This window comes from Canis aureus, chromosome 31 (genome assembly GCF_053574225.1).
Source record: "Canis aureus isolate CA01 chromosome 31, VMU_Caureus_v.1.0, whole genome shotgun sequence".
Lineage (NCBI taxonomy): Eukaryota > Metazoa > Chordata > Mammalia > Carnivora > Canidae > Canis > Canis aureus.
Window position 1 is genome coordinate 20180931 of NC_135641.1, and position 144179 is coordinate 20325109.

General features: G+C 38.4%; 2 long non-coding RNA genes across 8 annotated transcripts; one reads left to right on the forward strand and one right to left on the reverse strand.

Annotated features, from left to right (window-relative positions):
- Nucleotides 1–20085: 20085 nt before the first annotated feature.
- Nucleotides 20086–81922, reverse strand: LOC144302460 (uncharacterized). Of its 4 annotated transcripts, XR_013369361.1 has the most exons (8): nucleotides 81842–81910; nucleotides 73179–73264; nucleotides 63848–64011; nucleotides 60587–60645; nucleotides 59219–59422; nucleotides 25012–25085; nucleotides 24163–24277; nucleotides 20086–20447 (listed from the first exon to the last, which is right to left on the reverse strand). It is a non-coding gene; the product is annotated as an uncharacterized LOC144302460 (long non-coding RNA). The 4 variants fall into 4 exon arrangements; XR_013369360.1 differs by lacking the exon at nucleotides 59219–59422 and having other exon boundaries at nucleotides 20088–20447; XR_013369362.1 differs by lacking the exons at nucleotides 59219–59422; nucleotides 73179–73264 and having other exon boundaries at nucleotides 20088–20447; nucleotides 81842–81922.
- LOC144302461 (uncharacterized) lies at nucleotides 40548–62062 on the forward strand. Of its 4 annotated transcripts, none has more exons than XR_013369365.1 (5): nucleotides 40582–40652; nucleotides 58292–58403; nucleotides 59151–59306; nucleotides 60579–60706; nucleotides 61272–62062. It is a non-coding gene; the product is annotated as an uncharacterized LOC144302461 (long non-coding RNA). The 4 variants fall into 4 exon arrangements; XR_013369366.1 differs by having other exon boundaries at nucleotides 61453–62060; XR_013369363.1 differs by having other exon boundaries at nucleotides 40583–40652; nucleotides 61562–62058.
- Nucleotides 81923–144179: the final 62257 nt, after the last annotated feature.

A 144179-nucleotide genomic window follows, 5' to 3' on the forward strand; every position in this document is an offset into this window, starting at 1 on the left:
GACACTTCACTTTCAGTGCCTAACAAAACGTCTCAGACATTAAAGTTGAATGAGAATGTTTAGTGAAATAAACATGTAATAATTAAGATTTACTTTCTAAACATCTCTTTGGTCACATTCTGTCATATGGTATAGTCTCAACAAATCACAATGGTGGTAGAGAGCCAAATTCAAAGTATAATTGCAGAGTAACAGCAAACTCTGCATCCTACTACATATCCTTGCCTGTCCTGTAAACATCCTTTAATTCTTTCTCCTATCTAAAACTAGCTGATGCACTAGCCACTGCTGAACATGTGTCATGTGAATATTAAGGAGACTGTGTGAGCATTCAAGAACACTTCTGTGAGCTTTTTCCCTAATTTCTTTCTTGAAAAATCTCTCTAAAACCTATATATGTGAGTTCACAGCTCCTATTCCTCCCACCAAACCAAAATATGTAATAAAATAATTTTTTTCATACATTCTAGGCCAGAGATAATCACCAGATGATATAAAAGTTCTTTTAACAAAGTTCTTAAGATGGTAGGTATTCTTTTCTTATAAATATCAGTTAAATTAGATAAAAAGTCTATGAACAATAAGGAGTACTTCTACTCTAGAGGTATTTAAATGTTTTGAGCTAGTACAGTGACCCGTTTTTCATAATTGGCCTGGTCCTTTCAAATTATCTCTCCTATTTTTGTTGACTTGTTTTGCAGAGGCTGAGTCCAACGACAGAGAAGGGGCTGGTCCATGTGACTTCCCAACTGACAAAAATAAAATATGTCACTACTTTCCTGTTAATAAGTTTATCACATGGAAAGAACATGGACTCTAGGGTCAGGTTTACCTGCTGTGAACCCCAGTTCTTCTGTTTTGTACGTTACTCAACCTGTCTGTGCCTCTAGTTCTTGAACTATGAAATAAGGTACTAATCTGTACTTTATAAGGCTATTGTCGAGGTTAATGGAAAAAAATACATAAAGCTTCTGGTACAAAGAAGATCCTCAAAAGGTTGTTTTTATTCCTATATTATTTCACTTATTTTTTTTATCTTTACTCTTTACAATTGCCCTGGAATAATCTGTTACATACACAGCAAAGCATTCCTAGAAAGCTTTTGTCATGTCACTTCATCATTGGAATGTGTGGCAACCCTCAAATCAGTCAGGGAAGGGAGGGCCAATTAAAACAGGTGTAGCTTCTCTTAGAATACAACTTAGGGAAGTGACATGTCTGTCACAAAGTGTGTGTTTCAGAAATGAGTTTTACATTTAAAAAAACAGAGTCTAAGTTATGAATAAATTACTGCTACTTTAAGATGCTTTTTTGAAGTCATGGGTTTCTTATCGCTTCTGATGAATAAGAAGGCTAGGCAAGTGGAAAGGTAACAGAGAAGAAATGGAGTGGTATTAATTTATGACGCTGTTTCATCTGTTGTTGAAGAACAAAATCAACCGAGAAGATTGTACAAAGTACAATTTTGTAAGAAATTGTAAGAAAGTTAAGAAATAGGAAACAATCAGGAGAGGAAATTGACAGTGTAGTATATCAAGATATCTGGATCTGTAGCTCATTTTAAAAAAAAACTCAATGAAAATATACAATTTTAGAAAATAAATATAGTCTTTCCCATGAAGGAGTTTCAAATAAATTAATATTTTGATTGACACAAACATAAAGATGTGTTCAGGAAAATAGGTTCGTTTCCCACCCCAGATACTGAACATGTGGTCTAAGAGCCTCCAGTGGACACACAGAGATTTCAAACCTGGATATATCGTCAGTTATAAATCTAGAAGTCTTTTGAACGTGCAATATAACCCAACATAATTTCTCCAAGATATATGTTCCTTTTAAATACTTTTAAATCTATATCAAGCAGCTGAGAGAAACAAACTGTTGGTTTATTCAAATCAGTGTAAGTTGGTTGATTGTCCTACCTTGTCTCTTTGAAGTAAAGAAAAAGTAATTAGACGATTTCTGAAAAATTAAAACATAGTTACTAAAATCTTCAAAATGAGTCTTGTTTAGTATGCTTGTTTTTGTTGTGGTTGTTTTATGCTACTCTTGTTTAAAAGGAAATCTATTTTTTAAAAGATGTCCAGGATGATCGGAAAATGACTGAGATAGATCCAATTAAGACCTCATTACGATGAAACATAGTATCTTCAAAGAAAAATTTCCAGGCACACCTAGCCAAACATTAGGGGTTCATTCTTCCAGAGGATGGAACTGTCTGTGATGGTAAAGAAAAAAGACCTATATCCGCAAGGTCAATGAACCAGAGGTGCAACGACAGTTAAGCATGTATTTTACAACAAGTCCCTAGTTTTCCTTTCATCCTTACTGAGACCGTGGTCATCTTGACATTTCCATATTTGATGCTAACCTAACAGCTAATGTGTGTTTTCAAATGTAGTGGCTAAGGAAGAATTTTAGAACAGAAGTTCTACCACAATACAGCTTTTAAATATACTTTCAACTATTGTTTGATCTTTTTGCAAGGAAAACTTATGAACTCTGAAGTGTTCTTTCATCTGTACCACTTTCAGTGACCTATTCATTTTATTTTTACCTTCATCACGCATATATCCATCACCAAAAAATATATGCTTTATTTGTTTTATCTGGTCACAAGGTATTATTTTCAATTTGAGTTTATAGGCCCCCTGAGTGTACACGATGTCTAAAAAGACACAGTTGCATATCTTACCTGACTTGCAATTAGGATTATTAGCAGCAATATACTTAGTAAAGATTTTGTGTAAGCTGGGTTCTGGCTCCTTGGCAACAGATAAAAAAAGAAATCCAGGACATTTCCTTCACAACAATCTCCTTCCATCTTATAATCTTTTGTTGAGTCTTTTCATTTTTTAGATTTTCTTCCCAAGAAAGTAGGTAGATATGGCTGCTGGCATCCCTAGAGCCTTTTGTTAATACTGTAATGACAAAAGTAGACCATTGAAAGGTGTGCTTGAAGTATGCAATTTCCAGGTCCTATTGAATGATTCAACGTACACCCTTTGCTTTTGATTCAGACTAAACATAATCAAAGGTACACTTCTGGAAATTATGGATTTTATGCTTGCCAATTCTACATTTCCCATTAATGAAAACCTGAAAATCAGGAGGTTATCAATATTATACCTAGGGAAATATGAGAAGGAGGGACTCGCCTTTCTTTTTAATAACCCCTAAGAACTCCATTACATTCATGGTGACTTTATTTTATTTTAACTTAATGTCAAACCATAATGATCCTACTTCATTATAATAAAATACCCAAAGTATTGGGTGAAGCACAGAAGAAACACTTTTGCCATGCTACTAGAGTAATTTTTACAATTCAAGTGGTAATGATATGAACACTTAAGGGGAAAGTAACGTTCAGCACATTGATGCCAAATGGATTTTGTTGCATATTCCCATGCACTTCAAGACCTAATACTTAATTCTGGAAACTAATGTGCAAGTCATTTTCTTGTTGATTATTGGGAAAAAAATACTTAATAAATGGAGATTTGGTTGGTATTTTATTTCATGGTTGCTATTTTTAATCTCTCATTTGATTACATTTCACTTCATTTCATTTCATTTCACTTCATTTTTGGTTAGCCAGCTTATTCTCACACTGAAGTGCAAGTTGTCACTGATTACTGGGACCCAGGGGAGGCCCTAGTCAAAAATACTCCCCTTAGGTTAATGTTCAGCATTCTGTTGTTTAAGCTTTCCCAGCTGCTCACTGGTAGCAGTTTATACTAATAGTCATTTAGTATTGAAGGGGTTTTAGAGGACATTAGAGAAAACGTTGGCAAAGAAATGGGGAAGAAAGTATACATAGACTAAGAAATTCAGGAGACCTGGGAAATTTCTGTTGCTGGCATCGGGGCTCCTACCTTTTCACCACCAATGATGTATTTTATTGTGTATGTGGACAATCACTCATGACACGAATCTCTATGGTATAATGGCTAATCAGATCTCCTATTTAAATGTTAAATATAGCTTCAGGCAGATTACAGAGTCCAGTGAATTTGGGAGTAAGTTCGTGTGGGAAAGTTGGGGATGGAGATTATTTATTACCAATTCAATGTCTTCAGAGTTATTGGATTAGTTAATTTTCCACTTATACTTAAGTCAATTCTTGTAATTTACACTTTTCTAAAAAATCATTCACTTCATTTAAGATTTCAAAGTCATCAATTTAAAGCTGTTCATATTAGGAGCACGTGAGTAGCACACTCAGTTGGGCATCTGACTCTTGGTTTTGGCTGGGGTCTGGACCTCAGGGTCATGGGATTGAGCCTCACATTGGGCTCCAAGCTCAGCGGGTAGTCTGCTTGGGTTTTTATCTCTCTCCCCAACCAACTTTGTCTCTCTCTTTAAAATGAATAAATCTTTTTAAAAAAATAAAACTGTTCATATTAGTCACAGGATCTTTTTAAATCTCTATAATTATATCTCTTCTTTGTCATTAGTATTGTTTTCATTTGTACCTCTATCTTTTCATTTCTTGATCAGTTTTTTATCTTAGTCTGTTTTTAAAGCATTCATAGGGATCCCTGGGTGGCGCAGCGGTTTGGCGCCTGCCTTTGGCCCAGGGCGCGATCCTGGAGACCCGGGATCGAGTCCCACATCAGGCTCCCTGCATGGAGCCTGCTTCTCCCTCTGCCTATGTCTCTGCCTCTCTCTCTCTCTCTCTGTGACTATCATGAATAAATAAATAAAAAATCTTAAAAAAAATAAAAAATAAAAATAAAGCATTCATAAAGCAGTAATAAAATTTACATCCATTAGGTTACATAGGATAAGATCAAAATAGAAAAAATAGATCACATACAGCTAAGTGCTGGGAAAACAATGTATTCTTATTAGATGCAGGGTCTATTTCTATATTAGATAAAATGTTAATTTTATTTTTCAAAAACATTTTTCAGCCAGCGTGATTCATCAGTTTCTAATAAATCTACTCTAAATGAGGTTTCATCTTGAATTTAGTACATACAGGTTCATGACTGTAATATTTTTCCTACAGAATTGTTTGCAATGTCCCTCTTTATTTTTTTTTTTTTTTTTTTTTATTTTTTTTTTGTCCCTCTTTATTTTAATTAATGTTTTTGCCTTAGTTATTTTTCTTCTGATATTGGTATTTCTACACTAGCTTTCTTTTGATTGGGTCTTGCATGATGTATTGTTTAACTTCAACACGTTTGTGAGACTTTGTTTTAGTGTCTCCCTTCAGAAGCATTAGCAGGTTTGGGTTTCTTTCAATATAATTTTTTTAAGATTTATGTATTTATTTTAGAGAGAGAGAGAATGCAGCAGGGAGAGGCAGAGGGAGAGGAGGAGAGAAATTCAAGAGATGCCACACTAAGCCTGGAGCCCAACTTCCAGCTTGATCTCACCACCCTGAGATCATGATCTGACCCAAAACCAAGAGTCCAACATTCAACCAACTGAACCACCCAGACAGCCCATAATTCCTATATTCTAATATACAAATTTAATCCACTAAACATTACTGTGATTACTGATCTATTTGGCCTTATTTCTACTATTTTATATTTTTTCTTTTCTTTTGTCTTTTTTCTGCTCCATTTCTGCTTTCTATTAAACTGAAATTTTTTCCTTCTGCTAATTTTAAAGGTATATGTTACGTTTCTATAGCTCTCGTAATTACCCCTAACTTTTAGCATGCACATTTAACTATAAAATTTTGTAATAACTGCAAGTGTACTCAACATATTTTTCACTTTTCCAAAACACTGTTCTTTAGTGTGCTGACTATTGAACATATTCCCCCTTTTGTACATAACCTGTATTTTCTCTCTGATAGCTTTTAAGGTAGTTCTTTTTAATCCTTGAGAATCTGAAGTTTTACTATGATTTGTCCATGTATAAATTTATTTTCATTATCTTTTTTGATACTCAGAAGGAGGTTTTAATCTAAGAACTTAATTTTTTTTAGAGTTTGGAGTTGAGAATATTGTATTAAATATATAATTCAAATTGGGGAGAAGTGACATCTTAACACAATTGCATCATCTGATTCTCAGTATGGTATATCTCCATTTATTTTGGTCTTATTTAATTTCTCTCTGCAACACTTTGTGATTTCAGTGTTCACACTTATTAAATGTATCCCTAAGTATTTCATGGTTTTTTTAAATCTATTTTAAGTGATACCATCTTTGTAATTTTTACTTTAATGATTTGGTTGCTGGTATATCTACAATTGATGTTTTTATTAACTTTGTATCCTTGACTTTGCTAAATTCATTCATTAGTTCCAGCAGATTTTTGTGGATTTTAAAAGAATTTTATACATACATGATCATGTGATATCTGAATAGAGTTTTAATTCTTCCTTTCCAATATATGTGCCTTTTCTTTTTTTATCTTATTGTATTAGATAAGAATTCCAACAGTGGAAAAACAAACACCCTTGTCTTATTCTTAAACTTGGGAGGAAAGCATGCATTCTCTAACATTATATTAACTATAGCTTTTTAGTAGATGCCCTATTTCAAGTTGAGAAAGTACCCTTCTATTCCTAATTTGCCAAGAGATTTTATCCTAAATGAATGTTAAGTTTTGCCAGATGCTTTTGAAATATCTATTGAAATTATCATATGCATTTTCTAATTTCTAAATTATTTTTAATATGATGAATTGCATTGGGTTTTTTTTTTTTTGGTATTTTTTTAAGGTTTTATTTATTTATTCATGAAAGACACACAGAGGGAGAGAGAGAGGCAGAGACACAGGCAGAAGGAGAAACAGGCTCCCTGCAGGGATCCCAACATGGGACTTGATTCCAGGTCTCCAGGATCAGACCCTGGGCTAAAGGTGGCACTACACTGCTGAGTTTTTAGTATGTTGAGCCAAATTTTTATTCCTTGGACTAAACTCCACTCAATCATGATGATTTATCAGCTTTATGTATTGTTGCATTTAGTTAGCTAACATTTGTAAAGAATTATTGCATTTATGTTGATGAGGAATGTTGGCTGTAATTTTCTTATAATGTCTTAGTTTGGTATCAAAATAATATTGGCCTCAAAAAAAATATATTGGATTGTCTTCCTTCCTCTTTCATAGTTCCAAAGAGTTTGTTTCAACTTAGCACCATTTCTTTCTCTTTTTTAAATGTATATATATATATATATATATATATTTTTTTTATTGGAGTTCGATTTGCCAATATATAGTATAATACCCAGGGTTCATCCCCTCAAGTGGCCCCCTCAGTGCCCGTCACCCAGAGTACCATTTCTTCCTTAAGTATTTGAGGGGAAAAAAAAAAAAGTATTTGAGGGAAATATCAGTTGAAAACATCTAAGTCTACTATTTTTATATATGGAAAAATGATTAATTATTAATGCAATTTTTTCAATGAGACTTCTCATATTTTCCATTTCTTTTGTGTCCTGTTGGCAAACTATCTTTCCAGGAGATTGTTCTTAACATCTAAGTTGTTGAATTTATTAATATTTTTATAGGAATTCCTTATTATAATTTTAATGTCTGTAGAGTCCATGGTAGTGTCTCCACTTTTTCCCCCACTATTTGTGAACATTATTGCATCTTCAAACTTTGTGTACTCTTTTCTGTTTGAAATGAATACAACTTCATTGTTTTCATTAAAAAGGGGATATATTCTGATGTAAAAAATTCAAGCAACACAGAAAAATACAGAGTAAAAAAGTCACCAGAAGTCAGCCACCCCAATCTCAGCACTGTTGAAATTTGTTTAACATCTGTGCATTTAGTTTTCTCGCCTTTTTTCAACTTAACAATAATTCATAAACAACTCACTATATCAATAAGCAATGTATATAGCATCTGTTTTATCATGATTGTATTATTATACTTTAATGAATTAGCATCAGTGGTTTTTTCAACACCACTTTGTTGAGGTATAATTAACATACAAAAAGCTGTACATTTTGTATGATATCAACTCTTTAAAATTTGTTGAAATTTGGATTTGGGCCCAGAATATGGTCTACATTGGTTAGTGTTTTATGTGAACTTAAAAGAAATATATATCCTGCTATTATTTAGTAGAGCGCTCTGAAATGCAAATTAGTTGGTTAGTAGTACTGTTAATGTCATCTTTATGCTTTCTAATTTTCTATTTGTTCCAACAATTAGTGAGAGCAGATTGTTAAAATTTCCCACTCTTAACTTGCAATGTCCTATTTCTTCTTTCATTTCTGATGGTTTTTTAATCAGGTAATATGAAGATCTGTTATTAGGAGTATACACATTTCAGGTTGTTATGGTTTCTTCATAAATTGATCCTTCAATCATTATGAAACCTCCCTATTTATTCTTTTAATCATAGTGTAGAGTCCACTTATTGATACAGCTGGTTCTAAGTCTCCCATGTTACTGTTTTATACTAGTCCTACATGTCTTTGTTACTATTTTGCCCTGCGATGATTTCTTTGGTATTGAAACCTTGATTTCATTTTATCCCTCACAGTTCGCTTATTAGTTGTAGCTCTGGGCTTTTTTCTCTTTTTTTATTTAAATTCAATTCATTAACATCTAGTGTATTGTTTGTTTCAAAGGTAGAGTTCAGTGATTCATCAGTATAATATAACAGCCAGTGCTCATTACATCACCTGCTCTCCTTAATGCCCATCATCAGGCTACCCCTTCGCCTTATCATCCTCCCCTCCAGCAACCTCCAGTTTGTTTCCTATGGTTAAGAGTCTCTTATGGTTTGTCTCCCTTTCTGATTATGTCTTGGTGGGGGTTTTTTTCCCCTCCCTTCCTCTATGCTCCTCTGTTTTGTTTCTTAAATTCCACATATGAGTGAAATCATTATTTGTCTTTCTCTGATTGACTTATTTCACTTGGCATAATACACTCTAGTTCTATCCACTTCCTTGCAAATGGCAAGATTTCATTTTTTGATGGCTGAGTGATATTCCATATATATATGGATATATATATATCACATATTCTTTATCCATTCATCTGTGGATGGATATCTGAGCTTTTTCCATAGTCCCTTTGGGTCACTATATTTGTATCTTTGGGAGAGCTATCCTCTGACCTAGCAATTGCACTATTAGCTGTAATTGTTTTAATTGTTATTGTTTTCTCTAGACTTCCAATATGCATGTTTAACTTTTTATAGTCTACATGCAAATGACATTACACCACTTCATGAATAAGATTCTTACAACAATTTTCTTCCACTTTATCACTACCTTGTCTTTTGTGATATTGTCATACATTATGCTTCCACAAATGTTATAATCTTCTTAATACATTATTTTGCTTTAAACATTAAGTTATCTTTTAAAGAGATTAAAATGATTAAAAATATTTTCATACTACTCAAATATTTTCTATTCCTGGTACTCTTCATTATTTGTGTACACATTAGTTTCTATGTGGTACTGTTTGTTTTCTCTCAGCTTTAAATTATTCTTTTAACACTTTCATAATACACATGTAATATTTTGTAATGCTGACAGTTAATTCTCATGGCTTTTTATTATCTGTGTCTTTACCACACTTTGTAGGATATTTTTTGTTGTATATAGGATTCTAGGTTGATGTTATGGATAAATGTTTGTCTCCAAAAATTTAGATGTTAGACCCCCTAATACAATGTTGCTATATTTGGAGATGGGGACTTTAAGGAAGTAATTAAAGTTAAATGAGATCATAGGGTGAGCTCCTGATCCCATAGACTTCGTGTCCTTACAACAAGAGACAGCAGGGGCACCTGCGTGGCTCAATAGGTTGAGCATCTGAGTTCTCATTTGGGCTCAGGTCATGATCTCACAGTTGTGAGATAGAGTCCCACTTGAGGCTCCACACTCAGCACGGAGTATACTTGTCCCTCTCCCTTCCCCTGCCCCTCAATCCCCCCACCCACCAACTTGTTTGTTCATTCTCTCTCTTTCATAAATAAATAAATAAAATATTTTTTTAAAAAGAGAGAGACCACAGAGAGCACCCTCTCTTTACACCTATGGAGGAAAAGTTATGTAAAAACATAGCAAAAAGGGTAGCTGAATACAAACAAGAAAGAGAGTCTCATCAGGAACTGAATCAGTCAGCACCTTGATCTTGGACTTCTAACCTTCAGAGCTGTGAGATAATAAATTTCTGTTAATTAAGAAGCCACCCAGTGTATAGTATCTTGTTATGGCAGCCTGAGCTGACTAACACAGTTTATAGTTCTCACATTTTAAAAGTATTTTCCCATTTCTTTTTGCTTGCATTGTTTCTGATAAAAAAGACAGTGGTCATTCTTATTTTTCCCCCTATATTAATGTGTATTTTTTTCTCTAGCTTCTTTGAAGATTTTCTCTTTATCACTGGTTTCCAAAATTTTATTATTATGTCCATTGGTGTGTTTTTATTTGTGTTCATCCTACTTGAAGTTTTTTGATTGCCTTCAAATATATGATAGTACTTTTCTTCAAATTTAGAAAGTTTTGGGCAAATTTTTTTCTCAGATATTCTTTCCACTCTCTCTCCTCCATATTTCTTTCTGTTTACAATATGTTAGGTGGCTTAATACAGTTCTGTAGATCATTGAGATTCTGTTTTTTTCTTATTTTTCACCTTTTCCTTCTCTGTGCTTCAATTCAGAGAGCTACAACTTCAAATTTACTGATATTTTTTTCTGTAGTATCTAATATGCTGCTAGGCACATCCAGTCAATTTTCCATTTCAAATTATTTTTATCTCTAGGAATTCTTTTTTTTAAATATATTCCTATTACTTTGTAGGGCTGCCATGACAAATATCACAGAGTGAGTGACTTAAAAAACAGAAATTTATTTCCTCCCATTCTGATGTCTAGAAGTCCAATATTGAAGTGTCATTAGGGTTGTTTTCATTCTGAGGCCTCTTGCCTTGGCTTGTGGATGAGCACCTCCCTGTGTCTTCACATGATCTTCCCTCTGTGCATGTTGTGTATGCTAATCTCTTCCTAGAAGGATGCTAGGCATATTGAATTAGAGTCTACACAAATGACTTCATTTAACTTTAATTGCTCTGTAAAGACCTGTCTCCAAACACAGTCACATTGTGAGGTACAGTGGCTTAGGACTTCAACATGCAGATTTTACAGAGGTTGGGGAGAGACACAATTCAGTCTATAGCTTTTGTATTTCTCTTTTCATTATTTTCATATGTTCATGTTTTGGTCTCTGTCTCCTCAGCTCAGTGAGACTGCTGTGGTCTTCTTGAGTTTCCCATTTCTCCTCTTAAGAATCACAATTCTGTGCTGCCTGTGGCCTAATATCTGAGAAAAATTATTCAATATCCTTTGTCCAGTTTTCTAGCTGCTTACAGTAAGAAGTTGAATCCAGTACTAGTTACTCAACTATAAATTAAGAGTGGAGTCAATGACTATGTTTTTATTTCCAATATTTCTAATTGATCTCTTTTCCCATCCAACTATTTCTCTTTGTTTTTATCTGCTTTTGTTTCAAAATGTCTTGCTTTCTTAAAAAATAAGTTACTCCCTCACTTACCTTGTTTAATCATACTAAATATATTTAATGTTAAGTCTTTGTCAAACTAATGTTACCTATATCAAATTCATAATTTGGTTAATTATTTTCCTGCCTTTCATAGAATTAGATGTACTGTGTTTGGAATATAATTTGTAGGTTCCTTTTGAGTAGAATTATTTTAAGTGAGTTTTGCATTCCAAACGAAATAGTGAAATGATTAGCATCTGTACTCTGGACTCAGACTTCCTGGGTTCAAATCCAAGTTCTGTCTCTCATTGGCTGGGTAATCTTGGCAATTTATTTAGCCTCTCTGTAGCTCAGTTTCCTCATTTGTATGATGAGACAATAGTAATAACAACAAAAATTAAAATAATAACTACCTCATAGTTCTTGAGATGATGCATGAGTTATATATTCTATATACATAAAGCATTCTATATATCTTCCACATAACAGAAGTTCAACAAATGTTAAGTCAATATTTTTATAGTTGTCTCTCTCTTTTTCCCTCACCTTTGTATTTATCCATCCACAGTTTGAGGTTTCCTCCACCTACCTCCCAGGTAACTAGTCCAGAATCAAGCAGTATAATGGCATTTCAGAGCTCCTCTTTAATAGTGACAAATGAGGCTATGGATTTTATCTGTGTCATCCTCCTTTCACTAAACCACCTCCCTCCTTGCCTGGCACCTGCTAAAGCCATAATTGCAGGTAGTGATCAGGACAGGGACTATCCTATTCCAGTCCCCGAATTAAAACTGTTAGCCTTGCTGTGACTGCTTCTTTCATGGAAAACTTTCCTTACAGGACTCCTGAAAACACTATCCATTTCTAGGACTGGATTCCCCAGGCTTGTGAAATCAGTCCCTACTGGTCTACAGTGACGTTTATTCTGAGTTTTCATCAGTGTAAATCTCTCCTCCATTTTTTGTTTTCACATTTTATCTATCATTCCTCTGTATTTGGAATGCAGTGAGTGTCCTGACTAGAAATCTTCCCACCTTCTCTATTTTTTCCTCTTTTTAAAAATTATCTTTTCCTTCTCCTCTTCTTACTCCTCATGAATTTTCTTAACAAAGACTAAAAAGGCATAATAGACATAACTTAAAAGTCAAAGAAATAAAAACTTCTGTCTTAATTTCACAGAATTTTTCCTGTTTCTGCTCTTCCTCTATCATCTTTTGTAATGCTTGTACTAATAATACAGAAAACATAGCTAATATTTAGTACAAAGCATGGCTTTTCTACATAAACTACGGTGGTGATGTTTGGTGATCTGTGAAAGAAAACTTAACAAATTTCTTGTGAAAGAAATTCCTAGGCCAATGTTCTAACTTTGGAGGAGATGCGGCAATGGAGAGGCTCTCTGTGACTACCACCATAATCTCCACCCAACTGCCTCCAGGGTAGAGACACTCTTCACAAAAGATAATGATGGGTCACTGTATTCATTCAACTTCTTCAGAAGGGGATATTCTCTGGTATTCAAGGACAGCTGTTCCCTCTGACTGTCTGATGTTTCCTATTCTTGTTTTTCTTCTTTTCCCCTACTTTTAGTAATGACTATCTCTCTTTGTATTGCCCCTCTCCCTTATTAAAGTCTCTTTAAGGGTCCTTGAAAATTAAAACATGGAAAGGTGAAAAGTCCATATTAACTATCTATGATTGCATAACAGAATATGTCAAATTTAGAGATTGAAAATAATGAACACTTATTATCTCAGTTTCTGTGGGTCAGGATTCCAGGAATGACTTAGCCAGATAACTCTGGCTCAGGGTTTATTATGAAACCGAAATAACGGTGTCAACTGATGTTACTGGCATTACAGGGCTCCCTTATAGGAGAACCTGCCTCCAATTTCACTGACATGGCTATTGGCAGGCCTTAGAAGACTTGCTTCTAAACTTCATCATGTGAGTCTCTACACAAGGTCAACTCATGACAAGGCAGCTGGCTTCCCCCAGAGCAAACGATCCAAAAGAGAGCCAAACCACAATCCTTATATAACCCAATCTCAGAAGTGACATCGCATCACTTCTGTCATATTCTATTCATTAGAAAGAAGTCAATAAATCCAGGTCATGCTCAAGGGGAAGCAATTACACAAGGGTATAAATGCCAGATGTCAGGGATCATTGAGGTCCTCTTAGAAGATGCCTAAAGATCTTCTAGACCAGGAGTTCCCAATTTTTCACCACCAAAGAACATTTAAACATTCCATGTATTTTGTGTTTTGAATTTTTCTTCCTGGAAGATTTTATTTATTAAGTAATGTTAAGTAATGAATTGTTTCCTAATTTTTATTCATATAAAACTGTAATATACAATATAGTAAAAGCAATAGGCAATCATCAATATTTAAAATTAATTAATTTATGCAATTAATTACATGGCTGATGCATTAATTCCCTTATAGGGCTGCAACTAATATAAACATGCCATTTCATTTAGAGTTTTTGAAATACTAAAAATGGGCCCCATTGTTTCTCATTGTTTCCTTTATGAATTCTTAGAGGTTCAGATAATTCAGATTCAGTAACCCTGATCTAGTCAAGCCCCACTATTATATAGATTAGGAAACTGAGTCCCAGAAAGCCAAATGTTGGGACTGGATCTACAGTATCTATCTATTGGCCTTATGTAAACTATAGCATACTTCTTGATCTTACCCTTCACTCCCAAAGGCTAACAAAAGGCACTTTATAAATCACAATGATGATTATAATAATGATATTAAAACTTAGATGCTATGATAATCATTTTACAACATATGCAAGTCAAATCATCATGCTATACAACTTAAACTTATACAGTGCTATATGTCAATTATATCTCATTAGAACTGGGTGAGAAAAACATTTATATGGTAAACTAATGTTATTAAGCTTTCCCAACTTAAAAGGATTAACTTGTTTTAGCCAAGTCAGCCAGAAGTTAGTGAAACATTTTATCCCACTTGATACAGATCAAATCCTGGTCTTAGAACTTGCTTTATTCTAATTGCCTTTTTTTAAAGACTTTTATGATCTTTAAGAGTGGTTTACACTGCTGAATAATTTGTTTATCAACTAGAAAATAAGTTGAAGTCATCGCTGTAAACTTGTAAATCACTCATAACTCCAATGTAGGTGAAAAATTAGTACCAATGGAGTAGAATGTCCTAATCAGTTAGTCTAGTTAAAGGTTCACTGGCCCAACCACCAACACTAGGATAGCGAGGAGACATGCATACTGACAGCTCTCAATGTTAAGCACTCAGTCATCATAGCTCAATGTGGAATAACATGAGCACCATCTGGATATTACAAAATGGTACAAGTTAAAATTATAATTTTTACCATTTCATCTCATAAAATAAAATAGTACAAGACAAGTGAAGTTCACTTTGTAGTCCTTACTTAGTGGAGCTCCTCAAGATGAAGTAATTAAGAGTTAGTCATAAAGGGTGTTTGAGAGGTGTGCACAAACACACACACACACAAAACCCTATTCTAACAGTTGTAAAGATGTTATTTGAGCTCTCTATTTTTGAGAAAGTCTGGACGGCCAAAACTAATTGGAGTTGCCTAAAAGGTGAATCATCATCCTGAAAAAGTTAATAAAACTGGGTGCAGAATATCTAGATTCAAAGATTGGCTCCACATTTAGCATTTAACCTCAGCTGAATCACTTCACTGGACTCCCTCCCGTTTCTTTATAAAATATAATGTCAGTGATTTTCAAACTGCTCTCTGGAGGCATAGGTGTTTTTTGGAAGCAATTTTTTAGAGTTTATTAGTGGGAGGTGGTAGGGTGGAAAAGTCCTTACCACCCTCAAATTCAACCAAAGGAGCTCCATTTTTGTCTTTTCATGCATTGGGCTTCTGAGCATAACTTTTGTGGCCAAAAGTGTTTTGAAACCATTGGTCTGGGATCCCTGGGTGGCGCAGCGGTTTGGCGCCTGCCTTTGGCCCAGGGCGCGATCCTGGAGACCCGGGATCGAACCCCACATCAGGCTCCCGGTGCATGGAGCCTGCTTCTCCCTCTGCCTGTGTCTCTGCCTCTCTCTCTCTCTCTGACTATCATAAATAAATAAAAATTAAAAAAAAAAAAGAAACCATTGGTCTAGTGAAAGTTTAAAAAATCAGCATGGTATTATTATCTAGGTTGGTAAAGAACCATCATAATGCAATGATAGAAAATCTAGATAATCCTGAAAGGTTGGTGCCAGAATCTTTCTCTACCTAAAGATACTGTTGGGTCAGAGCTGTGGAGCTGAGCTCCTGCTGAGACTCAGGCCAGACTCCAGTCATTAGACAGTGTGAGAGAGGCCACAATCCAGGATGCAAGGAATGAAGGTAGCCCAGGAGAAGTTAACTTTTCTTTTTAAACATTTTTTATTTTATAATGATACATAAAGAAATTCTTATCAAAGAGTCAAATAATACAGAAATCTAGACTAAGTATAAATTTCCTCTTTACCTGTCCATCCCCATAATATCACTCTTCCCACCATAGGCAACCACTATTTTCAGTTTGGTCTGTGCTGTCACAGACCTTTTATTCTATGCATCTGCATTTTATACACGTATATGCACATATGCAATTTTTTAAATAAATTAAACTTTAAGCTTCATGTGTAATTTGCTTCATTTACTTATCAGTATGTCAGGAAAATGTTCTGTATCAGTACGTGTACATCTGTCCTTTCTAAAATAGTTTCATCTTGTATTTCATAATATAGATATGCTATAATCATTTAACAATTCCCAACTTAGGGACCTTAAAGTTATTTGCAGTTTTTTATTGATATTAACAATCAACATCATTGTACATATATCTATCTTTATGTAGAAATGTGATTTTTTTCTATAGGATGGATTACTAGAAGTAGAAATACTATGTTAAAAAATTATAAAAGTTTTAAGCTGCCTCTATGTACCCAAATACGAACACTATGTCTCTACATTTATTTGCCAAGAATGAAAACTAATTCTCTTAATTTTTACCAAATTGAAGATAAAAATTTTGATATATTATTAATTTCTATTTCCCTAATTACTAATTACTAATGAGATTGATCAACATTTCATCTATTTATTGTATAATCTTTGTATTAGAGGAAGCACTATGGGAATCTAGAAACTAGATTTTAGTCCTAGGTTTGTAATTTATCCTTGCAAACTTTGATCAACCTAATTTCTACTTCTGAATCTCAGTTTCTCATATAATAATCCCAGACCTAGGCAGCCCAGGTGGCTCAGCAGTTTAGCGCCACCTTCGGCCCAGGGTGTGATCCTGGAGACCTGGAATCGAGTCCCACTCAGGCTCCCTGCATGGAGCCTGCTTCTCCCTCTGCCTGTGTCTCTGCCTCTCTGTGTGTGTGTGTTTCTCATGAATAAATAAATTAAAAAAAAATTTTTTTAATAATCCCAGTCCTGTTTTACTCTGCAAGTTACTGAGAGTAGTCACAAAATAACGGATGAAAACGCAAGTGGAAAACTTTAAAGTGCTAGGCAAATAAATGGGATTTCTTTTGGTTTTAAAAACTGGTGCAACATTATTGAGTAATTCTGTAACTGGGAATTTTTCTAAACAAAAGAAGGCTGGTGTGTGCAGCCACTCATTTACCTACTAACTATGGGTCTTCTCAAACAAACCACAAGGGGAGAGGACAAAATTACTCATTCAGCTCCAGCATTTCTCCCCACCCCAGCCTGACCTAGGTGAACACAGAAGAAAGCTTACTCCTTGTGAGATTTCTAATACAAGTTTGTTGTTTCAAGGAGTTGGTGTGGGGGGTGGATTCTCTCCCACATCTTCTCTGGTTCATCCATCAGCAACAACAATGCCATCTGGTTACCGGGGACCAGTGAGGCATAAAATGCCTAGAAAAGCAGCTGTCTTCCTCTTTACCTGTGTCAGACTTACTAATTAAGTGACAAATTTGCCTTTAGTTATAAATGAAATTAAGTGCTTCTGAAACTAGTATAGCTTTTACTCTTAATTGGCTATACTTATTTGTAACTATAACTCTTCCTTTAAAAGAAATATATACTTCCATGAAGCCAGGATAAAAATTCTCCTCTAGCCATCTGGGATTTTTTTAGGATGATGTACACAGTAATTTGTATAAACCTTTAAATGTCATCTCTCCTCTTGCTTTTACTGTGAGGTGAAACTAAGTTGACTCTTTATGCTTAGTTTCCTTTCCCCAGTATGGTTTCCTAATATTGTACATGACAGGATTCTCATTTCCATTTTTTCCACTACCAATTCAAATTACCAATGTATCACATAAACCTTGATGTGAGGGGCAACATGATTAAGTCCTAGTCATGTTACCCTTTGTAAAACTTCATATTAAAAAAAAACATATTCCCAAAATATCAGCACCTCATCTGTGTAATATATTGGGTAAATTGAATTAGATTTTCTACAATCAACATATTTTTAGTAATTAACATGCAAAAGAGCACGATACAGTCTTCAATGGTCCACACAAATAAAATTCTTTTTATCAGTCTTCTGATAAAAAGTCTTCCCCAATATCGGTCTTATCCACGTGTACTCCCTTTCATGCTCCCAGATTCTAATTCTGGTTCTTCACACCTCTGAAAAGAAGGGTTAATAGATTCATGAATACTATTAAAGTAATATCCCCTCCACTTTTAAGGGTTCTTCCTTCTTTAGGACCACTTTGGATGGACATTTAACCCTTGGACACCCAAATCAAAAGGATAACTCCAAACTACAGTGTCTTTCATAAATACCTTGAAGACTTGGTCTATTTAGTAATAGAAAGGATTAATTTGGACCAGACTGCACCATTTGCAATGTAACTCAAATGCCTAGAGTCACCAAGGCACACTATCCCCTCAGCGCTTTATGTTAGGTCATTATCAACTTCCTTCTCATTTTTCCTAGAAAAAGTGACGTCATAACTCTTTTAAACACATTGCGTCTGTTGGCAATGTTAACAATTCAATGCAACCATCATTTGTTAAGCTTCTATTATAATAAAAGCCCTGGGCTATGGGATGTGAAGGAGATAAATATGAGTGCTTTGCCTGCCTCAAGAAGTTTTTCATCTTACAAGAAAACTCTCATGTATAAAAATAAGTGCGATATAAGACTTTTCTCTTATAGAATTTTCTCTAAAATGTAGAATTTTGTAGAATTCTAAATGTAGAATTTTCTCTAAAATGAGTAACAATAAGGTGTACAAGGTAGAGAAAACTGTCTGATAGTCTACTAGATCATGTGGAATCACTGGCTTGTCCTGTCTGTAAATACCAGCTAACGTATGGGAACTCTCTACATCTTGTTCAAGTCTCCCTGTTGCTCCTATGGTTCCTCCTCAGTATCATTGAGAGTAGGAATTCTTCATGCCTTAGAAGAAAAGCCAACAGCACGATTCATTTTCAGCTAGAACTCCCAAAAGGAAGCAAATTATTGAACAAGAAAGATCTACAGTGTTCTTCAACCTTCAGTGTACATCTGAATTACTTGGGTAACCTGTTAAAATGCAAATTCTAATTCAGTAGTTCTTGAGGGAGGGAGTGGTGAGCCTGAGATTATATACTTATGGCAAGTCCCCAGATGATGTTGATACACTGGCCCATACTTTGAGTAGCAAGGATTTAGAATATTGCTTACACAGCTGCAGAAGACACTAATGTGACTGAGAAAAAGTTGTCAAAGAGCATTCAGCCTGAAGAAAGATGGATAAATAAAGCAGATAGCCAACACTTCACAGAACATACTGGAGGGAAGCAAGGCCTTTTAGACAAATCATCTGAGGACTCAGTACTTAAAAACTGCATTTTGTACAAGGACGGGGCAAATGTTTAGAACAATTCTGTCATTAACAATAATGGACACTGAGCAGAATTGACATCTCAGGCTGTCACAAAAGCGTGGGACACATAGAAGAGCATCTAAACTGGAGCACAATTTCCCCACCACATTACCAGTGATCAAGAGCTGATAGGAAAACACACTTCGTTTCCTTCATGCACATACTATACACATGTGGAGCAAACTTTTAGAATTCTTAAAGAAGAGCGAGGAGGACTCAGTCATGCTTAATGAATCTTTTTGCTTCCTGCCTACAGTACTAAGCTAAAGAAACTCCTCTGTTATTAATAGAGGTATGAGCACAGCAGGCCCTATCTGAGAATTAAAAATCAAGATCTGGATGCCTGGTCATTGACGTGATATAGTTGAGTCTCCATATATGCTACCATCAAAAAAGATAATTGAAAAGAGATGTGTTTGCATTCTATCTTTTGGTTCTAAACTACACGGCAAAGCAAAAGGATCTTGTTGTAAGATTCTTCCAAGGAAAAAGACCCACAGCATAGACCTTCAGATGGATATTATAACCAAGTTCCAGGGTAGCGTATTTTCTTAATGATAGGAGACATTATGCCATGCTGCTAACTCTGAGTATAAGTCAAAACCAGACAAAGCAGATTTCCTCTCCTTCTGAAGGGGGATTTTTACTATTATTTTCAGGGATGAGGCTAAGTAATCTTCTGTTGAATTCTGAACTTATTACTCAATAGACTTAAGGTTTCTTACACTACCCAAAAGTCCTCAGAATATTTTATCTAATAAAGGGACAGTTATATCAGTCTCAGATTGCTTTATTTAAAACAACTGCTTTAAAAGTTCAATTTAAGTAGTTTCAATAAAAACTGGCCCATCATCAAATTTTGTCGAATCTTCCGACCCCCTATTCACAACGGGCATTATGGTTTATTCTTTAATGTACATTAATTTGGTCCAAGCAGGATCCAGACTGCACATCTCAGCATTCTACTTGAATAAAGAAGAAAGCATTCAATTCCCTCCATGGCAAATTCAGCCTTCCACAAGTCACTTCTGCTAGTCGGTGATGGCTGCATTGCAAAAACTGCTTCGCGGATGTTTTGCTGGGTTTTGTTGCTAGGTGATGACCCGGGAAAACTTTGCAATTCCTGCTGAGAGATTTAAAAAAATGTGCCTGTAACCAGTTTCATATTAAAGAGGAAGGGGGAAAAAATAGGGCAGACTGCACCTTAATTCCTCAAGGTTTACTCCTTGCCCTATACTCCCCCTTAGCTGTCACATGGAGAAATTGTGACCACAAAGAAATGTATACACACAACTCTGAGGGAAAAAAGAAGAAGAAAACAATATTCAACTTATGATCAACCAAATCAGAGTATAGTTAAAAAAACAAAATTTGTCAAATGTCTTCCTTTTGGTCTGAACTAGAACTTAAATAACTTTGAGATGGAGTGGGGGCTAGGTAGAGGAAAGAGGTAAATGAAACACCAACCCATTCTCCCAACATTTTTTTTTCTGTTCCACATATTACCAAAGACCCTTTGCCTAAGAAATTGGCCTGAAGCTAGAGTCAGCTTGTACCTGAGCTGTGTTTCAGAAACCCTGGGCCTGGACCCGACTTTCCAGCCAAGCAGCAGGGATTCCTGGGAAAGCCCAGAGGCCTGTCTGAGGCCTGGTCCTATGGCAGTGATTGATGAGGACAAGTGCGAGAGGTGACACGCTGTGAAATCAGACTAAGGCACAAAGAGTTAATCCTTGGGCTTTTTCCAAACTGGGTCCTTTGAGGGAAAAATAATATTTATTCCTTCCTTTGTTAATTTTGCAGATAAAAAAGCACTCTTGATATCTTATTCACTAGGCAGGATGCCAGCCTTGCAACCTCCTAAAACTTTAGGAGGTAAATACCACACTAGTGGCAGCAGTTATTTGTCCCTGTTGCATTACCGTCATCAAATTATTTTAAACTACTGATTTAACAAGTACTCTATTATAACCAATAGAGAAAGAAGAATAGTCATTTAAGTACAGAAATTTCTTCTCACAAATTAAAGGACCCTACCCATAAATCACAGGGGAGTTAAAAAACTAAGAAACTACAGCCCTATCACTTTGGACTTCTCTATTCTCAAAAACGTGGCAACAGCTTGGTAGTAAGGGTCTCCTTCTCTCCTCCATGAAAGCATTCGTTTGCACTCACTCCCCACTGGGTCCTCTCCTGGGAGGACAGGGAAGGCCATGTGTGTCTTTGACTCAGAGATGCAGGCGAGTTTCTTGTACTTTCATACCCTCCATAGCAGATGCACAAACTTTAGCAGCGTCTTTTTAACACTTCATTAATTATTGAACTGTGCCAAGAGTAATTATTGAGCTATGCCAGGAGTCCTTTTCTCCCACATCAGTAAACAGTAATTTAGAAAAGGGGGGTTATAACCTTAGGGTGAGCAACGTTTTCCCCCCACAGCTGTGTGGTGAGCTCAACAATACTGCATATGCTTCAACAAATGAGGAGGTCCACAGCCCAGCCTCTGCTGCACACAGGAAATGTTATGACCAGCGAAAAGAAACCCACCAAGCTAATTGTGTGACACAAAATTTGGAACATCTCATTTGCTAACAAACCCAAGATATCTATTCCTGACTTTGTGCTTTTGCCCCAATTTAATAAATAATAATAATAAATCAAATAACAGAAAGGGAATAGACATCCAGGATTTTCTTCATATATTATAATGGAAACATGCAAACATTGATACAATGCTTTCTCAATTACTAATTTCTTTCTTTTGCTACTGTACAGTAAGATCTTAACTCTCTTCTTTTCCTTCAGCTAATAGATGCTGTTCCATGATCACTTGACAACTCAAATCTTGGGACTCAACAAAATAGAAATGTCTTTTTCCTACATTTCCAAAGTCAAGTCAGACATAGACAAGGATAGTTGGAGCTAGTGTTCTGACTATTTAGGGCAGGGGGGGTTGCTGCTTGCATTTCAGACGATGGAACCTCAGGGCTAGAAGTTTACTTCGTACAACACTCTTCCCATCCCTCCAAACAATTTCCTCCAAAAAAGTGATTATCCACTTTTCTTCAATTGATGAGAACTTTTTTCTGTCATAAATAACTCATTCTGCTCTAAGATCCCAGCATTAAAGTATTCCATCTCATATGTCACAGAAATCTGTCTCCTTTTAGCCTCTGTTCATCAGCCACTCAGTGGAAATGCAGAACAACTTTGTACATTTGTCAAGTCAGTTAGGAATTCCTAAATCAACAGTTTTCCATTTTTAGGGTAAAGAAAGAACCTTTACTGCTAAAAATGCAAATTCCAGGTTTGCATGTCCTAGAGATCTGATTTCAGGAAGTATTCAGATGGTCCACAATTACATTGCTCTAAGATTTTTCTTCCCGAGGCTAGAAGACTTCAGGCTCCTTCAGCTAATTCTCATAAGGAACAACAAAATCCTCAAAGAACCACATTGCCAAATCCAAGGATCAGCTCTCTGTTCTCATCTTACTCGTGTTGCTCGTATTGGATCACTTTGTCCTTCCTGAAATGCTTCATTCACCTGACCTCTGGGACAGCCTGAAGTCCTGCTTCTCCTCACTGTCTGTTAACATCACACAGTGGCTTCCTTGGGTTCCTTTCAAAAATTACAAAACAAACACCCACCTCAGAGTTTTGTACTTTCTTTTTCCCTCTGCATGGAATGTTCTTCTTCCATTTATGATGCCAGCCCTTCAGAGATACTTCCCTGAGAAACTATTCTGAAAAAGCCTCCACCTATTCTCTATCACCTTACACTGCTTTATTTTCTTCCAGCATGTATTACTGACATTATGATACACATTCATTTGTTAATTTGTTTATTTCTTGCCTCTCCAGTAAGAATGTAAGCTATGAGAGGGCTATTTTATAAACTGCCATTCCCTGAGTACCTAACACAATGCGTGACACATAGTAAGCACTCTAAAAAACTACTTCTAAAAAGAATGAGAGAAAAATGGTACTGAGTCTTTTTACAAGACTGGTTAAGTCTGTCTATGTCCCTTCAAAGGTATGCTGCCCAGAACTACTCACAAGCTCCATAATAAAACAGAATAATCTATCTCTTTGTTTGGAATCCTAGATTTGTACAAATGTGGCATCCGTTTTCACTCACTTTTAGGGCAGCTATGTCACACTGTTGAATCACATTAAGCTTATGCAGCTGCTAAGCCACATTGCCCTGTGCAGCTGGATATTTGGAACCCAGCTCAGGATCTCACATGCATCTCTGTTAAATGTTCTCTGATTAAATTTGCTCCAGCCTATTAAAATTCTTTTGGATACTAATTCTGTCATTAAGCACATCCCTACGTCAATATCTCTTTTGCATTCATTTTATATGCATATTGATTCATTCTCTTGTTCCAATCATTAATTTTTTTTAAAAGGCAGTGAAGAAAAATTGACAGACCAAGATTTACATTTGGACATGGCCACTCAGTAGCTGTGTGGTGAACCTTAGGCTAATCAAGTTCTTTAACTTTCCATTTTTTCATCTACAAAATAGAGATAAAATCTATTTGATCAGGTTATCGGGAGAATCAAATAAGATCATAAGGTGTTGAGTATGTGTTCATAAAATGTTAAGTATGCCAGTTCCTGGCATGTGTAAGTGAATGTTATTCTAACATATGGTACAGTCTATTACATAGTAGATACTAAATTAAACTGTCAGTTGTTGACCAGGACAAGGACCTACAATCTATGTGGTAGGGTTCTAGAACTATATATCAAGGTTAACAGCAATCCATTGATTAGTCCTCTTTGGGATTCAATTATTTCCTTGACAAGTTATGAATACATCTGCTGGTACTGACGTCCTGTTCCTCTTTCTTCATTTTGTTGAAGAAAAGTTCGAGATAGCCAAATGCAATCCTGAAATATGGATAGGCTGTATTTAATGCAGTCTCTTGAGCTACCAAACTATAATTCCTGCAAAAAGGAAAAACAATTTTAACTTATTTGTCATGACTTAGTGAACCTCCTGCTTTCTTTTCTATATGTTCATAAATCATACTTTCATCTAGAATTGATGCCCAGATTACTGGTTTCTCACAGGATTACCAGTAAGTCATAAGTCCCCCTTCTAGTGTTTCTTACATTCTCCACAGTTTCCTAAGGATTAAGCTCATCTACAATTTTTCTCAGTGCCCTGAGGAGGAAGCCCAAAACAGGAAACCAGTATTTATTTGTTGCAGCTAAGATCCTAAATTACAAGTTCTTCACACCTGTGAAGTTTCAAAAGTCTCTTACCAATACTTTTCTTAAATTTGATAGTTTATTCCTATCCATTTCTAGGAAAAGTAGATTTCTACATTGGTACTTTGAGAATACAAACCAGAGAAGCAGAGTTTGAATAATCTAAACTTCTCTTCCTCTTTCTATCAGAAATCAGAAGGCAAGACCTCGTTTCTGAACAAATATACAGGAGAATTCCTGTTTCCTTAACTGAGAGCTAAAGTTTACTGTCAGGCTGCAGTGTGGAACAACCTCTATAGAGAAGTTGGGACAAGGTCCCATCAGCTCTAAAGATGAACTTTCTAGAGCCAGGCTTTCCATGATTTGTCACATAGTCAGCATTCTATAAATGCTAGCTTTCCTCATTAAGATTAGTCTCCAAAAAACCTAGTATTGTTCTCTTTGAACTCTCATAATTTTATCCACACCTTATTTGGAAGAAAAGTCTGATATTCTTTCCATACTGCGAGAGCTTCAAGTAGACAGACTGTAGTTTATTCATCTCCACATTTAAAAAAAAAAAGTCAATTAATTAATGATTCCACAAAAAAGTGATTTATTGATATCTTTATCATTTATAGTGACTAATTGCTTCTCAATTATCTTAAAGTAATTTCTTTCTTTGCTTTAAACAGCTAATCTTCATTTACTTGGTGTACCCTTTCTTCATGGAGAATACAAAAATAGATTTTATTACAGAATTTTATAAATTATAGTAACTGCTGGAGGTTTGTGGACTGTCAATGGCTATATTTCATTTATTTATTTGGCTTTTTTGCACTCAATAAACCTCAGAGAATGCAAATTCTTTAGCAGTTTGAAAATTCATTAAATGGGAGGGTGGTCCAAGATAGCAGTATAGGAAGACCTTGAACTCACCTGCTCCCATGGACACACCAAGCTACATATAGAATGATCTCTCTCTGAAAAAGACCTGAAAACTAACTGAATAACTAGTTCCTATACAACAAAATATAAGATAGCCACTTCAAGAAAGGTAGAAGAAGCAGAGATGCAATCTTGCCAAAAACCCCACTCCTGGCATGGTGACCCATGAACAGGGGAGGTTTCACAAATACAAAATACATTCCTGAGGAGTGAGGGATTCAAGTCCATCAGTCCACTCAAACCTTTGAGACCTACAATAGAGATATGAGTCCTCAAAATGTCTGGCTTTGAAAATCAATGGGGCTTATGCCTAGGAGATCCAAAGGGCTATAAATAAGAGAGACTCTATTAAAACAGTTAGCACATGGAACCACTCATTCTGAGACCCACTGCAAAGCAGTAAGTTGAACTTCCAGGAAAGATGGTGGAGTAGAAGGACCCTTTGTTCACCTAGCTTCATGGATACAACTAGATAACAATCACCTCAGAAAACAACCCAAAGTCTGGCATAACAGATTCTCCATAGCTAAATGTAGAGAAGAGGCCACACTGAAGAGGGTAGAAAGTGCAAAGACATGATAGGGAGGTAAACAGACCCACAGAACTACCTGTAGGAGGGAAGGATACTTCAGTCTCAGAGAGGGAAGAGTAACAGACTCCCATACCAGATAGCCAGAACAGGGAAGATGAATCTCCACAACATTTGGCTTTGAAAACCAGAAGTGTTGAAATTCCTAAGTTCTTGCAATCAGCAGGGCTTAAAACCTGGACCTTTAAAAAAAATAGGGTAATGGGAGAGCCAGGAGAATGGGAGGAAACTGAGACCCTGCCTTTAAAGAGATAGCACAACAAACTGCATAGAAGCAGCAGTTTTAAAAATGCCTGTGTTATACAGGACTATCTGTTTACTGATCTCAGAGCATGCACTAGAGGGACAGAGATTTTGGGGGACTTTCCAGGAACAAAGAAAGTGACAGATGCCATTTCTTAACTTAAAGCCAGCATGGTGCCAAAACTTGTTATATAGTTTGCTAAAAGCACATCCTGCTCATGTGTTCTTCTGACGACATATCCCTTCCATCCAGGCCTAGGTCCAGGTGTCCTCCCACAGCAGACTAAAAACATTGCTAACACAACATGTCCTGCCCCCCTACACTTCTGTGGATATGCCTTCTTCAACCTGGTGTGACTCAGTCCCTAGCAACTTCAGGTCCCCTCTCATCAGCATGGACATTGTTAGCACCATGCACCAGACCCTCATGTTCTCCTGCAGTTTGGTCCTACTGCATCACTAGCAAATGCCTGGTATAACTAAACCTAAGCCCAAGGCAGCCACAGACTGGCCCACTAACTACATAGGGACCAAACCCCACCCACAACAGGCAAAGAGAGTCATTGCAGACAATTGGACTCAAGGCAAAAGCAGCTAAGCCACAAAAGTATGGTACATGCAACACATATTGGAGACACAGGTTCTGGTGAACAGGAGACATTGCACTGCAGGGCATTACAAGACCTCTTCTTCATAAGGCCACTACTTTCAAGAGCAGGAGATATAGCTGACTTTCCTAACACATAGAAAAGGGCACAGAGAGTTAGACAAATGAAGAGACAGAGAAATATGTCTCAAATGAAAGAACAGGACAAAGTCACAGTGAGAGACTTAAACAAAATGGAGATAAGTAACATGACTGATAGAGAACTTAAAGTAATGACCATAAAGAGTCTCAGTGGACTTGAGAAGAGTGGAGAACCTCAGTGAGACCCTTAACAAAGAAATAGAAAACATTAAAAAGAACCAGTCAGAGATGAAGACCCTAATAAAAGAAATTAAAAATATAGTAGATGGAATAAACAGTAGCCTAGAGGAAGCAGAAGAATAGATCAGTGGCCTGAAGGACAGAGTAATGGAAAACAATCAAGCCAAAGATGAGAGAGAAAAAAACACAATAAAAAAATGAAAATAGCTTTAGGAAACTCAGTGACCATCAAGTCAAATACCATTTACACTATAGGGATCTCAGAAGGAAAAGAGAGAAAAGGAGGAAGAAATTTTATTTAAAGAAATAATAGCTACAAAATTCCCAAATTTGGGGACAGAAAAAGAAATCCAGGTCCAAAAAGCACAGAGAGCCCCCAAAACATCAACCCAATGAATTCTATACCAAGACATATAGTAATTAAAATGGCAAAACGTAGTGCTAAAGAGAGAATTTTAAAGCAACACAAAAAAAACAGTTACATACAAAGGAAACTGCATAAGGTTATCAGCTGATTATTCAGCAGAAACTTTGTAGGCCAAGAGATAGTGCCATGATAAATTCAAAATGCTGAAGAAAGAATCTGCAGCAAAGAATACCCTATCCACCAAGGCTATCATTCAGAATAGAAGGAAAGATAAAGAGTTTCTCAGACAAACAAAAGTTAAAGGAATTCAGGACCACTAAGCTAGCTCTACCAGAAATGTTAAAAGAGATACTTTAGGTAGAAAAGAAAGACCATAGGTAGGAATCAGAAAAATAGGAAGCACAAAAGCAGTAAAATCAAGTATATCTACAAAAATCAGTCAAGAGGTTCAGAAAATGAAAGGATATAAAGTATGACACCATATACTTAAAATGTATGAGGAAAAGAAGTAAAGAATGGGTTCAAACTTAACTGACTATCAACTTAATATAGACTACTACATTATATTATAGATATTATATACAAATCTAATGGCAACTATGAATTTAAAACCAGCAATATATAAGCAAAAATAAAGAGAAAGAAATCCAAGTACCTCACTAAAGAAAACCACCAAACTGTGAGAGAAGTGAACAAGAAAGGAACAGAGAAGAACCACAAAAACAACCATAAAAAAGTGAAAAAAAATGGCAATAAGTACATACCTATCAATAATTACTTTGAATACAAATGGACTATATACTTTTATCAAAAACATAGGGTAATGGAATAGATAAAAAAAGAAAGACCTATCTACTCTACTCATAAGAGACTCATTTCAGACCTAAAGACACATGCAGATTCAAAGTAGAGGGATGGAAAAGCATTTTTCATGCAAGTGGAAGTGGAAAGAAAGCTGGAGTAGCAATACTTACATTAGACAAAATGGACTTTAAAACAAAGATTGTAACAAGAGACAAAGGACACTATACAATTATAAGGAAGACAATCCAACCAGAAGATATAATAATTGTAAATACTTATACACCCAACATGAGAGCCCCCAAATATGTAAAGCAGTTAATAACAAACATAAAAGAAGTCATTGATAGTAATACAATAATAGTAGGGGACTTTAACACCCCACTTACATCAATGGTTGGACGATCCAAACAGAAAATCAACATGGAAACAATGACTTCGATGACACATTAAACCAGATGGATCTAACAGATATATTCCAAATGTTCCAACCCAAAACAGCAGAATACATACTTTTTTCAAATGCATATGGAACATTCTCTAGAATAGATCATGTATTAGGCCACAAAATGAATCTCAACAAATTCAAAAAGATAGAAGTCATATCATACATCTTTTCTAACCACATGCTATGAAACTAGAAATGAACCACCAGGAAAAATCTAGGAAAACCATAAATACATGAAGGTCAAATAACATGTTACTAAACAATGAATAGGTCAACCAAGATATCAAAGAGGGAATCAAAAAATACATGGAGGCAAATGAAAATGAAAACATAATGGTCCAAAATTTGGGGGACACAACAGAAGTTGTTCTAATAGGGAAGTTTATACCAATACAGGCCTACCTCAGGAAGCAAGAAAAATCTCAAATAAAAAAACCTAACCTTATACATAAAGGAGCCAGTAAAAGAAAAACAAACAAAACCCAAAGCTAGTAGAAGGAAGAAAATAATAAAGATTAAAACGGGAATAAATGAAATAGAAACTAAAAAAATAAAACATTAAAAAATCAGGAGCTGGTTCTTTGAAACAATCAACAAAATTGATAAATCTTTAACCAAACTTATCGAAAGAGAGAGAGAGAGAGAGAGAGGATTCAAACAAAATCAGACATGAAAGAAGAAAAATAACCAACACCATGGAAGAACAAAGTTTTATAAGAGAATATTATGAAAAATTATATGCCAACAAATTGAACAACCTAGAAGAGATGGATAAATCCTTAGAAACATATAATCTTTCAAAGCTGAATCAGGAAGGAATAGATTTGAACAGACCAATTACCAGCAATGAAATTGAATCAATAATCAAAAAACTCCCAACAAAGAAAAGTTCAGGATCAAATGGCTTCACAGCTGAATTCTACCAAACACTTAAGAAAAAGTCAATACTTATTCTTCTCAAAATATTTCAAAAAATAGAAGAGGAAGGAAAGTTTCCAAATTCATTCTAGGAGACCAGCATTATCCTGATACCAAAACTGGATAAAGACACTACAAAAAAAAGAGAACTATAGATCAATATCTTTAATGAGCATAGATGTAAAAATCCTCAACAAAATATTAACAAACCAAATCCAATGATACATTAAACAAACTCATTCATCATGATCAAGTGGGATTTATTCCTTGGATGCAAGGGTAGTTCAATATTTGCAAATCAATGAACATGATACATCACATCAACAAGAGAAAAGGTAAAAGCCATATGATCATTTCAATAGATGCAAAAAAAAGCATTTGACAAAGTACAACATCCATGTAAGAAAGTAGTTTTAGAGAGAACATACCCAACAAAGTAAAGGCCACATATGAAATTCACAACTAAAATCATGTGGTGAAAAACAGAGCTTTTCTCCTAATATCAGGAATAAGACAAGGATGTTCACACTTAAACCACTTTTATTCAACATAGTACTGGGAGTGCTAACCATTAGCAATTAGACACAGAAGGAAATAAAAGGCATCCAAATAATTAAGGAAGAAGTAAAATTTTCACTATTTGCAGATGGCATACCATATATAGAAGACACTAATAGCCACCAAAAACTACTAGAACTGATAAATGAATTCAGTAATGTTGCAAGATACAAAATTGCTACACAGAAAATTGTTGCATTTCTATATACTAATAATGAAGTAACAGTGAAATTAGGAAAGCAATCTCATTTACAATTGGACCACAAATAATAAAATACATAGGAATAAACTTAACTAAGGAGGTGAATGACCTATACTCTAGAAACTATGAAACATTAATGAAAGAAATTGAAGATGACACAAAGAAATGGAAAGATATTCTATGCTTATTGATTGGAAGGACAAATATTGTTAAAATGTCCATACTACCCTAAGCAATCTACAGATCCAATGCAGTCTCTATCAAAATACCAACAGCATTTTTCGCAGAATTAGAACAAATAATCCTAAAATTTGTATGGAACTACAAAAGACCTCAAATAGAGCAATCTTGAAACAGAACAAAACTGGAAGTATCACAGTCCCATATTTCAAGATGCATTACAGAGTTGTAATAATCAAATTTTTGTACTGGCACAAAAATAGACACATAGATCAATGGAACAGGATAGCAACCCCAGAAATAAACCCACATATATATGGTCAATTAATCTTTGACAGAGGAGGCAAGAATATGCAATAAGAAAGACCGTTTCGTCAACAAATGGTGTTGGGAACCATGGACAGCTACTTGCAAAAGAATGAAACTGGACTACTTTCTTACATCAAAAACAAAAATAAACTCAAAATGGATCAAGGATCTAAATGTGAGACCTCCAACAACAAAAATCCTGGAAAAGAGGACAGGCAGTAATTTCTTTGACATTGACTGTAGCAACATTTTTCTAGGTATGTCTCCTGAGCAAGGGAATCAAAAGCAAAAGTAAACTACTGGGACTACATTAAAACAAAAGGCTTTTGCACAGCAATAGAAACAATCAACAAAACTAAAAGAAAACCTACAGAATGGGAGAAGATATTTGCAAATGACATATCTGATAAAGAGTTAGTATCCGAAGGAGGAGCAAGATGGCGGAAGAGCAGGGTCCCCAAATCACCTGTCTCCACCAAACTACCTAGAAAACCTTCAAATTATCCTGAAAATCTATGAATTCGGCCTGAGATTTAAAGAGACACCAGCTGGAATGCTACAGTGAGAAGAGTTCGCGCTTCTATCAAGGTAGGAAGACGGGAAAAAAGAAATAAAGAAACAAAAGGCGTCCAAGGGGGAGGGGCCCCGCGAGGAGCCGGGCTGAGGCCGGGGGAGTGTCCCCAGGACAGGAGAGCCCCGTCCCGGAGGAGCAGGAGCTGCACCGACCTTCCCGGGCGGAAAGGGGCTCGCAGGGAGTTGGAGCAGGACCCAGGAGGGCGGGGATGCCCTCGGGTTCCCGGGGACAGTAACAGCAACTGCGCACCCAGGAGAGTGCGCCGAGCTCCCCAAGGGCTGCAGCGCGCACGGCGGGACCCGGAGCAGCTCGGAGGGGCTCGGGGGCGGCTCCGCGGAGGGGGCTGCGCGGCCCCGGGAGCAGCTCGGCCGGGCTCGGGCAGAGGAAGAGGCTCCGTGCGGAGGGGGCTGCGCGGTTCCAGGAGTAGCTCGGAGGGGCTCGGGCGGCGGCTCCGCGGAGGGGGCTGCGGGGCGGGAGCGCGAATCCAACAGCGCAGACCCCGGAGCACAGGGCGCCGGGACACAGCCCAGGATCCGGCCTCCCCCGGGACAGGCAGAGGCCGGGAGGGCCCAGGACAGCAAGGACGCTCCTGCCCCAGCTGAGCACATCAGCGGCCCCGCCCCGGAGCCTCCAGGCCCTGCAGACGGAGTTCCGGCCGGAGCTGAATCCAGGTTTCCAGAGCTGGCCCCGCCACTGGGGCTGTTCCTCCTGCGGCCTCACGGGGTAAACAACCCCCACCGAGCCCTGCACCAGGCAGGGGCACAGCAGCTCCCCCAACTGCTAACACCTGAAAATCAGCACAACAGGCCCCTCCCCCAGAAGATCAGCTAGACGGACAACTTCCAGGAGAAGCCAAGGGACTTAAAGTACACAGAATCAGAAGATACTCCCCGGTGGTTCTTTTTTTGTTTGTTTGTTTTTGTTTTTGTTTTTGTTTTGTTTTGCTTTTTGATTTGTTTCCTTCCCCCACCCCCTTTTTTTCTCCTTTCTTTTTCTTTCTCTTTTTCTTCTTCTTTTTTTTTTTTTTTTCGTTTTTTTTTTCTTTTCTTTTTCTTCCCTTTTTTTTTCTCTTTCTCTTTTCTTTCCTTCTTTCTCTCCTCTCTTTTTCTCTTTTTCCCAATACAACTTGCTTTTGGCCACTCTGCACTGAGCAAAATGACTAGAAGGAAAACCTCACCTCAAAAGAAAGAATCAGAAACAGTCCTCTCTCCCACAGAGTTACAAAATCTGGATTACAATTCAATGTCAGAAAGCCAATTCAGAAGCACTATTATACAGCTACTGGTGGCTCTAGAAAAAAGTATAAAGGACTCAAGAGACTTCATGACTGCAGAATTTAGAGCTAATCAGGCAGAAATTAAAAATCAATTGAATGAGATGCAATCCAAACTAGAAGTCCTAACGACGAGGGTTAACGAGGTGGAAGAACGAGTGAGTGACCTAGAAGACAAGTTGATAGCAAAGAGGGAAACTGAGGAAAAAAGAGACAAACAATTAAAAGACCATGAAGATAGATTAAGGGAAATAAACGACAGCCTGAGGAAGAAAAACCTACGTTTAATTGGGGTTCCCGAGGGCGCCGAAAGGGACAGAGGGCCAGAATATGTATTTGAACAAATTCTAGCTGAAAACTTTCCTAATCTGGGAAGGGAAACAGGCATTCAGATCCAGGAAATAGAGAGATCCCCCCCTAAAATCAATAAAAACCGTTCAACACCTCGACATTTAATTGTGAAGCTTGCAAATTCCAAAGATAAGGAGAAGATCCTTAAAGCAGCAAGAGACAAGAAATCCCTGACTTTTATGGGGAGGAGTATTAGGGTAACAGCAGACCTCTCCACAGAGACCTGGCAGGCCAGAAAGGGCTGGCAGGATATATTCAGGGTCCTAAATGAGAAGAACATGCAACCAAGAATACTTTATCCAGCAAGGCTCTCATTCAAAATGGAAGGAGAGATAAAGAGCTTCCAAGACAGGCAGCAACTAAAAGAATATGTGACCTCCAAACCAGCTCTGCAAGAAATTTTAAGGGGGCCTCTTAAAATTCCCCTTTAAGAAGAAGTTCAGTGGAACAGTCCACAAAAACAAAGACTGAATAGATATCATGATGACACTAAACTCATATCTCTCAATAGTAACTCTGAATGTGAACGGGCTTAATGACCCCATCAAAAGGCGCAGGGTTTCAGACTGGATAAAAAAGCAGGACCCATCTATTTGCTGTCTACAAGAGACTCATTTTAGACAGAAGGACACCTACAGCCTGAAAATAAAAGGTTGGAGAACCATTTACCATTCGAATGGTCCTCAAAAGAAAGCAGGGGTAGCCATCCTTATATCAGATAAACTAAAATTTACCCCAAAGACTGTAGTGAGAGATGAAGAGGGACACTATATCATACTTAAAGGATCTATTCAACAAGAGGACTTAACAATCCTCAATATATATGCTCCGAATGTGGGAGCTGCCAAATATATAAATCAATTATTAACCAAAGTGAAGAAATACTTAGATAATAATACACTTATACTTGGTGACTTCAATCTAGCTCTTTCTATACTCGATAGGTCTTCTAAGCAAAACATCTCCAAAGAAACAAGAGCTTTAAATGATACACTGGACCAGATGGATTTCACAGATATCTACAGAACTTTACATCCAAACTCAACTGAATACACATTCTTCTCAAGCGCACATGGAACTTTCTCCAGAATAGACCACATATTGGGTCACAAATCGGGTCTGAACCGATACCAAAAGATTGGGATTGTCCCCTGCATATTCTCGGACCATAATGCCTTGAAATTAGAACTAAATCACAACAAGAAGTTTGGAAGGACCTCAAACACATGGAGGTTAAGGACCATCCTGCTAAAAGATAAAAGGGTCAACCAGGAAATTAAGGAAGAATTAAAAAGATTCATGGAAACTAATGAGAATGAAGATACAACCGTTCAAAATCTTTGGGATGCAGCAAAAGCAGTCCTAAGGGGGAAATACATCGCAATACAAGCATCCATTCAAAAACTGGAAAGAACTCAAATACAAAAGCTAACCTTACACATAAAGGAGCTAGAGAAAAAACAGCAAATAGATCCTACACCCAAGAGAAGAAGGGAGTTAATAAAGATTCGAGCAGAACTCAACGAAATCGAGACCAGAAGAACTGTGGAACAGATCAACAGAACCAGGAGTTGGTTCTTTGAAAGAATTAATAAGATAGATAAACCATTAGCCAGCCTTATTAAAAAGAAGAGAGAGAAGACTCAAATTAATAAAATCATGAATGAGAAAGGAGAGATCACTACCAACACCAAGGAAATACAAACGATTTTAAAAACATATTATGAACAGCTATACGCCAATAAATTAGGCAATCTAGAAGAAATGGACGCATTCCTGGAAAGCCACAAACTACCAAAACTGGAACAGGAAGAAATAGAAAACCTGAACAGGCCAATAACCAGGGAGGAAATTGAAGCAGTCATCAAAAACCTCCCAAGACACAAGAGTCCAGGGCCAGATGGCTTCCCAGGAGAATTTTATCAAACGTTTAAAGAAGAAATCATACCTATTCTCCTAAAGCTGTTTGGAAAGATAGAAAGAGATGGAGTACTTCCAAATTCGTTCTATGAAGCCAGCATCACCTTAATTCCAAAGCCAGACAAAGACCCCGCCAAAAAGGAGAATTACAGACCAATATCCCTGATGAACATGGATGCAAAAATTCTCAACAAGATACTGGCCAATAGGATCCAACAATACATTAAGAAAATTATTCACCATGACCAAGTAGGATTTATCCCTGGGACACAAGGCTGGTTCAACACCCGTAAAACAATCAATGTGATTCATCATATCAGCAAGAGAAAAACCAAGAACCATATGATCCTCTCATTGGATGCAGAGAAAGCATTTGACAAAATACAGCATCCATTCCTGATTAAAACTCTTCAGAGTGTAGGGGTAGAGGGAACATTCCTCGACATCTTAAAAGCCATCTATGAAAAGCCCACAGCAAATATCATTCTCAATGGGGAAGCACTGGGAGCCTTTCCCCTAAGATCAGGAACAAGACAGGGATGTCCACTCTCACCACTGCTATTCAACATAGTACTGGAAGTCCTAGCCTCAGCAATCAGACAACAAAAAGACATTAAAGGCATTCAAATTGGCAAAGAAGAAGTCAAACTCTCTCTCTTCGCCGATGACATGATACTCTACATAGAAAACCCAAAAGTCTCCACCCCAAGATTGCTAGAACTCATACAGCAATTCGGTAGCGTGGCAGGATACAAAATCAATGCCCAGAAGTCAGTGGCATTTCTATACACTAACAATGAGACTGAAGAAAGAGAAATTAAGGAGTCAATCCCATTTACAATTGCACCCAAAAGCATAAGATACCTAGGAATAAACCTCACCAAAGATGTAAAGGATCTATACCCTCAAAACTATAGAACACTTCTGAAAGAAATTGAGGAAGACACAAAGAGATGGAAAAATATTCCATGCTCATGGATTGGCAGAATTAATATTGTGAAAATGTCAATGTTACCCAGGGCAATATACACGTTTAATGCAATCCCTATCAAAATACCATGGACTTTCTTCAGAGAGTTAGAACAAATTATTTTAAGATTTGTGTGGAATCAGAAAAGACCCCGAATAGCCAGGGGAATTTTAAAAAAGAAAAGCATAGCTGGGGGCATCACAATGCCAGATTTCAGGTTGTACTACAAAGCTGTGGTCATCAAGACAGTGTGGTACTGGCACAAAAACAGACACATAGATCAGTGGAACAGAATAGAGAATCCAGAAGTGGACCCTGAACTTTATGGGCAACTAATATTCGATAAAGGAGGAAAGACTATCCATTGGAAGAAAGACAGTCTCTTCAATAAATGGTGCTGGGAAAATTGGACATCCACATGCAGAAGAATGAAACTAGACCACTCTCTTTCACCATACACAAAGATAAACTCAAAATGGATGAAAGATCTAAATGTGAGACAAGATTCCATCAAAATCCTAGAGAAGAACACAGGCAACACCCTTTTTGAACTCGGCCATAGTAACTTCTTGCAAGATACATCCACGAAGGCAAAAGAAACAAAAGCAAAAATGAACTATTGGGACTTCATCAAGATAAGAAGCTTTTGCACAGCAAAGGATACAGTCAACAAAACTCAAAGACAACCTACAGAATGGGAGAAGATATTTGCAAATGACATATCAGATAAAGGGCTAGTTTCCAAGATCTATAAAGAACTTATTAAACTCAACACCAAAGAAACAAACAATCCAATCATGAAATGGGCAAAAGACATGAACAGAAATCTCACAGAGGAAGACATAGACATGGCCAATATGCATATGAGAAAATGCTCTGCATCACTTGCCATCAGGGAAATACAAATCAAAACTACAATGAGATACCACCTCACACCAGTGAGAATGGGGAAAATTAACAAGGCAGGAAACAACAAATGTTGGAGAGGATGCGGAGAAAAGGGAACCCTCCTACACTGTTGGTGGGAATGTGAACTGGTGCAGCCACTCTGGAAAACTGTGTGGAGGTTCCTCAAACAGTTAAAAATAGACCTGCCCTACGACCCAGCAATTGCACTGTTGGGGATTTACCCCAAAGATACAAATGCAATGAAACGCCGGGACACCTGCACCCCGATGTTTCTAGCAGCAATGGCCACTATAGCCAAACTGTGGAAGGAGCCTCGGTGTCCAACGAAAGATGAATGGATAAAGAAGATGTGGTTTATGTATACAATGGAATATTACTCAGCTATTAGAAATGACAAATACCCACCATTTGCTTCAACGTGGATGGAACTGGAGGGTATTATGCTGAGTGAAGTAAGTCAGTCGGAGAAGGACAAACATTATATGTTCTCATTCATTTGGGGAATATAAATAATAGTGAAAGGGAATATAAGGGAAGGGAGAAGAAATGTGTGGGAAATATCAGAAAGGGAGAGAGAACGTAAAGACTGCTAACTCTGGGAAACGAACTAGGGGTGGTAGAAGGGGAGGAGGGCGGGGGGTGGGAGTGAATGGGTGACGGGCACTGGGTGTTATTCTGTATGTTAGTAAATTGAACACCAATAAAAAAAAAAAATAAAAGTGAATTCATTTAAAAAAAAAAAAAAAAAAAAAAGAGTTAGTATCCAAAATATACAAAGAACTTATACAATTCAACACCAAGAAAACCAAAACCACAACCAAACAAAAATAATCCAATTAAGTGACTATATAGATAGATAGAGATGTAGATATATAATAGGATATTACTCAGCCATCAGAAAGGATGAAATCTTACCATTTACATTGACATGGATGGAGCTGGAGGTTACTAGACTGAGCGAAATAAGTCAGTCAGAGAAAGACAATTATCTTATGATATCACTCATATGAGGAATATAAGAAACAGAGCAGAGAATCACAAGGGATGGGAGGGAAAACTGGGAAAAAATCAGAGAAACTCTTAACTATGAGAAAGAAACTGAGGGTTGCTGGAGGATAAGTGGGTGGGGGAATGGGGTGACTGGGTGATGAGCATTAAGGAGGGCACATAATATGATGAGTACTGTGTGTTATATGCAACTGATGAATTACTGAACTTTATATCTGAAACTAACAATGTTCTATATGTTGGCTAATTGAATTTAAATTTTAAAAAGAATAATAATCCAATTAAAAAATGATCAGAAGACATGAACAGATATTTCTCTAAAGAAGAGATTCAGAGGGCCAACAGACACATGAAAAGATGGTCAACATCACCCATCATCAGGAAAATGCAAATCAAAACTAACTACAAGGAGATATTACCTCAGATGTCAAAAGGCTAAAATCAAAAACACAAGAAACAACAAATGTTGGTGAGGATGTGGAGAAAAAGGAATACTTGTGATTTGTTGGTGGGAATGTAAACTAGTGCAGCCCCTGTGGAAAACAGTATGGAAGTTCCTCAAAAAATTAAAAGTAGAACTACCATATGATCCAGTAATTCCACTACTAGGTATTTACCCAAAGCAAACAAAACACTAATTCAAATAGATATATGCACTGCTATGTTCATTGCAGCATTATTTACAATAGCTAAATTCTGAAAGCAATGCAAGTATCCATTGATAGATGGATAAAGAAGATGTGGTACATCTATACAATGGAATATTAGCCATAAAGATGAATGAAATGTTGCCATTTGGAACAATATGGAAAGATCTAGAGTATAATGCTAAGTGAAATAATTTGTCAGGGAAAGACAAATACCATATGATTTCACTTGAACAATAAAAAAGAGATAAACCAAAAAAACTGACTCTTAACTATAGAGAACTTATGGTTATCAGAGGGGAGGTGGGTAGGAGGATTGGTGAAATAGATGAAGGGGATTAACAGTACACTTATCATGATGAACACTGAGTAATGTATAAAATTATTGAATCAATATATTGTACAGGCAAAACTAACATAACGGTGCATGTTAACTATAGTGGAATTAAAATTTTCTTTTAAAAATAACAGCAAGTTGAAAAGTACTTAGACTACATGTGAAAAATATTCATTGGTTTATCCTAAAGTGTCTGCCACAGGAACAGGTGTCTGTTGGAACTCTTTCTGAGGATGGAGGCACTGGCAATTGCCATTTTTGCACTCTCCTTTTACCTCTATACCCCTCACTCCAACCTTGAGCTCTTCTGCAGCCCCACCCTGCTAAAATTGGGTAAAACGTCCCCCAATCTGGTACTCCCCAGTAACCCCACACATCTGGTGGGTATACACAGACCACATAGGTAATGTCCCTTGAATGCCTAGTTCTGGTGACCAGGGGGCTTGTATTTCTGGACCCTGCAACGCTAAAACAATTGGAGAGATAGTTCTTGGCAGGCTACGAATCCCAGAGCCCTGCACAGACAGCAGACTGAAACACACCCCCAGTCATTTTGTGACATTCTTTCATGACTGGGAGAGGTGGCTGTTTAGCTTAATAAATAGAAGCAAACACAAACAAAATGAGGAAAGAAGGGAATATGTTCCAAATGAAAGAACAAGATGAAAGCCCAGGGAAAAAAATGATGAAACAGATAAGTAAATTACTTGATAATAGAGTTCAAAGTAATGATCATATAGATGCTCACCAATCTAGGATGAACAAAGTGAGAATTTCAACAAAGAGATAGAAAATATAAGAAAGAACCAAGCAAAAGTCACAAAGCTGAAGAAGAAGAAGAAAGAAGAAGAAGAAAGAAGAAGAAGAAGAAAGAAGAAGAAGAAGAAGAAGAAAGAAGAAGAAGAAGAAGAAGAAGAAGAAGAAGAAGAAGAAGAAGAAGAAGAAGAAGAAGAAGAAGAAGAAGAAAGAAGAAGAAGAAGGAGACTAGATGAAACAGGAGAAAGAAAGGAAGACAGGGCAGTGGATTTTGTTTCTAAACTAAGAAAAATGGTGGCCAGGGAAGAAACAAAAGATTCTTTTTTTTTAAGATTTTATTTATTTGTTCATGAGAGACAGAGAGAGAGAGAGAGAGAATGGCAGAGACACAGGCAGAGGGAGAAGCAGGCTTCATGCAGAGAGCCCGATGTGGGACTCAATCCAGGGACTCCAGGATCACCCCCTGAGCTGAAGACAGGCACTCAACCACTGAGCCACCCAGATGTCACAAAACAAAAGATTCTGGTTTATCAAAGCTCAACTTCTAATCTTGCTGTCACAACTTCGAAACTATTAAAAGCAGAACTGATGAAACAAAGTATGTCAGCAAAAACTTGAGATTTTTTAACAATGCTCTTGGAGCAAAGGAGACTCAGATGAGTAAAGCTCCCTAGAATATTCCAAGGAAAAACTCCTAAAAGTACAATCTCCTTTATAATGCCCTTGAACCTCTATTAAGTACAAGCAATGGCCTGAGCTTGGAATGTCCCAGGGTTCTGTGGAATGTTGGAGAATGAGCTGAAGCTCATGGGATTATGATACACCTTTGGATCCTTGTACAGAATATAGAGGAAATTCTCAAAAGAGGCAGCAGTTCTCTGGGCTCCCTGGGAGTAAGTATGCTTGGTACCAAGGGAGGTTGGCCTACTCCACCCACATTCCCTCAGGCTCTAAGAAGGTATATGTCGGGCCTGGGTGGTTCAGTCAGTTAAGTGTCTGACTCTTGGTTTCAACTCAGATCATGATCTCAGGGTCCTGAGATTGAGAATCGAGCTCTATGCTCAGCCTGGAGTCTACTTGTCCCTCTGCTCTTCTCCCGACTTTCTGTGTGTATCCAAAATAAATAAATAAAATCTTTTTAAAAAGGTACATAGAAAGCAACCTTATGTCCCTACATTGATCAGAGGGAGAAAGACTGAAAAATGGAGAAAAATAATGTCAAAGAAAAGTCAAAGTAAATTAAGAACTAGACTGAGCTTGACACTTGAAGCTTGAGTAATTTGAAAAGAAATTATATGACAACTTTGTAATAATACTACAGAAAAAGAATTTTCAAAAGTATCAGGTATCCCAGGGAGTAAAAGCCTGATGAAGAACTCAGAAAATATTATCAAAGTACAAGATACCCAAGACAGCTTTATCTACATAAGAACTTAAAAGAATATCTATTCAAAGGTGGAATGGTACAACGTAATTAAACACAGAGAAGTACTAGATGAACAGATTAAGAAGCAAATAACAACTTTGAAGCTCTAATAAATTAAAAACAATAAGCTTATGGCAAAATATATCAAATTAATGTAAAGAAGAAGGGCTTGGGATGTTACATATAAAGGAAATATATGTATATGTTATACTATATAAAATACGTATTTTTTAAATGTAAAAAGAAAAAGACAAGCTATTAAAGCAATTACAAAGAAACCGTTAGATGTGAAGGAGAGATAAAACCTTTGCCACATAATGATAATTGGTGCCCTTCTATCAGAGAACTTAACCAAAAGAACAGAAACAAGTCAGCAATATGTAGGAATACTAACATGAAAGAATGAAATATGAAGATCAAAAGGACATATCATATTCCAGGAAAAATTGACACAAAACCATCTACATAAAGACAAATCCTGATTAAGTTATTGAACTTTAAGGATAAAGAAAGAATCCTTATCACAGAAAAATTAAGTCACCTCTAAGAAGAAAAATACCAACCTATCCTCTGACATATATGCAACATCATCCAATGACTGAATTCAAAATTTTTCCCCTAAAAAGTAGAAGGGAAAAAATATCTGTGATCAAGAATATTATATCCATCATGTTGCCATTCAAAGAGAAAGGCAATAGATCAAATATATTTAAATTTTAAAGAACTTAGGAAATAAAATACTTATAATACTATGTGAAACCTAAATGAAGAAATCATTACATAAGATATGGTAAAGGGATTTATGGTGACATTTTAACCCATTTAAATATATACCAAAAACTATTCCTTGGGAAAAAGTTGGCTACAGAATAAAATGTATTCTGTACATTTTACAGAGCTCACTGAGAGAAAAACTACTAAAAAAAAATTAGTAAGAACATAAAAATGCTGAACAACACTATTACCTGCTTTGACCTAATGACATTTATGGAACAGCCCCAAATTTCAGAATATATACTCTTTTCAAGTACACATAGAATATTTACCAAATAATCTCTATATGCTGAAACATAACATAACTAAAATTAATAGCACAGGAAACAACAGGTGTTGTTGAGGATGTGGAGAAAAGGGAGCCCTCTTGCCCTGTTGGTGGGAATGCAAACTGGTGCAGTCACTCTGGAGAACAGTTTGGGCACTTGTTGCGATGAGCACTGGGTTTTGTATGTAAATGTTGAATTATTGAACTCTACTCCAGAAACCAATATTGCACTGCATGTTAACTAACAAAATTTAAATTTAAAAAAGTAAATTGAAGGATTAAAATATATATCTTACTACTATTGATTTCTAACTTCTTTTATGGTTAGAGGATATGCCCTGTAAAGTTTTAAACTTTTGAAATGTATTGAGACATGTTATGTTTCAGCATATAGAGATTATTTTGGTAAATATTCTATGTGTACTTGAAAAGAGTATATATTCTGAAATTTGTGGCTGTTCCATAAATGTCATTAGGTCAAAGCAGGTAATAGTGTTGTTCAGCATTTTTATGTTCTTACTAATTTTTTATACCTCAGCCTAACTTGGTTAAATCTGCAAAAAAAAACCTCAGCCTAACTTGGTTAAATCTGCAAAATCTTATTTCCAAATAAAGTCACATTCTTAGGTACTGGGGGTTAGAACTTCAACATTTCTTTGCAGGGAGGTGAGGGAGAAACAATTTAATCCATATAAGTGCAAACTGCAATGAAAAAATAAGTAAATGGTGGATGAAATAAAATTCTTCTTTGTAATAGAAAGCTAACTAATATAGAAGAAATGATAAAAATAGAAAATCATCAACAGATGCTAAAACTAATGGGCAAAATTTTGATGCCCTGGGATATTAAATAGTGTGAGAATATCTCTGATTACTTTACTCACAATTAAAAAGAGAGAAATTCCTTACAGAAGACAAATCTGGTGGATACCACTTTAATCATGTGATCAACATTATCATTACCAAAGTTGGGACAAACAGACAACTTGTGCCTCCTAATATAATGCACTGAGAAAGCACATAACCTCAGTGGTATTCTTAGCAGAAACACATAACCTGAAACAAATTATTAAAAAACATTAGACAGATCCAAATGGAGGGACATTCTACAATATAACTGGCCTAAACACAAAAATGTCAAAATCAAGAAAAACAAAACGCTGAAGAATTGCTTCAGATTAAAGGAGACTAAAGAGACATGATAGCCTAATAATGCATGATCCTAGATTAGATCCTATACTAGGAAAAAGATCTGTAAAAAAGAGTATTGGAATACCTGACAAAATTTGAATATGAACTGCGTGAGTAGATAATAGTGTTACATCCATGTTAAATTTCCTCCTTTTGAAAATAACACTGCGATTATTTAAGAAAATGTTCTTGTCTCCAGAAGTACATATTTAATTATGTATTAAATATAGTTTAGAAAAAATAATGTGAATGTGTGTAAATTATAAAAAGAATAAAAATGAGGCAAAGTATAAAAATTTGATACAGCGTATATAGGAATGTGTCTCACTGTTCTTACACTATTGGAATAAGTTTCAGATTATATTAAAATTAAAATCAGAACAAAAAAATGACTTTGAAGGAAAGAGAGGAAGGGACGATAAGAGTACCTAAGTACTATGAAGTACTTAAGCCTATGAAGGCTTCCTTCTTCATAGCAGGAACTCAGTAAGCACTGTAGAAAATGGAACCTTTCAGTTTTAAAATGTGATGCTTCAAATGTCTTCTTGGCTTTCAAAATCTTTAAGTTTAGGATTTTTAAGGGAGTAATATTTCTTGAGAAGAAAAACATTTGTCAAAAATTCAAAAATCCTGCGTCTCAATTTCTAGTAAATTAGAACAAAATTCAATATATTTTAATAGCTGATAGGATGATTTCACTCTTATAAAATTGTCTATCTTTCTATTTATCTATCTACCTACTTACCTACCTACCTACCTATCTGCTTATTCCCTATCAATTCATATGTCAATCTCTATTGATGTATATAGGGTTAACTGAAGTAACGTTCACCAGATTTTATACTAGGTTATTTATAAGTAATTTTTTTCTATCTTCATACTTTTTGTGCTACTAGAAATTTTGATAATAAACATGTATTATTTTTATAAAAAACAAAGCACATGCTCTAACATATATAATGGCATTTACATTACATTTACATTTTGATTCCCAAAACATAATGATATTAATTTTAATTTGATAAAATATTAACATGCTAAAGTCATTTCCAGTTCTATAAACAAACTAAAAAACCAACACAAAGTATCTGCTCCACATTTCAAAAGTAATGAGTTCAATCATGTTAAGGTTATAATTTTGTTAGTCTGTTAATTTTTTTCCTCTCAATGCAACTAGAAATTAAATCTTTGTCAGTCTTAACAATTAGTGTTCTTATCTTTTTTCTGAAATAAAGATGACATTAGATCAAAATCTTTTCATTTTTCTTCTTTTAAAAAATTCACAGTAATAGCCTAGTCGTGACAAGCATATGATAATATCATCTGCAGAGAAAAATAAAATTCCGTGACTCCACAACCATCCCTACCAACTACCCCATTGGGTATATGGTTAAATTAAAAGTCCTCTCACATTTATCCTGATGCTTCCTTTATTTGAATTTTCTCCCACAATCCCAGCTTCTCTCAGAACATTTTCTTCATTCCTATACCATATTCCTTGTTTGCCAGAAATGTCTTAAAGTCTCAAGATTCTCCTCCAAGACCTGGAGTCTTAAAGTTGAGAAATTAGACTGCAGAGGAATGATGTCATAGATTATATTTCTGCTTGTCAATATTTACTGCCCCTTCTGTAGAATTTACTTAGCCGCTGAGTTCAGGCATGCCCATGTGACCTGCTCTGGTTGACAAAATGGGGGAAGTGATATATGTCACTTCCAGGAAGAAAAGCCAGGGCATGCGTCTGCCACAATGACCAACAATGTTCAAGGTAGAAAAGATAATCAATTCAGTCTGGGTCCCTCAGTGAAGATGTGGAGTGTAGCTGAAGCCAGCTCAAAACAGACATGTGAGGTAAGCAAAAAACCATCCTTAGGAACCACTGAAATATGGAGATTGTTGTTGCCACAGTATAACCAAGCCCACACTGATTAATACACATGGGTATCACCCTTTAGAAGTTGTAGTTTCCTTCTACATCCAACTAGTATAGCCAATGCACTCTCACCAGACTCTAAGTTCCTTGGGATGAGGCACCTTATCATAATCAATCTATATCCCCGGAAAATTAGGATGAGTTCCAATACAGGAAGACCTGCTCTTCTGGTTATCCAGGAGAAGTCTGCCTACTAACCCAACAGATACAATGGATGTATGCAACCCCAGTTTTGCCTTCCATAAAATGAATATCACATGTCATCAGGAGCTCAGTACTACTAGACAAATCAAAGAGGTTAGAATGCTTATTTATTGGTTATAGTCTCTCTTCCTAACCACCAATTATTACTTTTATGTCCAATTCAAGAAACAATTGAATGTTTGCTATATACCAAGCCCTGTGTAAGACACTTAGACTAGAGAGAGAACTCTGAATCCTCTCCCAGAAGGACCTCCCAGGCTGGTGAGTGAGATAAATAAGTAAAATATGACTTGTCCCGACTAGGTCAGAGCCTTGAATGGCTCCCTTGCTTTCCATAGAGGCTGCAGATACCCTTTAATAAACAGGTGTATTATCATTAATAAGTAGCTGTATTTATAGTCCAGGACTGGGGACTAAGCAAAGCCTGCAAAAGTCACTCCTTCAAGAGAGTCACCTGGAGTGCTCAGTGAATCCAACAGTTTGGGCAGTTTTCTTACAGTCAACGGCCATGGTATTTCTATTCCCTCTGCAATTGCTCTCTCATTCATCCCCTCCACCTTGTCCCACTGATAACTGTCTTATTTCGTGACTTCATAATCTTGTATCTTCATCACCTTAGTCCTTTCATGGAAATTTACATTCCTGTTTTGATTCAGCTCCCAGGATTCTGTTTCTAGGGAAGAAGATCCATACCTGATTGTCTCTGTATCTGTGACAAAGCCTATGCCAGATCGTTATGTCCTGTAAACATTCCATAAACTCTTCTTAAATGAAATCTGAATCATTACATGATACATTCACCTTTGACAATCAATATTGATTATGGAGCTGATCAAAAGGAATGATTCAGTCTAATTTGAGTCATCTGGAAACTTTACAATGACCCCAAATATGAGAACTACCACATGTACTACCGGGCCATAAAATTCAGCAAGCAAAAATCATCCAAGCTGCCCCATGAGTCATAATTCAGTTCATCAGAAGGATTGTGTATTTTTCTTCTGTAGTTTCTAAATTTCATTCCTGGATACCAGATTACCAGTTCCCTTTTGAAGTAACTTCTAATGTCTTCTCACATGATACGCATTACACCACCACTGACCTACCCCACCCTATGACACTACCTTCTGAATCTTTCCTAGAGCCTGATGATGAAATACACCATGCACCCATATTTTATTTCTGCCATGTTCCAAGTCTGGTTTTCACTTCCTGATAATATTCACCGGTCTTTAGCTTTAATTGTTTAACACTGATTTGTGTCCCTTTAAAATCTCATGGGCAAATATAGTGCTTAATGATATAGAACATAGGATCCTCAAATCAAATTTAAAGATGTTTGATCAGAATTAAGACAATACTTATTCTTTTACTAATATTTTTATTTGTAAGAATAATACATGATGACATGAACATAAAATTTCATAAGTATATCAGGTAATAGTAAATGTCTATTTTCACTTCCCCTTTACCCAATCCTATACCTTCCCCAGAGATAACTACTGATAACAGTTTACTATATAGTCTCCCAAACACTATTCTATATGCTGATGTGTCATAACATATACCTATATATATATATATATATATAATATATATAGTTGTTTTATATAAATGTAGTAGAATTATAGATTATTAATTAATCCATTTAATGAGTTACATTGACCTTCCCCCTCCCCCAACTATTTGCCCTGTACTGTTATAGACACTGAGACATAACAACTAACATAAAAGTGTCCCTGGCTTCAAGGACCATACCATAGTTACATCTTAGTGGAGGAGGTTACACTCTGTTCAGTATACATACATACATACACATATTGTGTGTAAATGGTTTACCAAAATGAAATCATACTATTATCTTAAAGTGCTGTATATTAGAAGTCTGATGTGGACCTCATTGAGATAAGATCAAGATGTTGGCAAGACTGCTTTCCTTTCTAGAAGCATTAGGCATGAATTCATTTTTCTGCCTTTTCCAACTTCTAGAGCCTGGTTAATTCCTAGGACTGTAGCTCCCTACTACCACCTTCAACGCCAGCAAATGATAATGGATTTGGCAAACATTTCTTAAATATAACACAAAAGGACAAACTATAAATCAATAAAGTTGATTTCATCAAAATTTAAAACTTCTGCTCTTCAAAAAGATGCTATTATAAAAGGAGAAAAAGAGAAAGGAGGAGATGATTATGATAAGCAACAGACTAGAAAAAAATATTTGCAGAACATATTTCCTGCAGATGACTTGTACCTAGAATATATAAAGGGTTCTTACAAATTAATAATAAGAATGTAAATGACTGAATAAAACCATAGACCATCACCAAAGAAGATATATGGATGGCAAATTAGCATCTGGAAAGATGCTCAACATCATTAGTCATTAGAGAAAAGAAAATTAAAATGGCAATGAGATACCACTGCACAACCATTAAGATAATAAAAATTTGACAGACTGAGTATTAGAGAGGATGTAGTTCAACTCTCACTGGGGAATATAAAATGTTAACAAGCACTTTGGAAAACTATTCAACCATTTTTTTTTTATTCAACCATTTTTAAAAGCATAGAGACACATAATTCTAACAGCCAAGACATTTGAAAACAAATGTAAATATCCATGAACAATTTCCAGTGAATGGAAAATAAGGTGTGGTATATCCATTCAATGCAATACTACTCAGCAATAAATAGGCATATTGACACACACAGCAACATAAATGAACCTCAAAATAACAATGCTGAGTGGAAGAAGCCAGACAAAAAAAAAGAAAACTATTTGATTCCATTTAAATAAAAGCCTAGAAAATTGAATAGAGACATAAGCAGATCAGTAGTTGCTTGGGGACAGACAGTGCAGGGATGGGATGGGAGAGGTGTAAGGAATTATAGGAAAGTATAATTATAGGAAAGTCCAAATTATAGGAAAGTACAATTATACTTGTATAATTGTATACTTGTTCCTACAATTATAGGAAGTACAAATTATAGGAAAGTACTCTAGAAGTAATAGCAATGTTTATTAGCTTGGTTATGGTGATAGTTTTCACACACACAAAGACACACAGAAAGACATGTGAAGTTTGTTGTATGTCAATTATACTTCAATAAAACTATAAAAAAGAGGGTGGGGGAACTGTTCACTCATCAAATGAACAAAGCTAGGAATCCAGTAGTGAAGACAGTATAAACTTACGAACTTCACGCAATGTTAGTTGGAGCTTAAATTTCACAGTATCTATCAACTAAAATGCACAATCTAGGGCACCTGGCTGGCTAGAGCATGTAACTCTTAATCTTGGAGTTATAAGTTCAAGCCCCATGTTGGATGTAGAGATTATTTAAAAATAAAATCTCATCGAAAGATGAATGGATAAAGAAGCTGTGGTCTATATATACAATGGAATATTACTCAGCCGTTAGAAATGACAAATACCCACCATTGGCTTCAACGTGGACAGAACTGGAGGGTATTCTTTTTTTTTTATTTCATTTATTTATTCATGAGAGACACAGAGAGAGAGAGAGGCAGAGACACAGGCAGAGGGAGAAGCAGGCTCCACGCAGGGAGCCCGACGGGGGACTCCATCTGGGGTCTCCAGGATCACAAACTGGGCCGAAGGCAGGCGCCAAACTGCTGAGCCACCAGGGCTGCCCTGGAGGGTATTATTCTGAGTGAAGTAAGTCAATCGGAGAAGGACAAACATTATATGGTTTCATTCATATGGGGAATATAAGAAATAGTGAAAGGGAAAAAAAAATAAAGAAATAGTGAAAGGGATTATAGGGGAAAGGAGAGAAAATGAGTGGGAAGTAGCAGAGAGGGAAACAGAACATGAGAGACTCCTAACTCTGGGAAACGAACAAAGGATAGTGGAAGGGGAGGTGGGCGGGGGGGCTGGGGTGACTGGGTGATGGGCACTGAAGGGGGCACTTGATGGGATGAGCACTGTTATGCTATATGTTGGCAAATCGAACTTCAATAAAAAGATATACAAAAAAATAAAAATAAAATCTTAAAAAATGCATAATCTCTTTTTTAAAAGATTTTATTTATTTACTTATTTGAGAGAGGCAGGGGAGAGTGGGGGGAGGGGAGAATCAGACTCCCCGCTGAGCAGGGATTCTGAGTGAGGCTTGATCCCAGGTCCCTGAAATCATGACCTGAACCAAAAGCAGATGCTTAACTAACTGAGCTACTAGGCACCTTGCATAATCTCTCTAACCAGTAATTTCACTTTAAAAACTGAACCTTATAGAAATATTTGCTTGTGGATACATATATAAACATTGTTTATAATCACATAATAAATTCATATTAAATGTCCATTAATAGAGGAATGGTTAAATTATCAATATTATGGAATATAATTCCTTTTAAAAACAAATATTGTGGGATGCTTGGGTGGCTCAGCAGTTGAGCATTTGCCTTCTGCTCAGGGTGTGATCCCAGAGTTCCAGGATGGAGTCCCACACCTGGCTTCCTGTGTGGAGCCTGCTTCTCCCTCTGCCTGTGGCTCTGTCTCTCTCTTTCTGTGTGTCTCTCATGAATAAATAAAATCTTTTAAAAAACAAATATTGTTTTATTTTACTGTATACCTTTTTTATATTTATATAGTAAATATATAAATGTATTTATATTAGAGGGAGAGAGCATGCACTCAAGTGAGGAAAGAGGCAGAAGGCAAGAGAAAGAGAGAATCTCAAGCAGACTCCATGCTTAGTGGGGAGTCTGACATAGGGCGCAACCCCACGACTCTGGGATCATGACCTGAGCTGAAACCAAGAGTTTCAATCAGTTGAGCACCCAGATGCCCCTATAAACATCTTTTTAAATTTTTGTTGTTACAGGCATTGCATAACATAGTTGGTTTTGTCCCCAAGTTAGATTTGTATAACAGGTGATATATATACGTGGGATTGAATTTTATTTATTTGACAGATGTAAGTCACTCAGAGGAGCTTATTTTGATTTATTGGGTACATAATAATATGCCTTTCAAAAGAAAAACATGTTCATATATATTTGCTTGACAGGTTGAAGTGCTGCAGAACTAGCACTTTGTTCTTTCAGAGAGATATATTTTAGATATTATTAGATTTTTTAGAGAGATATATATATAATTTTCTGAATGTGTTTCTGGCCTAATCATCTAGGTAAATCCAAAAAAGTTATTCTAGGTCCTCAAATAACTATTACTCATTTTATAAGTTTTCATTAAAGTAAAATATAAACATCACCTATACTTCCATACTTCATCTATAAACTAGTAATTGGAGTACAGATATATGGAAATTATTTACACTCAGGTACTCACATCTACTCTCAAAGAGCCAAACAATAGATAGGACATCAGAGTGGAATTTCCTTTTTGATTTTAAGGCTTCTATTACCCTTCTTTTCCCATATCAGTGCTTTACACTGCGTCTCAAGCAAGGACTCTTGTAAATTTGTTTTCCTTGGTTTATATTACCACCAGATTTTGCATTTTTATGGGCCTTAAGGTATTCAGTTATGAGGACATTATTCCCCAGGAAGGGTCAAGGGGACTCGAAATGAAATGCCTCAGGGAAGTGGTGGTGAATATCTGTAGAATATGACTGCAAGGGAACATGCCCCTTGAGAAGGAAAGGCAATCTGCCTTCTTCAGGCTCTGCTGGGATTTAGCTTCAAACTGCTTCCTCTGATGCCTTGCTTCTCCGGACTGTGGGAAGCAGCTGGCCCTGGAGAATATGAAGCAAGACCTAGTGGTTTAGGCCAGCATCAGGGAGAAAGTAAGGCCTTGACAAGCCAAAGTCATCCATGCAGTGATTCAAGCAGATGTCCAGAGTCTCAGAAGCTTGAAGCAAAGATGAAAAGCCAGAAGATTCCAATGAGAAATGGGAGGGCAATGCTCTTGTAACTCAGCTTTGTGGATTCAAGAGTGAGACCTCATAATTCTCTTAGCCACACACAGCAAGACAGGGCAGAGCAAAAGCTGAGAAAACCAGCTCCAAAGGTATTGGTAGATGAAGATCAGGGACATGAGTGTTAACAGGTGCAAGATGAGACTCTTCTCCAGTCTAGCCAGGGATGCTGGACTTTATCCATTCAACAAATATTTACTGAGCACCTTTTACATGCCAGGCATTATTCTAGGAACAGGGGATTCAGTTGTCAACCAAACAAAAGGCTCTGCCTTCATTGAGCCTATCCTCAAGAAGTAAGCGATCCAAAAATATTTTTTTAGGAAGTCAAGGAGTGATATATGCTAGAGAGGGAATGATACAGGATGATTTGACTGAGAGTGACTTCAGATGAAGTCCAGGAAAGGTCTTTCTGAAACGGTACTTGAGCTGCCACCTGAAGTGTGAGGCAGACACAATCATGCAAAGATATGAGGAAGAGTATAATAGGCAGAGGGAGCAATAAACGCAAGGGCTCTGCTGTGGGAATTCCAAGGAATAGAGGAAAGTGTGAAATGATATCAGAAGGTGAGAAGGGGTTAGATCATGTGAGCCAGTGGGCCATATGAAGTTAGATATCATTTTAAGCACAGTCAACACCATAGGAGTTTTTAAACTGGGAAATGATACAATCTTGAATTTTGTTATTGAAAGGGCATTCCTCTTGCTCTATTAAGAATAGACCAGGGGGCTGGAGCAGAAGCAGGGAGGATTAGTTAGGAAGGTATGGCCATAGTTTGTAGCTTAAAGCTAGAGGAAAGCTATCATGCTGGAAATATGTCTTGAATACAGGAAGCTCCAGGACTCACTGATGGATTGGATGTGGAGGTAAGGAAAAGAGAATAGCCAAGGATGATTCCTAAGTTTTTAGCCTTGGCAACTGGATGCAGCTATTTAACTTAGAGGAGGGAAAGAGCAAGCCAGGCTTCAGGAAAGAAATCCCAAATTTTAAGCCCTGGTAAGTCAAAGATGCCTTATTATACACAAAATTGCTGATTAGGCATTTGGCTATGAGTCTAGAGCTTAGGAAAAAAAGGTCAAGACTAGGAAATACTACATGGAGAGATATCAGCATGTCCAGGTGGGTTTTGGAACCATGGAGCCAAGTAGGAGGGGCACCTAAGCAGAGGAGAGAAGGAAAGAAAGAGCAGGAAAAGAAATAAGGCTGGCCCAGCACTGGTCTCAGTCTCCCCAACTCTTAGAGGCTAGGAAGAGAGGGCAAAGAAACAGCTAGTGAGAGAGGAGAAAAATGAAGTGATTTTGGTGTGAAGGAAGCTAAAAAGTGACTATAGCAGGGATCCACAAGAGCCATCTGGGCAGAATGTGTCTTGGCCCTGTGTCTTGGGCCAATGCAAGAGCCTCCCTGAAGGGAGACCACACAACTGAATTTCCTGAATGTAGTTGATGAGACAGATGTATGAAGCCCAGGACGTGCCCTTAGAGAAGCAGTTCCTGGATCTCTGGCAGCCAAGAAGTTAGTGAAAAACAAAAACCCAGAGGTCTGCATCAAAACATCTAGATAATTCAGTTCTGACCAATAGAACTTTAATAGAATTGCTGCATGAGCAAGTTGGGGAGGATTGCTTACATGCATTCAGCTTTTGTGGCATCAGCTTAGGGACTGGGCTGGGTTTGAGCCCACATTTCCCCATTAGTGGTAGAGACTGGGGGGCGGAGGTATCAATGACAGCTAATCTGATTGACAAAAATTAGGGAAAACAGCAATAGGAGAAATGAGATAGGGGATGACAGAGGGGAGTCAGAAGGTCCACACCCTAACCAAGAGAAACCAAGGGTTTTACACGATGTAAAGAGGATAGACAGGTGGGCAAGCACCAGGTAGTGCTCAGGCATAAAGGCCAGTCTGATACTGGTCTCCACCCAGTTGTCGTTACTTAGAGTACTAGGCTAGCCCAAGAAGGGAAAGGCAGCCCGCAGTTATAGCCGGGAAGGAAGATACTACAGTGGCAGAGGTAAAATACATAGCATGGTGCCGGCCACAAGGCAGGGCTGCAGTTCACAACAGCACATTCATTATCGTTGTTTTAACCAGAGCAAGGTCCCACTCTATAATGGGGTAACCACAGATCTTCACACTGACTGGTTTCCACATTCAAAGCCTACAAGGGAATGGCCTGCCTGGGACTTTGACCCCCAAATTACTGTCTGTAGAGAAAAACCTTTGAAATGGTATTGCAAACTGAAATTTTCAAATTTCACATTTCTGCTGGGTTTTTGTGTGCTAAGAATTCAACTAGAGGATGTCCATGCTCTCTTCAAAAGTCAGGATGCTCTTCCTCTGTGTATACCTTCAACTCTGAGTCCAGCACCTAACAACGTTGCTAGGAAAGAAGATTAAATCAAAAAGCGAAGGTGAGCCTTGGGGATTATCCATGGATTGCATTCACGCAGGCTCTATTTCCTCCCATTAATATCAGGGAGAGACGCCTGCTCAATATGTTGTGTTTATGTTATAAAAGCCCTCTAATGGGCCAAGGAAAGAAACCCAGAACTTGGCTGCTGTGGAATTTAATACACTTTTTTGTTCCCTTAGCGTGAACCCCAGCTGCACACTAAAAGAATTTTATTACTTTTGAAAGAATATTTGTTTTAAAAGAATACTTAACCAGAGTCTATGTTAAAAGAATACCTAACCAGAGTGAGCCACTGAGTTTTTCTTTGCCCGGCCTCAAAAGTCCTTCCCTCCCCTCTCAAAGACTCACCTTCTCCGTTTAATACAGACGATGTAGATGTCTAACCAAAAGCAGATTTCTAAGTTCCTCCAAGGACTAGCAAAGCCTAGTTAATTTTGAGAATCTTTTGGGAAACAAACTTCTCTGTGACAGAACTTTCAGCCTGACATGTTGCCCAGGATTTCAGCCTGACACATCGCTCAAGGCTTGAACTTGCTGCAGACTTGTCCTCTCTCCTCTCCTTGCGGCTATCAAAACTCCAAGGTCATTTAGTTCAATGCATTAACCCATTGGCCAAGCTGAGCCAAGCGAGCCAATGGCAAAACCCAGGTGAGCTGCATGTTAGGAGGTAGATGCTGATGGAGTCAAAGACCACGCATCTGAATGACTATATTTGTCCAGAAAGATCTCTGTGGCTGCCTCACTTGCCAGAGAGAAGTGCAAAGGATATGGAAAGAACCAAGGGGCATGTGCCATGGATAGCTATACTACACCTACCTAGCAAATGCACATTATCTTGGTAAGGGGGCAATTTCAGAAAGTTTCAAAGCTAGCATTTAGCCTTTTTTCTAAATCCTGCCGATGGTGAACAGGGTTGCAGGAAATCCTAAAACAGCCACTGTTTCCTTTATATTGGCATTAACAGGCAACATGAAGGGTTTAAGAAAAACTTTGTTGGAAAATTTCCACTTTGAACAGCAAGGGATTAGGTGTCTATTCCAATTTCGCTCTCCCTCCCTCCCTTTCTGAGAGGGGAGTTCACTCTTAAGTTGAAAAGCAAACAGCCACAAAAGCATTTCTAGGTACAAAGCCACTGGGTATGTTCCGGCCTTTAGGTAGTCTCACAGGTTTCTGACCACAGCCGGCTTTATGTTCCGAGCATCAATCCACACTCAGAATTGTTACCATACACCTGTGTGTCATTCGGAGGTTCACCTAGCTCAAGCAAATTATATTTTAAAACTACACTGATAAAAAAAAAAAAAAAAAAGTTCAGGGAAAGGGATTTCCTAGCTCTCAAATAAAAATGTGCAGTGGAGCGCTTACTAAGTAAACAGAAAACATGGGCAGCTGAGAAATCAATTTAGCTGAACAAACAATGTTCCATGTAATGAACTACTAATTATCCTTTTATGCCATGTCAGTCTGAGTGATTACAGAGCTGTGCAGTTTAATTTGACGTTTGAGCATTGCCTTGCTCCATTAGCTTCATATAAAGCTACAACACATTCAAAAAAGGGAGGGGGGCTCTGTATTTATCTGGAACTAAGTAAGCACCTGTATTAATAATAAGGAGAGCATCTCAGAATCTTTTTAAAACTATGTTCTTAGCATGAAGATAAATAAAGCAATGAGAACCTAAGGGAGTGAGATCAAATCTGATGCCTTCTGGTCAGTGGGTGAAACACCTTGCAGCAGTGACGTGTGCCGGGTTCTTCACAGTGACTCTAGCTACAGAAAACACCACCACCTTCATGCTGACACCTACCTGGCTCTCCAGCTCACACACACACACACACACACACACACTGATCTGCTGTAGGATTGCATCACTGGACCAGCGTGGGGCCACAGAGTGGGGGGTGGAATGAGGGAGGCTCAATTTCAAACCAGACTCATTAAATAGTATGAACCCTAAAAAATTAAAAAAATAACCCTGTGTTGTAGTGAGACTCTGGTTGAGGGGGAACATACATTAGAACCCTCCACTTCACCTGCTCTTCACATTGTATCCCATAGTGAGTGACATGGCTGAGGGAGGAAATGGTGAGCTGGAAATTTTTTTAAGCCCATCCAATTCAACAAATTCATGTTGAGCTCCTGCCATGCACCTGTGCTAAGTGTTGTGGTAGATGGAGACAGAAATAAAGATACAGTGCTTATCCTTCAAGGACTGGGCAGCCATCTTCTGTTTCTTCAATTTGCTGAGCAAGAAGAACTGGCCCTGGCAAGACAGTGGTTCTCAGTCCAGGGAATCACCTGGAAACCTTAAAAAAAATAGCATCTGGATCCCATCCCAAGAGATTTCTAATTTGATTGGTCTTTGATGCAATGGAAGAGTTATGATATTTAAAGCTCCTCAGGTGACTCTAATGAGAAGCCACTGTTCAACCTACTGCTGTGTTGACTACGTTTAATCTTCAAATTATGCCATTTACTCAGTCCACAAATACTTACTGAGTACTTGGAGGTACTCACATAGTGGGTGAAAGAGATGCACTAGTGATACAATGATCTCCAAGAGAGGGAACAATCACCCCCTTTTCAGAAAACATTACAGCTAGGATTGAAGAGCACCTTGCAAAGAAGGATCTCAATTAGTGCCCACAGTGACCCTGAGGTGAGGCATCCCTGTCCTATTTCACAGATGGGAAAATGAGGCCTAAGATTAAGTGGTTCACTCAAAATATTTAGAAAGTGACAAACTGTGAGTTAAGAGAATCATAGAATTTTAGAGACAGATGAGCTCTCAGTAGTGACCTACTTCAAACCCTTCATTTTTCTGTGAGTGCCCTGAGTTCCAGAGAAATTAAATGACTTGACTAGCCAATGGTCAAATGGCTTTTAAAACCTTAAGACTAGGAATCCCTGGGTGGTGCAGTGGTTTGGCGCCTGCCTTTGGCCCAGGGCGTGATCCTGGAGACCCGGGATCGAATCCCACGTCGGGCTCCCGGTGCATGGAGCCTGCTTCTCCCTCTGCCTGTGTCTCTGCCTCTTTCTCTCTCTCTGTGTGACTATCTTAAAAAAAAAAAAAAAAAAAAAAACTTAGAACCTGCTTCCTGATTCCCAGTCCAGTATCTTTATCTGTGTGATAGATTAGCACCTCCAAATAGTCAGCTCTAATCACTAGATAGCTAAAAGCAGGAAAGCAGGATATGAATGAAGTAGGGAATAGGGTTCCACAACTCACTTGTTTTAGCCTCATGTCAGACTGATGATTTCAGGCACAAAACCACTCCATAGCACACAGTTTTCAAGCTAGTTGAGAAAAAAGTCAGTAGAATAATACAGCCAATTAGATCTATGAGAAAAATACTCTGCCAAGATTTTAAACCCCAAATCCTAGTGGCATAGCTGGGGCCTCCACCTTTTCCATGGCTGTGTCGAGGGTACTTAGGCAAATATGTTCTTTACTGCTAAGTCTGCAGTTCTCAGTGCTGGCTGCACACTAGAATCACCTGCTATGCTGTTGAAAAATTACCCATGTCTGAGTCACATTTTCAAAAATTCAGATTTCATTGGTCTGGGGTGAATTCTGGGCATCTTTTTTTTTTTTTTTTTTTTTTAAGAATTTGTTTATTTAAGAGAGAGAGAAGGGGGAGGAGCAGAGGCAGAGAGACAAGCAAACTCCACGCTGAACCTGGTGCCTGACACAACCCTGGTACCATGACCTGGGCCAAAAATCAAGAATCAGCCGCCCAACTGACTGAACCACCCAGGCACCCCTGAGCATCAGTATTTTTAAAAGCTCCCAAGTGACTCTGATGTGTTGTGGGGTTACACCACTGACTCCAGGAATAGCTCTCAAATATAGTGGACTACCCACAGTCCTCTGGTGCTCTTCCTCACCCTGAGCAGATGAGAGTGAGGGGAGGTACAGTATCCTTCTCCATGCCTTCTCTCCCCTGATATCCATCAGTTTTCCTCTCAGGCCTCCCAACACAAATCGATTTCTCCCAAACAAGAGAATTTCAGGCCTCATCTTAAAACACAGCCTTTTTTTTTTTTTTTTTTTTTTACATCATACAAAATACTCCTATTCCTATTCCTCAAAACTGTAAGGTATGAAAACGAGGAAGGACTGAGAAACTGTCCCAGACCAGAGGAGATTATGGAAACATGACAAATAAATGGAATATAGTACCCCGATTAGATCCTGGAGCAGATAAAAAGACATGAATGGAAAAACTGGCGAAATCCAAACAAAGTCTAGAGTTAATAGTAGTGGATCAGTATTGGTGTCTTATTTTTGACAAAGGGAACATGATACTGTAAGATCATAACATTAGGGAAGGTTGAGACTGCTTGAGGGATTTTTTTTTAAAGATGTATTTATTTATTTATTTATTTATTTATTTATTTATTCATGATAGACATAGAGAGAGAGAGAGGCAGAGAAACAGGCAGAGGGAGAAGCAGACTTCATGCCGGGAGCCCGACGTGGGACTCGATCCCAGGACTCCAGGATCGCGCCCTGGGCCAAAGGCAGGTGCCAAACCGCTGAGCCACCCAGGGATCCCAGCTTGAGGGATTTTAAGGGAACTCTCTGTACTATCTCTGGAATTTCACTGTAAATCTAAAACTGTGTCAAAATTTAAAGTTTATTAACATAAAAAGAGGGCTTTTTAGGTGCCCTGAGAGTTCAAGAGATTGCTTACCTCATGTAGTTTTAATGATGATACCACTGACCCTCCCCTCTCAAAGTTTTATTTCTTTTCAGCAAATTACCTGTACCTAAAGATTTTGTCCTTAACTATGTCATCCTTAAATATTTCCATAGATCTAGGATGCAGCCTTGAGTTTTCTGCAGACATTGGAAGTTATCACTAACAATTCTGTCAGTGTTGTATATTAATCATATGGAAAAGACAGAGAATTATGGTGTTAGAACACAACAAATCTCAGCTCTAACGAATATAGCCTGGCTGCCATGTTCTGAGACATGGAGCCACAGGGTTGAGCCAGCATAACAAAGTGTTCCCACTGTGTTGGCAGCACCATTTTTATTGTCATGTTCTTACCACACTCACATGCATATTTTATGATCTTACCGAATGCAATGTGTTCTCTACATAGTACATATGTAGTCTCCAAACACATTAAAAACAGCTGCTGCCCAAATCCCTGTCTGTTTTCCCAGCCTATATGCCAAATTCCCAGGCTTGTCTTCCAAGACTGTTCCACTTAAGGAAAAAATGAATGAACCATTAGCAAGTGGTATTTTGCTACCAGATCTCCAAGATGAGTACTCATTGAAGCTGAAAGAAGGCTAACTTTTACTTAGAGGAAAGGAAAGCTACCTTCACTTACACTGAATCCAAGAAAGGCAAGATGGCGGAAGAGTAGGGGTCCTCACTTCTACTGAGTCCAAAGGCAAACCAGCTCATGGTGAGTGCAGTAGTTTTGTTTTTAAAACTATAAACCCGCTGATCTGAGGCCCACTAGAATCATACTGCCTTCATTCCCATTCAAAGAATGTTCTGGAGGCCTCCTAAACAGTGCCTCTGGGAAGTGAAACAAAAAAAGGAAGTTAGGAAGTAAAATTGCTGAAGTGAGGCATTAAAAAGAGGAAGTTTTATCCACGTGGATCTGTTCTTCTCTCCCCAAACCAGTGTAGGATACCTCAGCTTTGACCACCCTGCTAGGTAATGTTTTAAATCAGTCCTCTCCATCCGGACTGCTTCTTGACATTCCATGTGGCCAGGACAGGATTTCTGTTACATTGTGTTCCAATTTGAACCTAGAGGCTGGGTGGTTCTGTATTTGGCCCATGCTCAAACTCGTCTTAATACTCAGCTTCCCACATCCTTGTGTTGCTTCTGTGCCTATCTAATTCTCCACTAAATTATAAACCCCCGTGGAGGAGAGAAGTGGTCTTATTCATTTTGTGTGCCCTTTGCTATGCCTACTACAATGCCTATCAAAGAGCAAGTGTCTAACAAATGTTGCTGAACTATGTTTTGTAGATCTTTAAGTGGCAAGGCTTCCTACAGAGCCGGTTTATGACTACAGTCAGGGTCCCTCTGGTCGCACCAGTACAGGGGTTTGGAGCCTCTCAATTAGAACTCAGCTGGAGGAGCTATGTTTCTCTTGCCCACCCTGGACAGAATAAGGGTTGATCCACTAGAGCTTGAGGCATTGCTAGAAACACCTCAGAATCATGTACCATGGTCACAAATTTTTCCTTATCTTTAAGCCAAAGGGAAGTTATGGTTGTGGATGTACTCCATCGTATGGAATCCATTTGCTGAAAAGTAATGGCTCCAGTATGTCTCATAAAGGAGACACACCATCCAAGGGCATGTCCTGAAGGCAAAGAGAAGACAAGCTCTTTGGGCAGGATGATATATGGGTGACTTGTGAGTAGGAGACAGGGATGGCACTGCCCATCACCAAATGTCTTACAGACAGCAAAGCACAGCAAAATCAGAAGGAAATTGGACAGACAGCTTCCAACCCGAGTCCAGAGGAGCAGATAGTTAAGAAAGACCTCTCTATTCATTCCACCCAACGCTGGCCCCAGCATGTTCCCGTTCTAGATCCTAGGGCTTTCACAAAAGCCATGCCCACGTGGTCCTTTCCCACAGAGCCACCCATTCACTCAATTTGTTTTCTTCCATACTTCTTTTGCTTTTAAAATATTTTGTTTCCTCCCACCAGGGCTTTACCTTGGGCTAAGCATTCAGGTGGCTTGTCGATCAACAATATGCATTTATATTCCTGGATCCTGAAGGTGGAAAAGTAGAGAGAGTAGAGAACCTTTAGTAACCACCTGGTCTCAAGAGAAGGTATTTATGAATGAATTGTACCATTCATACTGCCATGGTAAACCCCTTGCTACTAGATGTCTTTTATGTCACTAAACTAAAGTGGTATCGGATTCCTCCTTTTCCTTAAATCCCATAGCTTTCCCATTTGCAAGAACTCCCCTTGTGTTTTCTGTGTATATGTCTATCTTACTCAATTGATAAGGTTCTATGAGAGAAGACCCATGTCCCTAATGTGGGACATGTGCTGGGTCCCACAAAAGGGACAAGGGAGAGAAGAAAAAGTACCAAAGACACTTTGTGCTTTTATTCCAGGTTCATAACTTTGTAGATTTTTCATAAATCCTATTTACGATGTCTGTAAAATCATCTTGGCTATTCTGGCAACCAAAAATCTGAGTCATTTTACTCACTTTCATGTCTTAAGTTAAAATCCTTCTATTTTGGGCAGGGGGTGGGGGTGACTGGGTGACGGGCACTGAGGTGGGCACTTGACGAGATGAGCACTGGGTGTTATTCTGTACGTTGGCAAATTGAACACCAATAAAAAATACATTTATTAAAAAAAATCCTTCTGTTTTTACAGGTGCAGACATGCATGTGTAATCTTCAGCCAAACTGGACAATTACCTTCTCTTCTAATTTGGCCCATCCTTTCTGGTCTTGTATTAATCAGATTTTTGCTGAGATTGTGCTGCATAGCAAACCACCCCCTAACCCCGAATCTCAGGGATTTATAATAACTGGCATTTATTTTGCACTGACAGGTTTGCATGTCTGCTGAAGTTTTCATGATGTCAGCTGGGCTCATCTGGGCCAGGCTGGAGTCACGCCAGGCCACTTTCAAGTTGGCTTTCATGTGCACTGTCATTCCAGGCCCCAGGCTAAAGAAGCAATCTGAGACATGCTCTTTCCAGATAGAAGCCTGGACTCACAAATAGCATGATGACACTTCCATCCATATTCCATTGGCTCAAGAAAGTCACAAGGCCAAGCCCAAAGTCACCGAGGATAGGGGAGTATGCTCCATGCAAGAAAGCGGTCTGGGGAATAAAATGAATACCTGCTGTTCAGTGACCTAATCTATCACAAGCCTCTACAGTTTTATTTTTACTATCTCATTTGGCTGAAATGCCTTTACTATCCACAAAGCTATTTTAATCTGGCCCAACCTTCAAGTCCCAGTTCAAATGTCACCCCTTCCATCACACTCCTCCTGGTGTCACTGGGCAGATTTTTTTCCAAACACGGAACTCTGTATCCTCCAATAGCATTTATTACACAGAGCATCACATTGCAGTCATTTGTCTGTATGTGACATCTCCTATAAACTCCTGAGCACTTTAAAAAAAAGCGACTATGAAAAAATCATTTTTTCATTACCAACATCATCCAATGCCTGTGGCATGCTAGATGCTTAGTATATGCTGCATAAAGAAATGAAAAAAAAAAAAAGAAATGAAAACATATGCATCTGTGTGTACATGTGATTATGTATGTGTAGCTGCATAAAAAGGAAAATACAACATAATGATTAAGGGTTTCAAGCTCTGGCATCAGACAGGCTTCGGTTCAAATCCTGTCTCTCTCTCCTTGGCTATGTACCCTGTGGAAAGGGCTTAACCTCCCCTGTGCCTCAGTTTCCTCAAATATAAAATGGAGATTGTAATAATCCAAGTAGAGAGTTGAGTACCAGATAAGCACTGAGTAAGGGCTGCTATTTTATTATTGCTGGATACACAACAGTAAAACATTATTTCTATTATATACAATGTGATGAAAATATTTTTAAAATAAGTACATAATGACAGGGACTAAAGGGGAACATATGTTAGGGTAGTAGGATTGTAAGTAAAACATCCTCCTTTTTTAATTTCCTTCATGGATAATATGGTTTTGTTTATGCAATTAAAAAATTAAACATTTATTTTCCTTGGTGTTCAGCCAACTCTGGGGTGGTGACACCCATATGGACCTACCGCTCCATAGAAATGACTTTTTGAGCAGATGCTAAATGCCAGAACCATTATAATTTTTTTTTCCAAATTCTCACAACAACCCTACAGGGTAAGCAATACTACACCCACTTTGTTGATGAGAAAGGTAAGCTCCCAAGAGGTTAAATTATTTGAGCTCTGCAGTTAATAAGTAGGAAATATATGGGAACTCAGACTTCCTTCTCCTCTCCACATTACTGTTCAGTCACTATTTCACAGATAATTTGTAGTGTGGAAAATAAACCTGAGTCACCCAGACAGGTCTTGGTTTCTAATACCATCCTCCAATAAAAGAAACCAGGGCTTCTGGGAGAAATGCTGAGGCTAGGACCAAAACAGAAAATAGGCAAGATGATCCTGGAGCACTTTGTAATGTCAGAAAGTAATGAAGTACTCCAAAAAAAATTACAAAATGAAAATACACACATGCACAGTGATGTGGTATGTGTAAGGGGCACAAGTGTCAACCAAAAGAGTTTCCTATGGCCAAAGCTAGAACAATTTGAGCAGTAAAATAAAGTGGTAATGGATTAGAACCCAAAGAATAAAATAAATATTCATGAGTTCATACTGATATTAAAAAAACAACTAAATAAAGAAATAAATAAGAGAGAATAGACAAATTTCCCATGCAGAAGACTATCAAATAATGTTTGGAACCTCTGCCCTCAAGAAGGTGGAACGTAACTCCTCACTCCTTCAGTGCAGATTGCATATGGTAACTTTCTCCCAAATAGTACATTATGGAAAAGGGAGAAAAGAGTAACCTCACGGTGGAGAAAGCTTAAAAACAGCACTGCAGCCAGGTGATCAAGGTCAACATCAACAGTGGTGTCCACTGTAGTCCTTCTCCCCAAAACCCATAACCCTCTGTGATCACAAGAAAACCATCAGACAGATGGCAGTAAAGGGGCATCCCACAAGATGCTTGAGCAGTATTCCTCAAAACTGTGAAGGTCATTACAAACAAGGGGAGTCTGAAAAACTGTCATAGCTAAAGAACCTAGGGACATATGTCCAATAAATGTAATATGGTATCCCAGACAAGATCTCGAGCAAAAATAACATTAGGTAAAAAAAAAAAAAAAAAAAAAAAAAAAAAGAAAGAAAGAGATATGAATAAGAGGTTGAACTTTAGTTAATAGTAATGTATGTATCAGGGCACCTGGGTGGCTCAGTCTGTTGAGTGTCCGATTCTGAATTTTGGCTCAGGTCATGATCTTGGATTTCTGGGGTGGGCCCCCCACCACATCAGACTCATTCAGCGAGGAGTCCTCTTCTTTCCCTCTCTCCTGCCCCTCCCTCAACTTGGGCGCTCTCTCTTTCTCTCTGAAACAAATAAATAAATCTTTTTTAAAAATAGTAATGTATCAATATTGGTTAATTAGTTGTGACATATGTGCCATACTAAGGTAAAAAGTTACTAACAGGGGAAACGGTATGGAACATACGGGAACTTTCTGTACTTCCTTCACAATTTCTCTATAAGTCTAAAACTATTCTAAAATTAAAAGCTTATATTTTAAAAATACAGGGCCCGGATAGGAAGATAAGTTTCAACTCTGGGGTTACCCCCCAGAAAAACTAGAATGCAGGCTAAAAATGAATTTTCTTGTTTTCTTGATGGTACTTTAAAAAGTACCACCTGACAGAATGCTTGCACACCATCACATTGAAAACGTACTCACCCAACCAAGCCAGTAGTTCACCTGGTGACCCTAAATGAGGGACCATTTTGCCAAGTCATAAAGCAATACATTCCATGGTTATCTGATGACAGCCGTCAAAGTTCCCACTACTCTATCTTCTTATTCTCATAGCACACATTGTGAATAATTATTTGAGCAATTATCTGTTCAATGTCTGTCTTCCCTAGTACCTGAGGGGTTCCAAGAAAAGAAAGGACTCTTTTCACCACATATTCCCAGAACTTAGCAGAGTGGTACCTACTAGGTGCTCAGTGATTATTTACCAAGTGCATGAATGTCAGTGCAATTCAGAGGAACAGTCATCAACACTGCTAACTGTGGTCCATGGTGAATGACAAGCCCTGGCTTTCTGAAGATTGGGAGGCCACTGGGACAAATGCAGCTTCTCTCTTAATGTCCCCAGTCTCTTGGGTCACTCTTCAAGTCCACAAATATCATTATTTCTAAGCCTTTCAAACAAGATCAGAGTGAGAAATTTTACCTTTGAAATCAAATCTAGTCCTGGAAAACACTAAAGGTTCCTCAAATCCAAAGATATGATAAGATCCACATATTTTCTTTTGTGTGGCCCATCTATTAGCCTAAGAACTGAGCCTATCCCAAGCATCACAAAGAAAACTTAGACTCCTAAAAGCCACAGGAAATACGTAACCTATAGGGAAAAAAAAAAAAAAAACATAAGCATAAAACTGATTTCATTAGGAGCGCTTGGTATTAAGTCTCTCTGGTACATCAATCTTTATTATTGTTATTTTATTCTATCAGTGCATTCCAGGTCACAGCAAGTTAGTAATTTTGCCATATCTTTCAGTGCCTGGCTTTATGTAAGTGCTGCTAAGAATAAAATTAAGCAGTGGGAGAAAAACATCAGTTTGGTGTCTAAATTTAGAAAACTTGATGAATAAATCTATTAAATTCATTGTGGAGAAGAGAGATGAGCAAATCATCCCTTATTGGAAGGATAAAATAAATAGAAAATAAAAGGTGATTGTCTTTATAATTTAGAACAACAGATTCAAATGTAAAGCACCCCCCCAACCTCTTTTATTTACAAATGAGTATATTGGTTGATTGTGTATTTTCATTCATGTAACTCTTAACTTGAATTTTTAAAAAGACAATCCAAAGCAAGAAATCATGCAGAAAACAGTTGTAGGAGTCCTGGACTCCGTATTTATTGAGGAGGGGTAGGACATTTATGAGATCCTACTGCTGTGATATAAATCATCTTCTGAAGATCATGGAAAGCAGGTGCCCCAACATTCTGCACTAGAGACATCTGGCAGGCTTTCATCCTCACACTACACCCTCCCGCTCAACATCTGGCAACCCCTTCATCCCTGCACCCCACCCCCATCCCCAACTGCCTCCCAACATCTGCCACACACTTCTCTTAGGCTCAGAAGCAAAACTCAGTCAAAAGCTCAAAAGCACAATGTTTCAAGGGTGGTGACCTGGAGTCACATGCTGGGTGGAGGTGGAGCAGGGTTTGTTTTTATTTTTTTCCTAAACTTTAAATGAATACACAATTCACTTCGAAGTATGCTTTCATGTCTAACTGGTTCTCACTGAGAAGCTCATTTAATATTGAAATCCATAGTTCACTTTAACTTCTTCAAAAGTTTTATATCACCCTGGGAATTGGAAGATACAATTAAAAAAATGAGGGGGAAAAAAACAATGTTACGCTGATGACATGCATCTTGTAAGCAAAGAGAATTAATTCTGGCAGGGAAAAATATGAACAAAATACCTATGTCTTGCCTGTGAAATATGAATCAAAGAAAATGTCTTTCATCTAATCCAAAAATGTTTTGAAACCTATTTAAGGAAGTGAGTGCTATCTAAATTCCACAATAGCTTAGAAATTCCCTCTTAGTGACTCCATCTCCTTATGGCACTTAACTAGTTTCCAGAGATATCTTACATGTGGTCTTCCCTGGTTCTGAATGGAGCCCTTGGTTAGGCACTCCCTGAAATACTTCTTCTCACCCGGACTAAGTCACCTGAGCTAGGTTTTCTACTATCAAACCTATGTTCTGGGCTATATCACTTTGATAGTTTGCTTAACCATTTCATGGAGTTTTTCTTAGAGCTACACCTGAATGAGCTCATAGCAGAACAATTTCCTCCCTCCCACCTACCCCTCCATCCTGATACACACAATTCTCTACCCCCTCCCTTCTTTAGACCCATCCCTATTCCTTTCCTCCAGACGAAGATATGCTTACTCTTTCTTTATCGAAAGTAATACGGGCAAAGCCACATAACCCTGAGTTTTCTGGGCCCAGGTGAATTCCTGATGTGATCTTGGCTACTGATGTTCCAAACTTGAAGCCTTTCTCAGCTTTGGATGGCTGCCAACCTGCTGGATGCTATCACAGACTCTGCAGTCCAGAGCCCTATCAAGACATGTTATCATTTTATTGCACACTTAAATTAGCAATTACTTCTGGGACATTATTTAGATTCTGTTGCAGTGTGCGATTTCTTATTTAAAAGTTTAAATATGTTTAGTGACTCTTCATCCATTGAAATTCCTCGCACATATGTTGTCTGTTTTATTCTGTTAATATTTTATTTGAGTCCCTAAGAATGCCATAGAAGGGAGTTATATCAATATCATTTACTCTTGATTGTTACATGGGGTGGGAAAATCTTTGTACTTATTAAAATCACAGGGACAATACGCTAAAGTTGGAAGTAGACTGGAGTCATATAAGTGGACTTTGTAGGGGTACCTGTATTGCTCAGTCAGGAGTCCAACTCCAGATTTCAGGCTTGGGTCATGATCTCACGGTCATGAGATTGATCTCGGGGTTGTGAGATCAAGCTCCACGTTGGCCTCCATGCTCAGCTCAGAGTCTGCTTGAGATTCTCTCACTCCCTCTCTCTCTCTCTGCCCCTCCCCCACTCTAGCTCTCACACACACACACACTCTCTCTCTCTCAAATAAATAAATAAAATCTTTAAAAATAAATAGATAAATGGTCTTTGCTTGCCGAACCTATCATTAGCAGGATGATGATAACACGAGTAATGTCTACAGGGAGTGCACGATGAGCTGACCTAACACATAGCATGTTGGAAAGTACATCTGAGTGGGAGGGAGAGGACTTGCTTTACAGTCCAAGGACTCTATTATCTAGCTTCATGATGCTAGGCATGCCTCCTCACCTTTCTGCATCCTGGTTATTCCTATCTAGAATAAGTACATTTGTCAACATACATTTTTCTTAACTTCACATCATGAAAAAAATCATTCACAAAAGCAGAGGGAACAGTATAATTAACCCAACTTCAAAAATTATCAATGTATTTTGCTTCATCTATACTGCCTTAATTTCCCCCTATCCTTTCCTGCTGATACTTTTTAAAGCAACGCCTAGACACCATAACGTTTCATCTGGAAATGCTTGAGTATTTCCAAGAGAAAAAGACTTTTGTCTTAACTATATTATCATCATTACATCAAGACAAACAACCAACAAAACCAAAAACAAAAGAACAAAAACACTTAATTCCCTTAATCTTAAACCTCCTTCAAGCTAGACCTTAGTCAGTTATTGCCACTCCTTTTTTTTTTTAAACTCCACTCTGTAAATGAGGAAGAATTTTAGCATTTTCACCTGATAGCTTCACTGATCTCCAATTCTGGGCTTCAGACCAAAGAGGAACATGAAAAACTTTGAGAGGATTGAGTAAAGAGTCAATCAAAAGGTTCAGATGTTCAAAAGAAGGCAGATTCCTCATGAAACATTAAAGAACTAGAATCATTCTGACTAAAAAGGAGACACACCAGTAGAGTAAATTAGAAGCAAAAATCATTCATTCACTCATGCATTTTTTCATTCATTCATCCAACAAACACTAATTGCACACTTGCCTTGTGCCAAGGACGGTGTAGGTGGTGGGAATACAAATGTGAATATGACACAATGCAACACCAGAGAAATAAGGCAATAAGCTACTCTCCATCTTCAATTAGGGAAAAATTAGGTATAGTGGATAAAAAGTAGTTTAAATTATCTTTCAAGTTGAAGATTTTATAAATCTTTATTTGATAGTCTGGCAAGAAAGGTATAATATACAGGGCAGATATTAGAGTCATTACTAACATTTTCATCTGTTTGATATTGGGAGTTTTCTGATACATAAGGCAAAATCACCTTGGTAATGGGGGTTTGCTTCTCTCTGAAGTTGAAAATGAAAAATATAACATAAAATATAACAACGTCCCCTCTCCCAACAGAAGTCCTACGTTTGTGAAACACAATTGGAAGATATGAAGGTTGATCAAAACTCATTTCAATCTACCTTACACCCAGTGTTCCTGCTACTGGGATATCAGGCTCTGTGAGCTGATAACTACAAGATCTCTCAGTTGCTGTGTCACTGCAGGATTTTGATATCAGCGGCTTGAAAGCCCAGTGACTAAGAAAGACCATGTGAGGTAAAACAGACACCCACAAAAGGACAGCCATGGGCCAAATGGTGGTATGAAAAATATTTGCCCTGAGACCTCTTCAGATTCTTCATCTATACCTCCAGCCCATGGCCATTGAGTAGCTGTTAAAATACTCCCTTAGATGATGCTCTGGCTCCTGACACTTCATTCTTCCCCTTGCCTCCCACTCACCCCAACTGAAGGAAACCCCTACCTATGTATGCCCTATTTACCCAGAGTCATCCTTTATCATAAAACTAAAGTTTTAAAAGATAATGTGAATATAAAAATAACTAGATGTGTTTGCTCTCCCAGAATGTATGTTCATTTTAGTGTGGACCTCCTAAATGCAGCAGTTGGTCATTAGTGGAGAACAGGTGTGCAGACAGTGCTGCATTTACTAAGAGCCTTCAGTTGCATTGTCCAGTCCAGCCTAATTGCCACAGCAGCCCCATAAGATTTATATCATTTTACAGATAAACTGAGGTCCATATATAGTGAAAGGGAATATAAGGGAAGGGAGAAGAAATGTGTGGGAAATATCAGAAAGGGAGACAGAACATGAAGACTCCTAACTCTGGGAAACGAACTAGGGGTGGTGGAAGGGGAGGTGGGTGGGGGGTGGGGGTGAGAGGGTGACGGGCACTGAGGGGGGCACTTGACGGGATGAGCACTGGGTGTTATTCTGTATGTTGGTAAATTGGACACCAATAAAAAATAAATTTATTTAAAAAATAAAAAATAAAATAAACTGAGGTCCAAACAGAGTAAGTGAAGTAAGCTTTTCTGTGATCACTCAACACCAAGAGGCAGAGTTCTTTCTGATTTCAAATCTCAGCATCTGAAAATTAAGCCCTTATCAGCCACCTGGTGGAGCACAAGAAAGGCCATCCCCTGCTTAACTGGGAAGGAAGGTTTACCCTCCAGTCTTGACCCTTTGCTGCCCAGTCCTCTGACTTTCTGATTCCAGATACTCTACAGTGGTGTTGTATTGTTGTTGTCACCATTGTTGCTCTTTGTTTATTTTGTTTTGCTGTCCACAATCTTGGCATCTTTGAAGAAGTGCCTGAACCTTAAGAGACCATCCTTTGTGGATATTTAAGACACCTGTGGTCCCCAAGTAGCAGAGAGGCCTCCAAATGGCACTGCAAAGTAAACCTCACACTCAACCAAAATCCAGCCAGGTCTTCACACCCTTGTTGTCATGTCAGAGGGCAAAGTTACCCACAGTCTGGCGCATGAACAGATAACTTTAGCACTCTTGATTGTGTTGGTCATAAATAGTGACATATATACTGGATTGAGAGGAGTACCCCTGGGATAACTAATGAGCAAAAGGAAAGGTAGTCAGAATGCCCTATAAGTCAGACAGCACTAACACCATCTAGGGTGAGCCAAGCTGCCTTTGGCTTTCACAGCACCCAGGGCCTATGTCTGGGAGAACATAGCCAGACTCATGTGTATCCAAATTTGTGTGCTAATACATTGTCTTCTAATGGGGGTGCTCTAGACTTGGAGTCTAGATATCCATGGTCTAATCCTTCCAGCTAGCTCTGTGATCCTACGTAGTGACTTAACCTCTCTGGGCATGAGTTCCTTCATCTTAAAACGAGGTCATGGAGAAGAAGTGTGAACTGAATAAAAACTTCTATTTTTAACATCAGTCAAGGAACACTATGTTCTCTTCTGGAAGGACATAACTGTGCACAAAGAGGCAGAATGGTACATGCACTGGAGTTAGTTAACCTGGGCTTGATTCCTGGTTCTGCGGCTTACTAGCTATATGTCTTTGAGCAACTTACTTATCTTTTCTTTTCTAAGACTCGAGGTTTTGTTTTGTTTTGTTTTATCTATAAATAGAAATCATAATTATTGGGAGTCCAAATGAATTAATGCATGCAAACTGGTGAGTGGCGTGCCTGGCAACACCATAAATGCTCAATAAGTGTTAGTGTTAGTTCATATTACATTTAAGCATGTTTTTCATCCTTTACTGTCAATAGTCCACAGATTCATGCACACCAAGAATGGAAATGATTCATTCTGCCTTTTAAGCTTTCCAGTTTCCATGTAAACCTGGAAAGATTGTTCTCCAGTTCATAAATTCAAAAAAGTCTGATTAAAAACTCTCTTTGCCTGATTGTGGAAGCTCATTTGCTGTGATACTGCATTCAAGCAGCTATGAGCTGGTTGACTGAGCACCCACTATGTGTCAAACACATCTGAAAGAAGGTAACTGTTTGAAAAAGAGCACTGAAGCAAAGCCTACATAAAGAAATATACTCCTAATTGCTTTATTTTCAACATTTTATTTTATACCATCAGCTCTTAGACCCAGCCATTGAAATTAGTCCTCAAGATAGTGTATATGCTTTATGTCATTCATTTACTCCAAACATATTTAATGACCACATATTCTATACATGATTCTGTGCAGGTCACTGGGGCAGATGCAGATGATCTAATCCCCAGTGCCTGGGAGCTTGTCGTTTGGTAGGAAAGTTGCTGTTCCCACAGGTACTTACCAACTAAAGTAAGAGTTAAATGCCATAAAGGAGTACAGTGTTCCAAAAAGGAAAGATTACTTCTGCCAGGAGGCAGAGGGAATCAGGTAAAACTTCTCAAAGAAGGTGATATTTAAACTGGTCTTTTAGTGGTGAGCAGGCTCCTGGTGCCAAGAGATGGTTTTTAGAGAGGAGACCCCAGGAGAGCCTCCCAGGAAGAATGACAGGGCTCCAGGAAGACCGGAAGCCAAATCCAGCGTGTGAGATCCAAGGGAGCAGGAGCACGAAGGCTGGAAGAGGCACTACAGGGCCAGAGGCCTTCTGCCTCCACGCAGTTTAGGCACTATTTAGTAAACAGTGACAAATCACTGAAGATTTGAAAAGCAAGGGCCCTTTAGGAAAACCAACCAACAACAAAAAACTTATTTTCTTTCTTCCAAAAGCTAAAACGGGACCACTGAGGGTCTGTAGCACTCAGATGTCACACATAATGGCAAATCTTCCCCCCCACCCCCAAAGCAACCCCATTGTGTTGTCACCCATAGATCATACACAAATACTTCGGGGGAGTTTGGTAAAGATCTGCAGGTGTTCTTGATAAGAGCAACATCATCCACGTACCATGATCTGTTTCTCACTTTTCCTGAGAAAAGCACTACAACCCACGTCCCTCGAAACAATTTGTTTATTCTCAATGTTTCTACAAAGTGGTATAGCTCTCCCTAATACCATATTAACTGTTCAAATGACAGCTTGCTGCCTTTATGTCAAGGTAGCATTGAAGGTGCAAGGCACATGTCATAAAATTAAATAAACTCACAAAGCCTAACACCGCCCCCCCCCCCCCCCAGAGTCCTAGCTTTACATTCAGCTTGCGTCATAAATGAAATGGGCTTGGTGGCCTCCGCCTATCTCTTGGGAGCATTTGTTTGATTTATAAAAACAGGACGCGATTTGACACATTCAGCATAATTAGTATTTGTGATACTTAGGAGAAAGTTAAAATTCAAATATGCTGAAGCCAGCCCTGAATTTCTCTCTGTCCCTTTCTCTTTCCTGTCACCCTCTTTTTCTTTCTCTGCTCTCTCATTTCTTCCTCAGAGGACCATGCAAGCTGGAAATGTGTGTGAGCAAATCCCAGATGTCATGGGTGCTCTACACCAAATCAAGGAACAAACTGCATGTTTCAGCCACAACTGTTCTGCGCAGCTAGCAGAGGCTGCTGTTACCTGCTCTGCTCCCCAAACCTCTTCATTCAACTGCAGATTACACAGTGTTGGTTCCACATAGAGAATTTTATGGAAGAGGTCCCATTTCAAAGAGGGGTGCTGAGCATTTAACAATGCTTTGCTAACGATCATTAAAGTTATTACTGTTATTTAAATAAAGTGGGGCATAAATATATGGAAGACATTCTGGTAACTACCGCTCACAACATATGAAAATGTCCTCTCTTCCCAAGCCAAGAAGAGTGCCTGTTCATTTTAAATCTGCTTAATTCCTGTTTTAGGGGGCCTTGTGACAGCCTTCCAAAAGTTGGCTGCCAAGACTGTGACTATATTTAGTTGTTTATTACACACCAACTCAAGGTGGTGCATGCTGGTAGACACACAGAAAAGCAAAGAAAATTGGAGCTCATTAGCAAGAGGGACCAGGAAAGCTTCAGGAAATTTCTGAACTGGGAAATATTTGTTAGAGAGTTTTGGTTATTTTACCTCGGAGGACCCTCCCAAAAAAATAAAAAATAAGCTATTGACAAGCATAACAAGCAGCATAAACAAGTTAATTTTAAAGTTATAATGGGCAGTGAAGAGGTGGTAAGTAGAAAAGACAGACCTCCAAGTTCTGAGGTAAATGGATGAAATTTTTGATTTCTTGATCCTTTGGTTCGACATGGTTGACACACTTCCCTGGCTCATAGCCTGGAAATGCAAGGAAAGAAAATCATTTTGATTTTTTTTTTCCTATTCAACAGTTACATGAGCCATTTTGGAATCAATGGGGGTGGGAAGTATCCAGATAAGTGACAGCTTCCTCTAATTATGTGGCCATGAAGCAAGGCAGAAACAGGACCATAACTGACCTGAAAGGCAAGGGGGGAGGGGGGCCTGCTAACTCTACACCCAAATGAGCACACTACATTTGGGTTCTTCTCAGCACTGACTAATTTTTATTCGATTTGAAGGCCCAACTTAAGCTTAACCTAGAAACTGCTTCAGCTGCTTATTAGTGGTCCATGCCCTAATTAACTATCACAGAAGAGCGGGAAACACAGACATTTAAGAGCATCTACTCAACTCTACATTCAAAGACCCAACATTTCATCCTTTGCTTTCATGAAGGCTTAGGAAGGGGAACAGTCTATGTTTTCCTTCATTTCTTCAAAGAAACGTGAAACTAATTTCATGTTGCTCTTAAAATCAGTTTAAAAATAGTTTGAAACTAGCTAGTCCATAAAAGTCAAAAAACCATGGGTGACTACTGGCCCCTAATCATACCTCAAAGGTTGGTCATGTCAGTTTATTTATATTTTCTTTCTTAATTCAGTAACCCCCTTCCTTCACCATTACCCCAAATAAAACATGCTACTTGTGAATTAAGATTTGTGGAAAGGCCTAAACAGAGTAGTATAGATGAGTAAACACTGTCACCTAGTGGACAGAAAAAGAAGAAAATTGGTGAATTGGCACAAATGGAAATTTGGGCCAGCAGTCAGCGTTGGACCACTCTCCCCCCTCCTTCTAGCCCTCCGTGACCACCCATGGTGAACAAGAAAGTTCCCTTAAGAGGACACCATAAAACAACCACAGACAAATTGAGACCTTCATAGTTTTCCCTCTCTAGCTCTCGAGTTCAATAACGAAGTTTCCAAATAAAAATAACAGCTAGCATTTATTGTTTTCTAAGAGCCAATATTTTGCAGAATCCTATACTTGGGTCATCTCACGTAGTCATACACATGGCCCAATTATTTGTTAAGGAATTTGGATGGCTTGTCCAAGGTCACAGAGCCTGAGTGTGAGAGCCCACATAATCTTGCACCGGCCCCCATGCACAGCCCAGGGGCAAACAAAGAGATCTTGAAGGGATAGATAAATATAATAACACAATAATTAGATGTCTATTAAGCATTTACTGTGCCCCATACTATTTAGGGGATACAAAAATGAACTAACACAGATCCTGCCCTCCAAGAACTTAGAGTCTAAAAGATAAATTTGTAGTGTACTTCAAAGTTTGCATCATTTCAAACCATCATCACAGCTTTATAAAATAAGTATGGCCCTGACTTTAGAAATGAGGTTTTATGATTCATCCAAGGTCACACAGATAAGAAGTGGCAGCTCTTCAGATTTAAAAGCAAGTTCATCACTCCACCTCATGCTGACTCTTTCCCAAATGCAGCTGCTGGAGATTCCTGGTTTTATGACAGGGGGTGGAGGATGGAGGCAGCACAGAGCTGACTCAGGGACTAGTCATCATAGGAATCAAGGGTGGAATGTCCTTTCCCACTATACTTTCAAATCACTCTTACCCCAAAAGAAATGACCATGTTATCAAATATCTCAATAGAGTAGATTCAAACAAACCATTTGTATTCTGTGGATCTCCAAAAATGAGAACTATAAGGGAACTCACATAATCTAAAAACGAGTATACATGAAAAACCTACAGCTGGCATCATACTTCATGGTTAGAGACAGGATATTGTCCCCCAAAGATCAGTAACACTGCAAAGATATCCTCTCTCATGGCTCCTATCTGAAGTCCTAGCTAATACAAAAGACCAGAAAAATAAGTAAAAGATGTACTGACTAGAAAGAAATAATCAAGCAGTCTTTATTTGCCGGTAACATGATTGTTAATATAGAGAACCCTGAAAAATTTACCAAAAACTCCTGGAACTAATAAGTGATTACAGCAAGGTTGCAGGAAATAGCATCAGTATACAAAAGTAGTTGCTTTCCTATACACTGGCAATGAGCAGCTTGCACATGGAATTATGAAACAGTACCATTTATACTACTACCAAAAAGAGGAAGAACAACAGCAACAGCAACAATTTAAGAATAAATCCAACAAAATCCATATAGGACCTGCATGTGAAAAATTACCTTCAATGGGGAGAGAAAATCCTCCTACTGTATAAAAATCAAGATATAAATCAGGAATAAATTATATTTCCTCTTTGTAAGAATGGGGAGGTTCTGCCAGAGGTGAGACTCTAGATTTCAAAATCCCAGGTTTAGAAGAGTTCATGAGAGGGTGTCTGGTCCCCTCTCCCTTCTTCACTCTCCTTACAGAATAAGGACACCATGATCATGTGTGACATACTCAGAGAGCCTTAACTCACTTAGGAAAGAACGCTAAGGAAAGCACTAAGACAGGAAAAGGTAAAGTTTTTCATTTAAAAAGCCCTAATGGCAAATTAACAAGGCAGGAAACAACAAATGTTGGAGAGGATGCGGAGAAAAGGGAACCCTCTTGCACTGTTGGTGGGAATGTGAACTGGTGCAGCCACTCTGGAAAACTGTGTGGAGGTTCCTCAAAGAGTTAAAAATAGACCTGCCCTACGACCCAGCAATTGCACTGTTGGGGATTTACCCCAAAGATACAAATGCAATGAAACGCCGGGACACCTGCACCCCGATGTTTCTAGCAGCAATGGCCACGATAGCCAAACTGTGGAAGGAGCCTCGGTGTCCAACGAAAGATGAATGGATAAAGAAGATGTGGTCTATGTATACAATGGAATATTACTCAGCTATTAGAAATGACAAATACCCACCATTTGCTTCAACGTGGATGGAACTGGAGGGTATTAAGCTGAGTGAAGTAAGTCAGTCGGAGAAGGACAAACATTATATGGTCTCATTCATTTGGGGAATATAAATAATAGTGAAAGGGAATATAAGGGAAGGGAGAAGAAATGTGTGGGAAATATCAGAAAGGGAGACAGAACGTAAAGACTGCTAACTCTGGGAAACGAACTAGGGGTGGTAGAAGGGGAGGAGGGCGGGGGGTGGGAGTGAATGGGTGACGGGCACTGGGGGTTATTCTGTATGTTAGTAAATTGAACACCAATAAAAAATAAATTAAAAAAAAAAAAAGCCCTAATGTTACCAGAGAGCAAAAAGAAGTATTTCTCCAGGCTCTAAGGACATGGAGTTCTCCCTTTCTTCCAGCAGTTACAATTCCAGATCTAAATCCTTTAAGGATCTTTTTAAATTAAAGAGATCATTTTAGCTTATTGAATGGAGTAATAAGCTTCCCACTTCCGTATTATTAGTACTGCAAAGAAAATTTATGTGCATACATCATGCATCTTAAGAACGTGGTGGACCTTGACTTGTGTGATGCTTACTTTATATTACACCATGCCAGGCACATCCCTAAGTGCTTTCTACATAGTACCTCATTTAATCCCCATAACAACCCTATGAGTGAAGTGTTATTATTATCTCATCTTACATAGGTAAATATAAACTAAGGATTTGCTTAAATATTGCAAAACTTTCTTTTAAAGTTCCCACTCTGAGTTTCTACAGATAACCAATAACACTCAAACATGTGTCGACTATATCTTAATAATATGATTCCTTCACAACATTCCAAGAAGCTATATTTTGTGAAAAGCAAGGTATACTGGAGCTGCAGGGCCCTGTGTGGTGGTAGAGAGGCAGGAAGGATGACTCAGACAAGGGACATCTCTGTAAATTCAGTGGCGCTCTGGTCAGTGTTTAACAACCAGCTCTCCATTTAAATAAAAGGGGCAATGAAGGAGAAAAAGAAACAACAAAGAAAGCCCTGATTTGTAGTGTTTGCCAATTTTCGTATATAAATACTCTCACCACTGCTGATTACAAGGATCACAAAGTTCCTGAAAATTTAACAATGGGCTTTCAACCAGTCAGTAGGAGCTGGCTGTAGCATACCACTACAAAGCCCCACGCCCCACGAAGACAGGGTTCATGACTGTTTTGTTCAACCTAGCACCTAGGACAATACCTAACAGTTAGTAGGCACTCAAGAAATATTTGTTGAATGAATGAATTGGTGGATTAATTAAATGCAATTCAGTAAATTAGATAGAGATAAGTATACTGTCCTCCACTGGTTGTGACATAACTGGGACCTTGCTGCTTCAATGACATCACAGTCTCTATCATGACAGTTGTGATTTGTCCACAATCTATGGAGGCAAGGGGAGTATTATCTCAACATTGTGCTTTGTTGATCATAATGGGAGTGCTAAGGGAGATAAGACTCCTTACGTGTTTTCAAAAGCAGTAAAAAGAGACATTAGATTTGGTTTTGACCAATTTAAACAGAATATACATATAATTTTTAAATGTTATTATTTAAACTCCTGTAAGAAAAAAATAGCCTTACTATATAAATGCTGATACTCTGGCTTCTTGAAACGATAATTGAGACAATTATTTTGGTAACCAATTATTCTTAGGAACTCAATTGTTTCATTAGAACAAACCAAACAAGGAATTAGCTCTCCACTGCCACTGGGTAGTTCTTATAGCACACCTGGAATGTCAGAAGGGAACTAGACATTCATTCATTCATAATTAAGTAAACTCATTTCAGTTTGTCTAATACTGATCGTGCACATAAACTCCAGAACCTATAAGAGATGGATGCAGACATTGTATGATACCACTAAACTTTTATTTTTTTAAAGATTTTATTTTATTTATTTGAGAGTGAGAGAGGGCATGCAAGAGGAGGGGGGCAGGGAGGAAGAGGGGGAGGGGAAGCAGACTCTGCTGAGCCAGGAGCCCAATGCAGGCTCTATCTCACCACCCATGAGAGAGTGGGACGCTTAACTGACTGAACCACCCAGGTGCCCCAATAGCATTAAACTTTTAAGTGGTGGGATGACTGAGTGGCTCAGTGGTTGAGCTTCTGCCTTCAGCTCAGGGCATGATCCTAGGGTCCTGGGATTAAATCCCTGTGGGGAGCCTGCTTCTCCCTTTGCCTGTGTCTCTTCCTCTCTCTCTCTCTGTGTCTCCAATGAATAAGTAAATAAATAAATAAATAAATAAATAAATAAATAAATAAATAAATTTTTTTAAAAAACTTTTATATGGTAAATGAAGAAGAGGAGTAGAGCCTTGACATGGCCTAAATTGAGAATCACACTAATCTAAAATGTTTAAGCAGATAGGCTAGTGGCTCCCAATGGTTGTCAGGTAAAATATAGGATGCTCAGTTAAATTTGAATTTTAAGTAAACAATGAATCACTATTTATTATAAGTCAGTCACAAGCAAAGCCCACAGTGCTGCATGGGACACACATACTAAAAATGACTCATTGCCTATCTGAAATTCAAATTTAATGGGCCATTTGTATTTTTATTTACAAAATTTAGCAACCTTATCCCAAGGATATATTTGTTTGAAATGGTTTAAAAGGGAGCCTGAGATTTCAAATAGATTTAATATTTAAATGTAAAATAAATAACGAAAAATTTGAGAGAATTATTTTATAATATTGAGTGTTGAAAGTCTTTGTAATTCACACAAAATCCAGAAACCATGGAAGAAAAGATTGATAAGATCCATTCTTTAAGAATCAAAAAACTTTTCTGGGGGAAAAAAATAAGCCAACTGGAAAACAAGTGACAACTAGGCAAAAATATCTGAACTTGAAACATAAACAAAGGGCTAATCTCTTAAATATATAAATAGTACCTACAAATCTACTAAGAGTAAATGAAAGGGCATTTATCCAATTAAGAAATTAACAAAGATACAGAGTATTCAGAGAAAAGAAAATAGATATGGCTCTTTTTTCTTTCCATTCCAAGTTTTTATTTAAATTCTAGTTAGCAAAAAAAATAAATAAATAAATAAATAAATAAATAAATAAATAAATAAATAAATAAATTCTAGTTAGCTAACATATAGTATAATATTGGTTTCAGGAGTAGAATTTAGTGATTCTTCACTTACATATAACATCCAGTGCTCATCACAAGTGCCCTCCTTAATACCCATCACCCATTTAATCTATCCCCCCACTCACTTCACTTCCTGCAACCTTCCGTGTATTCTCTATAATGAAGAGTCTTTTATGGTTTGCCTCCTTCTCTTTCTTTTTTCTTCCCATATGTTGCTTTGTTTCTTAAATTCCACATATGAATAAAATCATATGGTATTTGTCTTTCTATGTTTGACTTATTTTGCTTAGCATGATGTACTCTCTAGCTCCATGTTGTTGCACATGGCAAGATTTCATTCTTTTTGATGGTCAAGTATTATTTCAATGACATCTTCTTTATCCATTCATCCATCAATGGATATTGGGACATATGATTCTTAAATAAGTAGAAAAAATACATGCCCAGCTTTATTCATGGTAATAAAAATGCAAATTAAAACTAGATGAAGGGATCCCTGGGTGGCGCAGCGGTTTAGTGCCTGCCTTTGGCCCAGGGCGCGATCCTGGAGACCCAGGATCGAATCCCACGTCAGGCTCCCGGTGCATGGAGCCTGCCTCTCCCTCTGCCTGTGTCTCTGCCTCTCCTTCTGCCTGTGTCTCTGCCTCTCTCTCTCTGTGTGTGACTATCATAAATAAATAAAAATTAAAAAAAAATAAAAATAAAAAATAAATAAAACTAGATGAAGTGGGACTGTTTTCCTCCACCTAACAGACTGGAAAAATTTCCAAGATTTGATAATAAACTAAGCTAGCAAGACTGCATAAAAAATGGCACTTTTATATGTTGCTGGTAAGAATATAAATTGGTAGAATTCTCATGAAGGGCTATCTGGCAATATCTATCAAAGCTTCAAATACATATCCCATTCTACTTTTAGGAATTTATGCTACAGATATACAAACACAAAATGAATTAAGTACAGTGATATTACCTGCAGATTGTTGTAATGGAAAAAAAATTTGCCAATAATTTAAATGTTCATTGACAAGGGCTTGATTAAATAAACTATGGTGTCCACACAATGGAATACTATGCAACTGTAAGAAAGGAATTAAGACATAACTGATACATTGATATGGAAAATTTCTAAGTTATATTGAGTAAAAGCAAAATGTGTAGTATCTGGTGATTTTGGGAAAAAAGAGTCAAAAAAGGAGTATATATTTGTGTGGGCTTCTATTTGCATTAAAAAGTATCTCTGATAGGCTGGGCAGCCCCAGTGGCCCAGTGCTTTGGTGGTGCCTTCAGCCCAGGGCGTGATCCTGGAGACCCGGGGTTGAGTCCCACATTGGGCTCCCTGCATGGGGCCCGCTTCTCCCTCTGCCTGTGTCTTTGCCTCTCTCTCTCTCTGTCTCTCTCTCTGTCATGAATAAATAAATAAAATCTTTTTAAAAAAATCTCTGATAGGATATTAAGAAATCAATAATAGTGATTACCTATCAGAAGAATAGAGATGATTGGATAAAGAGCTGGTAAGGAAAAGGGTATTTATAAAGCTTTTATATGTTTTATATTCAAAATGTGAATGGGGGTGCCTGGGTGGCTCTGGTCCAACTCTGATTTTGGCTCAGGGATGTGAGATTGAGCCCCATGTCAGGTTCCTTCCTCAGTATGGAGTCTGCTTGGGTTTTCTCTCCCTTTCCCTCTCCCCCTCCACCCTGTGCTGGTTCTCTCTCTCTCTCTCTCTCTCTCTCTCTCAAATAAATGGATAAATCTTTTTTAAAAAGTAAAATGTGAATGTATTACCTATTCTAAAAGTAATAAAAAAGTAAACATATTGTATTATCCCAAAACTGGTGTCATCCAAAAATTAGAGAGTTTGATTCTTGGAGTAAGGCTGCAGTAATTTTTGAAACCCCCTCCCCTTAATCTTCTCCTTATCTCTCTGCGATTAGCTAATGCTCCAAGTATTATTTTTACTCTCAGAATAAAGATATACAGATAGCACAGTTCCATGACCAGACTCAACTATTCTCAGGCTGGAATACCTACGCAATCCTTAATACACCTCATCAAACCTTAGCCTAGGTTATCAACAACAACAACAAAAAAAAAAAGTTATTGCCACACACTGGTTTGCAGCAAGACATTGTTTTTACTTCTTTCCTTCAGAAAACCTATCAGCCCTTGAACTGACAGGCTTACAGGAAAGCATTGAATATAAATTTAAAAGGTAAAATTTGCCATGAATGGTATAAACAAGAGCATTGAAATCTAGAAGAAAAGTAATCACCATACTTTATGTAGGAGGAAAACTCCAATCTGAGCCTTGAAGGCTGCAAACTCAAAAGTAAGAAAAGGAGTCCAGAGGTATTTCAAACAAGAGAACATGATGAGCAAGGACACAGAAGTGGGAAAAGCTATATCAATCAACTAGATATCTTCCACACAAGGGTATAAAAGGGGTGGATGGTAGTGGGAAAAACTGGAAAAGTAGGTAAAACCAGTAGCAGATACTACTGGTTGTCTACACCAAAATACATTCTCCTTCTCCTTTTTTTTTTTTTTTAACAAAATACTGATTTTTGGCTAGATACCTTAACACATGGAATAAAAGGCCACATTTTCCTAGTTTCCTTGGCAATGAGATATGGCCAGGTGACCAGGTTCTGGAAGCATTCTTTGGGATTCTGTGGCATTCTAGGGAACTCCTTAAAGGAGAAGAGAAATGCCCCCAAAATATAAACACAAAAACAAAAGCCATATGTCTGTAAAGAAGAGTTTTGGTATAGACATATAAAGCAAAACAAAGAAAGTTGAAGAGCAGAATGTTTTTCTTTACCCAGCTCAAAATACCATCTGTGAGCCTTACAAAAAAACAGAGCTTCAATCAGAACACACACAAAAAAAAATATTTTCATGAGGATTTTGTGAAACTTCAGAACACAAAGAGTGCTTTTTTTTTTTTTTTATCATAACTGAGTACCAAAGGAAGAGAGGAGCTTTCTCCTAATTACCATGTGAGCCACCATGGTTCTAGTGAAATGAAACCTAAATATGGTGCTATTTTGGCATTTTATAGGTTTTCAGCCTTGGAACATACTAGAAAAAAATCACACCATCATGAAGATTGTCAGAAAATAAAGAGTCACTCTTATTTGACTTCACAAATTTGGTATTGATGGCATCAATGGAGGATCTAGAGCAGAAGAACTAGATAGACGTGGTCATGAGCTCTGGAAGCCTCCATGAAGTAATTGAGAAGCAACTGAATAATACCAGAACTGAGCAAGACTTTGAACAGAGGGTCTAAAGACATACATTACATGAAAAGACATGAGCTTAGCCACTAAAATGTGAGTTATTACTATTAACATCAATTTATTTTCTCAAAGTTTATTGAGGTACAGTGACAGCCACACTAACAGAAGTGTCAGTGCTCCACTATAGAAACAAACAAACAAAAAGCATAGCTAAAAAACTGATAAGCTGAGGCCTATTCAATAGTGTTGAGACTGCTTTCCTGCCCAGGAGAGGGTGATCAGTCATTAATGGTGACCCAAACAGGAAGGCAGCTGCGCTGCAGGGAAGACACTGGGCCTCGTCATAAATCCAGAGCCTTGAAAGAGCATGGTCTCAGGAGTCCCATGGGAATTTTTGACATCTCAGAGAAGACAAGAATGTACCTCAACTTTGAGAAGTAGTCATTTCTCTACACAAATTGATTTAACACCTTCCATGGTCTCAATGCCAACAGGTCTAAGTCGTATTTTTCCCATAACTGCCAGTGCAGAAGGGAGCAGAGGGTTCACCTGCTTCTTCTATTTTGTCATAGCAGCTGATGAAATCATCATGGCTTCTGACCACCCAGATGGTCAGCTCAGGGAGACACTACCGCTTGGTCTCAGAAGATGTAGAGTCACTTCTTATTTGCTGTTAATTTTTATTTGTTTGGGGTGCCAGTTGTGCTGATCATCTTAAATCCAAGGGTTTTGCTTATTGTTAGAAATGAAAGCTCCTATTAAGAAGGACTGTGTCATTCAAATTTTAATTTTTAAAGTTTCTCCTTTCAAAGTCTGGTGTTATAAGATTATCACTCTAGGAAAAGGAGGGATTGGAAAAGAAAAGGAATGTAGGAGAAAGAAAAAATAATTAGTGGAAAGAATATGTGTAATTGTACCTGGAAGCAATGGAGAACTTTACCCCAAAATACTATAGATTGGGTTACATACTACTCTGCAAGTATTGACATTTTGCATACAAGTATGAATATATTACCAAAGTAATATTCCTGCATTCAAAGCATTCTTCTATTTTACATGGACCTTTTTTCAAACTAAAGTGATTTTGTATTTCAAAAAGATCTTTCTAGCATTCTGTTCAAGTTAGTTAAAATACTCAGTTGACCACTTCAAACTTCCTCTAAAGGAATACAACATGTAAGCACAGAATATTTTATTTTTTACTATTAACATTGGCTTTAAACTATACCACTAGTGTAGGAGAATGAGAGGAAGCAGGATTTCTACAGTTGATTTTTTATAAGGTCTCACTGAAAACTGGACTCGATTAAACATGAAATCTCCTTTAATTATTTAATTAAATTATTCTCACCCTTTGAACATTTTTCACATTCAAAGCAGAACCTTTGGCTAATCAAAGAAACATATATTGTTCTTGCTTTTGTAGTATCTACACATTATTAGCCAATCATTTATTAGTGATTCTCAGAAAATCTTTTAGATCATATCTAGGTATCTACACAATTGGAGTTGTTTTCAATAATTCATGTAGATAAACTCACTACAGCTGGTATATGGCTTTGACTGGACCACATTGACTCGTGGTCTGCCCAGTTAGATGTCATTTAGACCATTTATTCCTTCATATTCAATAACCACTTTTTGAGCACTTTCTATGCACTCTGCCATATGTTGAGTGCTTAGGGTATAGATACAGATAATATAAATATGGTTCCCACCTTCTCTGAGCTTAAAGTCTAGTAAAAAAAAAAAAAAAAAAGATGCAAATAGCTAATCTTTATGAAGTACTTGCTCTATGGCAAGAATTACTGCTACTTGCTCTATGGCACCCACTGTGCTATGCATTTATGCAATTTATCTTATTTACTTTTCACAATGATTCCAAGAAGTAAGAACCATTATTTGAACAGGAACTTGAGGGATAAGAAGTCTTTCAAGAGTCAAAGAATAAGGAGAATCAGCCCTGCACAGTGAAGAAACAGCATGAGCAAGGACAAGAAGGTAAAGATGCTGGGAAAATTGTATGACCATCTCATGAGGTCCACAGAGGGTTGAAAAGCTGAAAAGTTTATTTGAAGCCTTAACTCCCAGGCTAAGGGCATTTGGAAATTTATTCCAATAAAACAGGCCCAGACAGTATGAGAAATTTCATCTTGCTTTTATTAGGGCCACTCAAAATTGCAGACTAGTTTTAGTGTAAGGACAAGAAGGAGGTCTCAGAGTAGAATTCAGCTTGAGAAAAACTAAGCTGGCTCTCCCAGATATCTATCTTGATAATGAAAACACCAAGTGATAGTTCCATTTGATAAGCACCTGCTAAGTGCTAAGCATTGAGCCAAGCACTAGAAATGTGACAACAAACAAGTGACAACTTGTGTGTACAAGCTGATATTGTAGCAGGAACAAGAGAGACTGTTATATGAACTATTACAGTCTAGTGATGTCAGTATTTGAGTCTGTGAAGGATGGAGCCCTGTGGGCACAGGGAGCAGGAGCATCTGACCTACTATATTGGAGCCCAGAACCAGATCCCAGATATGTCTCTGAGACCCAAAGCGCAGGTGGACTTTAGCCAACTAAAGTAGGAGAAGATAAAGAACAGAATGTGTAAAGACATGGAAGTATGATTAAGCATGGCTTGGAGAAGTGAGAGAAACACAGTGTGGCTCAATGTGAAGGAGGATCAATGAGTTTCATTCCCTTACAATATTCTCTGTTTCTTTCTCTTTCTCTGTGAACTGCCTGTCTCTCCCCCAGCATTCTTAGGAATTGAATAGAGAAATGGAAAGTGTGAAGGTATGGAATTTGAAAAAAAAAAATGGAACTAGAAACAAGGAGGAAGAGCCAAGGGCAGGAGGAAATGCTTGAGGAGGGAAGAATGGAGAGGAAAGAAGGGACACAGAGTCTCAGTGGCAGAAGGGAAAGACGTGACATAACTGCAGATGTTCTGAAACCACAGGGTGCTACTGAAGATTAAAATGCTCTGAGAACAGCAAAGCTCAACAGCTTATTTGAGAGAATCCTTAAAATAAGAATCAGAAGGGAGAAAATAGTCATTGAGCATCTACAGTGTGTACTAGGCATTTTCACACACGCTATCTGACTTCATCCTCGCAAAAGCCCTAGTAGACGGATACTATCATGTTACTTAGGAAAACTAAAGTTTTGCAAGACTAAATGAGTGGCCCACATTTACACAATTCGTGACTGATAGACATGACATTCACACCTAGACATGTATTCTTGAAAATATTTGCCATTCAAGACAAGAGAGCATGGGCACTGAGAGGGGAGACACCAAATGACCTGCATCTTTCTTGTCATTTTGTTCAAGGCTTTGAGTTGAGGAAAGCAATCATCTGCATTCTAACATAAAGCCCTGGGAAATTGTACATTATTCATATTTATAAATACTTTTCATCTACTCCTGGTGGTAGATATTATCTAGGATCAGTGATCATGTGAAACAAGAAAGGAAGAGATATAGGAACTCTGACACTAACCCACAAGTTCAAATTCACCAATAGTTTCCCAATGATTTCAGTTTCCTGACAGACAGGCGCGCACACACACACACACAAACACACGCACGCGCGCCAAAGGAGAGAAAAGAGGCATAGGCACAAGTACTAATAAATACAGAACTGAGTTCATCATTATTTAATTTAATCTTCCTCTAAGATACGTAGTCCAAAATGGCAGAAGGAAAGAGAAGATATCAAAGCAGTAGATGATCAACTAATTATATAACCATCCTATTTCATTTCTTCTCTTCATGGATATTCCTTCTTAATGATTCAGTGTATGTCCTTCTAGACTTTTCTCTATGCATATATTCACAAATGGCAATACATATAGATAAGTATACGCAAATAAAAAATACACATATATTTGCAGATATACACACACATATATATAGCTTAAATAATGTGATCATACTATGCAAATTATTCACCCTTTTGCATATTAAATATAAAAATCAATCCAAATTTCTCTGATTGCTTTTACTTGATGAATAGTATTCTTTTGTGTGGATATAATTTATTTACCAATTTCCTTGTTCATGGATTTACAATGGCTTCTGTTTTTTACAATCACAAATAATGGGCACTAAGCATTTTTGTAATTATACGCCCTCATACTTATACATTTCTGTAAGTTAGATTTCTGGAATTGAAATTGCTAGATCAAAATGTTTACACATTTTTAAAATTTTAATAGACACAACCAAGTAGGCTCCTAAAAGCAGACTTTTTGCTCCTTCAGCCAGGACTTATGAGACCTAAAATTTTGATTAAAACACCCCCATACATGTGGAATCCCATATTTTTACAAAAATCACTTGTTTCACAAATAGTTTTCTAACAGGGCTACATTTTTTCCAGAATCATTTGGGGGTTTCATTGTAACTAAATGGAAAGCTGAGAATTTTGGAAGCAGGCTCCCTAAGAAGGACTTCCTCCAGAAGTCAGTGCAGGAAGCAGAAATAGAGGCCAGGACTGGGGCACTAAGGAGGACCCCAAAGCCAGACAAAGCCTGAAGGTCCACAAATGGGAGCAAGATCAGAAGTAGCAATTGTCGTGGCAACCATCAAGGCCAGGCCAGCAGTTTAAACTGGGTGCTTGATCAGGGAAGGAAATGGCAGGTGAGGTTACTAAAAGTCCACACCAGTTTATTATCATTCCCTCAAGTATTTATTGAGCAACTACTACTATGTGCCTAGCACAGCACTCAGCTTAAAAAATATAAAAATAAGTAGATGTTTCTCCCTAACATTAGATTTGGTCACAATCTAGTGAGAAACCCTTTGCCTGGTCTTGCAGAACTCATAAATGTTCCCTGGTTCCAGCTTTTGTTCAGAGCCCCCAGCCAACCCCCAGCTCCCTTTCTTTTCTCCACAGCGCGCAACAGCTTACAATCCTGGTGCACCAACAGGTGATGGCCAGGATGGGACAGGAAATGCATTATAGCCCATCCATGGTCTCTGGCCAGGGCAATGGAAAGCCATCCACCTCTCCCTCTTCCCCAGCTATGAGTCAGTCTCACTCACCTACATTTTCTGTTCATTTGACCTGTTGAACATTTAAATGCCTCTTGCTGCCCTGAGTGGCTTAGGACAGCCAATTTAGGATTGTCATTCATACATTCATCCAAGAACTGAAAAGAGCAAGTTCTGTTTGTATCCATGGAGATAGGGCTAGGGGAGCGGTTCATCCACTGTGCGGAACAGGTAACCTAAAGCAGTCTCCAGGAGGACCTCACAGGGTGACACCTCCAGCTTGTCAGAACACCTCCTTGCACCATGATGTGGCCAATTTACAAAAGAAGGGGGAAATTGTGTTTTCTTAGATCATTACACCAAACTTGCAGAATGACTAATCTATCCATTCAAAGTCATCACTTGTATTCTAAAGTAACCTCAGTCTTTGCTCAAGATCAAAATTCAAGGCAGGCTAGGCTCTGAGACCAGAGTTAGAGGGGTTGGTGTCGCCCACCCAGAGCCCCCCGTTGAAGTGCTTCAGAAAGAGTACAGAGCCCAGAATTAGAAAGTCTGGATTCTCTTCCTTGCTCTGATGCTGAACATGTGGTTTTAAAGCCTCAGCATCTTCATATCTAAAATGGTGAGAAAAGAAACACCCTCCTGGGCCTCAGAGAACTGCCACGATGACCAAATAAGACAACGCACGAGAAAGTGCTTAGAACAGCAAAGCGCGGTAACTGTTTGTTGCTGCTGCTGCAGCTGATGATGATGATGACAATGACAAAGGGGGACATGACTAAAATCCATCAACTGGATAAGATTGGTCAGCAAAGTATTCGATTTTGTCAGCATAAATGCCTTAACTCTCAACTTTAAAGCTTATTTCATTTACTGTCCTAAGCACCAACTTTAGTCTTAGAAACCAAAGAATAACCAAAGAAACAGTGTATTATTTTCTTGGGTTCACAGTGCAACATTCTGAGGAACCAGCAGTTATGATTAATGAGGTCACTGGGCTGAGGGTAGGTGCTCATGGATATGTAAAAATAAAATTATGAAAGGTACAAGTGAGAGAATCCTGAGGCCACATGGTTTGCTTCATCTTTTTGCTACATGATTTCCAGCCTGGTAGCAAGTAGAAAAACAACTACACACTCTGGCTAGCAATTTGTGTGGGTGCAAGAGTTTGTATGAAAGCCCCCTTTATTGGGCAGCAGATAGAGTTGACCTGGCAAGACACGAAAATATAGTCCTCCTTCATGGAATTCTCATTATAGACATCTGTAGTCTTTTTTTTTTTTTTTAATTGAAAAAGCTAAATTCCAACTGTTTCAATCCTATGATTTCCACAGTGGGCCCTAAAAAACCTGCAAATAAAGTCCTGGGGCCTTGTTAAGCTAAGATTTTTAGAATTGGCTTGCTTTCTAGAACCCAATGGGGGGATAGAAAGAGTGTGAGGGAGACAGGGTTATGAGCAGATAGGAACACAGATATAATTCCCTTGTATAAAACTGTTGCATAATGGCACTTTTTGCAAGACCAGAGATTATATAAGACATAAAAGCAATGATTCCAAATCAAAGCACTTTATTTGTCAAAGTAACTAAAATAGTTGTTTAAAACACACACACACACACACACTCACGCACGTACACATACTGTTTTCTAAAGCGTGATATTTTCTGCCTGAGTCTTTTCTTCTCACTTGGCAGCCCTGTTGTGTACACGATCTCTACAGGAATGCAGAAAAACCACCTGAGGGAGAAAATTACTAATCACTAAAAATTACTAATCACTCTCTCACACTAAACAAATCCCACCGGGAGGTTTTTAGTTACACGTCGGGATATGGGTTCTTTTTTTTTTTTTTTTTTTTTTTCCTCTCAGGTTAATGATACAAAGGCATACAAAATAAAAAAAGGAAGCATGTCACATCTTAATATGCATTAGCAGGGATATTTTTACATGATAGCATCTAGGTCTCAGTCCAAAATAAAGGCAAAGTAGACTGAAAGTCTCTAATGCCCACCACTGGGTCTCTCAGAAAGAAAAGAGGTTGGAGAGAGAATCACACTTCCCACAGCATTGAATGCAGTGCCTATCATCCCCCGGCGGTGGCCCCTATCACTTACACTAAATTCAACGACCTTATTTTCACATGATATTCAATTCACAAGCTCATCGGATGCCCATCATATATTATTTCATTAAATAGATTAGCGTGTTATTTATGGCAGTCCCCACCAATTTATATCATATCTTCATACTGTTTATCTCATATTTGTTTATCTTTTACTGTTTCTTTAGTCCATTGTAATAGCCTAGGCCCGTGTACCTACTTAGCTGATCAGAAGGTGAGTGTATCCAATTCAATGGTCATATTACAAATGAGAGAAATTAGTAGAAGTCGTAGAATTCAGAGGGTTTTTTTTTTTCATTTCAGTGTCCCTTGGGTTCTTCTTCTTTCTTTATTATTATTGTGTTGGCTGATTATACAACATAACACCATTCACTATAAAAAAAAAAAGCTTAGGCAAGTCAAAATTGTATTAAGTACAAAGTGAGGGTCCTTTTCCAATAACCTCCATTTCCAAAGACTGTGATAGACAAAAATATTTTTCATGTATATAAATATAGGGATAAATATAAACGTATCCATCCAAATGGAATAATATTAAACATATAGTTCTATAATTTACTTTTCACTTAGCAATATATTCTAGATATCTTTCCCTATCAGCAGAGTTACATCCTCCTTTTAAACAGAGTATTAATTACATTTGAGTGTATACCATAATTAATCTAATAATTTCTATTACTGGCATGTATCTTATTTCCCATTTATCAGTCTTCTTCAGGAAGCTGAGATAAACAAGCTTATAAATATATTTTTAAATACCTTTCTGATTTTCTCCTGAAAATAAATTTCTAGGAGAGGGGTTACTCCATCAAAAATCATGATCATTTTAAATATTGAAATATATTGATGACCTTGCAGAAAAGTTGATTCAACATACCCACATTTCCACAAACACTACGTATCATCATTATCTTTTACCTTTACCAATCTGATAATGATCAAATATACCATGATTGTTCTTTCAGATACATTTCTTTGTTAGTGAAGCAGAATATCTTCAAATCACTATGTCATTAATATTGTAAAGAAACCTAATTTTTTGAGGTTAAAATTCTTCACATGGTATTTTGCAGATTGAAAGTACCCCTTTTTTATTGGCTACTATTCATTGATCCCAATATGAAAGAATCGTTCTCATTTTGTAAATGAAAAAGGTGAAACCAAAAAAATTTTGGTAAATGGCTAAGAGAGCAAATAATTGACAAGACTCGTAATGCTACTGCTATTTCTGAAAGGGGAAAAAAAATAGGTGGGGCATGCTCTGTACTCTAGACAGGAAGTGGAAAGCAAAAATATTAAATGACTCACATTAATCTCCCTTCTAACCCAAGCTATATAAAGTCCAATTGCATATCTAACAAAAAACAACCTGACTAACAAGAGTTTGAGCTTGTGTCCCAGGGCTCCAAAATCTAGATTCTTCGTTTTGCCTGCTGCACCAGTACCTAAAGTGCTAGTAAATGTATGCCGTGTTCAGCTCTCCTCTAGTGTGTGGTATAAAATTCGGGACAGATTATATTCAGTGGTGAGAAAAAAAAGAAGTGATTCAACCGTGGTGAAAAGTCAGCTACATTTAAGGGGAATTTCCCTCTGAACTGTGGCTCTCACAATGCACGGCATTAGCTGGATGGAGTCTCTCAATCTTTAATTTTCTATCATGATGTCATGGAAGAGGAACTACCCGAGAAAGAAAATGTGCACCTGGTCAGGGGTGGGGAGGGTGGGGGGTAAGTGGGTCCGTGTGTGCATGCACACATGTTAAAACTCTACTTCTCTGTGACATTTGGCTTTCTAATTACATTTTGGTACTCAGAGCAATTAAACAACATCTGCTAAATACCCCGTATTTCTTTCCCCCATCCCAGCCCCCACTTCAACATACACTGGCTTTGTTTTTTTTCCCCCTTTATTTGGAGGCTTGTTGAGGCCTCCCAGTCACCACCTGTGTGGCAAAACCAGCCTTCCCTCAAGATCAGCCGCTCTGCAACAGTGCGCAGGTGTGTCCTCTAGCAATCTCGGCATTCTTGTTTTTCACTTAAGCAGAAAGAAAACAAAAAGGCAGAAGATTAGGTTATACCCAGGTAGTACAAGGATGAGAGAACATAGGAGAAGCAAACCATATAAGCTAGAACCAAATTTAGATAAATGGTACCAGAGGGTTCCTAGGGATGTAACTGGGATCAAAATAAACCTAATAAACAACTACAGAGACACAGAAATATGTCTTTTATGTGATAGCATCAATTGTAGTTGTTATGGAAATGGTAAGTCGATGGTAAATATGATCACATCATTGGAGAGGAAGAATAGAACTGACATATATTGTGTATACCCGCTAAGTGCCATGTACTTACGCCAAGACTTCTGGTGTTTTTCTTGTAAGGATGAGCTTTGCTCTAGACACAAAGTACGTGAATCTATAGAAATAAGGCTCTCTGGTTTCTTCTCCTGCCCCTCACAGATTTACTGGCAGCTCCTGATGCATCAGATCTGCTATCTTTCAATGTAAAAGCGTTCATCTAATCAGGGCTCACTCACACTCTGTCTCTGTCTCTCATACACACACACACACACACACACACACACACATGCTCTGATAATAAATATGAAAATATTGTGTTCTTAGGAAGACACTACACAAACTCAAGAATCACTGAGCCCGACTGAACTAATGTATAAAGCCAGGGAGATGATAACTACAACATTATGTTGTACTGCAAGAAGGCAAATTAAAATCCTTAAAGAGGACAGGCTTTTTTCAGGAGAGGATGGCAGGCTGGCTTGCTGGCTTGCTTTCTAAGGAGCTGACTCCCATGTTGCAGTAAGATTTCCACAACCTTGGGCAATCGAAATATCAGCTCCCAGCTACGGAGTATTACTCATTCTGTGGGTCAAGTTTTCTCAGGCATTGGCATGCCAAGGCATCAGGAAATCACAGAGAAAAGACCAGAGTAATTATTTTTTTTATGTCTAAAAGAAGAAAAAAATATTTTAAGTAAACAGCCTTGGCCAACATGAATAATTAATAACAGTGTTTTAGACAGGCTTCCCATTCAAGGGAAACTCATGTTTCACTCTGTTTCTGGGTGTATTTTTTTAAAGATTTTATTTATTTATTCATGACAGACACAGAGAGAGAGAGAGAGAGAGAGAGAGGCAGAAACACAGGCAGAGGGAGAAGCAGGCTCCACGTAGGGAGCCCAATATGGGACCTGATCCCAGGACTCCAGCATCGGCCCTGGGTGAAGACAGGCGCTAAACCACTGAGCCACCCAGGGATCCCCTGTTTCTGGGTTTTTATTCCTGAATATGGAGATGGTGATAGCAAAACTGACATAAAGCCATTTCTGAGGACGCCTGGGTGGCTTAATGGTTGAGTATCTGCCCTCGGCTCAGGTCGTGGTCCTGGGGTCCTGGGATCAAGTCCCACACGAGGCTCCTTGTGGGATGCCTGCTTCTCCCTCTGCCTATGTCTCTGCCTCTGTCTGTCTCTCATGAATAAATAAATAAAATCTTTTTTTAAGCCATTTCTGGTAGAAATTTATTCTTGGTACCTGAATGTTTCCTGGCTGCTTTCCTACAGGCTAGCAGAGTGTAGGTGACCTTAGCTCAGAGGCTTCCGGCATGCTGCTGCCAAACTACTGGCAAATGGCATGAATATGGTCCTGCTCAGACCTTAGAGCTCCCACTGGATTATGACAGGCCATAGAACTGAGAATTGGGCGGTGGGAAGGGATGTTGTGGTTAGGACCACAGGCACAGTTGGGTTCAAATCCCACCTCAGCTACTTACACAACACTTTTACCTTGGACAAATTATTTAACCAGTTACTAACTCTTCATCTGTAAAATGAGAGGGGGAATAGTACTTTTGTTGTGAGTTTGCTGCTGTAATCGAATGGGATAATGCCTGTGACCCTACAGTTTTGCCGTCCCCTAATGAGTGCTTGATAGATGGCAGCAGAGGGCACTGCTTTCCAGGGTCATCCTCTGGGAGATGACCCATGACTTGCCTAGGGTTTCCCAGCTGGTTAGCCAGGACTATGACTCAAGTAAGTCCAACTCCCTCACTGCCATTGCTAGGTGGCACCTGTGCCACTACAAGTTGTGCCATCTCCAAGCCCAACCGATGTAGAGAAACAAGTCAGTCTCCCATGCCTAGCCCCACCCAGCTCTATGAGCCCCACCTTTACTTTACCCCCGCCCTGCCCTGCCCTGCCCTGCCCTCCCAAGATGCCAAGTCTCAGTGGGAGGCCCTTGAACAGCCGGCCTGAGCCCTGGTCTAACAGGATAGTGAGGCCAAGGTCCAGAACCAAAACCTCCACCCACAAACAGAGGTTGAAGACTGCTGCCATGGTCAGCAGTAGATTGGGGCTTTAAAACTACGAGAAAGGGGGGTGTCTGGGTTCCTTAGTTTAAGCACCCCACTGTTAATTTTTGGCTCAGGTCATGATTTCAAGGTCACGGGATCATGCCCTGCATAGGCTCCCGCCCCGAGGGCCGGGTCTGCTGAAGACTCTCTCCCTTTCCCTCTGTTCCTCCCACCCCCTCTTCCAGCTAAATAGTCTTTAACAGTAGGAGACACGGAGGTTTCCGAGCCAGCCCTTGCCAGCTACCTAAGAGGTTTACCAGGGTTTTGTCAGCAAGAATCAGCCCAACAAAAAAAAAAAAAAAAAAAAAAACACAAAAATCCGGCTTCCACAAAGAGGGGAGCGGAGTAAAGACAAGTCAGGGCCCAGGCCGCCAGCTCCGGGGCTGCGGAGGCGCAGGGCCGGTGGTCGCAGCCTGCGAAGCCGCGGGGCGGGCAGCGGGCGATGGGGCGTCCTGCTGGTGCCAGGGTGGCCCGTGGGGTCCACCGGGGTCCCCGCCTCACCGCTGCGGCCCGACCTCGCGGCTTGCAGCCCGTACCAGGGGAGGCCGGTGCTGGGGTGCGCCCAGGAGATGGCAACAGGCTCGTGGGGAGGGTCGACACCAGGTGAGAGGAAGAGGAGAGAAAAGATTTAACGCGTTTGTCCTGCAGAAGAGACGTCCTCCGAGGGGTTCAAGTCTTCCCAGCTAAACCAACTTCGTTTCTGTGGCTCCAACGGGCAGATCCAGGCCGGCAAGGGGAGCTGGCAGGCAGGCAGTTCAGCATCGCTAGGAAAGGTCTGTCCCGCTGCCCGCCCGAGCAGTAGCCGCAGGCGGGGCCCCCCAGTGGTCAGGGGGATGGTGGAACAGCATGGGCAGGACTCCCCTCTGGGCACGGGGCAGGGGCCCAGGGACCTGACTTCTGACCCCTGAGGTCCCTTTCCATTCTGACACGGTAAGGCGGGGGAGCACACCCAGAGCCACTTACCTTCAGAATTCATTTCAGTTTATGTTCCCTCCCCTCCTCCTCTTTCTAAAAAAGTAAATGGGACATAATTATTTCCTGACTCTCAGATTCAGGAACACTTAGAGGCTTATTTTTTTGTTTTGTTTTGTTGTTTTGGTTTTTTTTTTTTTTTTTTAAGATTTTATTTATCTATTCAAGACAGAGAGAGAGAGGCAGAGACACAGGCAGAGGGAGAAGCAGGCTCCACCCAGGGAGCCTGATGTGGGACTCGATCCCAGGACTCCAGGATCACGCCCTGGGCGGAAGGCAGGCACTCAACCGCTGAGCCACCCAGGGATCCCCTTAGAGGCTGATTATTAACTCATCGAAAACACTGGACTCTCTCTCCCTCTAATGTGTTGGAAACAAGGATAATAAAGAAGTAATAAAAGACATTTTTAAAAGGGCAACACTGAAAGATTCAACTAGATACATTTTTAATATTCATATAAGAAACAAAACTAAAAGGCAAAATACATTGGAAAAGGATAATGTTTTTAAAATGGTACAAAAAGATAGTGTCTTAATATATGAAAAGTTCATATAAATCAATATGGGGAGAATCATCATAATAGAAAACAATGCAAAGGGCATGAATAAAAAATAACTAGAATAAGATATAAGTAGATATAGATATGTATAAAAAAACCAATGACTGTGAAAAAATGTCCAGACTCACAAGAAATGGCAGTTAAAACAACAAATAGTATGTTGCGCCTATAATACTGGTTTCTATTCTTAAAAAAATCAATTATTCAGGACGCCTGGGTGGCTCAGCGGTTGAGCATCTGGCTTAGGCTCACGGCATGATCCTGGGGTCCTGGAATGGAGTCCCACATCAGGCTCCCTGCATGGAGCCTGCTTCTCCCTCTGCCTGTGTCTCTGCCTCTCTGTGTGTGTCTCTCATAAATAAATAAATAAATAAATAAATAAATAAATAAATAAATAAATAAATAAAATCGTTTTTAAAAAATCAGTTATGCATACAGATATGGACCCCCATTTTTTTGTGGGGTAGACACAATGAATTTCATACAAAGGGTGCTTGCTTCAGAGGGTAGGGGCATTGTGACCCCCTCTCCTATCTCTCTTTAGACACATTTCACAGCGGGGAAGTTCAATCATAGCATGATTACTCATTTGACACGAGTACAGTGGGCAGACCAGACCCTCTTCTGATCTTTAGTTGTAGCATTAAAAAAGTAGCTGGCACAATTTTGGCACAGAGATTTCTTGCAAGGACTTCTTAAGCATTATGTGTTTTATTTGCTGAAATGTAAAATGTATCATTCAGAGAAAGGCACAGACAGACCTTGGTGAGACCATGTAAGAGTCACAGCTCTCTTTTTCTAGCTCACTGTTTCCAGTAAGAGAGAAAGGTAAATATCATTAAATACCTGTTAAGTGACAGGGCCCTTTGGGCCTGCAACAGGATATCTAGCCAGTGGTCTTGGAAACATTATCCCAAATAGCTATTTTCTCATCTATATTGCTCATAAAATTTTTTTTAAAAACACACATGCATTTAAAATTCCATTTTGATACTTATGAAGAGGTTTGTTTAGGAAAATTTCTAAGCACTAACTAAAAAGGCATTCCTGAATATCTTGAAATTCAATGTCATGAGCTTTCCTTGTCCACCATCAGTGAGTGGAACACAGAGAAAAAATACTGGTGAGGGAGGCGTGGAATAAAAGAGGAGGAACAATGTCATCTGAAGGAGGGATGACTGTTCAAGGGGGACTGAGACAATGGCCAGGAAGGCAGGTATGAGAAGTTAAAAAAAAAATGAAAGAAAAAATGTTTAAAAGAGAAACATCTCCTGGATGTCCATCACCTTGCAGGCAGGAAACAGTCTACTTTTTTTGAATTCTCCTTCTCCCCAACCCTCATTGCTTATTGAATCTCACTGAATTCAGAGAACATGAAGTTCTTGTTTTCTTTATAAAATTATAATAATTTGTTATTATTACAAAGTGCATTCATTGTAGAAAATTTAGAAAATGCACAGGAAGCAAAAGGAGTAAAATGAAATTCACTTTCACCTACCTCTCACATGTAACACTGGTAGGCTTAGATATAAATCTTTGTCTTTTTTCTATTGTTTTTGTTTACAAAATGAAGAGGGCTAAAATCAGTGAGCAATATCTAAATGCTGTACAATATTCAGAAAAAAATTTTTAAAGAAAAGTAGAAGCTATTTGACATTTTCTAGATTTTTCAATGGCATGAAAATTTCAACTCACTGTTTCTTCACACACACACACAAAAGTCAACCTTGATTTTGTCAAGAGCTGGCATGAGGGAAAAAGTAGCCAAAATGAGAAAAGGAAGAAAAAAGAGAACTTTGTATAATTCAGAAACTAGATAAACTACCTGGAATAAGCAAAGAATATAATGCATAAATTACTTTCAATTCATATTAAAAATTGCATACATATTATTTGCAAACAACAAGCCTACAATTGGTTAAGCAAATGCCATTGCAGAGTTTTCAGGGCAACAGTGGTTGAGTGTCTGCCTTCAGCTCAGGGTGTGATCCCGGGGTCCAGGGATTGAATTCCATATTGGGCTCCCCACAGGGAGCCTGCTTCTCCCTCTGCCTGTGTCTCTGCTTCTCTCTGTGTGTCTCTCGTGAATAAATAAATTAAATATTTTTTTAAAAAACATCATTAGAGACTGAACTACATTTTAACACTTTTTTTCCAAAACTGTCTTAGGGCATCAGGACACACCTCTCCAGGGAATGACATCTAAACTGAGACTTAAGGGATGTGTGGACAAGATGCAAGCAAGCTGACTGGTGAGCCTGGGGCTATGGGGACAAAGAAAGCATTCCAAGTAGAAGGAGTAGCACGTTTGAGAGAGAAGAGAGTATGTCACATCCGAAGAACCAAAAGGGCCCCGTGTGGGTGGAAGTGGAGTTCCAGGACTACAGAGCACCCGATGAGTTTGAAGAGGTGAACCAGATCTGATAGGGTCTCGCGTAGCTCCTTACCAGGCCTTGACATAGCACTTGTTCCATGTGGGAACTATCAGTCACTGAAGCCATTTCTTTGTAAGCCTCAAGGAATGCTATTTGTAGAGAAGAAGGCCATGATCTCGAGCTTTCTGCATTGTAGCACTCTACCGCAAAGCTTACCATTGCTCCTGGAAATTCTATCAAGGCTGGTCAGAATCAACTAGCAAGTGTAATGCCAGGTAGCACTTCTCTAGCATTTACTATGTTCTAGGCATTATGCTAAGAGCTGTGCATGAACCGACTCATTTCATCCTCATAATAATCATATGAGATAAATACTATTCTTATCTCATGTTATTGATTTCGAAGCTGGGACACAGAGAAGTTAAGTCATTTGCCCAAAGTCACAAGCTGGCAAGTGGCAGGGGCAGGCAGTGTTATGTCTCCAGAAGACCTGCTCTTAAGGATTATTCCCACATGGCCTCTTCATGGGCATTAGGTGCCCACCATATGGCCTGCACATCGCGTCAGTGTGAAACAAACAAACCAGTGTGAAGAATGTGCCCTGGTGACAAGAGGCCTCAGTGTTCTGCTATAGGAGATAAAACTACACAGCAAGTCCCGTAGCTAAATATTTCAGGTATTCAACAGGTGTGTCTCACTCAGCAGCAACAAAGTAATAATGACTCCTTCTAGTATTTCTCTAATGCATTGTCATTTACGAAGCACTTCCCCATGTTGTCCGGCAGTCATGGTTATCACAATAACCCAGTGAAGCCAGAAAGACAAGATTATCCTGAGAATTAGACTCTGGGGAGGGAAGTGACTGCAGAAGGCATTAGCAGGGAAGCCCAGTTTCAAACCCTGGGATATTGGCTCATGGGAAGGCCCTAAGGAGGCTTGCACCACCTGCCCTGGCCCTACGTTGGAACCTTGGCTTAGCCAATTAGAAGCTACTTAATTTGTGAATCATGTCACCTCTCTGCCTCGACTTCCTCACCTTAAAAAAGGGAATAATACTATCTGTAATATAGAGTTGTTGTGAAGACTCAATGATGTAGCAGGGGACAAAGGTCCCTCAACAAATCTGTGTCTCCCTTCTCCTGTCAACTACATACCAATAAAGATGTATATGTCACATTCATTTTTTAAATTAAATCATAGCCTAGAGGTTGTTATATAAAGGAACAAATGTGATAGCATAAATATTCAACACTCCCCCTCTGTCTCCCCACCAGCTTTTCACAAATTCCAACTCTCTGTTGGGATTTTCTTTGCTTTTTTTATGATTTATTTATTTATTTGAGAGACAGCATGCACAAGCATGGGGAGGGGCAGGAGAGAGAATCTCAAGCAGACTCCCAGCTGAGCAGGGAGCTCTCAATCTCATGACCCCGAGTTCGTGACCTGAGCTGAAATCTAGAGGCAGATGCTCAACTGACTGAGCCACCCATGTGCCCCTGTTTAGGACTTTCTCAAGGTACATCTTTTAAAGTATCACCTGGAAAATGTGCAGTGGGAGGGTAGAGGACGTGGTTTCCCGACCACATTTCTGAAAGCGACAAAGTCACTGTGGCTGGCTCAGACGCCCATGACCAGAAACAACCAAAGACAGGAAGGACTTGCTCCAGGATCCCTTCCCAGAGACAGCACCAGATCCCTGTCTTTCTGAAGCCCTGCCCAGCATGCAGACCACAGGATGACATTCTCTTCTTCCCCAGGCCCTAGGAACTCTACTGTCCACAGAATCATAAAATCCTGCACATTGGGGTAAGATGCTCCAGCAAAGCATTTAAACCCCCAAGGACATGCATCACAATCCTGCCACTAGCCCTGGGCTTTGTGCTGTCAGCTGTGGCTGCTGAAGTATGTTCTGTGTTCCCCTGCAGAAGCAACCAGCAGAAAGTGCTGGGAATTGGGGAAACTCACTGTCACCTTAAAAACCATACAAGAAAGACAACATATGTCATGCTTTTTGTGTGAATAAATTCAGAAGCTGAAATGCCTGAGGAAGCAAATGAGTCTTTGAATGGAAGCGTGCAGCAGGGGGAGAATGGAGAGGAAAGGCCGCATTTCAAAAATAACCACATTTAAACACTGCCTGTTCAAGCAAGAATACACAGGCTCCAGCAGCACCCTCCCCTCGGCTCTTGCCAGGGCCTCAAAACGCAGGGAGGAAGGAATGGTAGAGTTAGCTCGGCACCTTTCTGCTGTATCTTGCAGCATCTACTGTCCTGATGGTGATCACCTCCCAAAAGCAGCCTCGTTCAGGCCAAAGGGGAGGCAAGGCCAGTGAGAAGGACCCCACGGACTAGAAGGCGAGCAGGCGGATGCCAAAGAGCGGATGCCCTTTTGGAGGTGATCCATGAGGCCTTGGCTGTGGAGGACTCGGTGTTTGCTGGGCGATGGTTAGAGAAAGTACAAGAAACAGCCAACCTTCGGTTACACATAAGGTCTGCGTTATCTTAGAGGGTGGGCCCAAGAATGGGTGGGCTCCCTCATCTGTGCTCAGCTGGAGCTCAGTTCCCTCTGCTGCGAAGGAGGAGGAGGAGGGCGTCGCCTACGAAAAGATCTGGAAAGTTTGCAGTAGGCTATCTTATTCCATCCTCTAGTATCCCACATCTCATGGCCTCTTCCATGGCACTGTGCTTTACATCCCATCCTTTCCAGGAAGTTTCTGTGGATCCCCCAGGGCAAAACTAGCATTCCTTCTAGGTCTCTCAGCTATGGTCTTACTAGCTGTTTCACCTCATTAGCAGCACTTCACTGGCTGTATTTTAAGTATCTTTTGACATATCTCTCACTCCTCCCTAGCTCTAACTTCCATTAAGTCAAGAACTAGATTGTTCGCTATTGGATCCCTGAACCCCGCTATGGCCATTCAGTAATTACTGGTTAAAGGCTGAAATTTAAAGAGAAAGAGCGATGTTACACCTACTGACCAAGTAGGTGCCCTTAATAGTTCCTATCCGTAGTCCACGCCCATTCATTGCTTTCCCCAGAATGCTTCAGGTCATTGACATGGAAGGAAAATGTTAGTATCTGAATCTGACTCTGAGTTCTGACAAATAAAACATGAGATTTGGTGTCAGAACAGATATGGTTTTGATTTCTGCTTCTACCAACATACACTATCTGTACAAACTTGGAGGATTTTTTTGTAACTACTTTTAACTAACTTTTTCATTTGAAAAATGGCAATAAGAAGATGAAACTCCTAGAACCAATATAAAGAGCAAATGAAATCATCATGTGATGAGCAATACACATGCTGTATACCAGTTGGCTTTCCTGCGTTTTTCTACTCAACTCTTCAAATGAGACCCTGGCTTCTGCTGTACCCCAGCCTCTACTGCAGCCTCCCATTTCTCACTGCCTAGGGCACACAAAATAAGTAAATTCTTGATTTTATTTTTCCAAAGGCCCAGCTCCTAAAAAGCAGTAGATTTGTGAAGACTACACCCTGAGTAAGCCCCTATTCTACTCCAGCCTTCAAGCTCTTTAGAAATAAGAGCTGTCAGCAAGCAGGGAGAAGTGAACAGAGCAAGTTAGGTGCTGATTTAGAAGCCAACATCCTCCACCTTTAGGTCATGTCACAGTAAGGAGAGGCACTGCTGGAGGAGGGACAGGATAGAACATTTGTAAGCTTGAGGATCCCTGAAGATGGGATTTGAATCGCACTTGCTCTGAGAGAGGCTACTGGTAGCCCTAGAAGGGTTCTCTGGGCTGAATTAGGAGACACTGGAGGAAGGATACAGCCATGTACACTCCCCAGGGGAGCTACTGAGAATACAGTTATTCCTCAAGAGATTGCCAGTGTGGAGAAAGACATCCCCAGAGACCAAACCAACCAGCTATATCTCAGGGCAGGTGGCATGAGATCTCAACAGATCAGGATCAAGAAAAATATGCGCCCCTCACCTCCACACCTACAGTAGCATATTTACAAAACTCTGCTGTCCTGGGGATCCATATCAGGATGGAGGAAAGGAAGAAGAGGAAAAGTCCAGATTTGTGTGGGTTTAAGTATGAAATAACTTATGTAATTACCTATAGAACTGAATGAATATAAATGTAATTGGAGTAAGATTTTTACAGCAGAAAAAAAAGTGAAAACTTAGGATAAAATTTAAGTTCACTTATAGAAAAATGTAAAAAGCTATATTCTTGGGTTTTTGTGTGGGCCTTGGAACTCATATAACTAATATAAAGCACCCAAAATGGAGCCTACTACCTAGGATGTTCTGAAGAAATTAGTTTCCCCAGCCTGGATTTCCTTAATTTTTATGCTAAGTATTCTCTCTTTAAAGTCTGTGATATTTGTAGAGCTTAAGGACCCAGTTGGTTTTCCTTTGAGAACGCAAACAAATAAATGCACAATAATTATAATACCCAACAACAATAAAAGGAGAGCACTGTCCTCCCAGGAAACGATGCTGTGATTGGTAAAATAAGATAATGTCTATCATTCCCAATGGCCGTTTCCCACATGCTGCTGAAGGCAGAAAGGCAGCACAGACCCATAGGCTGTATCTCCAAAGTATATGCAGATTTCAATCACTCTCATCACTTCCACAACCTTATTCTAATCCCAGCTGCCATCCCCCACCTGATGCTGTCTAGTTTCCTTGCTTCTGCTCTTGCCCCCTATAGCCTGCTCTCCACAGAGTGACCCTTTCGAAACATAAATAGGATTAAGTTGCTCCTCTGCTTAAAACACTCCAAAGAAGCTTAATTCCCATCATCCCTCTTTCCTTCAGGGTGAGCTAGATTTCAAAGAATAAAGTAAAAAGGGGAGAAAATAGTAACTTTATGATGGAGAAACCTGGAAAACCCACCTTAACTGGGAAATGAAGGTTAACATCACCAGTGAGGTCATATGGGCATGATGTACCCCTTGAAATGATAAGAAGGACACTGCACCTTGATGGTATACTTTCCAAAAATCTATAACCCTAGTCTAATCAGAAGAAAAATAACTGGCAAACCCAAACTAAAGGACTTGACCAGTACCCCTCCGGACAGCATAGGTCATGGAAAACAAGCAAAGCCCGAGAAACTGTCACAGACCAGGGGAAACTGGAGAGTCATGATAACAGAATGTAATGTGGTACCAGGGGTTGGATTTTGGAATAGAAAGAGGACATTCGTGCAAAAACTATCAAAAGCCAAATAAAATCTGCGGATTAGTTAATAGTAATATACCAATGTCAATCGCCTAGTCTTGACAAATGAACCATAGTAATTTAAGATATTAGCCATGGCAGGGAGAAAAGATAGCCATAGGGAAACTGGTAAGGGATACACGGTAACTTTCTGTACTATATTTCTATTTTTTCTGTAAATCTAAAATTATTCCTAAATAGAAGTTTATTTTAAAAACCCATGCAGGGACACCTGGGTGGCTCAGCGGTTGAGCATCTGCCTTCAGCTCAGGTCGTGATCCTGGGGTCCTGGGATGGAGTCCTGTATCAGGCTCCTGGGGAGCCCACTTCCCCTCTGCCTATCTCTCTGCCTCTCTCTGTGTGTCTCATGAATAATAGACACATGAATAAATAAATAAAATCTTAAAAAAAAAAAAAAAAAACTCTTGCAGAGGGGTACCTGGGTGGTTCAATCAGTTAAGCATCTGTCTTTGGCTCAAGTCATGATCTCAGGATCCTGGGATCCAGCCCTTGTTAAACTCCCTGCTCAATGGGGAACCTGCTTCTCCCTCTGTCCCTCTGCCACTCCCTCTGCTTATGTTGTTCTCATTCTCTCTCTTTCAAATAAATAAAATCTTTAAAAAAAATTAAAATAAAATAAAAACTCATGCAGAGGGGCACCTGGATGGCTCAGTCCATTGAGCATCTGACTTCAGCTCAGATCATGATCTTGGGATCCTGGGATTGAGCCCCACTCAGGCTCTCTGCTCAGCCAGGAGTCTGTTGTCTCTCTCCCTCTGCCCCTCCCCCCTGCTCATGCACACATACTCTCTCTCTTTCTCAAATGAATAAATAAAATTTTTTAAAATAAACTTAAAAAAAAACTCATGCAGAAATGAAATGCAATTTTCTTTTTATTTCTGTAACCAACTTTAGCTTTTAAAACCTCATTTCAGTAAATGATGGAAAACTTCTTAGTTTTAGCACTTTTTAGGCAATCAAGAATAAAATTTACTCACTTCTGGTTTAAAAAAAAAAAAAAAACATAAAAAACAAAAGATGCCACATAATTCCCACATTCCTGATTCCAGAGTCCTCACCATGGCCTTGAATGTCCCATGTGACCTAGTGATCTGAGCCTTCCTTGTTCTCCAGCATCCTTGAGCCATTTCTACCACCTGACTATTCGTGAAAGTTTCAAGCACATCTTTACCTTGGGGCCTATGCATGTGCTGTTCCCAGAAAGCTACATGATGCCATTCTTTTATTTTCTCAGACCTCTATTTGAATGTTCCTTTGTCAGAGAAGCTTTCCATGATCCCACTAAAATAACACTCTCGCCCTCATCCCCATCACTACCTTGCCACTTACTTTGCTTTATTTTCCTTTGCACTTGCCATTATCTAACATTATATTATTGGCCTCATTTAAAGTGAGAGGTTTTTGTTTTGGAGGGGGTGGTTTTGGTCACATTCCTCTGTGACAAGAGGGATTTCTTTTTATTTTGATCATTGCTGCAACCCCAACAGTTAACAGTTCTTGGAACATAGTAAGGGTTTCATCTATTGAATGACTACAAATCAAATCCGTGTGGTTCTTCCCCAGCCCATGTCCCCTCAGGTGGCACTGGTCCACTTCAACAGAAAAATGGATATTGCTTTCTGGGCCCCAAAGATACCAATGATGGACACGTCTGATGTAAATGAAACAAAACCTGCCTTGAACTAATTATAAGAAGTTATTATAAAAAGCCCATTGTTAAATTAAGTAAAGTTTTGGGAGTAACGTTTTTTTCCCAAATGATTTTGGCACCATTGATAAGCCCATGGGCAATGGACAATATTTAACCACCAGCAAATGTTTAAGAAAAGTAGTTGTTTGGTTAAGAAGCTGGTAAAATACATTTTTTTTAATCTTTATTTTATTATTTACTTATTTATTCTTTGAGAGATAGACAGACAGGTGGGGAAGGGGGACGCAGAGGGAGAGGGAGAGTGATAATCTTGAGCCAGCTCCATGGGCCAGCCTGGAGCACTATCCCAAAACCCTGAGATCATGATCTGAGCTGAAATCAAGAGTTGGACAATCAGCTGAGCCACCCAGGCACCCCAAGAAGCTGGTAAAATATATTAATAGTGCCTATCTTTTAAGGTTCCTGCCATGCAGATTTCTGACTAAAATTGTTTTTATAATAAAATATGGTCTGCATACATCAAACTATGCCCCCTACATGAGGGAACTTTCTGAAATGATGGAAATGTTCTATATCTTGATTGGGGGGTGGTTACCTAGGTGAATACATTTATCAAAATTCATTGACTATTATACTCAAGACCTGTGTAGTTAACTGTATATAACTTTTACCTCAAGTTTTAAAAGTATAGCCCTAAATTGGTTATAATTCCATTAAACACAACCCATGTTAAGAAAATGCAATTTGAAGGAGAAATATTTATAGATAACACTATCAGTGATGGAGGGAATATATATAAGGACAAATCTTTGAACGTATTTTTTGTTTGGAAGTTTCTAACTAAAAAGCACTACACCAACATCTCTCATTATCATTATCATCATCGTTGTCATCACACTATTTTTTTAAGTTTAAATATAAATCATAATGAAACTATGTTTGTTCCCCTCCTGCAAAAAAATGCAAAACAATAGGTAGCAAAACTATCTCCCCAATCTAAATATTATCTTAGCAGCACAATCTTAAACTGAGGCAAAATTTATTTGAATACTTACAGTTGCAGGGAGAATTTGCATGGAGAACAGGTAAATACCTTAATTGGAATTAAGCCAGAAGAAGCCCCTGTTCCTTAAAATGGGGGAATAAAGACACCTGCAGGCAATTAACACCATCATGAACAAAAAGGGGACCGCAAAGTAATGAGCCAGGATGGGAGGCACTCAGCTCCACTCTGAGAGTGACACTGTGCATCTAGAATTCCAGAAGAAAATTAGCTTTTAAAATTATTCCAAGGCAATAACTTTATAATATATATGTCTACATCTAAGCTGCCAGATTATAACCTGTAAGGAACTGACATTAAATTTTCTCAGGAAGTGTACTTACATAAAAGTAGAACAAATATTTGCTACACTTCCACCTTCAATTTTATAAAGATGACCTGATAAACTACCAATTGCATATAAAAAAAACTTTCATTACATTTTGATCAAAGTCCCTTTCAGGTAAAGATTGGGTATATAAAACTGACATCCCTTCCCTCAACAAAACTTGTTTTGGCGATCAACTTTCAAAACCTTCCTTATGTATTTCACAATGCTTATTACCATCTGAAATTGCATCATTTTCGTTTGTTGGTTGATTTGTTTGTGGGCAGTCTCCTCCACCACCAGGTGAGCTCTGTGACAGTGGGACTTGAATTTCCTTGTGGTTGTGTGCCCCAGCACCTGGAGTAGCAGCCAGGCACATGGTAGACACTGAAACCACCCAAGTCAACCACCCTAATGGTGAATCCACACCCTGGAGGAAAGGGGACCATGGGTAACACTGAAAGAGCTATATTGTCTGGAGCCCCAAGCACCTGGGTCTGGGACTACTCCAAATAGAATACATGGAGCTGGTTACAAAGGCCAGATGACAGAAAATGTGGTGACAAGACGGGGAGAAGGGTGTGAGAGGGATGATCAGGGCCTCAACAATGAAGAGAATGCCACAGGAGGCAGCGTTCCTGGGCTGGTGGAGGCCTAGGGAATATAATGCAGCACGATGCTGGAGTGGGAGCATGGTCAGAGTGTACAAAAGCATGGCTTGTAGGCAAATGATGTCAGCAGCACAGAAAGGTCATGAGGCACGACCCGAACAGTGGCAATAACACAAAGACACTAGGAGACACAGAGGACTGATTCATAGGCAAGGCCAGAGGACATGCAGGTTACACAGAAAAATTAGAGAAAGGAAAAAAAAATACCTATAATCCATCTATAATACACAACCATCATTACTGTATGGGTATTTTATTCCCACTCTTTTTCTAATTCACACACTACACACACACATGAAGCAACATAGCTCCTTCTCAGGGGTCCATGCCCCACTCACACAGATGTTCCCAGATGCTCTTCAGCATCCCACTTCAGTCTTTGCTCTTTCCTTTCTGTCTGAGATGTCCTATCCTTGTCCCATTTCATTGTGACTGCATTCCTCCTACTTGTCAAAGGTCAGCTTGACTGTTGCATGGGGATAAGTTAAATTGTCTCATGTTCTTTTAGGAGAGATGCTTCTCTTTGTGAGTGGGAATCAGCTGCACCCTCAGAAAGAGTCAGTGAGGTATAATGTCTCTGTTCTAGGCTTTGGAGTCTGAAATTTCAGGGTTCAAACTGGCAAAAATCATATGGCTACAATATCAGGTGCACCATCCATTCAGTTTCTTTCCTGGCATTAACTCAGAGATCAAATAAATTGTCACATTTGATTGGAGGTAAGTTTGAGTTCTTCAAAGGTAAGAGGTAGGTTTCTGTGACACTGCTCTTGGTTACCATCTTCTAGTGGACTGGATATAGCAGCTGGTTCTTTTACAATTGTAAGTTCAGCATTTTCTATACAACACTCCTCATACCCTATGCAAGGTTGCCGAGACAGATCACCAGGACACAGGTGGAAATCTGGTCTTGCTGGTTCAAACAATGCTCCATTTGAAGGCAACAAAAGTTGAGAACAAATTCTAGTGGTCACCGTCTACCTGAAAGGCCCCAAATTTGTCCTCCAGCTTCTTTGTATATATACACTAGGGGAGGAGTCAGGCATACTTCTGTTCTCAGACGGTGTTCTGAAGCTCCCAGGGCTAGAGAGCATGCCTCAGGGCTTGGCTTTGGCAGGCCAGTAAGCATCCTGAAGGTCCATAAAATATATCAGAAACTGGCTAACTGTGGGGCCCTGATGACACTGCAGGAATAGTGTGGAGGTGCCCAGAGGGAGCACAGGTAGATGCCATAATTATCCCAGACTAAGATGTTCTAAAAGTTCAGTTCTTATTTGGTGAGAATTTCCTTATGTATGACTTGCCCTGTGGCAAGGTAGGTCTGCAGAGGTATATCAGGGTGGATTCTCTTAGAACTCCTAGTGAAAGTTTTATTCAATTGTCAGTGTCAATTATACAAAATAGAAAGATTGTGAGGGTCTGGACCAATGAAAGTCATGTCACACGTTAGGATTCTGGGTGATCCATGAAGCAGACTTGTCATGATAACAATGATGATAGCATGATAGCAATATCTAATATTTCTAGGCTCTCCATATTTCACATACTGCTTTATCCCTTTTAGTACCTGATGTTATTGCTACTGTTTTATAGATGTAGAAACTGGGGAGGTAGGACTTGAATCTATTCAGCCTGAATCTAGAACCTGCTGTCTAAACTAGGCTGAACAAAGATGGGAACTGGGCCTGGGCCACATAGGGAATTGAATGCAATCTTGGAGAGAAGATCCCCTACCTCACAGAGTTCAGTCAACATGGAGGGTTGGTCAGAGATTAGAATAAGGGAAGAAGGACTCATTACAGATTATATTTTAAAAAAAAAAAATTCCCCTTAGTTCTTCCTACAACTAAGTCCTAAGACTTGATCATTCCATTCTGAAACAACTCAGTATAGCAGACTTTTCAAACTTATTATTTTTTAAAAATAATTTTATTTATTCATTAAAGACAGAAAGAGAGAGAGTGGCAGAGACACAGGCAGAGGGAGAAGCAGGCTTCATGCAAGAAGCCTGATGTGGGACTCGATCCCAGGACTCCAGGATCAGGCCCTGGGCCGAAGGCAGGCGCTAAACCGTTGAGCCACCCAGGCTGCCCCCATTTTCCCATCTCTAGGCAAAACCATCATAGTGTTAAGGCCAACTTACACCAAGTACAGCCCCAAATTTATGCTTTAATGATGCTACAAGGTTCAAGAAGTCCTTTAATGGAAGCTTACTCATCTGGAAGAAAAGTTCTATATAACTTTCAGCTTTTTTCACCAAATACAAGGCAAACCATATAACCTCCATGGGACCATATGGGACCACATATATCTATATGTTCCATTTGTCCTGATATAATTGCACCTGCAAGATGAAGCAGTGTCTTTAAGCTGCAGATAAATTGCTTCCAGTGCAGCTATTAGAGGACAGGGGCAGTAGGAATGCCAATATGGCCAAGCGTCTCAGACTATAGAATATGAACTTTCTTGGTTCATCATGATTAAGAGGCATAGGACCCACTGCCAGCATGGTATGTCCCCCTGTGGCTTTTAGAGGGTTCTGAGCCCTAGAGCTGAGATACTTGGTCTTAAGAACCCAGGCACTGAGCCTCAGGTATACCTTCTGGAGCCACCCAAGAAGGGATCCTTGATCCCTCCAAATCTGCTGGCAGTAGAGGACAGAGTAGGTCCTTGGAAATATCAGGGTTTCTGGAAATGACTGCCTGACATTGTTCTGTGGCTGCAGCCCAGGAGAAGACAGATCTGGAAGGCAAAGCAGATACAAAGAGCCAGGTCCAGGTAAATGTGTTCAGAACAGAATAGAATCTGCAGTGCAAAATTAACAATAAACAACAAGACTGCAGAGGAAACGTTTCCAAAGGTAGAGCCCAGGTAGAGCCCAAGAGCTGATACAAGAATCCAAGCTGTTGATAGAGTGACTTTGGCTGAGCCCATGGGCAGGGAAGCCCAGGTAAGAGCATTGAGTCTATTTGGACAAGCATTTATAAACTCCAATTCATCCTCATACTATTTCTGATAAAACTAGTATTGTCTTCTATAAAAGGTAGATAAAGTGGGCAGCCCAGGTGGCTCAGTGGTTTAGCGCCACCTTCAGCCCAGGGCGTGTGTGGTCCTGGAGACCAGGGATGGAGTCCAACCTCGGGCTCCCTGCATGGAGCCTGCTTCTCCCTCTGCCTGTGTCTCTGCTTCTCTCCTTCTGTGTCCCTCATGAATAAGTAAATAAAATCTAAAAAAAAAAAAAAAGAGTTGGGAGCCTATAAACCCGGCTTAAAAAAAAAAAGGTAGAGAAAGTAATTTATGTTTGCCCATTCAATGACAGATTAAGTTGAAAGTTTCCTTTTTACTTGGGCATTATAAGTATTTAGAATATATATATATCCCCTACATTCTACATGTCTTAGGTATATTACATAGTCCACTGTACATTATGAGGAACGTACATACAATATCTAGGAAATATATACATAACACATCTGTAAGTTTAAATATTTAACTGATGGAAACACAAGAAGAGACAAAGACAAAGAGACTGACAGCAACAAGGTCAGAAAAAGCATTAGAGATTGAGAAAGAGAGAGACATAGATCTAGAGTTCTTTGCAGGAAGAAACCAGTCTTGTTTGTTTTCCGAGAGGACTGGTGCACTTTGGAATCGTAACGCTATGTCACAGGAACAATGTCCACATGTCTGGATTATGTTTGGGTTATCTGCAGCCTCCGATCTTAGTGCAACAGGATTTGCCAGTGGACCATATCCACTGGAACAAAGACGTAAAAAGGATGTACATTCCTTCACACACACCATCACACAGTGACCTCCAGGGTCTGAGGGCCACTTCTGTCTACGACGTGTCCATCTCCTGTCATTAGGCCTTCATGCCTTCAACCATGAAGAGTTTACTAACAAGGAGAAGGAAAAGAAGCTTGACACCTTTAGCAATTTAGTAAAAGCCCCCTTTACAGGTATGTTTTCTTTAGCATTGCTGTTTTCCATCTTTATTACCCAAGGCTACACTTGACTACAGGTGAGGTGGGGGCTACCATGGTCATAGTCATTATGCTTCAGGATGTTATTGTTTGTTGATGGGTATGGAGTACTGGTAACTATCTCCTTTGCTATATGCAATGCATTTGAGTAAAGGGTCCTAACTGCTAGCTGATATCCCCATTGAGTGTCAGAGTACAAGGGTATGCATGCTGCTCTTTAGCGTGGGTCACTTGAAATGATAAATGTTGGAGGATGTTAGAATAGATTTTCCTGAAATTCTAGCTTTCATTTCTATAAGTAAATGTCATCTGATGCTTAGCAAAAGCATGTAACTGAAATGAATAAGAATCTTGGGTTTCAGACAAAAATGATCAGTGGAGATAACTCATGTCAGTGGATAAAGGTTGCTAGAGTTCTTCCATTTTAATTCCTTTCAGAAGTCTAAAGCATGGCAAATAGTACCTATATACCAATGTAAAAGTGACTAGTCAAAGAAAGGCCAGTGCACTGCAAGAAAACTGAATTTTCATTTTAATAATTTTAAGGAAATTAATTCATGAGGAAATTAGTTTAAACTACAAATGAGTTGATTTCCACAAGCTGTCCCAAATCATAAAAATCCATCACTTTTTAATTCATGAGAGTATGCAAAAGTAATCCGATAAAAAGTGTCTATCCTTTATCCCTACAGATATTTCTCTCTGCCCTGATTTTCTCCTCCTATTTATCTTTTCTAACTCACAAAAGTATATAATTATTCATATAGAGAGAGGCTTTGTGACCCAAAGCTGTCTTCTGAGAAACCCCACAGGAATACATAGTGGAACCGAATGCTTTTACTTATTAAAGCTACTTCTTTAATCCAGGATCAATCTATTTATTCTTTCACTCATTCAGAAAATATTTATTGACCAACTACTATGTGCCAGACATTGTCTGTGCTGAGAATACAGTGAAGAGTAATATAAACAGGGTTTCCAATCTTCATGAAACATGTAATCTGCTGGTGGAGGAGGTAACTAATCAAAAATCACACAAATAAATATGGAGTTACAATTATGGTGCTATGAGTGAGAGAATTACACAAGCCAATGAAAGCTTATAGTCAACAGATTTGATCTAGAGATATTAAAGAATACTTCTTTAAGTTAACAATAATTACTATCAGTATAAAGAGAGCAGAAGGTAGAGCCAAATAAAAAGATGAAGGATTAGGGGAAAGAGAATCATACATGCAAAGATGCTGTGGCAATAAGAAATATGATGCATTTCAAAAATTAAAAGTAAACTAGAAACTGCATTAATCACTAGGGAAATGCAAATCAAACCTACAACGAGATACTACTTCATAACTATTAATATGGCTTTAATAAAAAAAGATGGACAATAGCAAGTTAGCAAAGGTAACTTGAACCTTCCAAGTGAAGAAACTAGAACCTTCATACCTTGCTGGGGGGAGGATGTAAAATGGTACAGCCACTTTGAAAAACAATTTGGCAGATCCTAAAATATTAAACATAGAATTACCACATGACCAAGCTATTGGTGACCTAGGTGTATGCCCAAAAGAATATGTTCACACAAATCTTTGTACATAAGTGTTCATGGAAGCATTATTCCTAATAGCCAAAAAGTGGGAACAACCCAAATGTCCACCAACTGATGAATGAATAAACAAAATGTGCTATATCCTTGCAATTTGGCAATAAAAGGGAATAAAGTACTAATACTAGCTACAACATGCATGAACCCTGAAAACAGTATGCCAAGTTAAAGAAAACCAGACACAAAAGACCACATTCCATTTGCATGATTCCACTTATACAAAATGTCCAGAGTAGGCAAAGTCATAGAGGAAGAATATGATTAGTGGTTGCCAGGGACTGGGGGATCAGGAAATGAACAGTGACCACTAATGGATTTCTTTAGGGGTGATAAAAATAGTCTGGAACTAGATAGTGGTGATGGTTGCACAACCTTGAAAATATACTAAAATGACTAAACTCTACACTTTAAAAGAGCAAATTTTATTGTATAACATACCATAAAAAGTAAATATCAAAAAGAGTGAATGATATCTCAGTTTTTTTTAAGTAATTCAGAACCACAGAAACAAAGAGAGTTACAGGTAGTATAGTGCAAAATGAGGCTGAAACAAGAGACAGGAGCCTGATCTCACAGCCTTTTTGACTTGAGGATTTGATCTTTATTTTAAGAGTAATGGGGCTGTATTGTGGAAAATAGATTAGAGAAGGTAAGAATGGATGATGCTACAAGCCTACATAAGCCTTTGTAGGATCCCAGGTGTGAAAAGTTCATAACATGGACCAAAATGGAGATGGAGGGAAGTAGATGGATTTAAGGTTCTTAGGAAATAACATCTATACAACTCAACCAGTGTGATATAGTATAGTGTCAAAGATGACTCCAGCTTCCTGATTTGCATAACAGAATGTATTGCAATGCCATTTGCTGAAAAAAAGGAATAGAGCTAGAAAATGGGACAAAGGCAGGAAGATAATGATCTGGATTTAATAAGAGTTGGACATCCAAATAGAGATGTCAGTCTCTTCAATAAATGGTGCTGGGAAAATTGGACATCCACATGCAGAAGAATGAAACTAGACCACTCTCTTTCACCATACACAAAGATAAACTCAAAATGGATGAAAGATCTAAATGTGAGACAAGATTCCATCAAAATCCTAGAGAAGAACACAGGCAACACCCTTTTTGAACTCGGCCATAGTAACTTCTTGCAAGATACATCCACGAAGGCAAAAGAAACAAAAGCAAAAATGAACTATTGGGACTTCATCAAGATAAGAAGCTTTTGCACAGCAAAGGATACAGTCAACAAAACTAAAAGACAACCTACAGAATGCAAGAAGATATTTGCAAATGACATATCATATAAAGGGCTAGTTTCCAAGATCTACAAAGAACTTATTAAACTCAACACCAAAGAAACAAACAATCCAATCATGAAATGGGCAAAAGACATGAAGAGAAATCTCACAGAGGAAGACATAGACATGGCCAACAAGCATATGAGAAAATGCTCTGCATCACTTGCCATCAGGGAAATACAAATCAAAACCACAATGAGATACCACCTCACACCAGCGAGAATGGGGCAAATTAACAAGGCAGGAAACAACAAATGTTGGAGAGGATGCGGAGAAAAGGGAACCCTCTTACACTGTTGGTGGGAATGTGAACTGGTACAGCTACTCTGGAAAACTGTGTGGAGGTTCCTCAAAGAGCTAAAAATAGACCTGCCCTACGACCCAGCAATTGCACTGTTGGGGATTTACCCCAAAGATACAAATGCAATGAAACGCCAGGACACCTGCACCCCGATGTTTATAGCAGCAATGGCCACGATAGCCAAACTGTGGAAGGAGCCTCGGTGTCCAACGAAAGATGAATGGATAAAGAAGATGTGGTTTATGTACACAATGGAATATTACTCAGCTATTAGAAATGACAAATACCCACCATTTGCTTCAACGTGGATGGAACTGGAGGGTATTATGCTGAGTGAAGTAAGTCAATCGGAGAAGGACAAACAGTGTATGTTCTCATTCATTTGGGGAATATAAATAATAGTGAAAGGGAATATAAGGGAAGGGAGAAGAAATGTGTGGGAATTATCAGAAAGGGAGACAGAATGTAAAGACTGCTAACTCTGGGAAACGAACTAGGGGTGGTAGAAGGGGAGAAGAATGGGGGGTGGAAGTGAATGGGTGACGGGCACTGGGGGTTATTCTGTATGTTAGTAAATTGAACACCAATAAAAAATAAATTTAAAAAAATAGAGATGTCAAATAAACTGGTGGATATACAGGGCTGAGGCCCAGAGAAGAGGTCTGGATTGGAGCTACACATCTGTAGACATCTCCATGAAACTCACTAAGGCTATGGGTATGGTGAGAGAAAAGGATAAGGAGTGAAAAAAGAAGAAGGCTTAGGGCCAAACCTTGAGGAAATCTAATATCTAATGACCAAGCAGAAAACAATGAGCCAGCAAAGGAGGCAGAAAGTGCTCAATAAGATATGAGGAAAATCAAGAGTATGATGTCATATGAGTAAAGGAAGAAATCGTTTCAAGAAAGAAGACATAATACTGTTGTCCGTATGTCAATCTCATTTTATTAAAAAGTATGTTCTGTGAAAAAAAATGTGTCTATTGTCCAATCCATTGCAAAATACTGGATTAAACAAAGTTAAATAATTGTCTTTACTATAGGACTCCTCAGACTTTCTTAACCTGTTAATGTATCTTGTGGATTTCCGTGGTATACAACATATCTCAAATTTATGTGGCCATAAAACACTTCGTTGGGGTAGAACAAGTATTAATATGGTTTGAGACACTGTTTGAGGAACACTGTAGGAAGCAAAGTGTAGATGAAGCTCAACTGTCATCCATCCTCCTTGAAGTAAACATCCTCCTCCTCCACAACTAATAGACTTGAAATGAAGATCATTTGTCCTTTTGCTTTACCTTTCTTTGTCCCTCATAACACCAACACACAACCCTATTCAAATATGTCAAACTTAACTAAATGGTTGAGATAACTTAATAAAACATAGAGGAGTGGAGTGGGCAGAAGGTTGATTGATGGACACAAAATTTTGTATGACTTTTCTCACATTTATGGGTAGACCATTCAAGAAAACACTTTAGGGTGGAAGGAAGACTCTCATAGTTACATGTATCCTAGCTCCTAACCCTGCTCCTGTATACTTACAACCATGCCTCTGTCATAGAACATCTCTGTAATGTGAACCTCCTCCCATCCTTGGCAAATCCTTTCTTGCATACTTTTTACCTTCGAGAGAGGATCTCGCCTCAAGTATCTTTTCTCTTTTCCCCAGCAATACCATTCCCTGAACCAGAGGTCTTCAATCTAGTGAAGAACATTCCTAGGACTCCAGGAAGCAGACTGGGGAGCATTTGACATATCTGGCCCTAAAAGAACACTGTGGAGTTGGAGTGGGGGTGCACATACAGCTTTCAGGCTCAAAATTCACAAAGCAGTTCAGAGTGGGCCTAAGCATTCTAAGCAGCTCTCTTTTGATATCACATATCCAATCCATTGAGTAGGTAGCTGTTGGAACACACACACACACACACACACACACACACACACACACTTCCCAGAGACCAAACATTAATTCTCAGAAGCAGTATAACTTGTAAGGAGGGACACCTGAGTGGCTCAGTGGTGACTCAGGGCATGATCTTGGGGTCCTGGGATCGAGTCCTACATCCGGTTCCCTGCAAGGAGCCTGCTTCTCCCTCAGCCTGTTTCTGCCTCTCTCTGTGTCTCTCATGAATAAATAAAATCTTTAAAAAAACTTGTAAGGAGAAAAACATATTTTCCTAACTTCCTCCACATCTTGCAATATCAACCACATCACAATGCAACCGGTAGTTCACATTTTTATGAAGAACACTTCTTTTTAGTTAGTTTCTTTTGCTCCTTGCACCCCAGCCTATTTTAAATTGTGCTCCCTCGGGTCTGCCAAGAATAATAAATGGTACCACTATTGAGCCATACATCTTTTGATAATTACCAAAAGACTCAGCTCATAAGGAAATCATCAAATTTTTCTTGCAATGGAAGAGAGGATTTTCTTGCTTCTGCTAAGAAAATATAGCCTTGTTCTTCACATTCTCAGAAAAGCATTTGGAACAAGGAGTTGCAATAAAAACTTCTTCAACTTTAAGTTCATCAAAGACAACTAAATTCACATATATAACTTTTATGCATCATTGAATTTCCTCATAATAGATCTCTGAAACTCTAGAACTTCCTAAAAAGCAGCAATGGGTTTCATGTGCCATTCTCAAGATCTTTAATTGTCTAAAGGAAATCACATGCTTGGTCATTATAAGGGAGTCTGAGATATCTCTAAGAAATTGGTTTGGTTTGGGTGGAAATGATAGCAATTCGGTGTTGAATATCCATTATTTAACATTTGTCACAATAATTAACTGGTGGCTCTACTTGTCTCTGCTTTTTAAAATAGAAACATTTGTAATTAATAAAAACAATTGGATAAGGAAAAAATCTTCCAAAATTTGCAGACATGGGGCAAGTGGATAATAAGACTTTACTACTAACACCATTGGAAACCACTACTTCTGTGGTTTCACTTCAGTCCTATGTCCCCTGGTACAATGCATTAAATAAAACAGCTGTTTTTTTGGCTTAGTAGTCATATAAGCAGGTGGTCTTTTGCTGACAAATTTGTATTTTTTTTTCTGTGTTTGTGTTTACACTTGAAAACATGTCTTCCCTTGCATCTACAAAGTTGTAATTATTAGGTGCTCCGATTAAAGCCATGTAAGAGCTCATCTATTGTTGCATGATTTTGAAAACACGCTATCTCTTTTGATGACTATATTATTAATGAGCTAATTATCATCATTGGAAAAAATAAGGGTTTCTAAAACACCTTCTGAAAACTAAGTTCTTTAAACTTTTAAAATGTGTATGTTATTTGAAGATAAGATGCATTTGTGTGTGTAATTGCTCAGCTCCAAGCAATGGGAAAAATAAGTATAGGACCCCACAAGAGACCATGTCACCTTGTTGACTTCTGATGTTTTTGTGACATTCCCTCCAAGCTCAGCACAAGGTATTTGTCTGTCAGCAATGGTCAACTAAATGATTAGCTGACACAGCTCTTCACTCTATGGGTCACTGGCAGAACAGACAGGTTCAAATATACAAGATGTTGGCTCTAGCTCTTCCTGAATGCCTTTCCTACTTCATTAAGCTTTAAGCATAGCTGTTTGTTTAAGCATAGGAAAATAACACACATTGGCACTCAAAAATATAAACCCATTCCTAAATGCAATAGATCTCTCTACGTAAGAACAATCTAACAAACTGATTCTAAAGAAAAGTTTTTTCAACCATTTTATTTTGAGCAACATTTTATCCATACAACCTTATAATTATGACACAGCAGTAAAACCCCAAAGTGGTCATAGTTATCTGTCCTCCCTCCCTAAATCCCATGAATGCAGGTGGTATCAACCACAGTTCAGCAAAACAAATTCTGACCAATAAAATATATTTGACATTTTCTCAATACATCTTATAAGACAAGTGTTTTATTTAGTGCCATGGAATTGTATTTCTCCAGGAATGATTGAGGAAGACCAACAAGTAAAAAAAGGACAAAAGAAGCACAAATTGAAATAAGACTGGACAACCCAATAGCTAATATTAAGCTGAAATCCTTATTAAATATAACTGGCAATCTTCCTTCCATAGACAGTCTATTAAATATGAAACTACCCCTGAGTTCTGGAATACTGGAGACTCCATCTCTCTGGTTCATCACTTCATCCCTAGTGCCTGGAACTTAGTGGGTGCTCACAAATACTTGTTGACAAATAAGTGGAGCTTGAAAGAATCTTAGAAAATTTCTACACAAACACTTCATTTCACTTAGTGGGAAACTGAAAGCCAGAGGAGCAAAATGATTTCCCCAAGTCACAAATATCTGGCAATCTAACCACAGGGCTTCCACAATATCTTGCTGGTGTTTCTTGGAGGATGGCCTGATTCTCCACCCTTATAGGAAGATCCTTACCCTTTATTCCAGGATTCTATTCCCATAGAAATTAAAAGAATTAACTTATATGGAGTTAAAAGTGGCTACTCCTAATCTGAGACATGCTTTAATCTTATTCCACATTCCTGTGGCACCAGGATAGCTTCTCGGAGAGACTCCTTTGTATTCAGATTGCCCCAATTTATGCTCCTCTTGAAGTGATAATACTTGCTGATGAAAGCTGAAGGATGGGCTCAAGGTGATCCTGCCAATCCAAAATAAAGGAAAATGGTGCGAACATGGAGGAATTTTAAAAGCCATTTTGGTGAAATAGAAAATATAATTGAAAGCCAAGGATATATTTAGACAGAAAAGATCCTATCATAGTGTCTAGTTTCCATGGTGTTGAAATGTAAGCTAAAATCCTTATTTTATAAAGAGAAACATTTCCTTTCTCATTTTGAATATGCTTGAGTGGCAATGGTGGCAGATTTTGTCATCAGAAAGAACAGAAGAATATTACCATTTGCACAAGGTTTTATAGTGGAATGATACCATTTTACAAACCCAAAATTGAATGTTAGATACATAAGCCAATGTATAAATTCTATAGACTGTAGAAAGGGATTTGATAACCAGCTATTGTGTTGGACCAAAATAGATTTGTCCACAAATCTATGGGGCTGGACTCCAGCCTTTTAGGACAATGCAAGTCAGATCCAAAGGCAAAATATTCTTCCTCCCATCATTATAAAGCACCCAGCTGCTTATAGCCCTAGATGAGCAATATTCAGGCCAAGTAGAACACACATCCTGAACTCCATGCCCTTACGGTCAAAGACAACTCTGACATAATTAAACCAAGTGACACAGAAACAATTAAACACACATAAACCAAAGAAATTAACACCTATGTCCCCATTAATTTAATTTACACACAACATAAGTATATTTCACCACGAAGTGGTGGAAAATGGAGAAAAGTCATGGGTTTATTTATACAGACAAGCTGGAGCCTCTAACACCCTGTGACTTGTTGATGGTATATTTGGGATGATACTGTGACAGTACTGGGCATTCCAGAAGACCCTGATTAGGATGATTTGATGAGTAGTATAAACAGGAAACTGCAGCTAGGAGATCTCTCAAGGATGAGATTGAGATGATTTGACAGGTTACTGGATAAATTTGCTGTAGAGGCCTGAGGGTATGAGGCTATGAGGAAGCAAGGGGAGCTAGGGAAAAACAGAGCACACCATACATGGAAAGGAGGAGACTCCAATGTGAAGAGATTAGTCCTGACCTTACAGAGAACATATACTAGACTCCTACTTTACCTATTTGAGGATTTAAGGATATTTCTTACTTTGATAGGTTTCATCCACACTGAAGTTTTAAGGACTTTCAAGTAAGAACAGTAATTTCTCATTTCACTTGTATTCATACATATTGGAGGAAAATGGAAAATAAGAAACTTTGTCACCTGACTAGACTAGCTTCCTGAGAACCTAGGAAAATTAAGCCACCAGGTTCAGGGAGTTAAAATATCTGAATTGGAAGATCAGATCTAAGGAAGCTCTAGTAGTCAGATTATTTTTTTCTTTTCTTTAAAGTTTTTATTTAAATTCCATTTAGTTAACATACTGCATAACATTAGTTTCAATTGAGTGATTCAACACTTACATACAATACCTAGCACTCATCACAGGAGTCCCTAGTCCCTTAACCTACTATTTAGTTACAGAGTTGTAATCAAATATATATCTAAAGAAATCTTTACTTTCCCCAATAATATTTGCAAAATACTCACCACAAAGATACTTGTCATCCCTGAAATGGCCAGTATGCATGCTCTGAAAATGCCTGTTTGGGCTCACATGGCTCTCATGATTTCCCCAGTGTGTGCCCTGCCATACTGTTGCAGAAGAGGGTATCACAGATCTCCCTCCCCAACTCCCATCCTTACCCACCCTCCATCACCCTATGGCTATAGAGTCCATGGTACTTCCTCCACATGACCTGCAGTTCCACCACTAACAACCCAAGTGCTCTGTTAAGGCTCATTAGTTTGTAAGTACATTTTTCCTTAAGTGTGATAATACATGTTTATACATATGAGAACTAGATTTTGATGAAAAAAATTCAATGGTTGAATTATCTTCTTTCCCCTCAGTTTACCACTAGTGAAAGAATATGTTTCCATTAAAAGCCATCTGGATAGCTTAAGGTTACTCTACCTTAAGCAAAGGAAAATTAATTCAGAAACTAATAAACAGGACAAAAATGAATTTTTTAAATAAATTCAGAAATAAAACTAGTATAGGATATTTAAGATTCTAGATGTAAAACTCTATTTTTTCCAGCCTCAAATTTATTTTCTAGAACCAAATTTTACAAAAGGAAGGATTGACTGTGCATCTTTTCTTCATTGGGGCCTATTTATTTCACAGCACTCTGTGTACTGGTGTATTTGAGTCCATATTAAATTTTTAAAAATCATGATAATTATTTCTGCACAGGAAGGTTAGATGTGAATAATCTGGTACCAGTCCACATTCCACTTAGATAATTTACTCACAATTTTTGCCTTGACCCTCTCACTTGACTTAATATACATACTAACTTTTAATTTCAAGAAAAACAAATTAACATGAAGATTAGCCTAAATACTGGGGTAATGTTCAATGTAGATTAAAATATAAAAGTATGAAATATAGTACTACCCATTGAATAGTTTATTTTCTTTTTGAGTTTTGCCATTCTTGATGTCCTAGTTAATTAACTGGTTGCCACTACAAAGAAAATTTTCCTATCTTCTTAATTAAATTGAATATTGAAAAATCTCTTGAATTAGGGCTATGGCTCTCAAACTTGACTAAGCAGCAGAATAAGCTGGCCGATTTGTTAAAAACACAGATTTCTGGGCCCTGCCACCCAGCATATCTAATTGAAGAGGTCTAGGGTAGGACCAGACAATTTGTATTTCTAACAAGTTCTCAGTTGATGTTGATGCTGCTGGTCCAGGAATGATACTTTGGAAGCCACTAGATTAGAGGACATTATTGTTGACTATTAGCCAAAAGACCAGATCTGAACTATACCTAACTCTTAATAACCTGAAATGCCTGACTCTGTCAAGATACAGATTGGAAGTACAGGGTACAATTAGACAGTGGAGAATGAAAATCAAGTTACAGAGATATTTCCTAGAGAACAAGGTGGAAATAGTGTGACTACCAATCCCAGGCCAGATTGTTCCAAGAATTCCACTAGAATGAGCAAAGAAAGGCAGCTTCTCCATGTATTGTAGGTGGCTATGATGTGATGTTAGAAGGAGATGGGAAATTCTGAATTACAAATGTATCTATACTATATTTACTGGGCCACTTTTCAAAAATACCACTATCCAGGACCCATCTAGACCTTAAATAGAATCCCTAGGGGTGGAGACTGGATATTAATATTTTTTAAAATCTCCCAAGTGATTCTAATTGATAGAGGTTTTGGATAGAATAACATTGGATAAAATAACAATATTGCATACATAGGAGAGCACAAAGGACCAAAACAGGAAAACAGAAGCAAAAGAAAGACAGAAACAAATCCAAATATATCAATAATTTTTTAAAAATCAGTAGACCAAACTTACCAACTTAAAGATTTTTTTTTTTAATTCATGAGAGACAGAGAGAGAGAGAGAGAGAGAGAGGCAGAGACACAGACAGAGGGAGAAGCGGGCTCCATGCAGGGAGCCCAACGCAGGACTCGATCCCGGGTCTCCAGGATCACGCCCTGGGCTGAAGGCGGCGCTAAACCATTGAGCCACCCGGGCTGCCCCAACTTATAAACAAGAAACAGACATTGACACATTGGATGAAAATACAAAGATCCAGATATATTCTGTTCACAAAGAGTCACAACTAAAAACAAAGTAGAAATCTATTCTCCCTTGAAAATAGAAACCTGGGGTTGCTATATGATTAACCACAATAGAATTTAAGAAGAATGGTTAGATATTAGAGCTTGCTAAGTAATATTAAAATGCTCAAGTATTCAGAAGAATAAAATAATTTAAAACTTATACACACCCAATAAAATAGCCTCAAAATATATAGAACAAATATTAATAGAACTACATGGAGAAATTAGCAAACCCATGGAATATTCAGAAGTACAACGACTCTTGAACAACACATATTTGAGCTGCACAGGTCCATATATATGTGGATTTTTTTTTATAGTGCAATCCTATAAATATATTTTCCCTATGACTTTCTTAATAACATTTTCTTTTCTCTCCTTTCTTCTCTCCTTTTCTTTCTTTATTGTAAGAATGCAATATATAATACATATAACATATAAAATATGTGTTAGTCAACTGTTCATGCTATTGGTAAGGCTTTCAGGCAACAGTAGGAAATTAGTAGTTAAATTTGGGGTAAGTCGAGTTATACATGGATTTTTGACTAAGCAGAGTACCTCAACCTTCATGTTGTTCAAGGGTCAACTATAATTGCCAATTCAAGAGATTCTGTTTTTAAAAACTGCCCTATACAAAGAGTCAATACAATTAGTTACTCTGGAGAGGGCAAACACACTGGCTCATTATTATACAGTGGCATAATATGTCAGAGAAGTGGTACACATTTTTCCAATATGGATACAGACTTCCAAAAATATCCAAAATTGAAAATGAATGGGGATCCCTGGGTGGTTCAATGATTTGGCCCCTGCCTTCGGCCCAGGGAGTGATCCTGGAATCCCGGAATCAAGTCCCACATCATGCTCCCTGCATGGAGCCTGCTTCTCCCTCTCCCTGTCTCTGCCTCTCTCTATGTCTCTCATGAATAAATAAAGTCTTAAAAAAAATTGAAAATGGAAATAACCTACTCCATCTTGTATACAAATACTTTGTATGAAAGATAATTTTCAACAGCAGTTAAAACTAGTAACCTAGAATGCTGCCATCCCATCTTAACTGTATTCCCTATGTCTCTTACTCTTGAGCTGACCATCATTTAGGGCATCAGATAGCACCCTATTTTCTTTCATAACACTATTTATAATTGCATGTTGGTTTCTATACTCCTTCTTTTACCTTCTCTCTGTCCCATAAATTATAAGCTCTATGAAGACCAGGACCAAATCTGGTTTGTTTTTGTTTTTGTTTTTGTTTTTTCAATGCCACATGCCTAGCACTTAACAGAGTGTCTGGCACGTGGAAGGCATCCAATAAATGTTTCTTAATGGATACATTAGAGCATTCAGAGCAAGTGAGAGACAAGAAGCTCAGCCCCTGATAGCTACCAAAATTTAACACCGCACCAGAAAACAATCACCATTTCAAACAATGTTGTTTCAAATCCATGAAGAAAAATGACTGTACCATCAATTCAGTAATGGACAAAGGAAACAAATTCATTTTTAAAACAATTCTCTGCCAGATTAAATACACTTTTGAAACACATTAGAATGAAGACACTAAGACATCTTCAATTGGCACAGCAGGTGAAAGCTCTGGAGAGGATAGAGATCATGTATTTTAGCAAAGCTATCATCCACTCTTTGACAAACTTAGTCCTTCAAAAGGAACAGGTCTTAGTGAGTAGGCAAATCTATTTATAAGCTTTGTCGTGGCAACCAAACAATCATAGTAACAACACCACTGTGATTCAGAAAGGTGATTCTATATGCTATAAGATACCACTGGGAATATTTAAAATTTTTCTTCTTTCTTTCTTCTGGAGAAAACATTTATTTTCTATTTTAAAAAAAAGTACAAGGGGTAAAAAGAAAGAAAAAGTCAGATAGTCTTACATAAGATGGAGTCAGCTGAGTTACATAAAGACAGAGTAAGCTGAAGTTTGCCTCAGTTCACTGGGGAATCTTTGGAACAGATGGACCAGTTTCATAAATCTTTTCTTGGTTGGGAAAAGTTTTCCTAACTGGATACATCATATGGAAAAAGATAGTTATGGGGCACCTGAGTGGGTCAGTTGGTCGGGCACCTGACACTTAACCTTGACAGGGGTCTTCATCTAGGGGTTGTGAATTCAAGCCCGGAGTTGGGCTCCATGCTGGGCCCATTTTTATATATAAAAATATATAAATAAATAAATACAAAGAAGAATATAGTTATTCTTCCATTCATAAACAAAAATGGATCACACTGATATATGTTCCTTAAGTAATGATTAAGTAATGATTGCATATAAAGAGGGCTAAACAATAAGATGAGCATAAAATTGTAAGGGAGTTGAAATCTCAACTTGATATTTCTTCGATTTTTCTGCTGAGAGCTATTTACAAAAATACTATTTTAGTGTGGAAATATCTAAATACCTGGATATCTCTATATTGTTCTTATAATTTTGGTTAATATACTATAAAAAGATATAAAATGTCAATAATGACTATATGAACTTCTTGAAACAACTTCTAGCCTCATTTTCACTTTCATTTATATATGTTTATTTATTCAGTGAGGTGGCAAAGAACTGACAAGTGGAGCAAAAAGTGGGAGAGAGTTTATTCACTCTTCAAGGGAGTAGAGGGACCAGACATCTAGAGAAATGTCGCCCCGAGTTTCTCTCAGGCTGCGCTTTTTAAGGAGTTTTAAAGGAGAGGGATGCCTGGGTGGCTCAGCGTTTTAGTGCCTGCCTTCGGCCCAGGGCATGATCCTGGAGTTCTGGGATCGAGTCCCAGGACGTGATTTCAGGGTCCAGGATGGAGTCCCACATCAGGCTCCTGCAGGGAGCCTTCTGCCTCTCTCTCTCTCTCTTTGTCTCTCATGAATAAATAAATAAAATCTTTTTTTAAAAAGGGGGGGTTTAAAAGTATGTGAGAGGGTTGCAGTTACACCCATGGCAGGGGGAGTAAAGAGGGGGTGGTCCCTTGGCCAGGTAAAGCAGAAGGTGGCAGGTTTCTCAAGGGGCTCTGTCCAGAGCTCATCTGAATCAGGTGAGAGAGAGAAGAGTATGTTTTGTTGTTGAGGTCTACTTTCCGAGAATGGAGGGCACAGTGACCTAAGAAAACAAAGAGTTAGGGCCAATTGCAGACACCTATGAATGTCTGTAAAGGAGGCTGGGTGAGGGGCTTTGAATAGATTCCTTTCATTCAATTTGTGTTCAAAACTGAACTTGTCAACTATCATCCAAAATCAGCTATTTGGAATTTCTATGTCAGGAGTTCATTCTTGAAATTTAGAAACATAAGGACCATTTTGTATATATATCCTAGCTGTGTTTGTGTGTGTGTGTGTGTAATGAATCCTGTTAGTGATGCTTGAAAATGCTTCTTTATCTAAAATGTATCTACACAATTTACTCAATAATTCCTTTCTGCTAGAGGAAAATCAGATATAAAGCCAACAATATGGAAAAAGATATTTATAGCAGCATTATACATAATAGCAAAAATTCATAGAAAATCTCTGGCCCATATATATCCATCAATAGCAAATAAATAAGTAGATCATTATATATATGAAAGGAAGGGCTTAAAAAAAGAAAGGAAGGGCTTTTGTTTTTACAAAGAATATTTAATATGTGAAAATGCTTCTTAAGTATATTGATTGACATATTGAAAAAGATATAAAATATACATTTCTACATTTGACAAATATTCTATGATATATATTTTTAATAAATGGAGAAAACACATTTTAGGAAGGAAAGAAATGAGGAAGAGAAGGAAGGAAAGAAGAGAAAAAAAAGAGGGAGAGTAACTTGGATTGATTTCTTGCTCTATTCTCGCTTGGATGACTGAAGTGTGGTAGCTACTCATGGCACCTCTGAGTTGATTCAGGGCTCCAGCATCCCCTCCTCCCATCCCACCACCTACTGCTGCCAGATTGCTCTTCCTCTGATTAAGAACCAACTGAGTCCAAATTTCTCTGCCAAGAATAGAATAAAATCCATGCTCTCATACTCTACCAGTGAAAATATATATTGGCATAAGCTTTCATTAAAGTAATTTAACAAAATATATCAATAACATTAAAATATTCATAAATGTTTTACCAAGATATGTCCCTTGTAGTAATTCCTCCTATGGAAAAGAAATCAGAGTATTTTTTAAAGATTTATTTATTTTTTTTTAGAGAGAGAGCAGGAGAAGGGGCAGAGGTAGACAATCTTTCAAGTAGTTGCCCTGCTGAGCAGACTCAATCCCATGACCCATGAGATCATGACCTGTGCCAAAACCAAAAGCCAGAGCCCCAACAGACTGAGGCACCCCAGGGAATTTTTTTAAGTCATGTTAGGTACTATTATGTATTAGAAGAGAACTAAATACTCCAAACTACAAGTCTAACAATAAAAGACTAACTTACAGCAAGATCACAAAATGTGATATTATTTGGCCATCAGAAATCGTGCTTCAAAGAATATGTAATGGCATGCAAAAATGCAGAATATGTAATGTTAAAACTGAGTTACACCACCCCAAGATTGCTAGAACTCATACAGCAATTCAGCAATGTGGCAGGATAGAAAATCAATGTCCAGAAATCAGTGGCATTTCTATACACTAACAATGAGACTGAAGAAAGAGAAATTAAGGAGTCAATCCCATTTACAATTGCACCCAAAAGCATAAGATACCTAGGAATAAACTTACCCAAAGAGGTAAAGGATCTATACCCTAAAAACTACAGAACACTTCTGAAAGAAATTGAGGAAGACACAAAGAAATGGAAAAACATTCCATGCTCCTGGATTGGAATAATTAATATTGTGAAAATGTCTATGCTACCCAGTGCAGTTTACATGTTCAATGCAATCCCTACCAAAATACCATGGACTTTCTTCAGAGAGTTGGAACAAATAATCTTAAGATTTGTATGGAATCAGAAAAGACTCTGAATAGCCAGAGAAATGTTGAAAAAGAAAACCAATGCTGGGGCATCACAATGTTGGATTTCAAGATGTATTACAGAGCTGTGATCATCAACACCGTATGGTACTGGCACAAAAACAGACACATAGATCAATGGAACAGAGTGGAGAATCCAGAAATGGGCCCTCAACTCTATGGTCAACTAATACTTGACTAAGCAAGAAAGAATATCCACTGGAAAAAGGACAATCTCTTCAACAAATGGTGCTGGGAATATTGGACAGCCATGTGCAGAAGAATGAAACTAGACCATTCTCTTACACCAGACACAAAGATAAACTCAAAATGGATGAAAGATCTAAATGTGAGACAAGAATCCATCAAAATCCTAGAGGAGAACACAGGCTACACCTTTTTTGAACTTGGCCACAGCAACTTCTTGCAAGATACATCTATTAAGGCAAGGGAAACAAAAGCAAAAATGAACTATTAGGACTTAATGAGGATAAAAAGCTTCTGCACAGCAAAAAAAAAAAAAAGTCAACAAAAATAAAAGACAACTTACAAAATGGGAGAAGATATTTGCAAATGACGTATCAGATAAAGGACTAGTAGCCAAGATCTATAAAGAAATTAATAAACTCAATGCCCGGGACCCCTGGGTGGCACAGCAGTTTAGCGCCTGCCTTTGTCCCAGGGCGCGATCCTGGAGACCCGGGATCAAATCCCACATTGGGCTCCCGGTGCATGGAGCCTGCTTCTCCCTCTGCCTATGTCTCTGCCTCTCTCTCTCTCTCTCTCTCTCTCTCTGTGACTATCATAAATAAATAAAAATTGGAAAAAAAATTGAAAAAATAAAAAAATAAACTCAATGCCCAAGAAACAAACAATCCAATCATGAAATGGGCAGAAGACATGAACAGAAATTTCTCCATACACACAGCCAATAGGCACATGAGAAAATGCTCTGCATCACTTGCCATCAGGGAAATACAAATCAAAACCACGATGAGATACCACCTCACACCAGTGAGAATGGGGAAAATTAACAAGACAGGAAACAACAAATGTTGGAGACGATATGGAGAAAGGGGAACCCTCTTGCACTGTTGGTGGGAATGTGAACTGGTGCAGCCACTCTGGAAAACTATGTGGAGGTTCCTCAAAAAATTAAAAATAGAGCTGCCCTACAACCCAGCAATGGCACTACTGGGGATTTACCCCAAAGATACTGATGTGGTGAAATGCCGGGACACCTGCACCCCAAAGTTTATAGCAGGAATAATGTCCACAATAGCCAAACTGTGGAAGGAGCCTCAATGTCCCTCTACAGATGAATGGATAAAGAAGATGTGGTCTATATATACAATGGAATATTATTCAGCCATCAGAAAGGATGAATACCCACCATTTGCTTCGACATGGTGGACCTGGAGGGTATTATGCTAAGTGAAGTAAGTCAATCGGAATATAAGAAATAGTAGAAGGGAGTATAAGGGAAAGGAGGGGAACTGAGTGGGAAAAATTAGGGAGACAAACCATGAGAGACTTCTAACTCTGACAAACAAACAAAGGGTTGTGGAAGGGGAGTTGGGCGGGGGGTTGGGGTAACTGGGTGATGGGCACTGAGGGGGGCACTTGACAGGATCAGTACTGGGTGTTATATGTTGGCAAATCAAACCACAATAAAAACAAGTGAAAATAAATAAAGTTACAAAAGTGTATCTATAGCTTTAAATGTTTTAATTGTAAAAGGAAATTTTTGCATAGGGAAAACAATTAGAAGGGAGTGTTGCAAGGTAGTTATACTTGAGAGTAGAATCATAAGGAATATTGTTACTTTCCTCTGTATATGCCTATTTTTCTTTTTGAAGAAGCATATATACCTAGATAACCTTGCCTTTTATGACCCATATCTTCAGTCAGATGGTCTCTTCATTGTCCCTCCAAAATACCATGATCTTTCCCTCCTCCACATCCTTGCTGATGCTGATCCTCCTGTTTAGAATTCTCATCTCCTTTTCCTCCAAGAGCAAACCCCAATCTCTCCATCTCTATTAAGGCTTCCCTGACAGTGTTGATCTTTAGCCATCACATCTTGCTGTGGTCAGTCCTCAGTGAGTGGCATTCTATGCCACTTATCAAGGGTGTGAATTATCTCCTTTAATCTTCAAACCTCCCTGGGAGACTTACATTATTATATCCACTTCATTGATGAGTATACTGTGTGATCCAGAGAGATTATATAACTTGTACAAGAGCTCTGTTTCATTACTCTTTAATTATTTCCTGTCTCTACATGCTTTGTCTCTTCACCAAGATTATAAGCATTCTATGTTCAAGGATTTCATTTTATGCAATAGTAACAGGAATTAGCTTTTGCCATAATTGCATTTTCCAAACAATTGTTTGCTTTAATTATCAAACAGTATTTTGTGTTAACTGTGTTTAGTTATTTTAACAATTCCCTGCCTTTTAAATTGAGTATTACAAGCATAATTAACTTTTGCTCTAATATGTATTGTCAGTCTGTCTGAATATCAGGTATGATGCAGGTATGATGCAGGGCCGTAACATAGCCATGTTCTCAGAGAACATTGTTCTCAGAGAATGTGCCTTTAAACCAAATGTCAGCCACAGAATCTTAGTGTGTCTTACATGAAGTATTACCAGTGAGACTCATGTATGTAATTTTTCGCTCCTCCCCCATATTAAAATAGACAGGTGAGCTCATTTTAGTAAGTATGAGTATCATGTCTATGCACTTCCAGCTGTATCTGTTGATGACAGGAACTGAGTACTGAAACACTACCACTGGGCTAACTGTAGTCAAAACTGTAATGAAAAATGAGTAATTTAAAGAATGGGCCAGATAACAAAAATGTGTTCTATTTCAAGAATCCTTATATAGGATTTATACTGATAATTTCCGGTTAACTTTCAGGTAGGGATGGATAGATGATAGATAGATAGATAGATAGATAGATAGATAGATAGATAGATAGATACATACATACATACATACATACATACATACATAGATACATAGATAGATACATAGATAGATAATGCATTGTATTTTATATACTCTCAGACACATATACTGCAAAGTTTACTGCTACTAAAAGTCTTTTCACATTCATTTGTTGTAATATAAGACTCCCTGAGTTTTCCAAATTTTCCTATGATAATAATTACATTAAGCCCTTCAGAAATATTTTATTTAATAGTTTGAAATATTCAGATTCTAGATCTTTCCCCCAGGAAATCATGATTCTGTTGATGTGGGTTGGGGCCTGAGAACCTACTCTTTTTTAACAAGCATTCTGGATAATTTCAAGGTCTCTCTCAAGAATTGGTGTTTGCTGATAATCTTGTCTGAGTTCTTGCATATCAACAAATGTCTTTTTTTTCTTCATGAAGGAGAATATCTTGGCGGGGTACAGGACCCTTTGCCTTCATTGGACAAATGGAGAGAGTTTATAAAGGCCTATTCTAGGTGATAACAAAGGCATACAAATCCTCTCTCCTCATGGTGCTCATATTCTACTGGGAGAAAAGATACAATAAGCAAATACATAGAAAGCAGATAATGAATGAATGCTAAGTAGGAAGCAAAGCAGAGTAAGGAAGACAAAGAAAAATGGGGGAAGGGTTCTATTTTATTAAAATATAAGAATTAGGGCAGCCTGGGTGGCTCAGCGGTTAAGCACTGCCTTCAGCCCAGGGTGTGATCCTGGATACCCGGGATCGAGTCCCACATCAGGCTCCCTGCATTGCGCCTGCTTCTCCCTCTGCCTGTGTCTATGCCTCTGTGTGTGTGTGTGTGTCTCATGAATAAATAAATAAAATCTTTATATATATATATATATGTATGTAAATTAGAAACAGTGTCCTCTATAAGACAATAATTGAACAAAGTCCTGAAGGAAGAGAGGGAGACATGTGGGAGTCCAGGAAAGTGAATCCCAGGCCAACTGCAAGAAAGTCATTGTGACTGGGGAGGTGTGGGCAAAGGGCAGGGGTCACAGATGAAGTGAGAAGAAAAGAGAGGGCTGCAGAAATGGGAACCGTAAGGAGTTCGAACACAGAAGTGATGCAATCTGACAAATCTTTTTAAAAGGATCATTCTGGCCATTGTGTGGAGAACAGACTCTTTGGTAGACTGTCGGCAATAATTCAGGTGAGAGACCTGGGTGACTTCAACCAGCTGCTTGGAACAAAGATTCACAGGTTTGTTTCTTTTTTCTCTCATATCAATTAGATTATAATAATTTTGTCTACATCTTCTGTAAATGCTATATTCCACTGTCTTTTAGCTTTCATGTTTCAAAGGGAAAGAATGAAGCCAGAAGGAGTGTTTAATTTTTTACATAAATTGTTCTGTTTGGAAGTTCGTTGGACTTTTCTGTTTATTCTTGAACTAAGATTTCCAATCAAGCAGACAAAAGACATTAAGTGGTTGATCAAAAGATAGAGTTGGATTTTCAAATCAAGGTTAGAAAAACACAAAGCTGGGAATCAGGAAACTGTTGGAAGCCCTGGGTCTTAGCACATAGGCAAATGGGTTAAGGGCAGAAAGTCAGCTTTCCAAAAAAGCACTTCCTGGGTCCTTCCTTACCTGGCTGCAGGGTGACAGCTCTTCTCCCACTGGCCTCAGACCAATTAACCTTACATTACAGGGGCCAAGCTGAACTGACTTCCATTCCCAAGCTTTTACTATCACTTTCCTTTGCCAAAAGAAAAAACATGGTCAGAATTAAATTTGGAAATATTTCATTGGCCACATATGTTACCAACATTTAATTTCTGTATGTCTACTTTCATCTCTATTCATAAGCATCTGTTCTAGATACTTACTTCGTACTTAGATAGATCTAAGTATCTATTCACACATATCTGTGGCCTTAAAAGAACTGGGATATTTATTCAAATGTATAAGTAGAAATTCTGCTTTATTTAGATGCATTTCTTGATTTTTTTTAATTTCATATTTGGCTAAAAGCTGAGTTCATAGCTATAAAAAGCTAGTCTCATTTTGGATGTAGGCAGGGAAGAGCCTTGAAGAAAGTATTTATGCCTTCGGCTATTTGGTGGGAGGAGTGGAGCGGATGAGCAGGGAAACCTGATTGAATACAGGGTGAGACAAGGCTCCTCCATCTATTGTGCATGATGAGTTAGAGCACTGGTTTTAGGAATGCTGTCAAGAAATGAGCAAGCACCTGATGGGAGATCACTGCAGAGAAACAAATAACATTTGATAATCATTTATAGAAAAATAAAAAGTGTCTACAGAGACAGATAACTTCTGAATTTACTTTTTTTTTTGTTTACTTAAAGATATATTTAAGACTTGATTTTTTTAGAGCACTTTTAGATTCACAGCCAAATACACAAAGATACAGCAATTTCCCATATACCTTCTGCTCCACTATACGCAGTTTGGGGGGAGCTCCCCATTTCAACTTCTGAATTTACTTCTGTGTGTACTTCCCTCCTCTGTTTCCTCAGCTATCAAGCTCTGTCTTGCTCCCACTCCTCCCATCACCCACAATCACCACATGTTCCCTCTCATTCGTTTGATGAACATCTTCGTCTGCTATTCCTGTGTTTTTCAGTTGAAGAAACACTTCAGTGCATGTAATGTGTAGCCTAGAAGATGTGTGTGCAATCGTGGGTGAAGCTAACTGACCGAGAGTCACCAGGAGGGACACGAAGACCTAGAAACCTAAGTGGGCAGGATGCCCAGGCAGCGGACAGAAGATGAACATGAACAAAATCCAAAAAGCCACCTGGAGAACAGATGGGGACTGGGGACCTGAATGCTCTTCCCATATCAAACGGAAAACAGGAAGGCTGTCCAAGGATTTCGGGGGCAGGGAGAGCAAACAATGCAAAGGGAATCAGGACCAATGAGCTCCTTTCCTAGAGAATGTATCTAAAGCAAGTTCAAGTACAAAGGGGTGGGGGTGGGGGTTCCCATTAAATGGCTATGGTAGGCTCAACCAGCTCCAGTGGGGAAATCTCAAAGGAAGCCACAATTTTCAACCTAAAAATGCCCCTTTTTCTTTAATGGGTGTATTTGTTTTAAGAAGCCAAGTACAATAAAATATTCATTGTGGAGAGTTTTTCATGGTAAAAGGGTATCCCAGGGGATATCTTCTGGTGCTGCATTGTCACTTTGTGTCAAACTTTCTCTCTCTCACTTCATTCTTCATTAGGTTGGAATTGGGATAAAAGAGCAGAATGGGTCATAAGGTCCTGTTCCAAGTAATTAGAGAGTTTCTTCTTTTATCTAAATGTGCCTTGTTAAAGTATATCAGTGTCAGCCAGGTTAATTGGAACTTTAATACATAATTGATGTTAATTTATGGCCCTTTTTGTTCCAGGATGCTACTGCAGACCTTAAAGTCAGGATACAGTTTTCTTGTTATTAATTATATACAGAAAGCCAATATCCCCTTTGAGAAGAGACCCATGTCATCTGTAGCTTATTAAAGATACAGTGTGTCAGCCATAGGTCACCCTTACCGTGGAAGTCCTCCCTGAATTCCATATTACTCCATAATAACATCATGCACTAAGCACAGGAAGTGAAAATTAAAATTTTAAGCAAAGGCTCATGCATACTGTATGCTAAACCATCTAACATACAATGTTAAGATGTATTCTATTTCTATGGAGTCACTGTATTCCACAGGGCCAGTTTCATTTTGAAATCAGTGCACCATCTTGGAACCAGAAATGTCTCCAAAATATAAAGTGCTAATATTGCCATGACTGAGGCTGCCATGAATAAAGAATGCCAAGTGAGGATTATGAAATTTTGATTTTCTTGCAGTTTCCATTTCAATTCTAATTCATGTTAATCAGTTTCTTCAAGAAAGAAGAGGAAAAATAATGTGTCCCAAATCAAATCAAAAGTTCTGTGTTCTACATGTCTTCCTTTGTGAAAACTAATGCTGACTTAAGAATTTGGGAGACAAAAGTACAAGGATTATGCAAGAACTGTAAACTACATAAGCCCACATGTTGTCCAAAATGCCTTAAACCAAAATCTCAAGGCAAAATTGAGGGAAGGGCTAAGTCCAATGCATGAACTTACTTAATGAATAGAATCCTAAATTTGTTGATGGTTAAAATATGCTGTATTTGCCAGCTTTGCCCAGTGACTATACCATTTTGAAAGAGTGAAGATTGTATGGCTTTATATAAATCTAATGTACTGGATCTTTTTCCTGATTTGTCAACATGTTTTGTTCAACTTATTACCACCATGTGATCAGATATGACATAATGTGATAAACAGCAGTGGAGTCTCACAATGGAACATGACACAACATGATGTGTCGAATTTCTTTTGAACCTTTCTTGGGATCCAATATCAGCCAAAAGGAGGTCATTTTAATTATCAGATGATTAATTAATTAGATAGTTAATTGTCAGAGGTAGATGAATCCAAAGACAATGTGCTTCTATACATGCATGTTTGTACAGAGGCAAATGTGATATTTAAAAATGTACCTACTAAATGAGAAGAAACTAAAGTTCAAGAATTTCAATTATTTTTTTTATTCAAGTAACATTCATGAATAGCTACTATGTATTATATTGTGTGAAGCATGTTCAAAAGTAGAGAATCTATCTTGCCCTCAAAGGGCTGACACTCGTTGCAAACACAAAGCCTTCCTAGAAACAATCTGGACATTTAGAAAGTGTTTAATTTGAAGTTAACAATGAAAGAACAAGCTCTAAGACAATGAATACAAAAATAGGAACTATACTATACCATAGTACTTTGCTACCATTTGAGTTTTAAGGGAAACTACTATATTTCAGAACGATGGTGATTGGCATAGCAAAAAAAAAAAATTTAAGCATCATAATGAAACTCCCATATTAAATACACTTACACATAAGCCAAAAAACAAAAACAAAAATAAAATCCTATGTAAAACTTTAATAAATCAAGGTTTTAAAGTTCTTGCCTACTTTTTCTTTTTCTGATAAAGGTGGAGATTCAGGACATGACAAATATTCAGTTTCACATTTTAATCTAATGAAGAATATTTTACCCATACGACCTAAATTCTCTTGCTTCCAGAAGAGCTAGAGTATCATAACCCTAATGTAAGAGGCTGCCGATATTATGAGTTCCTTTATACATATTTAGAAGGGTTTTTTAGGCAATTGATAGCAATTAATGCATTCTGCAGAATCATTGTCAAATACATTTTTTAAGCATTTATTTGCATGAGATTCTGTCCAAGGCATTATACAAAACTAAACAAGCATGTTGTTAATGATCTGCAATCTAAGATGTAAAGTACTTCTCATTATTCTAAATTAATAAAGAGGTTTTTGTTTGGTTTCCCCCCTAATATTTGTAATTACCTCCATTGACCTTTCTGGGCCTTGGTTTCTTCATCTGCAAAATAAAGATATACGACCCACCCACAGACAGAGCCCAGTGATTGCCAAAAACTTCTCTAAATCATGTGTGCTGTTTTTTAACCATACTTTGTTAAAAACCAAAGATTGCCAGAATGTTAGGACCAGTTTTTAGCAGGAAAAGAGTTCTGTTGTACTCCAGTTGTGTGAACCAAAATAGTAAGAGCTCTCAGGCCTTCATTTCCATATAGCTGAAGCCATCATAATTTATTGCCTTTTCGGGACCTTTTCAAAGCAATAGTATGTTTGGTCCCTCCTCGTTTTCCCTCACACCTACTCCCAATCAATGTTTGGTCCCTCCTCGTTTTCCCTCACACCTACTCCCAATCAACAGCAAATTCTGAATGCCCTATCTCCGAAACATATGTGATATTTATGCGTTCTCTCCATATTTAGTACCACCGCCCTATCTAGGTGCCCAGTAGCTTTTGCTGAGAATGACTGCAGTGGTCCTCTTCAAGTAAACCTTGCCCCATCCAGCCCATCCCCCACATTGCCACAAGAATGATTTCATTAAATACACTACAGTAAGTCTATCCAAGACCCTTCATTCTAAGTTGATAAACTCACTTCTTATTTCACTGAGAAAAGAGAAGCAAATTAAAGAGAACCTCTTCAAAGTTCTGTCACCACATCTAGCCACATACCTGTGCCCACACTCACCCATTCTGGCTTTTTATTGTTGTTCCAGATGAATTGTTTCTGTGCCTATCTAAAGGCAACCCTCCCACTTGTCTTCTAGATCCCATTCCTTCTTACCTCATTGATGACATTGTTCATATGATTCTTTCCTCTCCAGCATCACCAGTTTTTCCTTCTCTACTCACCTACTCATCCTCACCAACAAATACACTACAATCTATTATACAATAAAAAGAAAACTCTCTTTAAACCTCACCCACCCACCATTCCCTCCAGGACTCTTTCCACACTGAACTTCCCCCTAAACTTCAAATTCATGTATTCAACAGCCCATGTAACACTTCTACATAGATGTCTGAAAGCCATCTCAACCTGAGCTCCTAATCTTCCCCAAACCAGTCCTTTGTGAAGTCTTCCTCATCTTGGTGAATGACAACTCCATCCTTCCAGCTCCTCAGATCAAAAACCTTGATTCCTCCTTTTTTTCTCATCAGCAAATTCTGTTATTTCACTGCACCTACTTTTGGACTTGTTTTCATCAACTGTACTGCTGGTTTAAGCTACCATCCCCCATCTTCCAAATTATTGCAATAGCCTCCCAATCAGCCTCCCTACTCTTTCTGCCCTTGCCTCCCTTCAATCTATTCTCAACACAGCAGCTGGAGCAATCCTTTTAAATGTGAGTTAGATGATGCCTCTCCTCTGCTCAAAACCTTGCATGACTCCCCATCTCATGCAGAGTGAGCGTCGAAATCCTTAGAATAGTGTAATATTCCCTACATGATCTGAGCCCATTTATCTCTTGGACCTCATTGCCCTCTGTACTTCTCTATATGTATCTCACTCCAGTTGTACTGGTCTCCTTGCTATTTCTTAAAAATATCAGGAATGCTTCTGCCTCAGGATCTTTGCACTTGCAAAGTGCATGGAAATTTTACCCCTAGACATCTTCAAGGATCACTTTCTCACTTCTTAAGGTCTTTGCCAAAATGTACCCTCTCAATGGGACCTCCCCTGATACCCTATATGAAATTGCAACTTCTCCCAACCCTGCAAACCAGACACCCTGTATTTTCCTGTCCTGTTTCATTTTCCTCTGTAGCAACTGCATCATCTAACATACAGCATTTTAGCTTTATGAGCAGGGAAATTTTTATCTGTTTTGTTCAGGGTTATACCCTTATGCCTAGAATAGTGCCTGATCTACAGGGTGCACTCAAAACGTTTTAGGGGAATGAGTAAAAAAAAAAAATTCAAAACCTTCTGTCTGGTGTCAGTGAGGGTAAAGGGAAAAAGTTACTGTCATATTCTGCTGATTAAAATACAAATGTTAACAACTTTCTGGTTGCTAATTGGGCAGTAAGGATCCAAAACGCTAAAAATGTTGCTATTACTCAACCCAGTAACTATAGTTTTATACTGGGCCAAAGAAAACATTTGCATAAAAATGTTTATTGCAGCACTCACTGCAGTAACAAAAATATTGGAAACAATAATAAATGTAAAACAAGAAAGATAAGAAAGGAGGATAAACTATAGAACAGTATACCTATATAATGGAATTTTATTCATCCAGTCATGATAATATTTTAGAAGCATATATAGTGACATACAAAGCTGTTAATAGACATTATATAATAAAATTAAGTTTTGTAAGATTATAATATATGCAGAGAAAATGATTAGAAGTAGATATCTCTGTCTCTGGGTGAAGGAATTATGCATGATTTTATTTCCTTTTGCTTGACCATATTTTCTTAATTAGCTATAATGAAAAGGTATCACTACTATAGTAAGAAAGTGTTGCCAATGATAATAGTTAACATCTACTGAGCATTTACACTATGCCAAACACTTCACATGCACCATCTCATTCAGTTCTCAAAGAGGCACTGTAAGTTATTGTTTTAGTTAGTTTGGGTTGCTACAACAAAAATACATAGACGGGATGGCTTATAAACAACAGAAATTTATTTCTCACAGGTCTGCTGGCTGGAAAGTCTAAGATTAAGGTGAGAACAGATCTGATGTCTGATGAGAGCCATCACATTGGAGGTCAGGTTTCAACACATGTTTTTGGAGGGAACACAAACATTCAGTCCATGGTAGGTATGATCTATGATTATTCCCATATTGCTGCTTTGGACTTTGAGGCTTAATGAGCTTAAGAATTTGTTCAAGGTTCCACAATAAATGGCAAAGCCCTAACTGGAACCCAGTTATCTCTGAGAACAAAATCTGTGCTCTTAGTTATTCTAACAGTAGGATAGATAAGAAGTGAAATATTCTCCTTTCTTTTATGACCCAAAGCAGACACACCTTCAAAGCCAACCAGAAAAGGGATCAGAAATTTCTAATTCTGATTTCCATGCAACTGCTCCCCCTTCAACTCTTTTAGTAGCTACTACAAGCCCTTAAACTCCCTCTTTCCTCACCTTCCAAAGAAGCAGCTTCTTCCAACACTCCAGGCCTTCATTTAGAGTTAGCTAGAGTCAATATCATAAGCAATTACTGTGAACATCTCAGGATCTACCAAGCACCTCTGTGTTAAGGATAATGAATTAGGAGACTGCAGAATTACAACCATATAAATAGAATATTCAAAAAATTAAGGTTATTTATAGTGTACCAACTAAAGATACACTTTCTTTATGGAGACCTCTGTCATCACTCAGTAGAAACTTAGCAAAAGTGGGTAATTGGTTTGAGTAAGCAAACCTACTGAAGAGTGAAGAAAAGTTCACAAGATGAAATGACTAATCTGTTTTTATATAACTACAAAAGGTCTCCAACATTTCAATTACTATATTAAGTAAGCAACAATGACTAGTTTCAAAAAGGACAAAATATTCATTGTAGTGAATTCATGTTAAGAAAACACCACTTTGAGGGAGGAACCAAGATAGTGACATAGGAAGCTTCTGAACTTCCCTCTTCCCACAGACACTCTTAATGTACAGTTATACACAGACCACTTCTCTCTGAGAGTATTCCAGAAACTGACTTCTACACACCATGTGAATAAAAGAATGGCTACCTCAAAATAAGTAAGAGGGGCACCTGGGTGGCTCAGTGGTTGAGCATCTTCCTTTGGCTTGGGTCATGATTCCAGGCTCCTGGGACCAGTCCCACATCAGGGTCCCTACAGGGAGCCTGCTTCTCCCTCTGCCTATGTCTCTGCCTCTCTCTGTGTGTCTCATGAATAAAAAAAAAAATCTAAAAACAAAAACCAGAGAGACTGAGATAAACTCTTATCATCAATCCCACCCCTAGCATGGTACCATACACTCAGGAAGGAACCCCCAACTCCCAGCTTGTCCCTGAGGAGCAAAGGGATTGGGCTGCACATCTAGCACCCTATCTTTTAAGGATTCCATCTGAGATATGGGCTGTCAAATGTCTAGCTCTGAAAGCTAACAGGGCTTAGCTCCCCAAGATCTACAGGACTATGGCAAACAAATAAATAGTTCTTAACAAGATCACAAGCACTCACCATATGTACACCACCTACATACAGAGAGAGAGAGAGAGAGAGAGAGAGATATCCCAGGCCTCAGTGCACAGGGAGCAGGTAAAAATGCTTTTTTCCAGTTTTTCCTGGAAGTTTTCCCCTGGCTTAAATACATTTTACCAGCTACTATTTGAGAGTCTGGCTCTAATCAGACTGCTTCTAAGTGTTGACTGCAATCCTCTCCTTTGGGACACTGATAGATCTTGGCACACTCTCAAATATTGGGTGTCACGAAGAACAGAGATGGTGGCTAAGCAATCACAAAAGTTTGAGAAACAATGAGGAGCTCAGGCTGGGCTAATTGACAAGGCTTATCTTCTGCATGACACCAGTCTGATAAGAATGGGAGAAGTGAGGGGCACCCACATGGTGTAGTCTGTTAAGCATAGGACTCTTGGTTTCAGCTCAGGTCATGACCTCAGGGTACTACCTCAGGGTAGTGAGATCGAGCCCACATCAGGCTCTGTGCTTGGTGTAGAGACTACCTGAGATTCTCTCCCTCTTCCTTTGCCCTTCCCTCTGCTCATAACTCTTTCTCTCTTTCTGAAATAAATAAATCTTTAAAAAAAAAAAAGGAATGGGAGAGGTAACTATTTTATATAATACAGAGAAACCAAGACAGAGAGCCAAGGAAAATAAAGAAACATAGGAATGTGTTTCAAACAGAGGAACAAGATAAATCTTTAGAACTGGTCTTAATGAAATGAAGGTAAGTGACTTACCCAATACAGACTTCAAATAATGGTCATAAAGATGTTCACCAAGATCAGAAGAGCAATGCATGAACAAGGCAAGAATTTCAACAAATAGATAGAAAATACTCTAAAGTACCAAACAGAAATCACAGAGCTAAAGAAAATAATAACTAAATTATAAACTTCAATCAAGGGGTTCAATAGCAGACTAGATCGGTTGGAAGAAATCTGTGATCAGCGAACTCAAAGACAGGGCAATGGAATTCATCAAATCAGAAAAACAAGAAAAATAATGAAAAAGAGTGGAGACAGTATAAAGGACCTATAAGAAAACATCAAGCAGACCTGTAGATTCATTATAGAGGTCCCAGAAAAAGAAAAGAGAGAGAGAAAGGGACAGAAAGTTTATCTGAAACAATAATACCCTAAAAAAAATTCCCTAATGTGAGCAAAGAAACAGACAGCCAGATTCAGGAAGCATACTTTTCTCTACTGAAAATCTGCTCAAAGAGCAGTAGAGACTTTGCAGACAAGAAGGGGGTGGGATGATATATTTAAAGTAATGAAATAAAACAAGCTACCAACCAAGAAAACCTTACCTGGTAAAGTTGTCCTTCACTTCAGAATTGAAGGAGAGAGAAAGAATTTTTCAGAAAGCAAAACTTGAAGGAGTTCATCAACACTAGATCATCTTTACAGGAAATGTAAAAGGGAGTTATCTCTTCAAGCTGAAATGAAAGCACGTTAATTAGTAGAATGAAAAGATGTGAAAGTATAAAACTAATTGGTGAAAGTAAATACAAACTAAATCCACAATAGACTCATATTATAATGGTGGTAGGTAAGTTACCTATAATTCTAGTATAAACTTTAAAAGACAAAAGCATTAAAAATAACTATAACTACAATAATTGGTTAATGGATACATAGTATTAAAAGATGCAAATTATAACACCAAAAACAAAATAGTGGGATGCCTGGATGGCTCAGTGGTTGAGCATCTTTGGCTCAGGGCGTGATCCCAGCGAGTCCCACATCAGTCTCCGTGCATGGAGCCTGCTTCCCCTATGTCTGCCTCTCTCTCTGCCTCTCTCTGTGTCTCTTATGAATAAATAAATAAAATATTTTTTTTAAAAATACATAAAATAGGGATCCAGGGGAGGGTGTAAAAATCTAGAGCTTTCATATGCATTTGAAGTTAAGTTGTTATTAGTTTAAGATAGACTGTTTACAACTATAAAATGCTTTGTGTGGGGATCCCTGGGTGGCTCAGTGTTTTAGTGCCTGCCTTTGGTCCAGTATGTGATCTTGGAGTCCCTGGATCAAGTCCCACATTAGGTTCTCTGCATGGAGCCTGCTTCTCCCTCTGGCTATGTCTCTGCCTGTCTCTCTCTGTATCTCTCATGAATAAATAATAAAATCTTTTAAAAAAATGTTTTGTGTAAGCCTTATGGTAACCACAAAGCAAAAACCTATAGCCAAAATACAAAATAAAGAGAAGGAATAAAAACATACCACTACAAAAATACACTAAATCACAAAGGAAGAGAGCAAGAGAAGGAAAAAAAAAAAAACAAAGGAATTACAAACAACTAGGAAACAATTTACTTATTTGAACATAGTATTGGAAGTCCTAACCAGAGCAGTCAGGTAAGAAAAAGAAATAAAAAGTATCCAAAACAGAAAGGAATAAGTAAAATTATCTCATGTTTGTAATATCAAGGAGACATGATATTACATGCAGAAAATTCTGAAGATTCCACCAGAAAACTGTTAGAACTAATAAACAAATTGAGCAAAGTTACAGGATACACACCCAATATGCAAAAATCAGTTATATTTTTATACACTAACAACAAACTATCTGAAAGAGAAATTAAGAAAATAATTTCATTAATTATTGCATCAAAAGGAATAAAACACTTGGGAATAAATTTAACCAAGGAGATGAAAGACACTGAAATCTATAAGACATGAAAGTCATTAATGAAATAATTTGAAGACAATGCAAATAAATGGATATACCCTGATAATAGACAGGAAGAATTAATATTGCTAAAATGTCAATGCTACCTGAAGTAATCTACATATTTGATACAATCTCTATCAAAACTCCAATGACATTTTTCACCGAAATAGAACAAATAATCCTAACATTTGCATGGAACCAACCACAAAAGCCCACAAATAGCTAAAGCAATCTTAAGAAGAACAAAGTTGGACACATCACATTTCCCATTTTCAAATGATATTACGAAGCTATAGTGATTAAAATAGTATGGTATTGGCTTAAAAACAGGCACATAGATCAATGTAATAGAGAACCAGATATAAATTCATGCATATATGGCCAATTAGTTTTTTATAAAGGAAACATGAGTATACAATGGGGGAAAGATAGTCTCTTCAATAAATTATGCTGAGAAAACTGGATATCTTCATACAAAAGAATAAAACCGGATCCTATCTTATACCACACACACAAGAAAATCAACTGAAAATATATTAAATACTTGAACATAAGACCTGAAACCATAAAACTCCTAAAAGGAAATATAGGGAATAATATCCTTAACATCAGCCTTAGCAATGATTTTTTGGATTTGACACCAAAAACAAAGGCAATAATAAACAAGTGGGTCTACCTCAGACTAAAAAGCTTCTGTGCAGTGAAGGAAACGATCAACAAAACGAAAAGGCAACCTATGGAGTGGGAGACAATATTTTTAAACTATGTACCCTACATGACTACATATTCTACAATATTTTCATTACTACTATAGATTTCATATTTTATTAATTTACAAAATACAGAAGGAACTGATACAACTCAATAGCAAAAAAACAAATGACTCAATTTAAAAATGGTCAAAGACCTGAATAGGCATTTTTCCACAGAAGAGTCACAAATGGCCGACAGATACAGGATTCAGCACTTCCCTACAATACACATGTTCAACACCACTAATGATCAGAGAAATGTAAATCAAAACCACAATGAGATATCATCTCACACTTGTTAGGATATCTGTTATCCAAAAGACAAGGTAACAAATGCTGGTGAGGATGTGCAGAAAAGAAAACTTTTGTACACTGCTGGTAATGTAAACTGGTTCAGCCACTATCTAAAGCAAATGGAGTTTCCTCAGGAAGCTAAAAATACAACTGCTGTATGATCCAGGAATCCTATATCTGGGTATATAGCCAAAGGAAATAAAATTATTAGCTGGAAAAGATGTCTGTTCATTGCAGCATTATTGGCAATAGCCAAGATATGGAAACAACTTAAGTGTTCATCGACAAATGAATGGATAAAGAAAACATCATACACACACACACACACACACAAACGGTGTTTTGTTCAGCCTTAAAAAAAAAAAGAAGAAAATTGTACTATCTGTGACAACACAGATGAACTTGGGGGCATTATGCTAAGTCAAGGAAGCCAGACAGAGAAAGACAAATAGTGAATGATATCACTTATATGTGGTATTAAAAATAAGTTGAAGGGCAGCCCAGGTGGCCCAGCAGTTTAGCACCACTTTCAGTCCAAGGCATGATCCTGGAGACCTGGGATCGAGTCCCATGTCAGGCTCCCTGCATGGAGCCTGCTTCTCCCTCTGCCTGTGTCTCTGCCTCTCTCTCTCTCTCTCTCTG